This window comes from Cryptomeria japonica, chromosome 4, assembly GCF_030272615.1.
Source record: "Cryptomeria japonica chromosome 4, Sugi_1.0, whole genome shotgun sequence".
NCBI classification, from domain to species: Eukaryota; Viridiplantae; Streptophyta; class Pinopsida; order Cupressales; family Cupressaceae; genus Cryptomeria; species Cryptomeria japonica.
Window position 1 is genome coordinate 693,817,643 of NC_081408.1, and position 144,179 is coordinate 693,961,821.

At 36.8% G+C, this 144,179-nt stretch overlaps 1 protein-coding gene across 7 annotated transcripts; it reads left to right on the plus strand.

Moving 5' to 3' along the window:
- The first annotated feature begins 9,302 nt into the window (after positions 1–9,302).
- Positions 9,303–100,306, plus strand: LOC131041672 (uncharacterized). Of its 7 annotated transcripts, XR_009372373.1 has the most exons (15): positions 9,388–9,542; positions 12,316–12,830; positions 13,111–13,384; positions 13,763–14,067; positions 30,793–31,386; positions 46,758–46,855; positions 47,004–47,066; positions 47,267–47,355; positions 64,996–65,709; positions 65,895–65,969; positions 66,277–66,347; positions 66,692–66,749; positions 67,437–67,713; positions 67,878–68,424; positions 99,287–99,357. XR_009372373.1 is itself a non-coding variant. In XM_057974868.2 (14 exons), the coding sequence occupies exons 2-14, from the start codon at positions 12,418–12,420 to the stop codon at positions 99,982–99,984; spliced, it is 3,729 nt and encodes a 1,242-aa protein (XP_057830851.2). In that variant the 5' UTR covers positions 9,303–9,430; positions 12,316–12,417; the 3' UTR covers positions 99,985–100,306. The 7 variants fall into 7 exon arrangements, 6 of the variants coding, with proteins under 6 accessions (XP_057830851.2, XP_059076059.1, XP_059076058.1 ...); XM_057974868.2 differs by lacking the exon at positions 67,878–68,424 and having other exon boundaries at positions 9,303–9,430; positions 99,287–100,306; XM_059220076.1 differs by lacking the exon at positions 67,878–68,424 and having other exon boundaries at positions 9,384–9,514; positions 99,287–100,306.
- The last annotated feature ends 43,873 nt before the right edge of the window (positions 100,307–144,179 follow it).

A 144,179-nucleotide genomic window follows, 5' to 3' on the forward strand; every position in this document is an offset into this window, starting at 1 on the left:
TCTTAAATTTTTAATAATTTATCTTATTTGGTTTGTTATGTTTGAAGTGTTGACTTGCTAACTTGTCTATATTGATTTACTTTTTGTGTTTGGACAACAAATCTATGTATTAGTTGTTTCAAGAATGTTTAATGTTTGTGTGTTGCTTTTGAAAATGTTTAATGTTTGTGTGCTACTTCTGCAAATGTTTATAAAAATGTATATATTGATTGTTTTGAAAAAGTTTAATGTTTTTTATTAAAGTAAAAGCAGGTTTTGAAGGGGCCTCGAAACCCTTTACAAAATGACCTTACAAGATAAAAGCATTAAGAAACCAGGAGGAACATACTTTAGGAAAACCAACAAAATAACTAGAAAAAACAAGCTAAAAGCCCCAAAAAACCAGCATAAACCAGCCAAACCAGACAAAAGGAACTAATTTATGTTTTTTCAGGGCATTAGCCAAGTTACTGCTAATCCCATATAGGTCTTTGATATTATCCCTAAGATTAAGGATTTCCTTAGCAGACGCAGCAACAACTTTCTTAACACTCGCTCTAGTTCTCTTTGCTGCTCCACCAGGTGTAGCTTCCCCGCTTCCAAACTCGATTGCATCTTCATCTATGTCAAGGTCCACCACCGATTTGGGAGAGCTGGAATTATCGAGGACCTTCGAGGTATCCTCTAGGTTCTTCGTAACAACAGACAAGATATTCGGGATCATACCCAATAGGTTTTTCATTGCTACTTTCCCTTCTTCCAGATAGTCAATCTGAGCTGCCATTTTTTTAACTTTTTCCTCCATGTCCTGCTTCCATTGCTTCTGATTTCTGTCATCTTCCTTCCTTTTCTCATCTATCTGTTTCCCATTTTTTTCTAGCTTCTTCAATAGTTCATATGTCCATCTGTCATAACCCAATCTGGCCTTAGTGAGTTTTTTAAGGTTATCCAGGAATAACCCTTCTCCAGCGCTCTCATCCTCGCTCAAACTATCCTTAGCTATTTCCTTCTCGGGTTCTCCTAGTAGCGCTCTTGCTTTTTTTGCTCGGAGTAGCCTCCTCCTTACTGGGTTCGCCTTCCTCCAGCTTTCTCTTGCCTTTCCCTGGAGAAGCTAACAACCTCTTGTTTTCCTGCATGGCAAGGATTTTACAGTGCTCATAGATGAGTGAAATGAGCCCACAATGGAGCACCGGGTTCGAGGGATTTTTGTTGTGTTTATTGAGAGACCTAGATAGGGACCTAGAGCGATAGTAGGGCATGGAAACCCTTTTCTCATGCTTGAAGTGGTTTAATAACACAAAGTGATAAGTGTGGGCCCTGGAAAAGTGACCTTCAATAGTTATGTATTCCATGATGGCATTCAAAACCTAGCCCCAGATTTTCTTAATGTTGGAGGCTTCAAAATAACCCCATGTGGCTTTTCCAATTTTAGCCCTCATTTTTCTTACGTGGGAAAAGTTTTACCGCATTATTGGAAACTTTAAGATCTCTAAAAAAATTGAGCCCTGAGTGGGGCATACCTGTCACAGTCGCATTGAGGCTTGCGTCCAATTTGAACCTCATACCATATATTTTAAAAGACCCATTACTCCAATTTTTAGTTATTTTGGAGATTGCGAGATTTACCCTACCTTTGTCGTAATCAACCAGCTTCGCCCAAACTTTTGACATATCCTTCCATCTGGAAGTGTTGTCTGGTTCCTCCCTCCTTAAATCACCTCCCATATTCAATTTCAAACTTCCACCTCTATTCTTTTGCAAACTGAAAGCTTTATTCCTGTTGTCTCTGGAAATTTTGAAAAAGATGACCCACAAAGTGTGCGGAGTGTTATTATATTTGATTGGGATTCTGCCACTTTTCCAAGTAATCATTACCTTTATATCAATGCATAAATTACTCATATCAACTATCATAATTATGCGGTCCTTCTTTCCCCGTAAATCTATCCTTTCTGAGGAGCTTTTTAATATTCATATTAATATCTCCCCCATGCGAAATTGTTTGAGATTCGGAATTAATGCCTAGGTTCGCCAGCCAGTCCGCCACCATATTTTTCTCTCTAAAGGCATGTTCTATTGTTATAACTTTAAAACTAGCAATAATTTCCCTAGCTTTCAAAATTATGTTTTCTATAGACCACGATGGCTCAGTTTCCCCCTTCAAGCACTTAATAATATTAATCGAGTCTCCCTCCAACCATAAATATCATGATTTAGGTTCTTGGCAATAATTAGAGTATTCAACGCAGCTGAGGCTTCAACATAATGGCTAGTTTGACTCCCCAAAGGGCCAACAACTGCCACTAGGCAACTTCTAGCAAAATTCCTGACAATGCCCCCATAACCAGCTTTACCCGAATTCCCCTTAGAAGCCCCATCAAAGTTGGTCTTTATCCATCCCTGAGGTGGAAAACACCAAGCAAGACCTTCTCTACCCTTCTTCTTACTAGGTTTGGTAGTAGAGAGGTTCCACCTGTCATTGAAGTCCTCTTTAGCAACTAGACCATAATCAATGCCATTGAGGCATTCAAAGATACTCCTGTATATTTTATCCACCACCACTTCAAGGTTGGCAGTTTTATCCCTAAAAATCTTCTTGTTGCGCTCTTTCGAGATGTTCCAGATAACATTAGGGAAGGTTAGTTTCCAAAGCTCCACAATCTTTGGGTTGGAATTAGGGCAGTACCATTGCTGCCAGGATTCCCCTAGAGAGTTCGAAAAAACCCAACTCATCTTCCACCTACTTAAAATAATTTTCCAAATTTCCTGGCTGAAAGTACACTGATGGACAATATGGCAGGTAGACTCTTCTTCCCTACAATAAAGAGAACATCTATTAGGAAAAACAAATCCTCATTTTTGAAGGTTGTCCAGAGTTAATACCTTGTTTTGGATAAAGATCTAAAAAAAGATATTAACTTTAGAAATTAACTTCTTATTCCACACTTTAGCCCAAATAGGAGTTTCTTCCATAACTTTATTTTGGATAGCCACAACCGAGGACACATAATACTTCCCATCCGGGGTTTCCCTCCATATCAAACTATCCTCTTTGTTGTCTCTCATAATTTTAGAAGAAAAAACAGTCTCAAGAAACTTTAACCCCGAACAATGTTGTCTAAATTCAATCCATTTCCCATTTCTCTAGTAATCTTTGACCAAACCCCCATGCCTATTTTTGAACCAATCTTTCCAATCATAAAGGATTGAATTTCCTCTAGAGGTTTATCCATAATCCATCTGTCTTCCCAAAATCTTATACTTTTACCATTCCCCAGTTTCTACATTCTTCCAGCTGCAACCCAACTTTTAGCCAATTGAATTGCATTCCAAATTGTAGAACCTTCACCAATAAAAGATTTATCCAAAAATTCTTCCTCAGAAGGTTGCATGTGAAGATATTTATTTCTTTAGATTAGATTCCACTCTCTTTCCTCCCCTTTCATTCTCCAAATTTGTTTTGCTAATAAGGCATTATTCATAGAGTTTATATTCCTTAAACCCAACCCCCCAGAGGCCTTGGGAGAGCAGATTTTATTTCAGGCTATAAGCGGAATTCTATTCTTGACTTCCACTCCCGACCAAAGAAACTTTTTTTGGATTCTTTCAATTGCTTCTACAAACTTTCTAGGGATTTTAAACAAACTGAGAGCATAAACAGGCAAGTTTTGGAGAGTGGCTTTGAGCAGCGTAACCTTGCCCGCTTGACTAAGGACTGCCCCTTTCCAACCTGCCAGTTTGGAGTTGAATCTATCAACCAACTTAATCCAAAAATTATCCGCCGAATTAATACAAAGGGGAAGCCCCAAATAAGTGGAGGGAAGCTCAACTATTTTACAACCAATAATTCTTTCAATCCTTAATTGTCTTTGAACAGGGGTATTGATGAAGAACAAAGAGCTCTTATCCCAATTGATTTTTTGACCAGAAGCAGATTCATAAATATTCACAACATTCTTCATATTTTTAGCTTCTCTAATGGTAGCTTCCCCCATAGTAATTGAGTCATAAACCAATTTTTCATGAGTACAAGTAATATTGGAGGAAGAAGAATTCAGTCCTTTAAGATGACCTTCTTCCACATTTGAAAAAATAAATCTACCCAAACTTTCAGCTAAAATAGTAAACAAGATTGGGGAGATGGAGTCCCCCTATCTTAGAAACTTGAAGGGGATCCATTGACAATAACAATAGAAGATGAAGTTTCCATCAATTGAGAGCAACGTTGAATAACTTTTTCTCCAATTCCAAAGACTTTCATAATCCTTGAGAGAAACTGCCAATTCACTCTATCATAAGCTTTAGCCATATCTAACTTAAGAAAAAAGCCCTGATTTTTAGCCGCCGTAAGAGAATGAATATTTTCATGAACTGAAATAATGGAATCCAGAATCTGTCTTCTGGGGACAAAACCATTTTGCTGGGTAGAGATAATTCTAGGAAGAATATCCAACAATCTTGAGGTAAAAACCTTAGACAAAATCTTGTAAACAGAGTTACAGAGACTAATAGGTCTAAACTTATTAAGAGAATCAGCTCTTGAGATCTTCAGAATTAGGACAATGAAGGTCGCATTCAATTATTTTAAAAGCCTTCTAGAACCAAAGAATTCCTTAACTCCTTTACAAATATCAGTCTCCACAGTATGCCAAAAAGATTGGAAAAAGAACATTGGAAAACCATCCGGTCCAGGAGACTTATCTCCCTGAAAAGAGAACACTGCCTTTTTGATTTCCTGACTAGAAGGTATTCGGGACAAATGTTTGTTGTCTTCCTCGGTCAAGGTAGAAGGAATAGCTTGCAGCAAGAGGTTTTGGTTATTGCCGTCAAGGTTATCCACTTCACCCAATAGGGTGCTAAAATAGTCCAGAGCTTCCTTTCTTATATCATTATCATCCGTTAAAATCCCTCTATTACAGGATAACCTAGATATCCTGTTAACCGCCCCATGCTTAAGAGTAGTTAAGTGAAAAAACCAGGTATTTTTATCACCTTCCTTCAAATACAAGGCTCTTGATCTTTGTCTCTAGAATGTCTCTTCATTAGAAATAATGGTGTGGTATTTAGACAACAAACCATTTTCCATAGACCTCAACTCTTCTGAGAGCCCATCCTCTTGGATTTTATCTTGAACTTCTTTTTATTTTAGTTTTAATTTGAATTTTACTTGAAGATATCCCCAAAGATCTCTTTGTTCCAAATTTTGATTTTAGCCTTTATAATATTGAGCTTTTTAGCTATTTTAAATAGAGCCGTTCCCTCAACCTCAGAACTCCACCAATCAGCAACACAAGCTTCCAGAGAAAGATGGGATAACCACACTTTTTCAAATCTAAAAGGGAAATTTCTCTTTGTAGATAAAGAATTGGCAGTAAAAGAAATAGGGTAACGATCAGAACCAATCTTGATAACAGATGCTAAAGAACAACTATACTTAGATAACCACTCAAGAGTAATTAAGGTTCTATCTAACTTAAGTTGAATAAGATCAACTCTAGTTCTTCTATTAGTCCAGGTATAGTTAATCCCTTGGACATCCACATCCGTAAGAGCTTGATCATTTTTGAAATCCATAAGATCTTGTTTACCATCAAGCTACAAGGGGAGGCCTCCCATCTTCTCTTCCTCTTTAAGCGAAGTATTGAAATCTCCCATTATTATCCAGCTTTTATCAGCAAAATTTAGTCTATCTTCTGCAAGGCTTCTCCAATATCTAGCTCTCCCAGTTTTAGTATTAGGCGCATAGACATTAGTGATAACCCAGACAAAGTTATCCTTGATATGCTCAAGCTGCACAAAGTTCCTATTAAATTCAGAAATAATTTCCTTACCTTTAATAGTTTTTTGGTTCCAAAAAATCGCTATTCCTCCAGAGGCTTCCTCCGAACTAGATCCTATAACTTTATTATTTTTAAATATTATAATCCTTTCCACTTTATCCTTACACATCTTAGTTTCCTGAACAAGGACCACATCCAGTTTATGGTCTCTTATCATATTACGTAACACATCCTGCTTATGAGGGGCATTCAACCCTCTTATATTCCAGGAAATTATCTTCATACTTTAACTGGGGATATAGTTGACTCGATGGAGCTCTGTGTTCCATCAGCACGGTTCTTCCAACTTTCATGTTCTTTCTGATGTTTTAGAGAAGGTCTCCCCTGCTTTTTGTTTTGGTTTCCAACATCTGCCTTTTTCTTATTCTTGCTTCTAGTTGCAATACCTCCATTGGGTCCCTCCTTATTTGATTTTCCCTCTTTCGTACCAAGAATCCTAAGATTTTCTTCCAGGGCTTCCATTTCCACACTATGTGATGGGGTTTTGCATTGAAACGGCTTTGGGCTTCCATTGGTTAATAGCAAAAGAGGCTCAAAATCAGAAATGTTAAAATCCTGTGCTTCATTGAAGTCTTCCTCAATTGCTTTCGTATAAGATGATGCAGACACATCATCATTGGAACTTTCCTCTGCTTTCTCTTGACTGACTGGCCCTCCCTCTTGGTCCTCTAGATCATTTTTTAAATTTGCCTCTATCCTTTTCTCATCTTCTTTAGTACTTTCTATTTGATTATTAGAACATACACAAGCAGGTTTTTCATTAGGGTGGGAGTTCGAGTTGGAAAGTTTCTCTTTACTATTCACATCCTTCTTCACCTCATTTTCTAGCTCAATCACTTCCTTATCTAGATCACACTCTACTGATGGGTCTTCTCTTTTCTCTTTTGTTTGCCATTTCTGCTTCACACTGCTATCATTCTTACTGTTCTTACCCTTCTTAAGCGGACAAGATTTTGCCCAATGGCCCGATTTTTTGCAGTGAAAGCAAGCAAACGGGAGCGATTCATATTCAATCGCTTGGGTCTATTTCCCTGATTTAGATATAATCTCAATAGATTGGGGCATGTCCATCATTTGATTAACGTTAACACAGATGCAGACAAAAACTAACCTTGATTTAGCTGCAATCATTGGGTTGATCGAGAGAAGTTCTCCAAAAGAACTCACTATCCCTTTGAAGACTTCCTCATTCCAGAACTCGAGCGGAAGGCCCAAGAGGTGCGTTCACACAGGCGCCGACACAAAAATGACTCGTTGAGAGAAAGGTTTGGAGCCCATTTATGTAGAGCCAAAGTTGACTTGTCGAACATCCATGGGCCTTCACATAGAGCTTTATTCATGTCTTCCTCAGAGTTAAAAGCAAAGGAAAAAAAAATCCCTAGGCAACGCCGCCACATCCACTTGACCCTTGAGAACCCATTTCCTCCTTATAAAACTCCTAACAACATCAATGTTAGGCCTAAAACCAACAAATCGTCCAACTAATGTCATAGCTAAACCAAAGATAGTAAGATCTACCAGCTTATGCGGAACAGAGATAGCAACAACCCCTGTTACTGGATCAAAAATATTTTTAACTTCCGGTAGCCCTGTTTTTACCAGCGGCTTCACTCCAAAAAGCGAAGACCATTTTTTTTCCTTACCTCTATCGTGTGGGTCCCCGATTTTGGAATCTTTGTCTTGCACCAATTTGACTGTCTCCTTGTCCTCTTCTGTACCTTGGGACGCCTGGAAGCCAGCCTGATTGCCAGTTCCACACCCAGAAAGACTGCCATCCCTAGGAAATCCGCCATTCCCAGATTTGAAATTTGGGATTCCCGCTTGCTCTCCTTGCCGCTCCGCACCCATGTTTTAAAAGTCCTACAAATATGTATTGAAAAAGTTTAATGTTTTGAGAATGTTTAATGTCAATTGTTGTGTGATGCTTATGAAATGGATAAGTTTATAAAATAAAATATAACATAAAATAATATAAGAAACTAATTAAACACTAATGTAATCTAAAATGCTAACAAGCAATGGTTAATTACTAAAAAAGTCTATACTAACAAATTTTAATTCAAACTAGTTAATTAGTAAGGTTAGTACCATCTACACACCATAAAAAAGAACTATAATCTTGGTTTGTCACTAGAGTTTGGGAGAATAAGAACAAGTTTGAAGGAGAATTAGAGATACCTCATATTAATGTAGATGTCCTTAAGAGGAAAAACATCATCTTCATGTTTTGATGACGAAAAGATGATCATGATGATTCATGATAAGAAAAAAAAAAGGGCGAATGGTGTAAGATAAGGTAATTGTAAAGAATTAATTGTAATCTAAATATAAAGAATTCTAATGCATAGAATTAACTATGATGATGATGAGTAAAACATTGTTTGGTTCCTTGAATTGAATTATTGCTTATAAATGAAGTAAGGATGGATGAAATGGATGATCAATCCCCTTTCTTAGTTTCCAAAGCATGAATATATAGAAAAAAGGGAATACTAGATGGTAAAATATGTTCAAAGTAGGAAGACTAAATGTTAATGGGAGGAAATTATAAGAAGATAAATTGTGATGCTTTAACTTTTAATTTTAGTCAATAAGTAAAACCCCTAGTTTCAACAACAAACATTTTTTAAACCATTGTAGTAATTATAAGACCACCAAGTCATAAACAAAACCACTATGGTAGTTATGAGATCAATGCAATAATAATGAAAGTATTGAAGAAATGAGGCAAAAATATATAGAACTTAACAAACAATGATTTCTTTGAGGCACTACCTCAAATTCTACTCAACTAGGTTTAAAACATGACCACCCTTGATTTATCAATGACACACACACAAAAAAAACAACAATAGAAAGAAGGTATTTTAAGAAATGCTAAGAAAACTTGATTTACGATAAGAAAGTGCGATCCAAAATATTGATTCTAAGAACTACTACACATAAATTAAAAAATAATCTCAATTCCTTTCTTTTTTGATAGGTGAAAGCATCAAGATTTTTAGCAATGCTTTTTTTCTTGTAGCAACACGTTCACATTGATAGCCCATATTTTCTTGTAGCAACATCCCATAAATACATGAACGCTGTGTGAACCAAGTGGAGATTTGAACCTTCATTGCACATTAACAATGCAACCACTTAACCATCACACTACAAGATGAACCCCAAAAATCTCAATCTTTTAAAAACATTAGATATTCGTAATTTGTATTAAATATTTAATTAAAATTAATATTTCAAAATCAATCATAAAAAAACAAAAACAAAATGATTCTCAATCCTACATGTACTTCATTTCTGGTGACACTTTTGTTGTGTCCCACAGGGGCCCTTTTTATCAAAATCAAAGAGAAAATATGGTTAATCCATATAAGTCCACATTCAACGGCCTTCCAATCATTCGTTTTTGGCTCAGAAGATTCCTTGGCCGTACAAAAGCATCTCCGCTAAAAAACGTGCAGATAATTTCGATTATATAAATAAAAAAAATGGACTAATTATTAGTAATGGCATAGTGATTTGGGTAGTCCTTAACTGCTGGCGGCTTCGAATTGGAGAGTATTGTTTGCCTGCCTGCCGGAATATCGCGACCTTTTGGCATATTGCAGGTACGAGCCTTTTGAAGCCTCTGCTTTGTAAAATACCCGCGTTTTTAACTCCTTTAAGCTGCATCGGGTATATCCTTGGGAAAGGTCGCGCTGCTTTTTTTTCCCCATTCATGTAATATTTTTACGTATTTGATATTGACGAACTTTCATTTAGTACATAATTCTGTGGCTTATTCGTTTCCATTTGTCTGATTTTTTCTGGTTACATTTTGGTAAAAAAGTTTTAATCTTAAGCTGAATCGATTGTTTTCATGGCAGTTGTTAAATTTGGGGATGTGCAATTGGAAAATTTGAGCATAGTTGTGCAATTTACGGGGATATTGAATTGTTATTTGAGCAATATTGGGAAATTTGTGGGGATAGAGAAGGGATGTCGCCGTTGTGTTAATTTTTTTTTAAGCATTAGGTCAATCGAGGAAACCCTTACTGCAGTGTTGTTTTTTCTGTACATCCTAACTAGCTGACAGTTACTAATCCCGGTGGTTGTAGGTTTAGCAGGCCATTAGAGTCTGGATGGATTAAGAAACAAATGGTCATGCATTAAATTTTACAGGGAAAAGGTCATTTACGAACTGTTTTAGGCTTCCGAGGTGTATGAGATTTTGATGGCTTTGTTGCTATTATAATTTAGGGAGGGATGTTGAGTTAATGTTGCAAGTTCGTCCGTGGACCCTTAATGCATTGCTGGATTTTCTCTAAGCAAATGCATTGTTGTTCAGATAATGCCTTTAGACATAGCTGTATGAGATTTTGATGGCTTTGTTGCTAGTATAATTTAGGGAGGGATGTTGAGTTAATGTTGCAAGTTCGTCCGTGGACCCTTAATGCATTGCTGGATTTTCTCTAAGCAAATACATTGTTGTTCAGATAATGCCTTTAGACATAGCTGTATATTGAGCAGGTCATTCAAGTATGTATGCTGGAGCATGTGGATTTAAGAAGCAAAAGGTCATTGATTAATTTTTTTAGATTTCCACGGTGTTTCAAATTTTTATTGTGTCCTCGGGTCACTATGAGAGATTTTAAAAACTTTACGGTAATTCTAAAAACATCCTATCGAAAAAGGCTGTTTGATGTTTTGTATCGTTTAGTGTGGAAGTAAGAAAAAGAAACCGCTAAACTTCGTGTATTGCAAAGTATGTAAATATGAAGAAAAGGGCAATTTAACCTTTAATGTTGTTAAGAATTGAAGTAAGAAGTGAAGTGGCATTTGGCTTTCTATGTTGTAAATTGTGGAAGTGGGAAGTGAACTCTGTTTTTAAATTTGGATAGTATTTAGTTTACTCTTCAATCAATTATTCAAATCCGTCTGGATAGTCTGGTTCTAGAGTCGTCAGCATTCTTAATTCTCTTCCTACCAAATTGAGATTTTTGTTTAACAAAGCTCTTTAATAATGCCACATGTGGCTGGACTGAGCTTCTTGGACGAACTCTGCTTGTCCACACGTTTAAAAGGAGGTGGAATATTGCAACAAAAAATTACTCTTTCTGATATGACTGTGATGCGTTTTGACTAATGTACGAGTTAGGATAATATTATTTTGCTAAATTTATATAATTTCAAATTAAAAAATTAAGCTTGTCTAGGGCTAGGGGTCTGGAGTTCAAAATCCCCTAAGATCTTAGATTTCTATTAAGCCTTTGCAGAGAAACTTTCGGAAGAGAAAAACATCATAAAATGTATATATTAAAGACATTACAATCGACTGAGTTACTGATATGCTTAAACTTACCATTATATTCAAGATCAGTGCTCAAGCAACTAGCCTTTACTACTGACATAATAGACTTTTCTATATCTATAACGGTATTATTGACAGGGAGACAGTGATGCATAGAAGAATCAAAGTCCATGTTGTCAGAGCTGTGATCGGCTAAACCGACTTAAGAAGAAATATAGCCATAAACCCTAGAAAAACAGCATTACCAAGAACCAGAGGAAGCAGAGAAAATACTGAGAACTGGTAAGAATCTTTTGTGCTCAGTCCAGATGCATCTGCATGACAGGTTTTCAAGGCCATCAATTTTTTTCAAGTGCAGCAGGTGTTCTGCAACAGCTTTCTCAATGGTCGCTATGTGCAATGCTCAAGCTAATGAAAGTTGCCTTCCAATACTTTCAAATGCCTGGCTAAATCATCATTGTTGTTTGTATTTACCAAATTTGATAGCTCACCCACTACATTTATCCTCCATGGTTGATGTTTTAGAGCCAGAGGAAATAACAGGACGCGTAGACTCTTCCTTGCCTCATTTATCTGATTTTGAAATAGGATGATTACAATTTATTTATATTAAATTCGCTTTTATCACTAGCCTTAGTCGCAAACATTTCATCTGCTAATAGATTTTAGCATGTTCCCTGCATGATAAAAACGTGCTTTCTAACAAAGAATTTTCTCTAAATCCATTAGGAATGTATTCAAGGACACAGAAAAGATGAGAGAATGATGCTTTGTCAGCTGCTTTTAATGCCTTCACATAATTTTTGGCACAGCAAGAATCATTCAGATTGTTTAATTTATGTCCTAGTGGATCTCATACATTGCCATCATGGTTGCTGGCCCAAAAATCTGACATCTTGATGTTTTTTTACTGGTTTCATGTATTCACATCAATCCAGCAGATTGAAGACTTAATGATTAATGACATGCCAAACGATTGCGATTAGGACATAAGCACTAGCATAGCTCTCTTTATCAAAACATCTTTGGTATTGGGAATTTGTGTAAAATTTCAGTATTATAGCATTGACTCAATTTTTTAAAATATGGCTTCCTGTTATGTTTATGATCTATTTCTCTGTATTGTTTCTATATTGTATGTTGGTGCAGGTTCTGGTTAAGTTTCAGTAGACTAATTGTGCAATAATTTTTTGACTTTTGTAGCCATCAGAATTGAGGAGGCGATTGAAAACATGGGAGACATTTATAGGCTATCGCCTGGGATAGAACGTGACCTTTTGATAAGGCCTTGATTACCTAAGAATAATGTCTGCCAACTCGAAGTCTGTCATATCTTGTAGCATCCAAGACAGGTCAAAATTAGTTGCCGGATACTCAAATAGACAACGAGGTCATTTTTCAGATTCTTTAAGTAGGAGAGGCAGTTGTGAAAGCGGCATTTCAAAGGCAGGACAAAGTTCACCACAGCTTAGCCTAAAGTCAAAGTTAAAACAAGAAATCTTACATCTATCACAAGTTTTATCCTCAGAACGATTGTCCTTGGAGCCTCAAAAAGATGTCTGTCATGCAGAATTGAGAAGGGTCATAAAAACCACTTTTGATACAGCTGCAGAAGTTTCATCTTTTGGGAATGTTCAAGCAAAGTCTCTTGCTTCATTAGGGCCTGCAGGGCTCAAGCGAGTCAAGGCAAGTGTCAGTGATGACTATGCAAAAGCAAGGTGATGATTTTCTTATTGTAATGTTTGAAAAACTGTATGATTTTACAACAAATATGTTTGCATTATTTTGATATTGTATCATTTGGATAGACGGTTTACTTTGTATCTTTATATGTTACTGCCATTGAAACTCAATAACAAGAAGAACAAATTATTCTAGGCCTCTTTTTTCATAGCAGCATTCAAGCATTTTGATTTCACAGGTTTAAGCATGTTGAGGCAATTTCAAATCACCCCAGAAAAATGTCTAAATTTACATAAAAATTTTCTGGTTGAGCAGGGAACAAGGGAAATTTCTTAATGAAGCCATTTCAAAGCTGGAAAATTTCAGGTGTAATGTGCCCTCAAGGAAGCGAATTCGATCAGAAATAACAAGTGAGAACAGAAACAGCTCACTGGCCAATTATTGGTCTGCTGGTGGTGCAGTTTTACAAAAATCAGCATCTCCTGTCTCAAAAAATCAAGCAAATTTAAAATTTGTAGACCTGGTTTTTAATAGAGCATACGAGAGAAACAAAACTTTGGGTACAAATAAGCAAGTTCGCACATTGGTGGTGAGTGTATGGGTTTATAACAATCATTTCCTTTTGAAAAATTTATTACTGCTCTATGTGAAAGTTTTATTACAGTTTATTCATCCAGTTCTTTTTTATTTCTTTTTAACAAAGTGGAAAAGATCGTCTTTTTTGCTCTTTTTCTGTTAGAAGCTTGAGAAAATAGCCATTGAAATAAGGAATTCCTGTTTTCTTATCTTTGAGCAGGTCATTTTTTCTCTATTTGTCATGGCCCTCCTTTCTATTTTATGTTATATTCTTTTGATGACAATTTGTTGGTGATTACTAGTCACTATTTTCTAAGAGCATTTTAATTTTGACTTTTTTCCATTTCCTAGCTATAAAGTTATAACTTATGTTACTTGTAACTGGTTTCAGTTGGAAGGACAAGTCAATGTAAATTTGCCAAAATCATTTGGTAAGTCGGATCAAGAAATAGACGTTTCAAGGCCTGGAAGCTCCTGTTTGAGTCAAGTAGAAGAGAATGATTGTGCACAACTTCCTGCCAAAAGAATTTTGAAAATGATGAGAATAAAAGGAAAGCGTTCTCAATTGAAGACGGACATCAGTTTACCTTCAATGGTTAATGGAGCTTTGGATGGAAAATGTGAGCAGAAATTGAGTTTAAAAGATAAGCTTAATAGGGACAGTCGAGTAAGGCGAAATGAAGTCCAGGGTAACAGGTATTAGATCCAGTGCCTTAAAGATATTCTACAATGAATTCTCCAACAAATTGATAGTTTCAATGGCCCAGTTATATAAAAGCAATGAAAGCTTTCCATTTCAAAATAATAATCCAAGTTGTTGTCTGGAAATTTGTCTTCATGTTAAACATCCAAAATTTCAAAAAGATATTTATATTGGAGTAGGTAAAGGACTTAATTCAAACAATGTTATAGATGGTAACGATAGCCACCATAAAAAATAGAATTCCAATATAGCCACGTGCGTTGTTGAAGGCATTCCAAATCTCATTTTAATATGCCAAGAAATACACAAAGCAAATTTCTTTCACTAGGTATTTTTCACACCATTCTTATGAAAAGTAGAATTATTGAAGATCTCTGACTTCAGGACAAAATAACTTTTTTACAATATTAAGAAGGAAATAACATGTAGGTATGATTTCATTCTCCTCTTATCTAGAAATTTTGAGCCTCCACTTTCATGCTGTACAAGTAGCAGTCCAACTGAAGTCTCATCCATAATGATTTATACTATTTCTGTTTTTTCTGTGCAACTGCTCTTATCTATATCCAATGTTATTGACACGAGTCTAGAATACCCATTTTATTAAGAAAAAACAGAATATTTTTTTTTGAAATACCATCACTTGATAGTTGATATGAAGATCTATTTATTTACAGACAAGAATATCTTCTGATATATAAATAAATCATTAACATTACTTTTTAAGAAAAATCATGATTATAAACCATAGTTACGAGGAATCTCCAGTATACAAATGAGGACCACTTCCCCATCTCCATGCCCACAATTTTACATGATCACAGCTATATATAATTTTAAAATAAAATAAATCTTCCTTAGGTTTAACTTAGGCTAATTAAGCAAATGCAACCAAATAAGCACAAATCAGCCTTGCTAATTGTTGTGTTGCCTACACACACCTGTCTCCGATGGGGAACCCCGCCCCCCTTTTTTTGCTTTGCTGATTGCTAGAATGATAGAGGATAGATTAAGGTAAACCATTCAATCACATGAGTGTGATGGGGATCAGAAGCGAGGCATGGAGTATGGTATAAGGGTGCTCTAGGGATGCCCACCTTGCACAAAGTTCATTAAGAAAGCCTACAAACAAGTAGGATGTGGAGAAAGGGTATAAGCCCTAGGCTTGAGAACCTAGGAGTGTTCAAGAACTTGGGAAAATTAGAGATTCAGATTGGCATAGGAATCAAATCACGGGGAAGAACATTCAAGCACCAATTTGGTCCAGATATGGACAATGAACGAAGATATGATAGCTCGAGGCATTGGCCAACTTTGGACTTGGGACGAAATTCTGAAATTTTCCCTAAAAGCTTGGTGTTTTCACCCAAAATTGGAATAAGACCTTATTCCAAAAAACATTCCTAACACCGAACTTTTCCCCTAAACTTAAGTTTTATCCTAAAGTTTGGTGGTTGAGTGCTAAGTTGGAATAAGCTTTAATCCCAAACATGTTCCCAGTGCCGAGGTTTCAACCAAAGTTCTGACCCAAAGCTCAAATTCGGTGATAGCACAAAAAGCAGGAATCAGGCTTCTTCTTAAAAGCCTTCACAAGACCGAACTTTGAACCGATTTTTCTTTTAAATTTAGATTTTGCAGTCACCAAGCACTAAGAACCAGGCCACAAACCTTGACAATAGAGTTGCAGATGAAGAGAATGATGAACAGGATAAAGTAATATCAAATCCATATGCCTATAAGGCTGGAGGCCAAGAAGAACGGATTGAAAACAAGGTATGAGTATCTTGCATAGCAAAATTCGGTATCTGCATGTAAAATCAGAATAATCTCATTCCTAAAAGCTTTCCATCCACTGAGTTTATGCCCTGCATTCTCTAAACTTGGTGCTGAGACAGAAAATAGGATTAGGCCTTTAATCCAAAAACCTTTTCTAAGGCCAAGGTTCAGCCTGAATTTATTCCCTTGGCTTGAAGTTCGGTATTATCAGCCAAATCAGGTTAAGCCTTATTCCCTAAAGCCTTCCTAAGGCCGAGGTTTTGACCGAATTTTACCCCAGCACCCTTCAAACTCGGTGATAGCATTGAAATTGGGAATAAGCATTATTTCCAAAAGGTTTCCAAGTGCCAAAATTTCCCCCATAACTTGAGTTCCAACCGAAACTCAGTAATGGGACTAAAATCAGGATCAAGTTAGTATTTTCAAATGTGTTCCCATCCCCATGTTTTGAACCAAGTTTATAGGCACTAATCCTAAATGCCTTCTTGAAGTCGAGATTCTGACCAAGGATCCTCAAATTCGGTACATGCACTCAAAACTAGATTAATGGTGATCCAAGGGGTCTTCCACAGGTCGAGGTTAAGACAAGATTCCTAGAGCAGCAAGGTGCAAATCAATTGGTCGAGGTATGTAGGGATAAAATCTAGTCCAATGACTTAGTCAATGAACTACCTGTTGACGTGTTTTTTATGACTACGTCGAACACAGAATAAAGTTGCCTAACGGTCACTTCACTCTCTCTTGATCAAAGTGCGATTGCATGCTAAGATTGCAAGAAGTTCAAACAATCGACTCCAAGGTTCCTTTATGCTACGGACGTGATTCAGTTGGCTGATGTGATTGGTGGTAATCCAAGTGGCCTTACGTTTGCATCATTCTTTCACTTCTTTGTTGTGGCTAGAACTCCATCATCGGATATGGCAATTCTACGATGCTGCTGCTTCGAACGGACTAAAATGAACTGAAAATAAAGGGGAAAGGGTTTAGAAGGATCTAAATCTATTCCTCAGGGCAATGATAACAATGAATCTCTGGTGGACAAATTCCGAATAAACCAAGCTCTGCTTCGCCAAGTTTAACTACAACTCCGCAAGAACCGATGCAATCTTCTGGGGATGCTAGAGGATTATCAAATCGAAAAAGTACATTTGAATACCCAAAAACGACGCAATCCAAACGACTATCCACAATCGAACTTAGCACAAATTTAGGGGGCTTAGACTAACTTTACGCTGCAACTTACAATCAGCAAGATGCAAAAAGTATGAACCATGGAAATTCATCAGACACCATTACATTCTCCATTGAAATCAAAGCACTTAACTATTTCTAATCTAAGTGAGGAAGGTGAAATCATGCAAGCTTTGAAAAAATAATTTAAGTAGACACCATCAGAGAACAATGTTTAACTGTTATTATCTCAAAACTTATCGCAACAATTTCATACAAGTCTCCCTTCTTTACAAATGAGGGGGGTCACCCCTTTATATAGTCCTCAGGCCATGATTACATGCAAAACCCTAATCAGGGTTTCACCCTAGAAGATTCCCCACTCAAGATGCAACAAGGTGGGAATCAACAATAAATACCCCATAAAGCCCATATACAATTAATTACAATCCTTCCAAAAATGGCACCCATAAAGCATTAATTAACCATTACATTCAAAAAGTGCCCACTATGCAATGAATCTACCCTCATGCAAAAATTGCCCATGATGCCATAAATGCACCATCATCTCCTGAACGTGACGACTGCATGCAAAGAGATGCTTCATTAATTCAGCATGCCTTGACTCGGCTGCCACTTGGCGAGAAAACTTCAGGATAGAAGAATTTGATCCATGAAGAATTTTCTTGAAGTTTCTTGAACTTTCCTTGCTCTGGAGGAGATTTTTAATTATTTTCCACCATCTCCTATTTTTTAGGAATTTTCCACAAATTAGGGTTCCATGGTCCAGGAGAGAGAAAATTCCCTCATGACTCCAAGTCTACCATCATTTTCAAATTCAGATGATTCTTGATGCCCGAGAATGGATTTTTCTAATTTTTCCCTTGGGGGGAAATTTCTTGTTCAATTCATCCCGGCGTGGAACTCATGTTGTGAAGGAATTCTCCTTTGGAAAGAAATTTGTTCCTTACCCCTGAGGAAGGAAATTCTTCATGCCTTAGCCAATTTTCATGATTTCCAAGAACTATGTCCTGAAGGAAGAAATTTCAAACACTTAGTCAATTTTTCACCTTTCCTGGAATTCTGTCCTGAAGGAAGGAATTTTTGACACTTAGCCAAATTTTCACCTTTCCTGGAATTTCTTCTTGTTGGGCGCAATTCTTCCCTGAGGAAGGAATTTTTTTTGAATTTTTCACCTTTCTTCCCGAATCAATTTTTCACCTTTCCTGGAATTCTGTCCTGAAGGAAGGAATTTTGGACACTTAGCCAAATTTTCACCTTTCCTGGAATTTTGGACCTTTCCTCCCGAACCTTGATTTTTACGTTTTGCTTCCAACCTTGGGCACATTTTGGAACAGGAGAAGAAATTTTGGAAATTTGTTCTTTGAGGAAGGAATTTTTTGTGCTCTTTAAATTCATCACGTCCACAAGGAGCTTTTCCATCAATTTTCCACAATTCCTATTTTTAGGAACTTTCCTAAAATTTAGGACCCGGGTCCAAGAGAGAGAGAATTCTCTCACGAGTCCAAATCTGCAAAATTTTTCGGATTCTACTAAGATTTGGTGTCTACAAATGAAATTTTTTAAAATTTCTGAGGGGATTTATGCTTTTCCTTCCTTCTTAACCTTTGGATTTTCATGCCTTACACAAATTTTCAATTTTCCAACTTAGGCGTGGAATTCACTCTTCATGGTGGAATTCATCATTTCCAAGCCTTGGAAGAATTTGATTCTTGGAATCTTGCTTCTAGCATGGATGGAATTTTGACTCAGAGGAGGAATTCATCAAATTTCTTAACCGTTCCCGACTCCCTCTATTTGGTGCCTTCCATTACTCATAGGCGCAATTCTTCATTGAAGGAGGAATTTTGAACCTTTTCCATTCTTCCCTGATTCCCTCTATTTGGCGCCATGCAAATGTCTTGGGCAGATTTTTGCTAGGAGGAAGGAATTTTGACCATGGAGGAATCTTCCTTTATCAGAATATATATATGAAATATAACATTCAAGTATAAGTGGTTATACTTTAAGTTATATTTCATATATATTGTCAGGATGTTTGAGAGTGGTTTTAGATCCCTAGGAATTATAATGCAAATTTTGGATTTTAGAAAATCTTTCAAATTTTCAGACTTAGTCAAATTTCAGGCCATTTTCGGATTAGGATGACATTGGTGGATTGATGTGAATTTCCAGTGATTTTGCATGCTTAGTCAAATTTCAGGCCATTTTCGGATTAGGATGACATTGGTGGATTGATGTGAATTTCCAGTGATTTTGCATGCTTTCCTCTTCTAGAATAGGAGTTCCAAACTTTAACCCTTTTTTTTTTATCCAACTTGTTTGCCTTTTGACTCTTTCGGATTTAGAAATGATCTTCAGGAGCGTTCAGTCTTCAATGTCTTCAGGGATGTTTAGTTTTCAGTGTTTCTTGTGAAGAACCTGCGAAAAATAGATTATCCCAAATAACAAGTGTTTCAAAATGTTAGGGTTTGGACAAAATAGGTCAGGAAAGCACTTACTAAAAATAGAAACTTACTAAAAATGGAAATTACTAAAAATAGTAAGTTTGATTTTTTTGGCAAAATTAGACCTATCTGGGAGGCAAGGAAACTTACTAAAAATAGTAAGTGCTCAGAATTCGCTCAAATTTTATTGGGAGGTTCCTTGAAGGGTCCCAATTCCAGTTCTAAGTTCAGTTTTTCCAAAACCCTAAAAGAAACCCCAAAAATCTAGGACTAAAGGCAAAAACCCTAAAATTGATGAAACATGCCTTCGACTTCACCAAATTCGCTCAAACAAAAAGCAAACTTGATCAAAATGACCCTCGAACACTTGCAAAGCAGAGAGATTGACGAGACTACCACCAAAAGACCCCAAAAACCAAAACCAAAGACCGAGAGGGCCTAAAAAGTAGGGGGTCCCCATCTGGAATGAGGCGATGTCTGAAAACGTCACAACACTACCAAGTGGAAAGTCCCAAATCAAAATTCTAAATGCTAAAGGGATATGAGTGCAAACTAGGAAGTCCACAAGTTTCCTTGCCATCTAAATGAAGTTCCCTGAGGAATAGGTAGAGGGACGGTGAATGATTTAGCATGTTGAAAATGTGATTGATCCTTGGACTTGCTTGTCTATGCAGAATGAGTGACACCATGTGGGAGATCAAGTTACACCAAGAGGCGACATCGGGATGCTTGAGACAAAGGGAGGCTCTGCAACATTACAATTTGGGGCACAAGATTGAAGGTATGATCACAAAGCAGTGCCAGCAAAGAATGTGTTGCAAAGATTAAGACAAAGCATGAGGATTAGATACTGCTACCATAGTATGGAAGGCCAAAGTAATGCCATTTCCAGAACTCTGAAAGACAGTAACAAGGCACAGAGTGCTATAGGCAACATTCAAAATAGAGAGAGAACAGCCAGAGATGACAATAATTTGAACTTATTAATAACGTATTGTAAAATGACAACTTTTGGGCCCAATTTAATGCAATTCAAAAGGGGGCAAAAAGTTGGTTGTTCACCCAATTAACAGTTTTGTCTTTTATGACAAAGGCTGTTATTATGCTAGGATGTTATTTTGTCTTGTAGTGGGGGCAGTTGGAAAGTAGTTGAAAAGTCGTTGGAAGTTGTTGAGACCATTAACTAGAAGTTGTTAGGGTTTGAAGAGGGCAAATCTGGGCCATTGAATGGATTGAATCCTGTTCATTGATTGAAAATGTAAAATCTAAAAAAGGCCAGTGCCTCTCTCATTGTAAGGGGTTAGAAAGTTAGAAAATAGACAGCTAGAAGGTAGATAGTAGAAATTAGAAGTTAGAATTAGGGTTAGGAGTAGAATATAGTAGGAATTGCTGAGTAGAAATTGTTGTAAGAGTAGTTGAAGCAAATGAATAAAGCATTGAAGCATGGTGTTTTGCCATTTACGTTTACTAATTTGCATGGTTTCTTTTCATCAAAGTTAGTTAAATTTAAGTGATTTAATGGTGAAGTGTGAGGGTATTCGATCAATTTCTGGTTCATACCGTTGGAGGTTTATTGACTGGAAGTCTCTCTACATGGTTAGTCTGTCATTGTAAGGGGTTAGAAAGTTAGAAAATAGACAGCTAGAAGGTAGATAGTAGAAATTAGAAGTTAGAATTAGGGTTAGGAGTAGAATATAGTAGGAATTGCTGAGTAGAAATTGTTGTAAGAGTAGTTGAAGCAAATGAATAAAGCATTGAAGCATGGTGTTTTGCCATTTACCTTTACTAATTTGCATGGTTTCTTTTCATCAAAGTTAGTCAAATTTAAGTGATTTAATGGTGAAGTGTGAGGGTATTCGATCAATTTCTGGTTCATACCATTGGAGGTTTATTGACTGGAAGTCTCTCTACTTGGTTAGTCTGAGCCTATTATTACTATTAGTTCAATTGTGAATGTTTGATTCGATTGCACCAGAATTGGGTATCTAAGTGAATGTTCATGGTCTGAAAATCCTTTTATTTTCCTTTGGAGATGGCACTGTTTTTGTGGTGTTGTGAGTGTATCTTTGGCTAAGCAGGAACTAGTTTTGTGTGAAATCTGTCTATCCGCAACACCCATCGTTACTATCATTGCCCCTAGGTTCTCTAAACCCTTTCCTTCTGTCATTTATTTAATCAATTTTAGAAGTGAAGCATCATTAGAATGTTATATTAGATGCAAGACAACTTGTGAGATGCGTAAGTCTCCTTGCGATTACATCAAATCATATCAGCCTTGATTTATCTTGAGCTTAGTCATGACTTGACACTAGAAACCTTGAGTTTACCTTGTTTGGATAGTGAAAAGTCATACAAGGTTCCCTTGTTTAAGAGAGAATAGGATAGACTTTGTGCATTCTATTTTGCTTTGACAAAAGTGCTAAATTTCCCCATCAACACTAATTAAATATAGTTGAGAATTGGTAATTGATAATTTATAACAGCTAATTTAGAAAATTGATGTGAAAAAATGGTACTTAGTTTGTTGATTGATTGAGTGCATTTGGGAAGATTTTTGATCTTGTCATATGTATGCTTATAAAATAAAACCTCTTAGTCAATAAAGTGTCTCAAGATTTGAATTGGATTTGTGCTTTGTGAGAGGACGAGTTCACAAGTTTGGGGAAGATTCATGGTCAAAAACCAATTCTCCGAGTCTAGATTGTTTCTTGCATATCGTATAGTTAGGGTTTTCTACCAACTTAGTGTGTCTTTGTCCTTTGACTTTTTTGATATTTGGAGGGTTGGTGGTACTTATAAATGCCTTTGAAGGATTGCTGTTATGTTGTGAGGAACTAAGTTCTAGTAGGCCCCTTTGGAAATATGCACGAAAGATTGAAAAGAATAGGCAAGGGCCCTAGTATGCAGATTTGTGACACCTTTTAGCACACCGAATTGAAAAGTAGCACTATTAATTGCTACCAATTCTCTAGGATGAGAGAGAAGTTGTGTAAATTATTGTGTAATATGAATTTTAATTACTGCTTTTAAATACAATACACAACATCAAATTTCGCAAAATGTGTTCTTAATTGGGTCAAGATAGGAAGGTGAATGGGGCCAGTATGTCAAACTTTGAGTTTGAATTTTGGAAATGGACAAGTAGGTGACCATGGGGTCAACCTGTGACTGCAAAAATGTCTCAGTGTGGAAATAGTTAGATCTAGGTGGCTAGCAGTGACATGGAGGTAGGTCTAATTTGATCACATACACAAGTATACATGGATCACATAAGTATAAATGCAAATTGTAGTTGAAGGAAATAGCACACTCAGATATATAAATATTGTCAAATGTATACAAAAACTCATGGAGTATGAAATCCATGACATCAAAAGTTCCAAACAGCTATCAAAACAATAACTAGCAATCTATGGCTCAAAGAAGCTCGCATCCTTCCTGCAAAGGCGTCTAAGGTAGGTCCTCAATGATGTAGCAGCCATACTAATTTTTTTAACTATGACAATGTAGAGATTTGCAACAAGGGATATGTATTATGTAGATTTTTATGATCATGATTCATCATTGGCCTATTACTTGCTTAGACTTATAGTTTGATGGGGGTTTGGGAGCAACACCAAAATGAGGTTGAGAGTAGCACCCATTGTGGGGGTCTGAGGGTGAGAGAGAGAGGTAGAGAGATAGGTCTAGCTCTCGGGGGAGAGAGAGGTGAGGTAGAGAGAGGGGATAGAGGAAGAGTGATAGGGAGAGAGATAGGTCTAGAGTTTAGGGCAAATAAAGTGATTGAGATAGAGAGAGCGGGAGAATGCTGATAGGAGCATGTCGATTACTGAAATTTGACTGTCTTAAAATTTATAAGATCTTCTAAAACCTAGAATTTTCATTATAACTCCTAGAGATTTGAAACCACTCTCAAACATCCTGCCAATAGATACATGAAATATAACTTGAAGCATAAGGAAAAATGATTTATACTTAAATGTTATATTTCATGTAGATATTCTAATGAAGAGAATGAGATTGACTTGAAGACAAAGATGGGGGGTTAATGTTATATGTCATGTATATTCTGGGGGCATGTCATAAACCAAAACGACGCATTGAAATTTTGAGACAAATTATTTTTTGAAGTCTGGCTGAGTCTAGGTGATGGGTAAACTCGCCCAGACTCGAGTCTGAGCCCCTAGGACTCCCTAGACTTGATCCGATTTGCGACTTGTCAAGTCTGGGTGAGTTTGTGCGTTTTATGATTCTAAAGGTTGTTGCTGTCAATATCTTTTATGTTTATGTTCTAGAGTGGTTAATTTTTGGCTTGGATTGCTTCAATGAAGGAATTTTTTGTTTGAAGTGAAGATAATTGATTATTAAAGTTGAGTGTTTGGCTGCCATTTAGTATTTCTCTCTTCTCTGAGTAAATGAGTAGAGCCAACTCTTCAATGAATTATAGCCCAGCTTTGGACTAGTTATGAAATTGGCATTAAAAAATGGCTATAAAATTTCATAATTGGTTAATAGTTGTGCATGCACTTACTTGACTCTTTTTTCTAAGTTTTTTATTAAGTTTTTCTCTATGTTATGGCAACTTTTACTTTTTGGACTTATTGTGTCATTGCCAACGCTCGAGTCTTGTGACCATGCAAAGCTGAAAGAACAGTGCTATAAAAATCCAGGAAAAATCTAGTTTAGTTGGGTTTTTCCCTTTCTCTAGCTGTCAGTAAATAGCATCATTTAGTTTGTGATGAAATGCTTCAGGGTCATCATGTGGAACTAAATAACCTGATTTTTGCGTCCTTTTTTGAATCCATCTTTTATTCTAAAGAAGTGCATATTATCATATATTTTGTTGCTCATGTGGTAAGTCTACATGAGAGAGATAGGTAGATCAATCCAAGTTAGGGTCTATGAGCATGTAAAACGTTTTTTCGCAATTGCATGTAAAAATTGGCTTGTGCTAGATATTCATACAAGACTAAACATCCCATTTGTGTAAAGATATGAGGACCTTTGTTAGAGAGGGGATTTTTGTCAAAATGGAGTATTGGGGAGGCAATTGAAATTGAGAAGCACACAAATAACTTCAATTAGGATGATGGTCTTAATCTCAGTGTCTTATGGATGCCAATGATAAAATCATGAAAACAATATCTTTTTGACTTCATTGATAGGGGAAGGTGGATTTTTCTCCATTGATTTTCATATAAGAAGGTTACATAGATCACTGATTTAAATCCATGAAACACATCAATAGTATTACCACGGTACCACCAATAGAATTACTATTGATTTTCATATAAGAAGGTTACTACCAATAGTATTACTATGCTTAAGCCTCAAAACAACAGCATCAATGTCTACACAACAAGCTAAAAAATAAAATGCCAACCAGGCACCGACCACTAAAAGCTAAGTAGCAGGCTAAAGCATTCATTACAGCAATCTAACAACTTTTGACTTCCAATAACATCCAAGACAAAATAAAGCTTGAGGAAACCAAACCATCTGACAGTGTCGAGGATCCAAGTACACACATTCACTGCCATCATTGGTGCCAACCTTCAAAGTGTGGTTTACCATATTATTAAATAGTACATATGGACAATTATTAAACTAATCAACTTAGTTCCCAATTTAGTTCCCATTCATAACGATCTGTTTTCTTTGTGTATTGGTGAAATGAGAGCTGTGTACTCAGAGAAAGAAACTATCTCACTTGTAAAGTCACAAGTAAATGCATTATTGGATAAATATTTACGTGACCAAGTGCTAATCCATGATTTGCATAAATCGTCTAATTTACTTAATAAATTGAACTCTACACTTCATAGTAATATAGATTTTTTCTCGATTGAAGATATTTATAAAACTCCTTTAATAAGCCCGCAAACTGTCAATTTTAACAAAAACTCTTGCTATCCTTTTTTAAATAGTTCAGATTCAGAAGAAAACACGTGTAAATGCCCAAGGTGATAGGGCAGCCACACTTGAACCTTGGTAGAGCTTGAATGCTATTGTTGGGTTAGGTGGGTGGTAGGGTTGGATTGGGCAAAAGTGGGGCAAGAACAGAAGGGGATCCTAATGGAATGTGCTTCTTCACATATTTGAACATTTCCCTGGCTTCATTCTTTCACTCCTCAAGATTCATGTCAGGAGTGAGCTTTTGTTTATTGAGCAGTGTATTAGGAGTAGGATCACTCAAACATCAATGGACAAGCATTACTCTCATCCCTCTGTTGAAAAAAGCATGGTAGATGAAGTTGAAAATATCTGGGCTTGTTGCCACAATATTGAGCCATTTGATAGAAAACCCTTACAACTTTTGATGAGTAGGGGAAGCCCATTCTTTCCATGTACAAGACAACATGCAAGAAACATACGTATGAATTGAGTACATTGAATACTCTTTCAATTCTTGGATAGTGACAACCTATTCATTTTGATTGGATAGAATTAGACAACTGCAGGGGAGGATTGGGGGAACACAACAGGGGAGGGACAAGGTGGGATGCAATGAAATTGGTGCTTAGTGAAGGTAAAATGCCTCTTAAAGAGGTAGAAATAACTTGAATCTCCTAGTGCTGCAAGAGGGCACTCTTAATTGTCATTACTTCACATTCTTAATGTGCGTGGAGTCAAATCAATAAAGATCAAGTTGGAGTAATGTCATAAGTTGTTGAAATTGACAATCAACAATTTTCTAGCGTCACTTAGTCAAAGAGGGGAGCAAAGAATGTCAGCTGGGTATATCTTGAGGTTCATGAGGCAAACCTGTAGGCCAGATACCTTCTCTATATAAAGGACCAAGAAACTTGTACAAGGAGAGCTGAAAGCTTCTGGCCCTCCTCAAGGATGGAGTTGCATTCCAGTTGAGACAATGACCTCTTGCAATGGCACAAATAATTACCTGTGAATACTCCTCAATCTTAAACCAAGATAGGCCAAGCTAAATTGCTAATTGGAGGCCTTCCACCATATCTATAACTTTCTGTTATTTTATTGGTATTTGAGTGCAGCACAATTGAGAAAGCATGGATGCACAAGCCTAAGGAGAATCTAAGGATCCCACTTGCCTTAGTGAGCTTGTGGTTTTCTCTAGAGGCTCCATGGTAGTTGGTTTTCATAAATCCCGTGGTATGAATCTTCCAAGTAACATTCCATCTTTTATCACCCTTACGGCCTTCCCCATTATCACATGTTCCTGGAAAGCTACTCTAATGGAAATGGAAATAGAGTTAAAAATAATGACCTTTGCTTTACATAGGCTTTATTATTCTCTGATTCTTATTAAGCTCATCTCAGAATATTATTTTTTAGGTGAAGAAAGCAGACTCTAATAATTACATCTCATAAATAAGATATTTATGGGAGCAGGTCGTTTTTATTCTGTATGCAGTAGGAATTCAGGCAGGTCTCCTGCAGGACATTTCCCAAAGGACTCAAAATGCCAGGTTATTTAAATTCCTCCACGATCACCCTACAGGCATTTTATCAAAATTTAAAAATGTCCTGAAATTATGAAACATTTAATCTTCTAGTTTGTTGTTTAATCACCCTACAGGCATTTTATCAAAATTTAAAAATGTCCTGAAATTATGAAACATTTAATCTTCTAGTTTGCTGTTTAATATGTACTAGGTGTTTGAGAATGACATTGTCAGTGTCTTGGTTGACAAGTTAGCTAATGTTATTGTAATATCCCTCCTATTAACCTAACTATTATACCTGTGCCCGCTGGAGTAATTTCTGTTATCTTCCTTCTGTTAGGAGATTAGTATGCCAACATCAACAATAGAATTGAGAACTCACAAAATCTGAAACAAGTCTGGATATAATCTGCTGCTATAACACATTTGAAAGTTTGATACAGTCACACAATTAGCAGATCTGATTACAATCCTAGGGTTTTATGATGTTAAATTTTCATTTATTAGCAAATCAGATTCAAAACTCTCTTGCATGATGACTGAATTTACTCACAAGTGGCCTGTTTGCCTTTCAGGAGGTATAAGAAATGCACAGGTCTGAAATAAATGACTGCATACTTAAGTGCATGTACCAGATCTGAAATGAATGACTGTAGAATTTCAACGCCAATGTCCAAATTTGAGGACAGTGAGCCAAAGTGTATGCTAACAGCTGTTCAAACCCTCTTCCTCTATCCATGGAGTGCCCTGTGTGGCAAATTGTCCAATGCTGGGACAATCTGAGTGATTAATTTGCAATTCGTATCTGGTGTCTTCTGTTGAAACTGGATCTGAAAATAGGTGATTTAGAGTTTATGGACAATTGCTGTAATTATGCCATCTTTTTATGTATTTCTTCCAGCATAAAAGGGTAATAGTTTGCTCTCCTTATCGTGAAGTTCCCTCTGACCTGGTGGGTAAAGGTAATGGCGATCTGGACCACTGATGACCAGTGATCTGTATAATCTCCTCTCTGGTGCCTTCCAAATTGGTGCAATTTCCTAAGAATATGGATGCTGAAAGGTCTCCTGCACCAGCACTTGATTATAATTCTGATGTCCTCCAGTGCCTGAACCCTGAAATTGAAATGAAGTCTCTAATATTAGCTCAATCTACAAACCCTTTTTGGATTTGCCAAGACAGAAGTAGGGTTTTTGTCCTAACCTTGCAAAGTGCAGATAACAGATTTCATCCTGTCTTGCACAGTAGAAAAATCTTCAAACTGGTCAATTCCATACACATACCTTCCCAAATGATCCAAGGTATACTTGATTGGAAAATAGGACCCAAGGCCCAAGATGGGGTGCCACTTTTTAAATTTGAAATTTTTACTTTATGTTATTTTATTTTATCTTTTATTATTATTATTATTATTTTTTTGCTCGATAATGGGCCGAGGCTGTAAATTTTATTAATTAGGAGAAATAATTACAAATTTATACAAGTTTGGTTCGGTGTGGGCACCGGTAGGAAAGAACCGAACAAAGAAAACCTGGAATAAATTACATATCCCTGATAGCCAATTATCCAATGTGTAGCCACTCGGGTGATTGCATTATCATAGCTTCGATTAATTTCTCTTGATCATCGATGTTTAAACATGACCTCTGCAGCGAGGTACCAGACTATAGGTTGGGTCATTCAGATGGCAAGAGATGGTCGACAGTGTCCATAAGATGCTTTCATTCTTGTTAACGCTGATCATGGAAAGGGGTCTCCGTGTTTATTTTGGAGCCTGCAAAATACTGAGACATGGTTCTCCTGCAAGCTGAAAGGTCAGGTTAAACTGTAGAATTTTAACTAAAAATATGATAAGCAAGGGAAGGAAATAAACCGGCTTCGCTGATTCAATCTAGGGCCCAGAGCCAAGTGTCCTGAAGGTACCCGAACTTAGGTTGCCCTGGAAGCAGTTCTGGAGCTAAAGCCTGCATTACCACTTAACAAGGGATATTGAAACACAAAAAATGTAAGTATGAAACAGACCAGGGCCATTACAGCCGTGGCCGATGCAACCGAAGGAGGAAAAGGTGAGCCACTTGGGGAAGGCCAGCATCTGAGAAAGGATTAAGGGAGATCCGCAAAGCAAACACCAGAGGAAGGGGACCCAATAAATAGAAGTTGGTCCCCATAAATCTTTTATTATTATATTACTATTATATATTCATATTATATAATATTATAATGTATATCAGTGTTTAAAAACACTATTTTTAAATAATAGGGCAAGCTGGAAAAAGGGGACATAACAGTTATGGGAAAAATAATTCGTCGATCCAAATAAATTACTTAAAAATATTATCTTTCATAACAATTAAGTTAATGCCCCTTTCATGGCCTTCTCATGTTTCCTTTAACTTTATTTTTCCAAATATGGATGTAAAATTTATAATGATTGTCCATTTTCTGCCACTTCCGTGATCTAATTTATGGATCTTTATCAATTTTATTTATGGGAATTCTTAGTGATAAGGTCATATTTATTAGAATATAAAATTTCAAAATCGTATGCAAAAGAAGATTATATCTTTGTAGTAACATAGTTGAGTAAAATTTTCGAAAAAACCAACTTGGCTACATGCCTAGGATCCCTTGTCTAGCCTAAAGCCAAGGATTCCTTAATACATGGAGCTAATGTTATTGCAATTGAGTTTTTATCTCTCAAAAGAGAGTTCTGTAGCTGTAACCTCTAAACAAATAACAAGGAAAATTTTCATTCTGTTTAGAATCTGTACATATTTATATTCTTTAGAACATAGCTAATTTTTGGGTCAACTTTTCAAGGACACTCATTCTGCAACTCAATTTTTTTTACACTTTTATTGAAAGGTCTCAATTTTTTCTACAAATTGCAGCTAAGTGATATATTCCCACATTTGTATTCTAGGGCCCTCCAAAATGTCATGTGAAGATGACTGTTTGAATTTAGCCCATATCTAGATGTACAATAGCTGTATGTTCTTTTGTAAGGATTGATTTTATTGGTTATATTTCTCTTGCAAGACCAATTCCAACACTTATTGGACACTTGCAACAAGATGCATCAACTGTAGGTACAATCCCTTGAGAATATTAGGCTTTAATGCAAAATAAACTGAATGTTTTTTCAAACATTTTGAAGAGAATTGTTAATACCAAGATCCTGTCCATAATAAGAAAACATATTTAATATGTATAAGATACTTTTTAATGCCAACATTTCCTCCTTGATACTCAAATCATGATTACAAGATATTGAAATAATATTTAGAAGATGAATGCATCCTTACGACATATCTAAGCTACCAAACTCCTAATTAGGCTAAAGCCAAAGCTCCCTTTGACTTCCTAAAATCAGGAATACTACATAAACTGAGCTTATCCCATTAAATATTCTTCCTATCTGTCAGAAAAGATTTATTATAGTTGGAAAATATAAAATAATCTCTTTTTAAATATGATCAATTATTTTTACTTCGAACAAAATATATTTTCATTACATATTTTGATAGATTATCATGATGTTTTTTCCAAATTTGGAAGGTTATAAATTTCAATTGACAATTTATAAATTCTACTTTAAGTGCTTTATGAAAAATGTTTGACGTTGCCTACATATATAGTCAATTAATATTTTCCCAATGCTTAATGCTTATTGCTTGAATTTTATTGCTACTTTGAGAAACAAAATTTGTTTAAAAGTTAAACCTTGTTGGAAATTAATCTATGATAACATAATAGTTTGAGTTATGTTTTAAGATTTTTTTTCACTGAAGTGACTCATAGGCTCATATAACATTTGAGTTATGTTTTCTTATCTTTGGTGGGTTTTACTCTGAAAGATTTTGTTGATATACATTGTCTTCAGGTCAACTATCCATGACAAGAATCAGGCAGCAGACATAAGGACTTCATCAGCTTCTGTTACACAGCGGCTTGGGAAAAGGTCAAACAAGAAGACTTGTATTGCAAGAAGAAAAAATTCAGTGTCTCCCACATCAAATCAAATCCATGATATAAGTTCGGCAGAGGGTTCTGCTTGTGCTGCTGTTAAGGAGGCTAAGTCTGATTCTCATAGAATCTTGGGATCAGGACACACATCCAAATGTCACCGGCCTCGGAACAAATTGAAAAATGAGAATTTAAATTATTCAACAGGGATAGTTGGAAGTAAATCTGTAGAAGGTGAAAATGAGAATACAGAGATCACCAAGAACAATGCAAGCACAGAAGTCAAGCTTAAATCTGCTGGTTCAAGTTTTGGAAAATTGATTTTACCTACCAAAAAGTCAAAGTTTGGCCCCAAAAAAGGCAGTGAAGACTCTGCACATTGGCTAGTTAGAAGTAGACGGGATTTGTTGGCTGGGTCGACTAGTGTCTGCCAAGATAGTGATACGATGGATATAACTTCAAACACCAAGCCGTTAAGAAATTTGGGGGCCCTTTCTGATAAAGTAAAAAGGTGGGAAAATATTTCTTTTTATATTGGAGTGCAAATCATATTAAAATGAAATACATGGTTTAAATGCCTAGAAATACAAAACTCATGAGTACAATTTTTTTTCAAAATATAAGGATATATCTCAAGCAAAATTTAGTCTATATTTTTCAATATACAGAGTTATTTACCCACAAGCTTTGGATTAATAGCTATCTTGATTAGTTGAAATTTTTGTCTGTGGAGTCCCCCCTTAGTGAATATTGTATTCAGCTTATAAGAAACTGTCCTAGGTGGGGATCGAGGGTTCTATCATATGTGGGTATTCTAATATTCTTTTCCCTCATTCAATGTGGTTAAAGAATTGTTAACTTCATATCTGTTCACCACCACAGCCCACAATCCTCATGGCATGTCTCTCACAAGAATATTAAGAGGTAATGACAGAAACCAGATCTTATAGTTGATTGGAGGTTTTATACATTCTTTTGAATTTTTTTTAAGTACTAATAGTCTAATATGGATTGTGGTCTGATCTGGAGAAAAACCTCGTCTCTGTGCTGAAGACATGAGGTGTTGTCTTCAGGTTGGCATAACTATTCTGCAAGCCCAAAGCTTTCCTAAACTGCTGGCCAATAACTTTCACCAAGTAATTTAGATCCAACAAGTACATGGTTTTCTAATCCTAATCCCAAGGGTTTTGCATTTACAACTATGTAACACCTCAGAAGGATTCATCATATGGGAACAACAATAACTGTTGTTATAGTAAACTATACTAAATGAAGATAGTATTCTCTTTCGCGTTGTTGATCCATAACATAAATCTTCAGCATATCCTCTACAATCTGTTTGACTCTCTGTTTGCCACCCATCTCAGTGTGATAAGATGAATTAAAATTTGGCTTGGTTCTGAATGATAATCCAAAATCTCAATGCGTAAGCTTATTTCTATCCGAAGAAAGAATGAAAGAAAAAAAATATCAATGTCCACAACTGACCAAAATAAGTCAATGGGACTTGGAAATACAACTAGAGATGATAACAAGAGGGAGCCAACAAAAGGTCCAAAGAAGCAACAAATTAAAAGAAACCCGAAATCAAACAAAAACTGAAAGATATTCTGGGAAAAAGAAAACAGTCTTGTAAAAAGGGAAAGAACCTGCAATACCACCAAGATGACTATAAATCATTTACAAATAGTCCAAAAATCCAAGAGACAACACTCATCACCAAAAGAGAAAGAACCAAGGGTGCTGAAATGCTAGGGGAATTGGGCCTAATTTGTATATGTAGATGAGGAACTTGTACCCTCACTGATAACATTGAAGGTGCCTATTCATGATCCAATGATGTACCATATAGAATGCCAAGGGCAAAGAGGCCCTAGCTGGATGACCTTGAGTGGCAAAGGGTGTCATCTTGAATCTTTGTCTAAAGCTTTTCTAACATTTATGGTTGATGATTGGTATGAGACATTTTTTGCCCATTCATATGATTATTCATAAGAAGGCTCTTGCAAATAATTGAAAAAAAGAAAAGGAATAAAATGTAAATAAAAGAGATGAAAAAGAAAAGAAACATTAAGTTAAATGGGGTAAAAAGGTGAAATAAGCCTTTAAACATTGTAAATTGCTTTACCATTATAATAGATTTTGTTAAGGGTGTGTATAAATGTAATTAAATATTAATTAAAAGGGTTTGATGGTTGATTACCACCCTTTGGGGTAATATATAAACCCATGGGAACAATGTAAATGCATATCTGTTTGTGTTTATGGAGTTCACTCAAGGAAGAATGTGGTTTGGTGGGCTTTGGGCATAGTGAGGGGCTTAAAGAGTGCATCCAACATGGGGTACATAGTACACCTAGGATTGTCCTGGCTGGAACTGTGGTGTGTAGGCATAGTGCACTGGCACATAATGTGTCTTTACACAAGTTCCTCTTAGAGCACGCCATTGTTATAAGGGGGCTGAGAGTGACCATTCTAGGAGATTTAATTCAAATATATATATATATATAATATAATTTAATATTCATATTTTTGGATGTAAATATCTATTGATGATGTTGAATTTAATAAGTTTTAAACTAAGTCTTTTGTGCATTTCTAAAGTCTAGATGTAATTTACTATATTTAAATTTTGATAATAACATTAGCAAACTTGTCATACTAAATCAACTCTAGTATACTAAATCCTGTATACTTTGGAGAAAAATAGCATTGTAATGACCCTCCATCATCTAAGGCACTTCTAGAGGTTGGAAATAAATTGGTGATGTACACTTGAATATGAGACCTCTGCTTTAAGGTGATATTGCCCCTCAAGAAAAGAGCCAAGCAACATTAATCTTGTTAGGGGAATAAAATGTATAGTGATCCATTAGAGTCTTTGTACAAGCCATGGTAACTCTCCATATCTTGTAATAGATAAGGCTTTTCAAAATAAAGTGCTCCTTTGTCTCCGCTTCTTAGAAAAACTAGCAAATCTTGTCCAAAAATAGGATGTGATGGTCCATCTCAATCCAAAGTTAGTCATAATTTCAACTATTTGAGGGAGATCTTTGATCCTAATGATCAATGATATTAGAGGTAGTTAGGTCGAATGATGATGCCATCATTGATGTAATATCCCACTAATTTTTTTTTGTTTTTTAGGCCAATAACAATTCATCCACAACAAATAACTCGTTGAGGTTAGAGGAATAAACCAAAACAACTGAAAGGGAACCCTTCCACCTTTTGTTCACCGAGAGCCCAGACTGGGAGGGTGAGAGCATATGGTGTTCTGGGGATTGTCAACAGCAATAATCAAATTGAAAATTACAATGCATGGGCGGCAAGCCAGCCCCTTCTGCTTATCCAACAAGATAGAAACCAAACTCTTGGCAGTAAACCGACCAAGGGAAAATCACAAGGAATTGAAGTACAATCACTCTACCGCGTATTTCAGCGGGAGGACATTACATTAAACAATCACTCTACCGCATATTTCAGCGGGAGGACCATAGCATTGAACTTATCACTCGACCACTTATTCAGCGGGAGGACTGATTACAAAAAACTGAATTACAAAACTTAGAAGGCGGCAAGCCAGCGTCTTCCACTTATGCAGTGGGGATTACAAATGAAAGCAGAAAGAAGGGATGATCAGTACTACTGAAACAATCCTTACAATATAGAGATGAGATGAGAAGATTGATTGCAGATTTCTACAAGACTGTAATTTTCTGTTACACTGATCTGTAGGCTGAAAGTACAGTTTCAGCAGCCTATGGAAACATCAAAACACTCATAACTCATTCATTTTCTACCCGAATCACATGAAATCAATCCCAATCTCCCAATATAACTCTAACAATAACATCCCAACCAAATTACCACTCAAACAAACCAATATTCATTTGGCACGCATCCCAAGGCAATTGCAAAAACCAACGCCATATCTTGGAAGTTCGATTTTGTCTATTAAAAACAATGCTCAATCAAAATAGCTAGAAACTCACACATTGTATCGCCATGACATGGAAGGAAGAATGAGCCGGTACCCAGATGAATGGAGTCCCCTGGTTGAGAGGTATGAGCAAATTTCACTTTCAGCAGTCCCGCGTCCAGCAACCAGAAACAATCAAATCCAACATCAATCACTCCATAATCTGCAACTCAATAATCAATCTGCAATGGGAACACAAGGGCACAACTAGGTACTATATTGCAAGCACGAAACTGAGACTCAGCTAGGAAGCCAACTTCTAAGCTCAAATTTTCAGTAGCCAAACCGGCAGCATAACGATGCAATTTTCAAAGATAGTCCAAATGGGAGCCCAAGCCTCTTATTTATAACTTCACTCTTCAAATTCAAATGCCATTCCTCCAAATTCCACGCCTTGCATTTGAATTTCATTTCACCTAAGTGGAGCGCCACTTTTCACAAGTCAAACCCCATGCCAAAAAGGAAGGGACCCACGTTAATTACTTGGCGAATAATGGAGATGCACAAAAACATAATATTCCTCTAAAATATTTCGCCATTCCATAGTACACGAGTTTCACCCAACAATTAGGATAAAATAGGCATTAATCCCAATTTTAATAAATCAGTCGTCAATAATCAGATTAATTAAATATTAAACCTTAGTATAAGGAATTAATATTCAATTATTTCGCATATGACTCTCGTACTGATTATCAACACTGTTAGGATGAAATTGAGTCAAGACGACCACAAAACTGCTACAGAATTAGAACCCTGTCCACTGCCAAAAATAGAATTGTGCCACACAGCCACTTACTAAAAATAGTCAATCAAGAATTAATGCTCAGAAAAGTATGATCATCGCGTCCAGAGGCAAAACATGGAGAGCTCAGTAGGACAATGACACCAGAATGGTCATTTCCTGACTTACTAAAAATAGTAAGTCCTTGTTTCATCAATGCTAGACCCTCATTCCTCATTCCACCTAGCCTACAGGTCTCAGGAATAGGCTAATGGACCACTGAAAGAGCATCAATGAGAAGGGGACATTACAGTCCGCCCTCCCCAAAATTGCTTGTCCTCAAACAACTGTAAGGCTGGATGCAATAAAATCTCCTCATTTTCCCATGTGGCATCCTCTGCTAGTAGATTCTTCCATTTGATCAAGTATTCCTTGATCACTCTTCTCCTCAAAGTTCATTCCCTGAATTCAAGGATAGCTTCTGGGACCAAAACCAACTCTCCCTCCTCATCAAGCGGAGGTAATTCAACTGAAGCAACAACATTATGTCCCAGAGCCTTCTTAAGGCGAGACACATGAAATACATTATGGATCCTGCTGCTTGCTGGTAATTCCAACTCATAAGCCACTTCTCCAACCCTTCTGCTGACTCTGAAATGCCCATAGAATCGAGGCTTCAATTTCTCAACCCCACTCTTCTTGAGAGTAGACTGTTTGTAGGGTTGGAGCCTCAAATAAACCATATCACCCACCTCAAAGGTGCGCTCAATACGCTGCTGATCAGCATACAACTTTTGCTGATTCTGTGCATGTTGGAGATTGTCCCTCAAAATTCTTAGAATATCCTGACTTTGCTGCATCATATCCTTTGCCTGAGGGGTTTTGCTATCACCAAATACCAAGTCTGCGAAGCTAGGAGCTTCATAACCATATAGTGCCATGAATGGTGACATCCAAATGGACATGTGATAGGAAGAATTGTAACGATATTCCCCTAGGTGAAGCCATCTCACCCAAGTATTCTGCTGCTCCGAGACATAGTTTCTAAGATAACCTTCCAACCACTTATTCACTATCTCGGTCTGCCCATCAGTTTGAGGGTGATAACTAGTGCTTGGAGTTAGCACAGTACCACACAATCTGAAGATCTCTTGCCAAAAAGCACTTAGGAACTTGCTGTCCCTATCACTCACAATGTTCTTCGGTAAACCATGCAATCTGAACACCTCCCGGAAGAACACTTCAGCAACTTGAGCTGCTGTAAAAGAGCCGGTGATGGCGAAAAAGTGAGCAAACTTTGTAAGTCTGTCCACCACCACATAGATACTATCCTTCCCTTGAGCCCGGGGCAACCCCGTGATGAAATCCATGGAAATACTTTCCCATTTTTGACCGGGAATAGGCAAGGGTTGTAACAAACCAGCTGGTAGAGTGTGCTCATCTTTGTTCTTCTGACATGTATGACATTCTTTAATGTACCTCAAAACATCATTTTTAAGCCCCTTCCAAGAGAATCTCTCCCGGATCTGTCTGTATGTTTTGAAATAACCTTGGTGACCAGCAAGGGGGATATCATGGAAAGTCTTCAAAATCTTCTCTTTTAACTTAGATTCAGGTACTATGAAGATTCTTCCCTTGTACAGTATCAATCCCTCAACCAATTTGTACCTTTCATCATGAAAAGTACCTTCTATAAGGCTGATTGCAAACTGATTTTTGGCATAATTAGCAAGCAATAACTCTCTCCAACCAGCAGTAAGCTCGCAGAGTGAGCTTAAATGGGGTCTCCTGGATAAGGCATCTGCCACCACATTTTTTTTTCCTTTAACATACTCAATATCGAAGTCGTATGCTTGTAGCTTACTCACCCATTTCTGCTGTCTCTCATTCAGATCCTTCTGATGCATGAAGTGTTTAAGACTGTTGTGATCAGTCTTAACAATGAACTTACTCCCCACCAGATATTGTTTGAATTTTGCAAGTGCATGCATTATGGCAAGCATTTCCTTGTCATAAATGGAATATAGTCTCTTAGGACCTCTCAACTTTCTACTCTCAAAAACTATAGGGTGCTTATCCTGCATGAGGACCGCACCAACACCTTCTCCAGATGCATCACATTGTAGTTCAAATGGCCTGGTGAAATTGGGCAATGCTAAAACTGGGCAGGAGCTCATGATCCTCTTAAACTGCTCAAATGTTGTCTGTGCCTTTTCAGACCATTCAAAAGCCCCTTCCTTGGTAAGATCTGTAAGGGGGGCAGCCAACTGAGAATATCCCTTTACAAATCTCCGATAGAATCCACACAACCCCAAAAATCCCCTCAGATGTGTTATGTTTTCGGGAGTAGGCCAATCAATGATAGCTCTAATCTTTTCAGGGTCTACCTTCACACCACCTGCACTGATGATGTAACCAAGGTAGAGCAACTCTTCCATCCCAAATTCACATTTGGATTCCTTGGCAAACAGGGATTCAGATTCTAGTATGCCCAACACTTCATCCAACTATTGAAGATGTTCTTTCCAAGATCTGCTGAATATTAGGATGTCATCAAAAAATATCAAAACAAACTTCCTCAACCGTTCTTGGAAGATTTTGTTCATGCATGATTGGAATGTAGCAGGAGCATTAGTCAAACCAAAGGGCATGACTAGGAACTCAAAATGCCCAAAGTGGCACCTGAAAGCAGTCTTCTCCACATCTGAAGCTCTCATTCTAATCTGATGATACCTCGATCTGAGGTCAATCTTGGAGAAGAACACTGCCCCATGTAGCTCATTAATGAGCTCATCAATCCTCGGAATAGGATACCGATTCTTGATGGTTTTCTGATTCAGGGCTCTGTAATCCACACACATGCGCATGGTCCCATCCTTCTTTCTCACCAGAACAACAACCGAAGCAAAGGGGCTTTTGCTAGGCCGGATGTAACCCATGTCAAGCAATTCCTGAATTGCTTTCTCAATCTCATCCTTCTGCTTTTTTGGGTATCGGTAAGGAGTAGTCATGACTGGCATAGCTCCTTCCTCAAGCTCAATAATGTGCTCGACACCTCTTTTAGGAGGTCTGCCAGGAGGTGGGTTTTCGAACACCTTGCTTCTCTTAGTTATCAAGGCTTGGATGTCTTTAGGATAATTTTGGTGCTCTTGTTGTGGTTCTGAAGGCATTACCATGATCTTGTTCCTATCCTTGACCATAGCTGAAATATCTGAGGAATAGCTGCCCTTATCCACCAATGGATTGGAAGGCATTATCAAACACTCCGCTGCCCACTCCACCTGATTGTGGCGGATCAGTCTTTCCATTCTTTTCAAGGATACAACTTTAAGTCCCCCATGCGACATTCCTCTCAAAACTACCTTTTTCCCTTCCGACATGAATTTCAGCTCCATGGTTTGTAGGTTCAGTGTGACCTCACCAAGAGATCTCAGCCATTGAATCCCAAGGACTGCATCATCAGTCCCTCCAATGCTTACCACAAAGAAATCATCTCTGATTTCATGATTTCCCAACTTCAGAGACATATTGGAAATCATTCTGTTACAGGATATAGTGGAGCCATCTGCTACCATGACTTTGAAGCCCTCAACTTCCTCTGCCACTAGTCCCTTCTTTGCAACAATCCTTTCATCAATGAAGTTGTGTGTTGCACCTGTGTCAATGAGAGCTATGACATGATGCTCTCCAATCACACCCCGAACTTTGAAAGACTCATTTTTGTGAATGCTCAAGAGTTGAGCAACCACTCCTCTATCTTTTGACCCAAATTCAGGCCCTTCAGGAGCCTCTTCATACTCGCTGTCCTCAACTTCAGTCTGCTGTTCTGAAATTTCAGAATCTGATCCATCTTCTGAATAGCATTCCATTTGATGCAAATTCCCCTTTCCATGGCACCTATGCCCGAGAACCCAAGGTTCTCTGCAAGAATAACATAGATTCTTTCTCCGGAGCTCTTGACGGAGCCCATCATCCATTCGCGGAGGGAACCTCTTGGTCTGATTAGTGAATTTCTTCTTATCCTTTCTGAAAGGGAAAGGCTTGGACTGAATTTTACTCTTAGGGGCAGCCAACTCCATACTTCTAGATTTTTTAATAGTTTCTGCCAGTGTGGGCGGATCAAAAGCTTTGACCCATCCTTTCAATGGTTCTTCAAGTCCTTTAGTGAAAAGGACAACCAGTCGCTTCTCTGAGATGCTACTCACCATGACTGACAAGTTTTGGAATTCAGTCACGTAAGTGTCCAATGAACCTTGCTGCTTCAGTTGTGCAAGTTCTCTAAACTTCACCTTTGTATCCCTGGTGTCAAATCTCTCAATTAGCTTGTTGGTGAAATCAGCGTAGGTGGTGACTAAGTTGTGACCAAGGGTGACCAACCCATGGTACCACCATTCGTGGGCCACTCCATCCAAGTGCAAGGTAGCAAACTTGAAGGCGTCCTCCTCCAACATCGGTCTCAAGGACAAGTAATTGTCCAATTTCTGTACCCATGCTCTGGCAGTACTCTTAGCGCTCCCATCAAAGTGTGCTAAGGTCACTCTTCCAAGAGCTTGCTGGAAATCTCTTGGGGCAACAGACTTGTAGTCATTCCTCCTTCCTCTTTTCATTTTCTGATTCATGAATTGATCCAGAGTTAGGATATCTCGGATCTCACCGGGAAGGGAAGCATACTCTATGTAGCTATTTCTTATCTTATCAGCTGTGGGTATCTCTGTTTCAGCTTGTTGTACTTCTTTTGGCAAAAAGACTAGTTGTAAAGGCCTTGGGGCTGAACCTCCATTGTTACTCCCGTTGTTACTCCCATTTCTATTGCCTACGGGAGTGTTAGAAGTGCTGGCTTCCGGTCCATTGTTGGGCTGATTAGGGACCCCAACAACGTTCTGGTTGAGCTTTGCCAGCAGTAAAGACATCATGTCCATCATGGCATTGAATTGCCTCTCTGCCTTCTTGTCGGGTGCCTCATTTGTTTCTGTAGTCTTATCTGCCATTGAATCCACTAAATCTGAAGTATCAATATCCTTTCCTCTGTTTCTCAGTACTTCTGAGAAAGTATCCTCTTCCGGCACTATCGGAACCTGAAACTACTGTCTCTTCTGCTCTCTGTTGTAGTATCTGACGTCTCTGTCACTTATGGAGACTTCTGAACCCACTGACTCTCACAGGCTGGCAGGAAAACCAGCTCTGATACCACTGTAATATCCCACTAATTTTTTTTTGTTTTTTAGGCCAATAACAATTCATCCACAACAAATAACTCGTTAAGGTTAGAGGAATAAACCAAAACAACTGAAAGGGAACCTTTCCACCTTTTGTTCACCGAGAGCCCAGACTGGGAAGGTGAGAGCATACGGTGTTCCAGGGATCGTTAGCAGCAATAATCAAACTGAAAATTGCAACGCATGGGCAGCAAGCCAGCCCCTTCTGCTTATCCGGTAGGATAGAAAACAAACTCTTGGCGGTAAACCGACCAAGGGGAAATCACAAGGAATTGAAGTACAATCACTCTATCGCGTATTTCAGCGGGAGGACATTACATTAAACAATCACTCTACCGCATATTTCAGCGAGAGGACATTACATTAAACAATCACTCTACCGCATATTTCAGCGGGAGGACCATAGCATTGAACTTATCACTCGACCACTTATTCAGCGGGAGGACTGATTACAAAAAACTGAATTACAAAACTTAGAAGGCGGCAAGCCAGCCTCTTCCACTTATGCAGTGGGGATTACAAATGAAAGCAGAAAGAAGGGATGATCAGTACTATTGAAACAATCTTTACAATATAGAGATGAGATGAGAAGATTAATTGCAGATTTCTACAACAAGACTGTAATTTTCTGTTACACTGATCTGTAGGCTGAAAGTACAGTTTCAGCAGCCTATGGAAACATCAAAACACTCATAACTCATTCATTTTCTACCTGAATCACAGGAAATCAATCCCAATCTCCCAATATAACTCTAACAATAACATCCCAACCGAATTACCACTCAAACAACCCAATATTCATTTGGCACGCATCCCAAGGCAATTGCAAAAACCAACGCCATACCCTGGAAGTTCGATTTTGTCTATTAAAAACAATGCTCAATCAAAATAGCTAGAAACTTACACATTGTATTGCCATGGCATGGAAGGAAGAATGAGCCGGTACCTAGATGAATGGAGTAGCCTGGTTGAGAGGTATGAGCAAATTTCACCTTCAGTAGTCCCGCGACCAGCAACCAGAAACAATCAAATCCAACATCAATCACTCCATAATCTGCAACTCAATAACCAATCTGCAATGGGAACACAAGGGCACAGCTAGGTACTATATTGCAAGCACGAAACTGAGACTCAGCTAGGAAGCCAACTTTGAAGCTTAGATTTTCAGTAGCCAAACCGGCAGCATAATGATGCAATTTTCAAAGATAGTCCAAATGGGAGCCCAATCCTCTTATTTATAACTTCACTCTTCAAATTCAAATGCCATTCCTCCAAATTCCACGCCTTGCATTTGAATTTCATTTCACCCAAGTGTATCGCCACTTTTCACAAGTCAAACCCCACGCCAAAAAGGAAGGGACCCACGTTAATTACTTGGTGAATAATGGAGATGCACTAAAACATAATATTCCTCTAAAATATTTCGCCATTCCATGGTGCACATGAGTTTCGCCCAACAATTAGGATAAAATAGGCATTAATCCCAATTTTAATAAATCAGTCGTCAATAATCAGATTAATTAAATATTAAACCTTAGGATAAGGAATTAATATTCAATTATTTCGCATATGACTCCTGTATTGATTATCAACACTGTTAGGATGAAATTGAGTCAGGACGACCACAAAACTGTAGCAGAATCAGAACCCTGTCCACTGCCACTTACTAAAAATAGTAAGTCAAGAATTAATGCTCAGAAAAGTATGATCATCGCGTCTAGAGGCAAAACATGGAGAGCTCAGTAGGACAGTGACACCAGAATGGTCATTCCCTGACTTACTAAAAATTGTAAGTCCTCGTTTCATCAATGCTAGACCCTCATTCCTCATTCCACCTAGCCTACGGGTCTTAGGAATAGGCTAATTGACCACTGAAAGAGCATCAATGAGAAGGGGACATTACAATTGATTTGCAAGAAATGCTTGGCAAAGAAGGCTAGCTTGGGATTGAGAGGTTAAAGAGAGGTCTTAGTGAACTGTATATACTATTGATAGATGTCATTTTTGACAACTCAAATAATTATCACATTTGTGAGAAGAAACCAAGGAGGGGTATCTAATGAATAAGGGAAATGAGGAAGCCAATCGATAAAGATGTCGATGGATGGAAAGAGTGAAATGGCTTTGGCATATCAACATGATTGACATCTAGTGGGATCAAAACAAGCAATCCTCTTAGATGAGAAAAGGGTTAAGTATGGGTGCCTCATACGCCTGAAAGTAGAATCACCCAAAGATCTGACTCTATGATTGTGGTAAGTGAGCTTGAAATGACACTAGAGAAGAAGGGGATGGGCACTAAACTCAGCTTGGACAATGAACTGAGGGAGTTGAACTATGCCATTGGGAAGAAACATGACCACAATGTTGAGGAGAAACATGCTGAGGCAAAAGTTGTGAGAGACAGTCTCGCAACATCTATAAAAGTATTACTATCCAAAGGCTATTTAGAGTTGTTGCCTCCTAGATGTGGTGGAAGGAGGTGATCAACTTGGTGGCTCTAGAATCTCGAGAGACCTCATGTGGGTGATGGCCTCCCAAAGATAAAGGGCCAAACATTGTTCCTCTAGATATCTGAAGAAAGTAATGGGATGGTTGCTTGAGTCCCTATAGAGGCAGTGGTATCTCCCTTAGATCTCATAGTTAATGGGGCATCTAAAAATGAAATGCTCCTTAGTCTCTACCTCCTGGAGGAAGCATGGATGATATGACTATTTAGGGTGAGGAATATGGTGGTTCATCTTGATCCATGGTTGGTGGGAACACACCCTCATTTGGCCAAGGAGAAACCTCAAGCCTTGTGACCAATGACTCTAGAGATAGTGAGGATGGCAAAAATACCATCCTCCATTTGTAAGAAATTCTTAGCATAAAAGGAAAGCTAGAATTTTGAAATTGGTCAACTACCATCTCATAGAATCTCCTAGTGGTAGTGCTGAGGGAGATTAAAATGCACCAATCACATAACCTTGAAAAAGTAAGTGCCTTGGAAGAAAGTTAAAGGTTTTTTGAATGTCAATAAAACAAAATAAGACTTTGGAAGGCAGCTAGCAAGCCCTTCCTCAGTAATAACTTGAGAGTGTGAAGATGTAATCAATAGTTTGGAACATGGCAGCATATATCTGGAAAAATTTATGAGTTATTCTGAATAATTTCACCTTTGATTGGTTGGTAATGCAATCTAACTGATTACTGAATTTGGTTTTGTAAGGCACAAATCACTGCCGTGTTGGTACAAATAACTTCCTATTTGTTATCTTTCCTAGTGGCAACAACTTGTGCTCGGACTTGTTAGAGTTCTTCTATTTTATATCAAGTGAGATCCTTGTGCAAATAAATCTTGTCTAGGAGAGTGAATGACCTCTTTTTAGTCCTCTGGCTTCTAAATGATCCATGACATCCCAGAATTGAATAATAAGAGTACCATCTTAACTCGCATACACCCTATAAAGGGTTATGTCCTTGAGGTTCAAGGTTTTTTGTTCACAAAAGCATGGCCAGTATGTAAAGGATTTGCAGGCTTTGGAAGCACTGAATGTGCAAGTTAAGTTCCTTGGCTTGGTGTGCCTTTTAATCCTCAAATTTTATCTACCATATTCTGAATAGATTGCTGATAAGAAGCACTGCCTTTCTTCAAAGTTTTATGTTGTGTGAAGATCTCTGTTTGCTTCTTGTGGATTTCAAAGATAGCTGCCTGAATGTGTTGGAGTTGTTTTTCAAATTAAGTAATTATAAAATCTTTATCCTGCAATTTCATTTAGAGCCTAAACAAAAGATTGTTTTTTTCTTATAACTGGCTTTGCAGTTGCAGAAAAGATAACATAATTTTGTTCAAATCCTTTTGTAATACATCTTGGGGTCTGACCCAAGGGTGTTTTGACCTTGTGAGAACTGAGGGAGAGGGAGTTTAAGCTAGCATTGGTGATTTGTGCATCAGTTAATCTGAATCCATCAAGGGTTTTGCTCTGCCCACAAAAACTTGACTTGCTGCCCTTGTGTTTCTGCCCTTGATTAATATCTGTATAGCCGACCCTGCAATGCCCTTCAATGATTGATCTTGTGGCAAGTTATGAAATTTTGAAAATATGCTTTGCATCAAACCTATGCAGCTGTTGCCCCTGTATGCTCTTCAAAGACCAACCTTGCTGCCTGTGCAAAGTCAGCTATGCTCTGTGTGAATTTTGCCCATGCATGATTCTGCCTGATGCAATTCTGACCTGCATGAACCTGGACTTTGCAATCCTACCCTGCACAAACTTGCATGGTGTAGACCTGTACAATTCTGCTCTTGGTGACTGCCAAGTCTGTTTTTGTGTGGATCTCCTGCTGCAAAAATGTTCCTTTATTATGCTTCCATTCTGCTCTGTTTAACCAATTCTACATGCTTTTGAGAGAAATCACATGAAGTCAAACAACCTCCTTAACAAATCTTCTGAAAAAACAAACAGACATCATAAGCACCTTTCACTAAAATGGGGGTAACCAAACATACCAATATACCTACATATATTTGTAAACACAGATTTATAAATGCAAACGATTACCATCTATTAATCATCTCTCCAAGCAAACATAACTTAATGATTGTAATACTATTTTCTTGTCAAGATATTCAATTGGTATTTGTGTATTTTTCCAAGATAACGAGCACAACATTGATGTCGAAACTAAAATATGGCTCTCCAATCAACTACTCTCAGAAGGAAGCAAAATATAGTAATAGCATGGATACATGATATCAATAAACTAGCAGTGGGGTGGACATAAAAGATTTAATATCGGAATGATCATATATTAAACACTTATTCCTGACGCTGAATAAATGCATTGTTAACTCGTTGAATTTTGGTGCCGAGTTTTCCAGAGTCTTACAAAAGACTCGCTCACTGAAAACTTGGCGAGTCCAATGACTTGACTTGCTGTGTCAACAATGCTGAAAAACTTAGGTCAAACACTCCCACGGTTTCGGTTTTTGGCTTTATAAACATTATTTTTTGCCTTCTAAAAAATTAAGAAAATGTATACCCTCACCAAACTCATTTGATACATTTTATAGCTGTATTTTGCATAAAATTTATTTTGTTTTAAAAAAATAAGTGTTGTTAAAGTTGCCAAGTTTTCCCTGATTCAGAAATATTTGGTTTCCCGAGTACTCTCCAAGTTGGAGTCTGTGAACTATGCTCATATCTGTTCAAATTTCCATTGAGAAACTCGATGGAATCAGCTTGTATCTCCCATAGGAATTTGGAAATCCTGCCCAGAAAATGAATTTCATTAAAACAACAGTTTTCAGAATTCCCCTCTTCTGGATAAAACAAAAGTACAGGAGGCAATACAGCAATCTCCATATTACACAATTGTGATACATAAAAATGAAGTACAATCCATTGCACAATGGAACTTCATATAAATCAGTGCAAGTTATGGCAAGATGGTGGCTTACCTTATAAATGCTTTGAGAGAGCTAGCATGTGAAGAAACTAGAGAGCTTAAATACTGCAGGAAAGCCCACTCAAACCCCTCCAAGGCCCTCTCCAGCTCCAAATCTGTCATTATGTTCCCCATTTTTTTCTGATTATTATATTGCCCTTGCAGGGTTTTTATCTTAGATGCCATAATCAAGGATTGCCTCTTCCATCGAACTCATGTATGACATATATCTTATTTCATCCATTGAGATACACCATAGCCAAAGTTTGTTGTGGTAGTTTACCCAATTCAGAATTTAACATGCTGTAAATTTAAGCATGTAACATGCTCTTGGGAATTTGCATATGGGTCTTTACTACGAAAACTCCAATGGTTTACTACTCAAGCCCATCCTGCTTGACAATAATTATTTTCTCTTTTGAAGTGGGTAAAAAAACTTGGCATCTAGTTTATAATGTGTGTGCACAAACATTAGGTGAAATAAATAATTTTTGAATTATTCATGAGAATTCTTTTTGGTGTTCTTTCAGCAAGCCAAGCCGATTTCTGATCGAGAAAAGTTCATCTGATTACAATCCTTTGACTCAACCTAGGTGCCCAGTAAACAGTGGGTCTTCAGACCTTACTGGTAGGTACCTTTATTTTCTTCCCCTAGGAAATGAGTACTCTTTTAGTAAAAGAAACTTGGTTATTTAGAGAAATTCTGTGCTATCTATTTGATTTGTTATTGGATATAGCAGAGTCCTGCATGATACTTTGTTTTTGTGCTTCGACAGGAGGAATGGATGATGATTGCAAAGAACTTTTAGCAGCCATTGAGGATGCTAATAATGCAAGAAGTATGATTTGAAGTATAAGAGAGTTTCTAGATTGATAATTAACACCACAATCAAATTAACTAACTTGCAGTTAAAGTCATATAGCCCTATAAGAGATTCATCATTGTGCTGCACATGAGTTCATCATGGTTAAGCAGTTATATACTAGATTGTTTGTTTCTTTTATTTTTAATTTTTAACTTTTGGATTGGGTGCTTTAGGTCTAGCATGCTCAAAGCCATTTTGGAAGGAAGTGGAGCCTTACTTCAGGATTGTTACACAAGATGATCTTGATTTCCTGAAGCAGCAAGTAAAGTACCTTCATATGTAGTAGTTGCTTATATATAGTATATACTGTGTTCTAGATCATGTGTTAAATGACTTACATATTTCTTATTTCATCCTTATTCACACAATTACTGTTAATCTGTAGAAAATTTATCATAGTAGATCCTTTGGTTGATCTTTATATACTGCTCTTAGGAGCAAATGAATTATGGAATATGTCATGGAGAATTTTTTTCATCTTTCTTCACCTCTTTCACTTTCCCTTTTTAAAGTCTATTTAGATTTTCTGTCTTTTGGACAGTGTTACTATTTATTTCCTATGAAGATTTTAATAAACCTAGTTCTTTTGTATGGATGTAGAATGAGTGTCTTATGCACATTTTTCCTAATTTTTACGCACCTTATATTTAAAACTCCGCATTAATTTCTTGCATATTCAAGCTGAATGAACTCTGCTTTTGTAAAATATGTGAACCGAATGTGTTAGTTTTGGCTAGCTTTTGGTATTATATTTGGAGAGCCTGTCTTGGTACTTGTTTTGAATTTTTGTCATTGCATCTTGTTGTTTGTGTGTATTTACTCATATGATTTTCGCTAGTTGCTTTTCTTGCCTGGTTCTGGCCCCATTATTGTTTTCTTTAGCTGGACCATTTTGAGGCTCATTGTTCACACATCCTTTGGGCAATGATATTAACTTTATCTCAGTTTGAAAGTGTATGATGTGAAGATGAACTTTTTATCTGGGCTTTTTGACTGTTTACACATTGGTCAAGCAAGATTATCTGATGACTATTCCTCACATATTGTTTGACTTTATCCTAGCATTTATATTCATTGAAACAATTCTTTAGATAGGAGTAAGGTAAGTCAGATGCTTCCGAAATGAAGAAGTGTCTGATTAATTTTGTGGCCCTTGCTCAATGATATAATTCTGTATCAGAAAATAATTGCAGTTCGTAATGAATACCTTCTCTGTTTCCTCTTATGTTCACTAAAAGCAAGTCATAGAATACATGCAGCACATGGCTCATTCGTAAGGGCTGAATATACATATTATTTTGATAAATTTATGCATCACTGTATTCTTTACAACCAATGTCATCAGGGTTACGAATGAAGTAAAAACGATGTGATATCTCACAAGAAGGGAATATCTTTCAGAATAGAGAATTGGTCTCTAAATTAGTACTCTATTGACTTTTCAAATTTGATGGATCAGCATATTGTAGAAATTAAGGGTTTCTATAAGGAATAAACTAGGAAAAAAAGGATGTCTTAAACATGGAAGATTATATTGACCATTCGGTAGTATACCTTGTTATATGCATTTAGTGAAGGGGCTTCCTGGTCATTTTTTATAAAACAGCAAATTGAAAGAACATATTAGTTATTACTGATGAAATCAACTTTTATGCATGGAAATTGGAATGCAGTCTTGTTCAGAAGGGATTTTATGAATATGCTGAAGGTCGCTGCATTTTCTTTGTACTAAAATATTGTCCTACAGTAGGTCAACAATAGAGTAGTCTTTTGTAAACTTTATTTCCAATTTTTAAGCATTGCATTATATTTCACATAAAAATTAACTCTATAAATTGTATTTCTGCTTTTATGATTGGTATATTCCTATTTCTTATTTATAGGCATTCTGTTAAGTTACCTTTGTCTGTACTTGTAGTATATGTGGCTGATATAGGGAAACACTATCAGTTACATTGGTTTTCATGCAAATCCTAAGGATTCTACAAGCTGAAAATTCGTGGGACTGCTAGCTAATGTTCACTAGTCATGAGATGAAAACATGGCATTACATTTCATCACATAATAATGACTTGCGAGAACAATGACACAAACAAACATATTCAACACCTCACTATAATGTTTAATTGGTGGGGAACAACATATGGTAGACTTGATGGACTTGACATCTCTATAGTGTGCTGTGGCTGTTTTTTTAATTTGCCACAATTCTCAATACCACAGTTACGGATATCTTGGTGACATGTCCTCTATATGCTCTTCAATAGTGCTATAATGTATGTCCTGCTTATGTTGATAAATGTTATCGTCTGTCAAGGCCTTCTTGATATCTAGGTTAGGACTAATCGTATTCTTTCCATGATTATTATTTTCAACTACACATGCTCTCAAATTCTTAGCCACAAAGTTTGTTGACATGCAGTGTTCGTATTTATTGTGGTCTGAATCTACTTACTTACTGTTGTGCGTTTTGGACACCTCGCCCCATTTTTCCTCAAATAGGGACCCCCGTGGTAGCAGTCTGCCAGTCCGTATAGAGAGGAGCTCCTCCCCTGGTGTTCGTCTAGAATCCCGAGTTTCAGGTTGGACCAAGAGAAATTCCCGGACTCCATCAAAGTAGAAAGTCGCACATTCTGGATGATATGGCCGATAAGGTTAATGAAAGAAAATCTCAGAGATGCCCAAAGTTTGTTGAAGAAGGTCATCATGATTTGCCATTTGAGCCCGTGTTTGAAATTGTAAAATTCCACACAATGCATATTCCAAATTATACAGAAACGATCCCGGACAGTGTGTATGTTCAGTTTATACAGTAGAATACTTTGTAGTTTTGCCAGTTGATTCTTATCACGCATATGAAATTCTTAAATTTACTCTTATAGTATCAGTTCAACCCCCTAAACTTGTTATTCAACATAAAGAGATGGACAGTCTTTGGACAGTTTAAGCTTTTTAGTGTGCACCTTTTAAATTGCGATGACCTTAGTGCCAACTTGCTGGCTGTGATCCTCTGGTATCGACAGCGTTTGCTCCTTGACTGTCCGTGTGCGAGTCCTCTGTTCCAATCCGTACCACTGCTTCCCTCTGAAGTGGATTCGTTGAGTCCTACGTGTTCCGCCAAGGTTGGTTCACAGTTTGTAGAATGATTATAGTCCTTCCGTGATAGCCATTTGACTTGCTATTCACGATGTGAGATACTTGACTCCTCCCAGGTTCACTTTTCCGATACCAACCTTCTGTCTTTCAATACATGATGAACGTATTCTCCGTCTCCTCATATAGGATGTACACCCGGTTACTAGCATTGATAAACCCACTGATTTTCGTGCACACCTTAATTGATCATATAGAATATGAATATTATCATCTCCGCAAACAATGATCACACCCGATACATTCATAAGATTTTAGAGAGTATGCTCTGGTCTCTGCGTCTGATATCTGCACCCGATTTGTCTGTAGAAATTATGAAGATTGTATTATGCTATCATAGCAATCCACGGTAACATATCCGCACGACTTCCACCAGATTGTTATTCTCCGATCGTATTGCCACCAATAGGTCAGTCTTCATTGACGAAAGGAGCCCGAAATCTGTTTGCAGTCCGCCAACCAGAGAGATGACCTTCACGTCTTGAGATTTTATTTAATAAAATTCCCTGCCTTCCTCTCGGATGTTACCATCCTTTTATTGTCACAATTTAGTTAGGAATCCCGTACTAGTTAGAATTAGTTACGGTAATTAATAAAATTAGAGATATTATTGCAAGTATTTAATTATTTATATAAATGGAGAGGAAAATTTATATAAAATAATTAATACATTTTATACTTCCTTTTAAATGTTTATTAGGGGGACATGATAGAAATCGCCGGTGAAACCTGAAAAATGTCTCCCTAAGCCGAAAAGTGAGAAAGAACTTAAATTTTCAAAACCCTCCAATTTGCCGAAAGGGTGAAAAGTGATTACAAGTTCACAAAATCGCTCATTTGGCCGAGTTGAAACTTATGGCTCCCAGTATGATCTCTGGGGCCGTAAACTTTAAATCTTGCAAAAATAACCAATCGCCCAAAAATCATTCAATCTCAAAATCGCAAAAATGGTTCAAAAGGGCTGAAAAGGTAATAAAGACAAGACTCACAAATCGGCCTCTAACTCTGAAATGCAAGTTCTATGAAGCTCACAAAATCGGCCTCTAGGCCGAAAATATAAAAAATAAGAATATCGCGAAAATTGGTGGAGCGTTAAAACTTTGAAACTTTTCAAAATGCCCTCTTGACCCGAAAATCGCGGAAGAGGTCAGAACATCTTAATCTCCATTAAGTTGGCGAAGGCCTCTAAGGCTGAATTTTAAGGACGTTTTACCTAAAGTCAAGTTTGCAATAGTGGGTTTCAACCCGAAATGGGCAATAGTGAAAATCACGAAGTTTACATTTTGTTCTTCTAGCCTGAAAATGAAGGACATAAGAAAAGGTGTTTTAACATTTACATTTTGTTGTTCAAGCCCACAAATGAAAACAAATGAGGGAGGCCTTTAAAACTAAACTTTCCAAAACCCTTTTTTAGGCCGAAATTCACGAAAACGCCCAGGAGGCCGAAAAGTTAAAGTTTACATTTTGTTCTTCCAGGCCGAAAATGCAAAAATCATGTGAAAAGCGTTTAACTTAAATATTTTCAAAACCAACTTGTAGGCCGAAATTGAACAATGGGGCAAAATCACTATTTCGCCAGTAAGCCAAGAAGCTTTAGTGGATTCAGATCGCCCAAACATCAAGAAGACAGATCGAACTTCATATAAGAATTGGGAGATTCAAAAGATACATCTCACAAAGAGCTTCTCAAGGCCCGAACCCCACAAGACGAAGCCAAACGTCGTAAATAAAAATTTAATATTTGTTAAATTAAATTATTTAATTTTTCAAATTAATAGATTAAAGTGAAATCAATGGTTTGCAGGTCGCAGGACGTCATCGCAGAAAACCAGGAGAAGGCCTAAAAACGCAAATTGAAGAAGGATCGCAATCAAGGCCAGGCACTGAAAGCTGGAAAAGAAAAAGATGCTGGAACGCACTGCAGGAGCGTGAGAGCAACCGAGCATTGGGAAGTGTGCCGTTGAACAAAGCCGAAGTCTACCGGGACCAAAGACCGAAGAACACTCCGAGTACAACAATCATGCGTTCTCAGGAAAAGTGCATAGCTAGATTTAATTCCAGGAATTCAGTTTTAAGAACTGAAATTGTTTTATTGTAAACTCCCTGTGGGCCCCACTTAGATATTTTGAAAGAAAGGGGAAACAAGTCAGTTGTGGATAGTTATGTCCAACTACCAGATAGACCCGAATTAAAGCCAAATAGTGGCAGGTAGTTGGAATTATGGTTGGATAGATGACTAAGAGTTTAATGGGCATGAGTTAAGGCTTCCAGCTTCTGAAAAACAGATCAGAACCCTTGGATGCAGTCCATCCTGCCCTTCAATTCAATATTGTAAAACTATAAAAGGCAGAGGCCTTTCTTTTGTAAAGGGTTAGATAGTTAGAGTTAGAGGGTTAGATTTTTGAAGTTAGAATAGTTTAGATCTTAATAGTAGCATATAAATGCTGCAGAAATTGTTGTAATAGGCAGCTGAAATCAATATATAGACATTGATTTGGTGTTTATTGTCTTGTTTTCATCCTGTTTGCATGGTTTCTTTCAGCACTTTAGATAGATCTTTTTGTTTTGGGTGTGCAAGTATTTGATAGATTCAGGCTCATACCATTGAGGATATACTGATTGTGTATGCTTTTGTATGGTTAGCCTGAGCCTTTGAATTGTGCTTAGTTCAATTGCAGGTGTTTGTCTAGGTTGCGCCAGAATTGGGTGCTTAGCCGTGCGTATGCAGTTTGAAAATCTTCCAAGTCTCTTTGAAGAATGCATCATTCTTGCGAGGTTGTGAGCTATTCTGGCCTGGCAGGGATTGGTTATGTTGAATCCGTCTACCCGTATACCAGTCTTATGAATTTTAGGTCTCCTAAACCCTTTCCTTTTGCTTTTTATTACGCAGTTCGAGAATCAGATACATACCAGCTTGTTGCAAAACGTAAGTCCCCTTGTGCTCCCAGCAAATCACATCAATCATTGAGTTTTCCTGCAGTCAAGACCTGACAACCGAAACATTGAGGTCATCCCCATTGATCAAATTAACACAGCATTAGGGATTTCCTTATCTCAAGAGAGGATAGGATTCTTAGTATTTCTATTCTACGTTGGCCGGATGAAGTCGTAAGTTCTGCGATTTTAGACGCGTCAACACTTACCTAACCTTTTAATATTTGTCTCCAGGTTAGAACAATTCGATGTTCAAATGATCCTATTTTTCACATTCAAAACATTTCACTATGGAGTTCTGTACATTCCTTTACATTGGTGTCAATTGTCATATTATGGTTCCGTTTGTAGATCCTAATACTCATCAAATGTGTTTTCTGCATTCTTTTTGGAACTAATTTTTTTAAGAAAAATAGTAGAGGGAATCTATAGGGGCCCCCACTTGGAACATAAAATCTAGAACATTACAATAACATAACAGGAAAAACCATAGCAGTCACAAAGGTGTCATAAATGAAGTCTTTCAAAAATAATGTATATTGGCCCTTAAAGTCAAAATCTCTTGACAAGGTCGTTGAATATCAGGAGCCTCAATTCATGAAATTTTGCAAACTCCCACTAAAACATACTAGGAATGACTATCACAGGTTTTACAACCTCTAATCAGCAACCTTGTTTCAAAGATAACATGCCAAAACACTACAAACAACAAAAATTTCCAAATACCTTATTCGTAGTCTCTCCATTGACCTACACTAGAGCTGTCAGCATTCTGAGATGGCACTGACTCAGCTTTAGCTGGGTCCAGAGAAGGAAAACAAACCTCGTGGAGCAATTCAGCCCTTCTTCTTGGTGAATTAAATCCCCACAAAGAACTAGAGTTATATGATCACTTGAGACCTCAAGGTGAACCTTATTATTGGTCACCCTAAGGCCTACAAGCACTTCACACACACCCACTTATCTTGCACACAACATATTAAGTTCATTCTTCGTAGACTGTGACAGCTCAACATCTTCCTCTTTTCCCAATAACACAGGAAGAAGCTAACGGATCTGTAGACCCAACACCCTGCTCCAAGCATTTACCTGCTAAAATATTTAGTTGCACCTAAGACACATCTTTGTTGTGGTTTGGGAGCAGAATCTTAAGAATCCACAATCTTTTCTTTACAAAAGGGATGGAAGTGGCCAGCTTATGTACATATTCATTTCTGATGGATGCCTTGGATCTCTGATGGTGGACAACTGACATTCCCATCCTATCTTTTGCCAAAGACTGCTTTCACAAACACTAATGTAGCCAGAGGAGCAGTTGAAAACTGAAGGAAGTCTATTTTCCAATACAATACCTTTCTGAAGAGGGTCACAGGGTCTACTAGCCTCAGATTTAGGGGCCATAACACTTGCCTACTTGATTATGACTGTAAAAAGGGGCTCTTGGTCCGCTCCACAATTTTCCATTTAGTTGAGATTATGCTTGTGGCGTTGATGTCTTAAAAACATAAAATTGATACCAATCAATAGAGCCTTGTCTACAAAGAGCTTTAATCTCCAATTTGGCAAGATCCTTTATAAGCAAATCAATCGCTATAAAAGAGTTCCCTTCCACAATAAGATTCTCGATCTCTTGGAAGCCACCACAGCCATACCTACTACCAATGCTTCCCATTCTACATCTTATTAGTTTTGATTCCCAAGAAGAGGGACTTTTCATACGCAAAACTTCCATTAAAATTTCTGAGAATGAAACCTGCCTGAACACTGCCTGGATTTCCCTTGGAAGCTCCATCAATGTTGAATTTTTGAAAATTCTGAGGGGGAGGTTGCCAACCTTCTTTCTCCATTCAAATCAGGATTATTATGAGATCCTTTTTCCAACCCATGCAAGAATCTCTTATTGCTTGAACAGGGAAATTTTTTGAATAAGTGATGTATGCTTTGTTTTGGTAAATTTTTTTATCTATGAAAATATCAGTAGTGAACTCATGGTGAGTGTGACCAACCTGTCTGTCTCCTTCCATTTTATCGACTTTGTTGGAGTTTACTTGGGGGGGGTATGAGGGGATGATAAGTTTTATAGATATTTATAGCTTTTCAATTGTATAATTGAACTTTAAACATCATTAAAAATATTAAATAGCTGAAGTACTGATAACGATATCATTTATGACATTGAACATTGAACATTGAACATTGACCATTGAGAATTGAAATCCAATTAAGTGAAACACTGAATGTGAGCATAAATTTCACAAATAAATCTCTGATTGTCATATCATTAATGATCATGGAAATAAATGTAATAAAAATTTCCCACATTTTTCTTTAATAATTTTTTCTTCAAAATACACTTTTTCATTTTTTTTTAATTAACAGTTGACATGGGCAATGTTAGGACATCCTTGCACGTTCCTAGTTGATGGGGGAAGTGTCTTGATGTCCCTAGCCCCAGCCCAGCCCATGCCACCTCCAAATATGAAACATCTAGGGGACACCAAAACATCCTAAAATGTCCCTGGAATACAAGGAAAAATTCAATATAAAAAGGGAATTTGGATTCTTCCCTCTCTCGTTCTGTCCCTGAAGCGTTTGGGATGTTTGGATGTAAAGTGTAACACTGATTTCTACTCTTTGAACTAGGTATCTCCTTCACCAACTTGACCACATCTTTTCTAAATTCATTGACCATTGGTGGCTTATTGCTGTCATTTCAGATGGCTGATCTCAAAGGGTGTAACTTGACCTCCCTTTTAAAACTTGAGGCTCAATTTAATGTTTCTCCATGTGTGGTGGGATCGCCATCTTTGTAAACTTAGTCCTAAGCCTTTGAGAGTCCATTTGTGGGCTTTGTCTTTTTTCTCTGAACAGTACATCAGAAAACTTTGACTCTCTTATTGTCTTTATTCACATAGTTCATCAACTAGTTTACTGTCATCTCTTGGAAGTTTGAATTCATTCTCAAATGATTGCCATTATTTATTCTGGATTAAAAAATATCAGGAGTTATCAACCTAGTAATGTTTCATTTTCCAATAGAATTCCATGGCCCAAAAGCACATTTTCCACTTCCTATGGGGCTTAGGGAAATAAAACAAGGAAAAGACTATATAATATTTAAGTATGTTGTGAGTGCCTTGTTTATGGGGCTGAGTATTATGTAATCAAGTTTATAATTTTAAAGTGGTGTAAGGCAAAAAGGTTTGTGTGCAGGTTTATTTGATGGGAAAGGAAAAAATTTGAAAGTTTTGAAAGTTACTTATGTAATCAAAGCCTGGGATTGACAGTGATATGTTGGTTTATCCATTGATTTTACTCGAATAGATTGTACACGCTGTTCATCTATCATTAGAGATCGGAGGATGGAAACCCCTTGATTTCCATGGCTTGTTAGGGGACAGAAACCCTTGAACTAGTTGTGGGCAATTCTGTACAGGGATTTTAATTGAGTTTCAGTAAATTGCTGTTTGGGCAGCTCCTACATTGCCTATTTGTCTAAGTTATTAGATGGCTCTCTTAGTGTCTAGGGTTTTTAATTTTGAGGTGGCTCTTGTAGCACCATTGGCTATAGATTAATCTCATTTCTTGATAATAATATTACTGCTGTTGTTCTCAAAAGTCTGTAAACTGGAATGATTGTAATTGCAATTGCCATTGTAATGAGAGGAGTATTCAGTTATTGTGAGTTATTGTGTTGACTATTAATTTTGCAATGTTTATAATTCATTTCTATATATTCTGTTAAGTATATTACTTATTGCTGTAGGTTTGTGTGCAGATTTATTTTGGGGGAGAAGGAAAAAATTTGAAAGTTACATATTTAATGAAAGATTAGGATTGAGAGTGGTGTGCTGGTTTATCCGTTAATTTTACTTGAATAGATTAGACAGCTTGTTTGTCCATCACTGGAGATTGGAGGAGTGAAACCCCTTGATTCACATAGCTGGTTAGTGGATGAAAACCCCTAAACAAGTTGCGGGCAATGCCACACAAGGATTTTTATTGAGCTCAACTGACTTGCTGTTCAGGCAGCTCCTACTGTGCCTGTTGTTTGAGTTTTAGGGGGCTCTCTTAGCACCTAGGGTCTTTAATTTAGAGGTGGCTCTTGTAGCACCATTGGCTGTAGATCGTCATATTTGCTGATAGTAATATTGCTACCATTGCTTCCAAAATCTTGGTAAACTGAATTGACCATAAGAGCAATTTTCATTGTAAGAAGAGGAGTAATCAGCTGTTGGAAGTTTCTGTGTTGACTGTTCATTTTGCAAGAGTTTATAATTAATTTCGGCATATTCTGTTAAGTATATGACCTGTTACAGTAGATCTGATTGGAATTGAGATTCAATCATTGGTGTTCTGTGGAGTTAAATCAATAGAAAATACAATATCCCTAATTTGGGATATTACAACGTAAAGTTGCAAGTTGTTATTCAATACATTTGTCATTTATATAAATTTCCAAATAATTTCAACTCTTACAGATTGTGGGAAGTTTCTCCTGGTGAAACCCTTCAGCTGCCTAAGTGTAAAGTTGTGCTCCCCTTCAATGGTAAACTTTACGTGTTCCTAGCAGCTGCTTACTGTAATCTATGAGAAAAACTCTAGATCTAAAATTAGAAATCTGCACCGCTGTTTCCATTCTTGTATTCTAAATTGGAATCTGTTGTTACAAATAGCAAAACTCTAGTCCTGAAATTTGCTCTTAGCTACCGTTTTAAACGTAGTTGTAGCTAGATATGCTGCTGCAAACCCTCGTCGTGCCTCAAGTTTGAAAATAAAAAAATTGTAATTCTAAGAATTATTGATTTCTTTTGACACCTCAAATCTATATTGGAAACTAAAATTAAATATCTTGTATTGTAAATATTGAAAATGAGACTGAAAATTGCATAAACATTCTCTGAAACTGCTAAAAATTATTTCTTTGACTGAATAAAAAGAACATAATTATAATCTAATTGAAAAATACCTAAACAATAGATGACATAAAAATGACTTTCTTGGATGTGTATAGTTGCCGCTTCAAGTGGATTCCAGGACATTGTGGACGTTACCTTGGTCCAATACATGCTTAACATTTGTGCCCAAAGATTTTCTTTTGTTTAAATTTAAACACATGCTCTTGTCGAATATTTATGGTCAACTTATATCTAATTTCCTGCACTAGATTTTTTTTTATTGTTTTCATGTGGGAATCTGAAATTCAAGTAAAGCCACAAGAGTACATCTCACAGACAAGCATAGCAAATTTTAGAAAAGATTTTCTAGTGTACCTGTGCAACTGGTCCCACTGTAGCCTAAAAAATGGTTCTAAATGAATCTGGCAGGATACACTTGTGAAATATCCTAATGGGCTGGCTACATTGAGTGAACTGCACAACATTAAATATCATAATACTTGCAAAAGGTTCATACCAAACCTCTTTCTCCCAGATCGTTGTTTTGTGCAATATGAGATCTTCTAAATCTGCTATATCTCCGTTATTCACGGTCTTTAATAGCTTTCCCAATTCCAAATCCATGGAACACATCTTCTAAGTGGTATGAATGGCTACTTAGTGAGAGAAATTCCTATAAAGTGCCAACTCATTCCTTCTTCATGTTGGAAGCTGTTCTAAATCTCTAACAATAGAGGCATCTTTTTGCTGTGTCTTTGCTGGAGTCTTTTTGGGAATGTCTACGTTTTGTTAGTTCTTTTTCAAATCCTCCTATAAATTCAAAAAAGAATCAAAATACTTTCCTAGTACTACACGTGCTTACAAACTATCAACAAACTTATCAGCAAGACTAAAAATATATCTTGTTCCTTAGGTATGATGTTTAATCCTCAATAATGAGGAGAACACAGGTGATTCACATGAACTTGTTAAACATGCAACACAAGCATCACTCTGCATTGATACACATCATCTAATAAATACAAATCGTACTTTTATTGATATCAGTTTTATAACTAGGTGTTCATAGGGAATCACCTAGTGGAGTTTGATGTCCTTAGAATGAATTCTTTAGTGACTTCTCTATCACTGATGAATTATAAAGAACATTTAGACTTGTGTTGATGTGTTTTTTATGCACTATGCAACACATAATAAAATACCAAAGGCACTATATCCTCTCTTGATCAAAGTCTTCCTGGATGCTGAGTTATATGGTCAACCAAGATGATTCCAAGGTTTCTATATTCAGGCCTTGATGTGTAGATATCTCAATTAGTTGATGTGATTTGCTGTTAATCCAAGGGGACTTACGTTGAGTACTTGAATGTTTCGATGTTGCTGGATCGTGGAAATTAACTTGATTAAAAAAAGACAATAGGATAGGGTTTAAGAAGTCTAAGTTAATCATAAGAATGTAGGAACGATGGATAATCTTTGTTGAAACTCAACTAACTTCTCCTAATCTAACTTCTATTCTAATTGCTATCTATGAACCATTAACTACTACTCCACTGTTATTCTACTCTTGTTATCTTCTGTTAACCCTTACAAATGAGAAAACTGAGCCTTATATAGATAACTCTTTACAATGAATGGCTCAGATTGATTCACAATCAATGGTCGAGATTACAAGATGAAAACCCTAATTAGGGTTTGTTACAACAAACTCTGCAATGGCCAATGAAATAATTATATTGAATTGGACTCATGTCCATCTTGATTTCTAACCAATGAGAATTGAGGTTAGGTACATAAATAGTATTTGACTTGCTGATGTGGAAGTAACTTGATTGGCTTAAATGTGAATAGGATGCCACATCAGCCTCTTCTCAAACCATCTACATTCCTTGATCACGTTCACTCTTCTTTACCCTAACTTGGAAATTTTCCTCCTTGTGATGCATTCACAATCTCAACCTTTGAATCGTGAAGTATTTCCTTCCTTAACCTTCTTTGATCTTGAAATTCCTTGCCTTGGATTTGGAGCACGTTGTTGCCTTGAAAAGTAGATTTTGATCTTTTGGAATCCATGTGCCATGTATCCTCTTCATGCATCTTTGAGGTATCTTCTATCATGTTGATGACCTTGATGTTGAAATGTGAAGCATGTTCTTCCCTTGGAACGTTGAGCTAGACCTCAATGCACGGATCTCCTTTGATTCATGCTCAAATGTGTTGATGTCATGATACTCTCTATCTCTACACTTTCAGGCCTTCAGTCTTCTTCTATGATGCCAATTCGCCTTCTCCAAGTTGCCTTGATTCGTGGTGCTATCTTCCCCTGGCATGTTCCTGTATGAAGGACAATTTAAAACTTAGTTTCAAAAGTATTCCTAAGTTCTGATTTCTTCTTGTGAATACAAATGCTTTCAGATTTACAAAATAAAAACTTAGAATTATTTATGTTAAATTCTGGAAGATAGCATGATAGTTCATTCAATTTGCATTACAAAACCTGATTTTTGTGACTCTAAAAAGTCTGATTATTACTCAGAAATCTGAGATATATCCTTCTCTCTTAACTTCTGGGATGATTGATTAAGTTCTACCATTTGATCTTTGAGTCAAGGATGAATAAAGTTTAGTCACCACCCAGAAATCAGAATTCAATTGATTTAGCCATTTAGGCTTTGGTCATGGACCAGCCCTTTGATTCTTCTCCCACATGACTTGATGTTTGAAAATCTTCATCTGTATCTTCTGAAGGCAATTTTGTGACACTTTACTTGATTAGCTTTCTGATTTTCAGTTCTTAAGATGAATTCACTGAGTCTTCCTTTGATGCAGATTTAAAGCAACTCCGTTTGATTGAGGTTGGCAAACTCCCTTCCTTAAGCAAGGTTGACAAAACGTCTTGAAGTGAATTTGAAATAAACTGCTGCTGTGCGAATTTGGAGGAGCAGAAATAATTTGATTTGAATTTGTTTCAATTGCAAAAGGTTTCCTTTCTTCTCATATACAAGCTCCAAGTTGAAGGTCGCACCCTTCCATCTTCTTAGGGAGGCCGACTTCACTAAAAAAAAAACATTTTATTTGCCTATTAAATTTGCATTACTCACTTTGGTCTTTCCTCCAGCCGACTTCACCTTGGAATTTTTTTTTTTTTATTGCAATCAAATTCGTCTCACCTTTATCTAGCCGACCCTTCTTAGCACAAAAATTTGATAATTAACTTAACCTCTCCTCATCCTTCCTAAGTTGGCATTGTCCCTTAAATCGCCTTCCTTCTAGCACTTAGCTGACTTTTATTTGGCTAAACATCTTTCTTTGCTTGTCAAATTTGCCTTCCTTGATCCCTTTCACCTTCCAGCGAACTTCATCTTAGGCATTCATAAATTTTATCTTCTTGAAATTTGCCTCTATTGCTTATGAAACCAAGTTCCCCATGTGTGTTTCTTCCTTGATTTAGAAGGGGGTTTAGATTTTAATTCCAATGCCTCTCTCACATTCCTTAAAGCATGGGGGTGGAATTCTACCTTCTATGTTTTAGAAGTTAACCTTTTACCTTCTTAGCCCTTCTCATCAACCTAGGTTGATTCACACCCTTTCATCTTCTTAAGAAGGTCGACTTTTTATTAACTTAAGTCGGTGTGCATCTCTTTTCTTATCAACTTCAGTTGATCCGCATCCTTTGCTTTGCTTTGGAAGGTTGAATTTGACTAAGGCGATTTTTTGCTTCCTATCAACCTAGGTTGATCCGCATCTCCTTTCTTATCATTGAGGGTTGATATTTTAGCTAAGCAAATTTCACTTTCCTATCAACCTAAGTTGATCTGCAAACACTCACTTAGAATCTTCCTATCAACCTAAGTTGATCCGCAGGCACTCACTTAGAAACTTCCTATCAACCTAAGTTGATCCGCATGCCCTGCATAATGTTGGAAGTTGAAATTTTCTTTTGTCTAGATGGTTGATTGATCCTTAATATTTTTTTTTCGCTCTCTAAAGTTGATTAACTTCTTTGTTTGAGGAAGTTAGTGCGCACCTCCTTCCTTGTTTATGGAGGTTGATTGATCACTTAGACTTAAAATCATTTGGAACCCCTTCCTTGTTTGTGGAGCTTGGTTCGCACCCCCTTCCATGTTTGTGGAGGTAAATTGTCCAAGTTCATTGTATTAGAATTTTGCTCTCTCCTAAAGATGAAAATTGAAATGCACAAGAGAGGGACTTCATTGTATGAGGAAAATTTTATTTCCTTCAAAATCATTATTTTCCCAAAATCAAAGCCTAGAAGGGAATTTTCTACTTCGTTCACCTTGACTCCTTCTTGACAACCTTGGCAATTCTTGCAACATATTGACGTTATTGACAACTTACAGCCTCAAGCAATTTTGCATTGAGACCTTAACCTGACATCTCTTACTCACTAGCAAAGGTTAATGACTAAAGAAACTATTACCAAGCTAAGAAAACTAAGACACCTAATCTGAGCAAAAAGTGGGGGTCCCCATTTGAAATGGGGCGATGTGTGAAAACGTCACAACAACTTGGTGGTCCATAAATGATGGCAGATGATAAACATTTGCCAATGCCTACAATAAACTGATTGTATAAATGTTTGTTACTGTAGAGTTGAAGAGCACATAGTTCATTCTTTTCCCTCCATGTTGTGTATACATTGTAGTGTCCATCAACCATAGACATAACTAGGCTGCATTCTAATAATTTCTGAGTTTGAACACCCATTTTAGATTTGCCAATTCAGAGGCAGGACCCCTTGTGCTGTAAACATCTCATCCCCCCCCACCTTACTGTGTGTGCTAGTATGGCATTTTGACCACCTCTGCCAATGGCCAGTGAAACCCTAAGTGCCTCGTTACTGAGTTTTTCAATTGCCCATTTGCCCTCAACTCACCTATTTAAAGAAGTTTTCCCTTTTTGGAAACTCTATGGCAATCTGTCCTCTTATTCCTCAAGTGGTCACTCTTCCTTGCCCCTTTTGCATCCTTCTTCCTCCAAACACTTACTATTCTCAGAAAACTCTATTGAAGTTCTGTACACAAGCTCCATTGCTGCATATCATACCACATCCTTGGGCATCCTCTCCATCAACCATCCATCATACACGCTTTTCCTTTCTGGAAAACACCTAGAACACTCTCAATCGCTATTGCACACTTCATCATAACCATCATCTCATAGCATTTCATAGGGTTACGCACCCATCAAACTACTCAATCTACTTACGCTGAAACATGCAAATTGTCTAAGGCAATTTTCTACCATGCTCTAGGCACTGAGTTTTCCCTTTCTTGCTCTAGTCAAATATATGCCATTTCTGCAACAACCTCTATAAAGTTCAGGACAAGATGAACAAGTATGAAAGATTCCAAATCCAGTCTGATTTAGGCCATTATAATCAGAGGAGGGTCACTAGTGTGCATGCTAGACACTAGCACGCAAAAGGGCAACCAGTGTGCTTATCAGACACTAGTGTCCAGAAAGCATAAGTAGTGCACCTGTCAGACACTAGTGCTCAGAAAGGGTCACTATCATGCCTGTTGGACACAAGTATACTTGGAGGGTCGCTACCCTATGACAAAGTTCCATAAATCCATGCATGTGCCTAGAATTTCTTGCAGTTGATTTTCCTAGCACTTTTTAGTCTTCTGCAACTGCTTCATCAGCACCGAACACTCAATCAAACATTCTTTTTCCTAACCCTATTGTATTTCCTGTCCAATTTCATGTTCAATCTCAACTCGTGTTAAATGTGCATTAATTAATTCCAAAATTGCTACTTTATTCTGACTTGCCCTGAAAAATCAGTTTAGCAAGTAGATTAATGTACTTAGTAATTAAAATAAACACCCTAATCACACTCAACCTTCTGATTCTATGTTAGATGTGTTTATTTTAATCCACAGTTACATATTCATTTATACACGACTGTGCTCATAATAAAAAAATTAAATGCTTGCTGTTTGCTTGTGATTTCACTGTAAGATGTTTCAATTTTGTGATTTGCTAAATCGATGTTTCAGTAGTCTTGGCTTTTCACTATGATAGGTGCTGGATAAATTTTGTTATTCAGAATTATGTATCCAAACTTGTGTAAGACTTCACTTGAGTAAGGAAAATTGATTGGTATAGAATTAGACATTGTATAACTACACAGAAACAGGAGACTCATTCAGGTCTGAGAACTTAATCATCCGAAGACTTATCTAACCTACAAAAATGTTTTGAAAAACAATCTCCACTCAAAGATTGATCAATCAGATTTATTTCTTGCAGAATGTTTTGCCTCTTCAGCCATTAATTCATCCTTTAAGAGATTTTATGAGGCAGTGCAGTGCAACTTGATCTAGATTCATCAACACGATACTGATTTGCATGCCACTTATCTGTCTGCTAGATTTAGATGTAAGATGCAGGAAAAAATTAATGATTTTGAATAGTTATAGGCTTACTATTCTTATCTATATACTGTACTTACAAGACCTTGTGATATCCAATGAACTGGTTTTGCTAGCAATTAGATTGGATGTTTTTGTTGCTAACAAAAAAGTCTATAACTGTTTTCACAATTTTATAGTTTAATCAATGTAACATTAAGTCTATTATGCCGTGTCTGTGCAACTTCAATTCAATCTCAATTTAAAGTTGTTTAAATGATTTCATTTGTAATTTCTATGATTAGTAGAAGCAACATCTCTGTCCTAGCAGTCTTGACTTTGTTTATCTGCAATCAACTTTCTTTGATCCACGGTCTTCACTCCAATTTATTTTCAGAGTTTATTCTTGAATTCTAAGAATTAGAGATAGTGTGTTGACTCTTTTGGAAGGCTTCCATTGTTGCTGCATACTACTATTTTTTCAGAACTTCCTTTTCAACTGGCAGCATTATGAAGTTTATTTTTCTCTAATGGCAGGTTATGTTTGCTAGTGATGAAACACGAGGATGCCCAAGTAGAAACGTTTCAAGCCACAGGAAATCCTTATCAAGTGCAAATGTTGAAGATAGCAATTTAAGTTTTTTAAACAATCAAGAGGATATGCAGGCTACAAGATCATCCCCTGGAATAGATGGCATATGGCTTGAAAAGATGACACCATTATCACAAAGGCTTCTTTCTGCTCTAATGGTTGTGGATGAAAATGACCAAGTTACAAGTATCGACAATGACAATGGGCATAAGATTTTTGATAATGTGAGTGAAGTGTCACCCCATAAAAATCATGTTGAGAAATGCAGTGAGGATAAGACTTTCAGTAGAGTGGAACCAGAGATTGCAGGACAACTACAAATGCATAATAATGAAAGACTAAACGTTTCCCATGATTCCACTTCTTTAAATGGATATATAAATTATTTATCTGAAGTTTATGTCCACAGTGACAAAAATGGAGTAGAATATGATATTTTAGAAGGTTCAGACATTGATATTTCCAAAGCAGACTCAGGAAATTTGAAGGAGAGGCACATGATAAGATCGCAGAGGAATCAATTTGGTTTACAATCTGGCTGCCAAACTAATTGTGTAGCTTCTGGCATTGCTTCACATGAGATTGAGTATCAACAAATGTCTCTGGATGAGAAGATTCTTTTGGAACTTCACAGCATCGGGCTCTTTCTAGATTCTGTGGTACTCATACCTACCAGTTCTTTGTGCCTTTCAATCTTTTACAATACTTATATCAGGCTCAAACTTCAGTAAAAATGGCCATGCTTCTAATGCACAGAAGCATGGTAAGATATGAGCTTTTCAATTTATCTTTTAAAATACAAATATTTTCCTTCAATTTGTTCATTGCTTTTTTTCCACTGCAGCCTGATCTAGAATCCGAAGATGATGACAGTATAGAAGAGGAACTTAATAAACTTAGAAAAGAACTTCGAGAAAAGGTGCATCTCTTTTGGATCCTATATAGCCTTTTGTTATCCTCTTTCCTCTTCTTTGTGTTGGTAGGTGCCTTATGTTATCTTACCTGCAATTAGGAGAGCAACAGTAAATAATTTAATACAATTATCTGATTGCTAAAATATATTTCCTACAGGTTATTATTGACAGTTGAACAAACTAGTTTATTCATCCATCAACTATTTTGCTGAGCACTTATTATTATGAGAAAGTCAGCTTTTAATTGTAGTTTGCTTGTTGAAATTGTTGAAGTTTGAGTATACTAATCATGCACTCAGATCCATTCCATAGGTTTGCAAAACGGAAGCTCAAATAATTCATCTAGAAAAGGCTGTTTCTGAGAGCTGGAAGGTGGAAGAAAGGTAATTACATCTGGTTAAGGAAACAATGAAATGCATGATTTGGTAAACCATTAAGTTTCAATTAGCTATAAAAAATAATAAATATGGTTTGAAATTGTTTTCTCAAGTCTCCGATATGTTTCTGGTTATTTGCAAAAGTATTGTTTTGCCAATGCAGCATCATGTATGTGTGTTTCCAATCTTAGAACGTAAAAGTCTATCTTGTTATGGGGAAGTAGAGGGAAGTAACATTTCTGATCATACTTTTTATCGTGTTATTGTAAAAGGTGAACTCGTAAATGCATTGTGCTCAATAGTTTTTTCTTCTCTTTTTTAAGATTGCCAGTTTTGGTGATGATTTTCAGGGAATGTGAACGCCTTGCTTTGAACAAGCTCGTATTGAGAGCATCCAAACGATATCTAGTGAGCATATATTCCTTAGCTTATACCCATTTGAAATCATTATTGTTCTTTTACCAATGAATTTGAGATCTCTTCTATTTTATATTTTATCCTTGCCTGTATCTTTATTCAGACTATATGCTCTCAATTCATGTATTCCATGTTATTCATATTTTACTCTCAATGGAGATTTATAGCTATATATCTACATTGATGTGATCATTCTTTCATTTTTGTTATTTGTTTGGAGAAACATCTTATGCTTATGTTCTCAAAGAAGTAGTTTGTTAAAATGGTTATGCTTTCTATAATAATGCTTTTTTTTTGTCTTTTGTGAGGAGAAGTTTGTCTAAATCTGTATTAAGGTAAGCTAAAACCGATTCATTGTATGTGAGACTCCTGTTCATTTAATTTTTACTTAATTATCTCTGACTTTTTTCCTTATTTTAGAACTGTATTCTGATTTGACATTATAAGCAATTATGTAAAATTGCTTACAGGAATCATGTATAATTTGACGTCCTTGTTTGGAAGTCCACATTGAAATTTTCTTGAGTCTATATTTTATTCAATGACCTGGGAACTATGCAACTGGTTTGCAGTTAGAACAATTTTTGATGCATTTTGAAAATTTTGGTAATGGAAGCATGCTGGATAAAGACCTTCCATTGAAAGGGCATCAACTGATAGGATTTTATGGTAATTTAGGGACCAAGAGGCAGAGGCTTTCATAGGAGGAGTGCAGCAAAGAAGGTAGAACAGCAGGCTAACTTGGATTTTGTTAAGCGGACATTACATAGGTGTAAGAAGTTTGATAAAACAGGCAAAAGCTGCTTTAATGAAACTTCCCTGAAGGAGAAATTCTTCCCAATAGCTTCTAAAGAGACAACCACAAAATCTTTAGAAAATGCAGTTGAGGGTAAAATGTTCCATGCAATCCAAAATGGTGGAGATACTGAAAGCCCTTCTGTTATGAAGCCATCAGGTACACCATTTGAATTCATTTCCAATTTCATAGCTTAGAATTAACTACAATATGCTAAGCAAAAGGATTATATACAACTGTATAATTTAATAAATCTATGTTTGCTTCAACAATTTCTTTTTAATTGGTTCCTATCTGTCTACATTGGTTGCTTTTTATTGCAGAGTATCCAGACATTTTCCAAGATTTGACAAATAACGTGCTTATGCTTTACATATAATGGTGTACATTAAAAACTTGATACAGTGTTCTAAAACAAACATTTAGCTGAGAAGTTTGTTTGTTCTGAAAAAGGTTTGGAAATATAAAGGACAATAAGGGCTGGCAAGGATCCATTCACTTTGTGAATTGCTGAGCTGTCAGTGAAGCCATTTCTCTTCTTTTCAACTATTGAAGATTGTCTGACTGTAAGGCAGACATTACCAAGGAAGTTGCTTTCACAATATATCCCACAACAAGATCTTGCAGCACAATTTTTCAAATTGACAAATTGAGGATTAGTTCACGGATATTACAGTCTGTTAAAAACATGCTCATGCCTTTTGGTGTTTTTTTATTTTGGATGCAATGGATTTAGTGAAATTTCTTTACTGCCAAGCTAACAAACATTTCATAGAGTGCAGAAGGCCACAACAAAGGATATCCTACTCGTAGCAATCGGCAAATCCCCATTTGGTAGCAGTTGCTCTGTCATTGTATCACTGATTACATGTAATATGAGCTGGCTCACCTTTCTAACCTCCATGGTGAATTTAAATTTTGTGGCACTAGTGCTAGGAATCTTGGATGAACAAGAATTGTTGTGAGCAAATGGATCTTTTATGGCTAGCATCAAAAGACAAAGATGAACTTCATAATGAATTGTAACTAGTGAAGAAAGCTAGGAATAAGTGGAAATTGGGCATCATTAAAAATAGGAGAGTTATCATCCTAGATCAAACTGATAACTCACATGTGCTCAAGGAAAACACAAACTGAATATGAAAGCACTTTTTTTATTAAATATGAGATTGTTTCAACCCTTAAGTTGGAGCATGACTAAGTCAAAAAGGCATCAAACTTAAAAGCTGAGAGAATAGGTGAAATTGTTGAAAAAAAATTATGTTTGATCTACCCTCTAAATACCCTAACTTGAGGGGAATAAGTATATTCATAAATGAAGACCTAATACTAGTTGATCGAGATGAACTCAGCAACTAAGTGCACAAACTGAAAGAAGCCATGAAGGGTTGTAAGCTTTTCTTCATTTTTCTTATTTGAATTGGGCCTTACACAAATATAGATGTCATTTTTGTCACATAAATATGGGAGCATGGCGAATGTAATCCTCTTAATATTCAAGGATTTGAGATAAAAGAAAATGATAGCAAATGTTTAGGGGGTACTGCTTCAAAATCGGACTGACTCATTGCTTCATGATAATTAAACTTGACACTAACAACCAATTTATCTGGTTAAAATAAAAGAACCAATAGAATTTTATTCTTATCCGTTTGCCAATTTTCCCAGCCCTCCACATTTTATAAGCAGCACAAACTGGATAAAAAGGTTTTTTTGATAATCCAAAGGACCGAATAACATCAAAATGTTCAAGTGTGAAGGGAAAATTGTCTTGATAGGGGATGGATTTCAATACTTATATTTTGCAGATTATTATGATCATTATGCTTTGAGGAAGATTCAAAACAGCCCAAGGATTTTCTAGAATTTCAGCAGATTTCATGAAAACTGATTTGGCAAAGAACTAATTGACTACTGGTCATGCATTATGATTGTAAAACAATATTGGCAAAGAACTAATTAACTACAAGTCATGCATTAAAATTCATTATGTTTGGAGGAAGATTCAAAACCAGCCCAAGCTTTTTTTAGTATTTCAGGAGATTTTATGAAAAACAATTTTGTTTCAGAACTAATTAACTGCCAGTGATACATTATATATCTTGCAATGGATGAAAATACCGGTCCAATTCTCTTGTTTACAGGAATGGTGGTAGCACTAAAGACACTGCCATCTTAAGCCAAAATTCTGATTCTCAAACTTAGAAAAATAACTTACACCTTCGTATGCTATTACAACAATCCACAGATCTAGTTCCTTCCTATCAATATCTTGGCCTGAACTTCAATTAGTAATTTTTGTGAGAATTTGCCAAGATCTAGAGGCAATGGAAAGCACAACTAAGAGAGAACAAAATGTGACAAGAATAAATTGTATTCCTATCAATGATGCAAAAATAGATCAACTGGATCATCAGAATTAGAATTGTTACATACAATGTAGATGAGCTTGCTTATAAAGGCAAGGCTAAGAGACAAGAAAGCACACAATGATGACATGTGGCTCAATGAGATGCAAGGGTAGGTAGGGGTAGGTAGGAGAAATAGTAAAATATTCCACATGAGGTGGATCACCTACCGAAGGTGGAATTATCACTCCACAATAAGTGGATATGATAAAGTAACAACAAGATCACACCATAAAAGGTGGAAATTCTCCTACATACACACTCCCAATGTAGCACATCTCCCTAAGTGTCTCATATGCAAACTCCAATGTTATGCATGTACCTAAGTAAACTTAAGTAAAGTGTAATTATATCCAACATGAATAAATAATTACACCAACAATTTTACTGGAATATTAGTATCATAAAAGAATCTGTGTAGGTTGAAAGGCCTTATATGGATTTTTTCGTTTGTAAATGTTGAATGGTGGGCTTTGGACAAGAAAAGAAATTGAAAATCCAAGTAATATTTGACATCTAGTATGCTTGAGAAATTGGGGGGGGGGAATGGGGCAAGATCCTTTTGCATTTTGCAATAAGTTTGGCCTGATAGGAAACCTTGATGATTCAAAATTGTGACTGGAAATCTGGATGGAAAGCAAATTATGCCTTGATCGCCTTAACATCAATCACCTAGATTTAGTTCCTAATTAATTTTTTTGGTCCGTATCCCAATTATATTTTAAAATGGAATAGTGGTATTTTAGAAAGAATAGATGTAGGTTGGAGGGCCTCTAAAAGCAGTTGTCAAAAAGCTGAAATTTATAGCTTGAACAATAAAAAGTAATCATTCAAAAGCTTAGTAATTCTTGTTATCCTTTGATTATGAAAGTTAAACAGAGGTATCTTATCCTGATACACATGGAACACAATCCGAAAAATTAAAAAAATTAGTTTGTCACTAGTCACTTTCAAGTTAAATATAACAGACCAACCCTATTCTCCTTTTAGAATCTACCTTGCTACCATTGAAAGTGAAGCTCTAAAATGTTATCACTTGTTATGTAAGAATACACTTTTTGTAAACTAAGCCAAGATAAACTTCTTTTCATTGGTCAACTATCAATGGGGTCTATAACAACAAGCATTATGAGGCATTGGATCTTCAAGGGGTACAACTGTACAAACTTTAGGTTGTATCAATTTAGTATCTAGGAGTCTTGAATGCTATATTTCCTTGATAAATAAATCAATGATGCATTGTAAGCTATGAGTTTTCATCCTCTTGAATGTCACCGAAATAGGTTTTGTTCATATTTTCTAGCAAGGGTTTGTTTTGACTAACCCTACGAAGGATTTCCTAGAAACCTCTACTCAGTGGGTTCATCCTTCCTAGATAGAGCTTACCATAAATTGCTCTCCCAATAGAAAAGGTCTCAATTGTTTGACTATATTTAGGATAGCTAACATTTCCTTTTCGTAAATTGATGTCAAGAAATTCCTATGTTTGAGTTATGACTCTCAAATGCTAGGGATCTTTCCTATTGCATGAGTACTATTTCTATGCCATGCCAAGAAGCATCACATTCCACAATGAAACTTTTAGAATATAATGGTGTAGCTAGAACTAGAGTTGTGCACATAGCTTCCTCTAGCTTCTCAAATGCCTTGGTGGCTACCTCATTCCATTGGAAGGATTCCTTCAACAAAGTTGTGAGAGGTGCTACTATGCTTGTATAGTTTTTAACAAATTAGTGATAGTAAATAGTAAGCGTTAAGATACCTTGAAAGTTCTCGAGGGTCATAGGCATTTTTTATTCTACTATAGCCTTAATCTTGTGAGGGCCCACTTTGACTCCCTCATGTGAAACAATATGGCCTATATACTTCACCTTTTTGACTCCAAAAGCACACTTGGATGATTTAGAATAAAGTTGATGTTCAAGAATGTCCAAAACCTGATACACATGTTGCAAGTGTTCCTTCCAATCTTTCCTAGATATTAATATGTCATAAAAAATATCATTAAGAATTTTTGTAGAAATGAATTGAAGATAGAGTTCATCAAACTTTAAAATGTAGATGGTGCATTCATGAGGCCAAAAGTTGTCACCAAAAAATTCATAGTGAACCTCACGAGTTTGAAAAGTTGGCTATGTATATCCTCATCTCTAATTCTGATTTGATGATAACTAGAACATAGATCAAGTTAAAATAAGCATGATTTAGCTCATCTAACAAATCATCAATAACTGGAATTGGAAACTTTATCTTTTATGGTGTATTTTTTGATCTCTCTATAATTAAGACATATTTCTCAAGTATTGTCTTTCTTGTGCACCATTACCATAGGAGAGGAGTACGTACTTAAACTAAGCTTTATAATATCTGCCTCTAGCATCTTTTGTGCCATCTTCTCAATCTCACTTTTTTGTACATATAGGCACTTGTAGGGCCTAACGTTGGGTGGTTGGCTACTTGGTACTAGTTGAATGGCATGATCATGATCACTTTTACAAGGCAATCATTGGTGGTTGGCAAAGTGCTTTTCTGCAACTGGTTGTAAATCTGGTGCTGTAGAAGCCTTTGATTGAGGTGCCTCCAATGAAAACAATTGGGCCATAAACCCATCGAAGCTTTTGTAATGTCCCTTTCCGTGTAATCATTCTTGGAGGATTTATTAGCCTATTTAATTCTTGTAGGCTATTGTCGGGAAAAGGGAATTAATTAATTTAATTATTTAATATTATACGTCCAAGTTTTTTTTTTTCTGATGAGTATCTGTCAAAGTTTATCGCAAAGGTATTATTTTTCAATTAATTTAATAAAGTGTATAAAGTGACTTTAATAGTTATTTTAGTGAATTTTTTTATAAAGTCATTTTATTATTTCCCTAAGCTTAAATCAAAATAAAAAAGATTGGGAAATTGGAAATTGCTCTTGAAGTTTCCCCAAACTGTATAAAAGAACATTGAGGGGTCCATTGAAGGCATGCTTGGTTATTTTCTCATATTGATTTGAAGGCTTGCTTAGTTATTTTCTCATATCGATTTGGAAAGCTTATCATAGCTTGAAAACCTATGATGAAAACCCTAAGGGATTGTTGGTTTCAGTATTGAAACTATCTGGCCTAGCTAGAGTTGGAAATATCCAGCATTACGAGAAGATGCATCTCTGCCTACATGAGATGTGTGTTCAAGACTTTTCCTGCCTCCTGAAATGCCATTCTGTGCAAGAGTCTTTTTGCTTGTGTCTCTCGCCATCTCCGTGTCCCCCACTCCATTTTCTGCCATCTCTTGCACGTTTCCTCTGACTTGGGGGCTAAAATGTCAAAAAAACAAAAAGAGAACTTCTTTTTTGTGTGTTTGGTCGATGCTGCTGTAAAAGCCAAAAACGTGCCCAGCGAGAGGAAAATGAACCCTAAACGCTGCAAGGTTAGAAATTGTGCTCATTATTTAATTTGTTTCCCCAACGATGCAATATGGCATTCAATGAAACTACATAACTTTAAATTTAAGGTTTCTGTTTTTCAAATTTGTTGTTTGAAGGTTTCCGTTTCATGCTTCTAATTTTCAGATTTATGATTTTCAAATTTTGAATGCTTGCAGATTTTGCATACATGTCTACCAGTGCAGTTGCATAGCAATTGTGTTAGTAGACATGTATGCAAAATCTGGAAGACATGTATGCAAAATCTGGTAGACATGTATGCAAAATCTTGAAGCATTCAAAATGTGACCAACTGACAGTGAAACTGAAAGCATTAAACAAATCTGGAAGCATTCATAAAGTGAAACTGCAACTGTGCTAGTGTCCACTGTCCTTCAATTGTGTTTGCTGATTTGGTCTCATCGAATGCGATGATTGCAAGTTACTTCAACAAATCCAATTTGTGCAAACTGCAATTGCAAACTGAAACAAGCATTGTAAATTTGTACCTCTTGTAATATAATTTTTTTTTTCGTGTAGAATGTTAGGTGGAGGAAAACAAGCATTGTACCCCTTTTGGAAGTATTTTGAATGTAGTCCGGGGCAAAAAGGTATAGGTGGAACAACCACGGTTAAATCTAAGCTTTGTCCAATGAAATGGCAAGGTACTTACACGAAGGTGAAGGCTCATTTCCTTCACCAACCTGGAAAAGGTGTTGAACCTTGTCCAAATGAGACAGAACGGTATGAGGCTGTGAGGGGTCAAGAAAGGGCTGATGGAAAATTTTATAATATGAGCTTCTCTTACACTTCAATGATAGGGACAGCTGCTGCAACTAGTAATCAGAATAGAGAGATAGATTTGGATGTGTCTTCTAGAGATTTTACAGCACAACAGTCTCACAAGAGACCACATACTTGCAGCTCAAATCCCATTGGAAGGATTTTTTGATGTGCAAGGTAGAGAAGCAGTTGATGCAGCAATTGCATGCTTCTTTTATGCAAATGGAATACCATTTAATGCTGTTCACTCACCTCTAATTGATAAAGAAAAATTTCGATTTGAGCAACAAATTGCACCAATGAAAAGAGTGTGGTCTATAGAAGGATGTAGTATTGTGATGGATGGGTGGATAAATGCTAGAAATCATCCTCTTCTTAATGTCATGGTGACATGCAACAAAGGGCCTTATTTTTTGAAGGCAATAGACTATTCAAGGCAAGAAAAGAATGCAGATTTTCTTCATAACCATCTATGTGACATCATTGAGGAGGTGGGGGCATCATATGTAGTCCAAGATATTACCAATGTTGTCCCTGTCTATAAAGCAACAGGTATGATGGTGCAAAAAATGTACAAACATATATTTTGGACATCATGTTGTGTGCATTCATTGAACAACACACTCAAAGATATTGGCAAGTTCCGGTGCATTTCAGACCTCATAGAAAAGGGCAGAAAAATACAAATATTCATGTGTAACCATCACCACACACAAGCCATTTATTGCAAGTTTGCCAAGGTGAAACTTCTCAAACCAGCTGATACATGGTTTCCTTCTTACTTTATTCTTCTTGACCGCTTTGTGAAGTCAAAGGAGTTTTGTGTTCCATGGTTGTTAGTGATTCATGGGCAGCTTTGAGGCAATTTACATTAGATACTGCAATTGAGGTGAGAGTTTTGGTTCTTCATGACTGTTTTTGGGCTGATGTGAGATTTGTTGTGGACTTTATTAGGCCCACATGTGAGTTGATTAGATATATCGACTCAGACAAGCCATGTTTGGGGGAAGTTTATGAAGAAATAGATTTCATGTGTCAAAGAGTCGAGAAAATAACTGATGCAAAAAATCTTTCTTTATATCCTTTTATAGAAGAAAAGTTACTTGCAAGATGGAACAAACTTAACACACCCCTTCAGTGTGTTGCCCATGCCTTAAATCCTAAATGGCATAAGACACAAGAGACCATTAAGGGGGCTCCACATGAGGATAGAGGTAATAAAGGGATTTTGGGCTGTGGTAAAAAATATTTATGGTCAAGCTGAGGATGCCTCAATTATAAGGAGCCAATGGAATAAGTTTTCATGTGGGCAAGGTGATTTTTCTAAAGTGAAGCTTTATATGATATGCGAGCAAAGAAAGATCCTTTAGAGTGGTGGTGGAACCATGGAGGTGAAACCCCTGAATGTCAATCACTTACAATCAGATTGCTCTCACAAGCAACTAGCTCTTCATATTATGAGAGAAATTGGAGTACTTATGGTTTTATTCATTCACAAAAGAGGAACCGGTTAGGGTCAAAGGAAGTAGAGAACTTGGTCTACTTTCATAGCTCACTTTGTTTTCTCTCTCATGTTGATCTTGGGTACATGGAGGGTCCTTCAGCAAAATGGAACCAAATTGCACTTGATGGAGAAGTTGCAGCCATGGGGGATGAAGTGGTTGAACCAAATGGCCTTAATGAATTGCCCTTAGTTCTACTGCCATTAAAGGAACTCAAGTTAGAGAGTGATGAGTATCTGGAGGCCATCCTAGCTAAAGACCTTGATATGGATGATCAAAACATAGCAGAGTAGATGATAGATTTTTGATTTTTGTTTTTTATTTGTGTATCAGCATCAATATTTCAATAATGGTAATCTAATATGAAATATGTAGTGTGAGTTTTGTATTTTGGACACAATAATATTTGACATTTGTATATTTAAAGTTGAAAGTTAATATTTATTTGTTTTGATTAAGTAAAAGCAGGTTTTTGAAAGGAACCCGAACCTTTTACAAAGCAAGAGATATCATAAGAACTAGAAAAATCCGTGTCTGATCACTTCAAAAACTAAAACAGATCCCATCCAAACAAAAAGGGATCACAACCCACATTACATAACATTACATAAAAAACCAGAAAAAGACAGCATTCGGAAAGCAAAACAACAGCAAAAAGACAGAAAACGAGACCACTGCCGAGACAGAGACAGAGACAGCTATATACTTTTCATGATATCATCAGCATGGACAACCATCTACTTCATGTTGTCTGCCGATGTCTTTAACTCCTCTAGCTCACGACCTTTGATGTCGCCCTTGATCCTAGTATTGGCTCTGGTACTCTTCTCATGCCCATTTTTGTCCGACCGTTCCTTGTCAACATCCTTCTCTGTATTGTTCTCAAGTCTATTGATCAAGATGTTCATATTATCCACCTAAGCTTTGAGGATCTGGAAGTTTTGTTTTGCAATATTCTTAACAATGAGTTCCATCTTATCAATTCTGCTACCCAGATTGTTCATAGCAGTTTCCATCCCTTTCACCTCCTTATTTTCTTCCATCTCTTTAGCCTTTTTTTTCAGTGGCGATAATTTCACCCACCATGCTTTCAATGGCTTCCGCATTATTAATTGCAACTGCCAATTCTTTAACATTTTCCATTAGGGGTTTCTCGCCAACCGTTGCTCTTTTGAGAGTCATCATATCTTTCTTCAAGCTGTCTATTTCCTTCACCATTGTACCAACGGTCTCACAGAAGTCCTTTATAGTCACATTTTCACCAACACAATCACTAAGCTTACCACTTTTGTCCTCTTGATCCTCTTTCTGCATACCTTGGGTGTTCAAACCCTCAATGTTGCCCGTAACCGGATTCTCCTCCCCCTCCTTATCCTGCCCCTCATCTTTTTTATTCTCCTCTGCCTCCTCTTCAGAATCAATCAGAATTTGGCTAATATCTTTATTGCTTTCCTTGCTGGTCTTCTTCCTCTACATTTGCTTTCCAGTAACTTTCTGTTTCTTTTTTTTAATAAATTTCCCTTCGAAGGATTCGGCCTCAGACTTCGAAATATCTGAATCCATCACAATCCTTTTCCTCTTAGCTTTGTTCCTACCTTTTTTGCTAGTCTCCTCCGAGTCGCCCTCAGTCTCCGAATCAAAGTTAAAGCCACTAGCCTCACTCTCCGTGTCCTCATCTCTTGCATATTTGCCTTTAATAGGTTTTTCAATGCACTTCCCTTTAAGAACTTTATAGACAAGAGCCATAAGACCCTGGTGAAGGGCATGGTCACCTTTGGGATCTTTCTGAATCTCCTTGATAGTATGGTCCATGGAGCAAGCTAGATAATGTGGCAGGCTCACCTTTTCCCCATGGCGGAAATGGTTGAGCAAAACAAAATGGTGACCATAGGCTCTAGTAAACCTACCATCCAAAGTAATATAGGTGATAGTAGCTAATAAAACAAACCTCCATGGCCTACATATCCGTTTAGGGGAATGATAGGAATTGTCGACTTTCACCATCTTCTTCCTTTCATCATCCGTGACAGGGAATTTGTCCGCAGCTTTATCAGAGATGCTGTGGTCCCTATAAAATTTCATGCCCTCAGTCATCATCCCCGCAGCTTCAACAATAATCTCCTTGTCTACAGTCATCATCTGGGACCCGACCAGGATTTTGCCATTCTTCCAGTTCTTAATAAAATGTTTGGTAACCGCAGGATCTTTCCCATTAAGCCTCTCCATAAACACACTCAGACCCCCCTCCTGAAGGATATCCGACACTTCCTTGTTCTTCCATTATTCCAAGCAAGAGGTAGGTTCGAACCTTTTTTTATTTCCTCCCATTTTTCCTTTGCTATCCTTGAATTTCCTTCTCTCGGCTCCAAATCTTCTTCTCTGGTTTTTGTGGATGCCCTGAAAAAAAGCCCAGAATCCGTGCCAAACGATAATGAAAAGACACTTGAATAAATACTCATTACCTCCGTAATAACCTTGCTTCGAAATAAGAGGAGGATGCATTTATAAATTATAGTTGATAGTGCCACGTTGCCTCGTTTGGATATGGTCCAGATCGAGCAGGGATTTCACTTCACATGCGAGCTCACTCTCACCATAAGTAGTAATAATATCTTCCGTTTGGCATGCCAGGTTGGCTGCCTAGTCTGCGCATGAGTTTGCTTCCCTATGCACGTGTGAAAACACACATTTCAAATTCCTCACTAATTTTCTTAGCCGCTTTGATAGCATTGCTTATTGACCAAGAAGGTGGGAACTTCTTATTCAAACAATTGATTATATTCAATGAATCTCCTTTGCACCAAACTCTAGTGCAGCTTCCTTAGCTAGGACCATCCCATGGTAAGCAGCCATAGCCTCAACTACATGATTTGTCTGATTTCCTATGGGTATACATTTTATAATTTTGCATTTTCCCCATTCGTCCCTAAGAACCACCCCACATCTTGCTATACCAGGATTACCCTTTGATGCACCATCAAAGTTTATTTTCATTCGTCCGTTGGGCAGGCTTACCCATATCACACCCTCTCTAGGATCGTTCTGAAAGTGTTCTCGACCTTTTAATCTCCACTTCTTGAAGATTGTTTGATCGTCCTTGTCTTGAGGATTAGCAATACCACATATTATATTCATATTTTCCACTATATTTCTTTTTATTTTCTCAAACACAATTTGAGCCTTAGACACCTTCTCTCTGAAGACTCTTTCGTTTCTCTCTTTCCATATACCCCAACACATATGGGGTAAAGCTAATTTCCACAACAAAGTAGTAAATTTGTTCCTTGAAGGATGATGCCAAGAATTAAAAACCTCTTGAATTGACTCTGGGAAACTCCAACTGATTTTGAAATGATCCAGACATCTTCCCCAGACATCAGCAGAAAAAGGGCAGTGAAAGAGCAGATGGTTGATGGTCTCCTCACTCTGCATGCAAAGAAAACAAACACTAGGCATGCACATACCTCTTTTTCTGAGCTTCTCAATAGTTAGAATTTTATCTTGAAGGGCTGTCCAGAAAAAAATATTAATCTTAGGGGCAAGGCCTTTCACCCAAGCCTTAGCCCAGCATGGACTCTCCATTTTAGAATATTGATGATAATAAAGAGAAGCCACAGTGAATTTACCATTTGCTGTGAGTTAATATTTATTTGTTAAACTTTACCATTGTTCTTGTTTTCCAAGATTTATGTTAGGATATTTTCTGAAAATTATCAAATTATGATATTTTCTGAAAATTATCAAATTGTATTAAAAAATATTGCTGTCTCCAATTACCCCATCTCCAATTTTTGAAAATTTGTCGTAGTGCTACTAGTACCCGTCTTCGAAGTCTCAAAGTACCCCCGTCTCCGGGTAACCTTGGAAATATCATCTAGGTATTTCATAGTGCACTTGCATTTGTGTTCATCAAAATTGTAAAGTCTCTTTTAGAGACAAATTTGCAAGGGTCTGGTTATATTGCAAATTCCTTGTCATGAACGTCCTACTTGGACATATCTTTTTGAAGGTTTGAAAGATTACACTATTGAGAGCATTCCTGGCGTGGAGATTTGCACATCTTGGTCGCTCCATCTTGTTACTTGGCATGGATATATATTTGTGGGCGTGGGCTCTATTATGGATGCATGAGTAGTCTTTTTGGATGTGAAGCTTAAAACCTTGGGTGTGAAGGTTTATTCCATGAAGCAAAGCCTCCTTTGTCATGGCATCAATACTTTTATTGGAGGAAATTACTTGCTTTGGCATGGAGTATTTCTATCTTGGTGCGAACCCCTCTTTATTCCATGGCATGAGCTGCTCCTGTATCAGGGCAAGGTATTATTGCTGCAAGTTGTGAGTGTTCAATATCATATGCTGGAGTATCTTCTTGGGCATGAGCTCTTGTTTCTATGGCATGAATCTTTGCATTGGCATGAGTAGCTTCTGTAGCGTGCCAAGATATTATTGCTGCAAGTCATGAGTGTTCAATATCATAGCTGGAGTATCTTTTTGGGTGTGAGCTTGTCTTTCTATGGCCTGAATCTTTGCATTGGCATGAGCCATTGATCTCTGCATGTGGCCTTTGCTGCATTAAATTTCCAAAGTATTTCTGAGTTTGGTACGATTTGTAAGGCTTCAATATCATGGTCAAAATTGTCACATGATCTTAATCTGAATTCTGCAATATAAAGGTGAGCTCCTGTTTCTATGGCATGAATCTTTGCATTGGCATGAGCTATTGATCTCTGCATGTGGCCTTTGCTGCATTATATTTCTAGTGTATTTCTGAGTTTGCTATGATTTGTAAGACTGCAATGTCATGGCCAAAATTGTCATGTGTTCTTAATCTGAGATTCACATTATAAATGTCAGAATTATTTTTAGACCTGTGTTTGCTCTTACTGTGTTAATTATTGGCAAAACTTCTGTTCTATATCTATTGTTTATATGCATATGCAATATATATGATGAACACAACAAACAACAAAATATGTTAAACCTACAATCTGAAACCATTCACTCAGAAGTAAAGAATTTGTGCACAAACAGCAAGACAGAATATTGGGGTAAATTCAAGTTCAAATTGAAAGGGGTTTTTACAACCTTTCTTAAGCATCTTTTGCTGTTGATGAGAGCTTACTATTTGTGGATACTTTGCATGGAAACCTTGTAGTTTTATTGTCTGAGTAAAAATGCGTGAAACCGGTTGGAAGTTCATCTCAGTTGTTCCCATGTAGTAAGCCACTGGACTCCCAAAATGATGTTTGCTACAGTAATGGAGAGCAAACATAAGGCAATCTAGTTGGTATTCTCCTATGGTGAGCTTAATAGTGTGGCTTTTCATCGAAGAATTGATAATAACCCCATTTGCAATCATCTCTTGAAATTTTGGAGTTGGATAGATAAAATAATTTAGATGAGCTGCTAACTTCTTGTTAATGAAGTTGCGAGTGCTTCTTGAGTCTATTAACAGTGCTCTTCTTTTTTGTCCTTAAGAAACCCACTACCTTGAGGGTTTGTAGTCTGCTAATTCTTGAAATATGCATGACAAGAGATAGTTGGCTCTGTATCTCCTGATTCCTCATGTGGCTTATTGATGATGTCTAACAGTATTTGCTCATTAGGCCCTTAAATGTAGAACTTCTTAGCACAATTATGTTGTTGACTAATTTGCTATCACAATTTATATATGATATTTTTGCTCTCTTTTCTTCAATTTGTTGAGGAGTCAATCTAATGGGTTGAGGGAATGGATGTGGTAGATGATTTTCTCTCTTAAGTTATTAAGCCCTTGTCTTTTGAGAAATTTTTCCCTCTACCATATGTGCCATGATAGTTGAATTAGATGGAGTAAGAGGATAAACATGCATACTTAATGTTGGATGTGATTCTTATGCCCACCAAGAAACAAGTAATTCAAGTCATCCTCTGCAATTGTTTCCACTCACAAGGATAGGTTCTGGCATTGTTAAATATAATCCTTGATCAATTTTGTTTGCAACAATTTGGCTAGTTGGCTGAAGTAATTCTCATTGACACTATTGTTTTAGTGTAAATACTGCTCGTCTGGAAAAACTAACTAGGTGCACATAGGGAGTGATGCCAAATGAATTGCCCTAGTTCCAGATATGAGGAAGCCATTGTCACCTTCTGCCCACTTGGTATTTGATGTACATGAAAAAAATTCTATATTTGATTTATCCAAATAAATGGTTCCTTTCCTTTGAAGTTATGCATATATGCCTTCGATAGTTGGATTCAAGATTATAGTTAGTGCTAGAATTTGGATCAGGATTGGCTTTTTCAGATGAACTGCCTTGATTAATGGAAAAATGTGGTTGTGAGGCTGATTGTTTCTCAATATAATTTTTGAAATATGACAATTTTGTATTCATTTTAGCCATATATCAGACAAATCACCTTTTATTTATATGATTTCAGACTGCATATTGTGCATATGTTCATCCATTGCACATTGCACCTTGCACCTAATGAAGATGACACTAGATTTGAAGAGCCATGTGATCTCAACATTGAATTTATGTCCTCTTTGTTAGGAGTTTGTTTTGGTGTGTAGGAATTCTTGCCTTAACATATAGTTTGCGATCCCATCATGATGTTGCCAAAACACTCTTGATAATAACTTATTCAAAACAAATCAAAATAAGCTGAACTTTTGACTGTAACTTACCCCTGTCTATCTCTTAATTAAAATCAAAATCTACATGCAGCTGTACATTCTCTCTTTTTCTGTTTTTAGAAAGCGCTTCACTCAACAACCAAAAAACACTTCATTTATTAGGCGTCAATACTTCATAATGTTTTTTTGTTTCATTAATATTCATAAAACTCTTCTAGAATAAAACCTACTAAAAATGGCGCTGCTGTTTGGATTCTAAAAAATGGAAGATTTCTAAAATATCTTGGGCACCCAAATCTGATCATGAAACCTTATCAAACCTGCTTTTAAATCTGCATGAAATCTTTCTTTTTATGTCACATTAAATCTTTCTTTTTATGACAAACATTCTTTTCTTGTATCCTTCTAAAAGTGGCGACCAACTTTCTGTGATTTGCTTTCCTTTCTTGGCAGCTGTAAAAACTGATTTTGTTTGATCTAAATCTTCTCTACCTTGGCGCCCGACATGAAACTTATCAGTGTATAATGCAGCAACATCAAACAATATGCGAATTCTTTCTGACACAGTAGGTTCTTACATCTTTTTGCATGCGTCAAGCTTTGATATCAATGACAATTATCTAACGATTTCCCTCTTTGTCATTGATGACAACTTCAAGCTTACAAAACTGAAAATGCAAGTTGCTCCTGCTCCCTATCTCTGATTTTCCCCCTTTGACATCAATGGCAAAGGAGATAATAACTCTGCAAGTTCTTTACGCAGAGCTAAAGGATATGACAATTATAAGCTACCCCTTAATCAATACTCTTCCTTACTGACAAGATGAGTGTGACATCACTCCCAACTTCTTTCTTAGGTACACAAAAATTTCCTTTGGAAGAGGTTTGGTGAAGATATCTGCAACTTGTCCTTTGGTGGCAACGTATTCTAACTTTACTTGATTGTTAGCAACTTGCTCTTTTAAAACATGATACTTAATTGGAATATGTTTAGCCTTGGAATTTATAATTGTATTCTTGGATATATTAATTGCACTTGTATTGTCACAAAAAATAGAAATAGGATGATCAAACTCTACCTTGATGTTTTTCAACATTTGCTTCATCCATAGAAGTTGTGTGCAACAAGAAACTGCTTCAATGTATTTAGCTCCTCATGTAGATAAAGAAATTGACTCTTGTTTCTTACTCAACCACAAAACAAGATAATTTCCTAGAAAGAATGCACCTCCACTCGTGCTCTTTCTATCATCAACGTTGCCAACCCAATTTGCATCTGTATATGCTGTGAGGGTGAAATCTTCACCTCTTGGATACAATAAACCGAAATCCATAGTACCTTTCAGATATTTGAATATCCTCTTTACTGCACTTACATGAGTCTCCTTTGGTGCAGCCTAAAATCGAGTCACATATAAAACAACTTGCATAATATTGGGGCGTGTAGCTGTGACCTACAATAAGCTCCTAATCATTGACCTGTACAAAGTTTGATTAGCTTCGGGAGATTCATCATCCTTGCTCAACTTGCATCCTGTAACCATGAGGGTACTCACAGGATTGCGATCTTCTACCTTGAACTTCTTCAGCATTTCCTTAATATACTTGGTTTGAGAAAGAAATATTCCATTAGCTAATTGTAATACTTGGTAACCAAGAAAATAGGACAGCTCACCAAGCATTGAAATTTCAAACTTATTTCATTGTTGCCTTCAAAGATGATATCATCTACATATGCAACAATGATTAACATGTCATTACCTTCATTTTTGACATGGAAGTTGCTATTCGCAGAACCTCTTTTGTAGCCTTGCTGCTGCAAGTATTTGTCTAGTCTAGAATACCAAGCTCTAGGTGCTTGTTTCAACCCATATAGTGCTTTCTTCATTTTGCATACATAGTCCTGATTTTCTGAAATAATAAATCCATCAGGCTGTTACATTTGAACTTCTTCCTCCAAATTTCCATTTGGAGAGGTTGATTTTACATCCATTTGAAAGACTTTGAAATTCTTGAATTTTGCAAAAGCTAGAAACATTCTTATTGCTTCTAACCAAACAACAAGTGCAAATGTTTCTTCAAAGCCAACGCCCTCTACTTGTGTGTATCCCTTGCACACAAGTCTTGCCTTATTTCCTAGAATTTGGTCCACTTCATTTAATTTGTTCCTGAAAACCCATTTAGTTCCAATGACTTTCTTATCTTTGGGTCTTGGAACAAGTTGCCAAGTTGTATTCTTCTCAATTCGATCGAGCTCTTTGTCGATTGCTTCTATTCAATTTTTGTCTTTACTTGCTTCTTGAACATTCTTTGGTTCAATTTTGGACATTTTGTGACCTTTTCACACATCGCCCCATTGCTAACGGGGACCCCCTCTTTTTTAGCTTGCTGCGTTGTTAGGTTAGGGTTTTGGCTGCTTAGTGGGCAATTTCGTGTTTCCAGTGCCCGAGTCTTGGAGTTTTGATCATGCCTAGTGCCGTTTAGGGTTTTTGAAGTTATAGGATCAAGTTGCAAACGTTGATATTTTAATGATCCTAAATTTTGTCTAAGTGTTGACCTTTTGAGCGTTAACGTGTATTTAAACACGCGCATCAGTGATTTTAAAGTGCCAAGGTATTTTCAGACCTTTTGGAGTTGTTTTCTCACTCTTAAGGTATTATTTAAATTGATTTCACACTTTATCCCGATAATTTCCTAGCGTTTTGCCCATTTTTTGGAAAATTTGCCTAAGTCTAGTCTAATTTTGAAGTTCCTAAGCGATTTTGAGTGGTTAAAATGCCAAATTCCTAAGGCAAATCCATATTTCAAGGGTTAGAAGGTCAAAATCCATGCTAGAGGTGCTTTTCCTCTCATATTCTAGACTACCCACCCTTTTCCCCCACTCAAAATCGACACTACACATGGGTTTCCCCTAAAATCCATACTGGCTATGATTTTCCACCATTGTTTATCCATGCTTGGGTCGATTTTCCTTTGGAAGTGCTAAATTTTGGCTGTGTCGGAATTTTTCCAGACTGCCATCGATTTTCCACCAGGAGTGCGGACTGGAGTGCGGACTATAGTGCGGACAACATTGAGGATGATTCCATGCCTGGATCGGTTTTCCACCAAGCTCTTTTGTGACTAGTTAATGCGCATTTTTGTGTAGACTCTCAGTCCATACCCAAGTCGATTTTCCACTGAGAGCATTTTGATGAGTTTTGAGTCCGGATTTTCATCCAGACTGAGGTTGAATTTCCACCAGAGAGTGTTTTTTGCGAACAAAGTGAATTTGGAGTGTGGATTCCTTGTCCAGATTGCCATCGATTTTGCCCTGGAGTGTTTTATGTGCATTTTGATGAGATTTTGCATGGATTTTTATCCAAGCTAAGATCGATTTTCCCTTGTGGGGATTATTTTGACATTTTAAGTGATTTTAATGGGATTTTTTAATCCCAACTAAAGTCGATTTTCCCTTGGAGGTTCAATTTTGACTTAAAATTGAAATATTTAATAAGTGAGCCCATTTTTAATTGTTTTTAAATTATGACTAATGATTATTTAAAATTTTAAAAACAAAATTAAATAACTTGCAATAAGTATTTAATGTTTTTACCCTTCTAGAAGCAAGTTAGTTTTTTACCAAACAAGTATATATGCAAGTGTTTTATCCCACATTGCTTGTGTGGTGAAAGTGAGAGGCAAAAGCAAGTATAAGAGAGGAGTCTCCAACAATATATTATTATTAAATCTGCCAGGTGTATCCATGAAAGGCAATTTTTCTCTCTTATTGGCAAATTTGGGCGAAGTGTTGAAGTGAAGTGTTGGATTGAGGATTTCTTTCCTCCATTTTTTCTAGCTTGGCAATCCTTTCCATTGCTGCCATTGAAGATCATTTCCAGATTTTTCGATTTTTCCAAGTTTGGCGATTTTTGTTGAGGATGGTGATTTTGAGTGTTTGAGAGCTTTGGCGATTTTATTCTCCATTGTTGCTTGCTGTTCCAGACCTCCATTGTTGCAGATCTAAGCTACATTGAAGACATTTTCAGAATTCCAAAAATGGTGCTATAGCTAGGAAAGTTCGATTTTTATTTTGCAAGTGCTGGGAGCTTACTTTGGTGAATTCCATGCATGTTTGATGCCACCTTTGCCTCCCTACTTGTTGTCATTTGCTTTAGATCTGAGTTTGCTTCAGATTTAGACCTCCATTGTTGGCTGTACATTCAATTTTTAGACTTAACTTTTATTGCCCAGCCAGTTGCAACTTTAGCGATTTACATTTGGAGAGTATTTGGAGGCATTTTGGAATCATTTTCAGACCATTAGAAGGCTGTCTTAAGGTCTGCAACTGTGTTAATGGCTGCTTGTCCTCAGAAATTTATCTTTTACCAGCCATAACTATGTTTCCAAAATTAATTATTTTAATCATCAAGACTAATTTTTATCAAGTTTGTGCATATTTTTGAAGGATTGCAACATGTTTTTTGAAGTTAATTTACTAGTTGCAGGTTGTCTTTAGATTTGTTGACCTCCATTGTTGACTGCGGAAGGTGTCTTCAGACCTACCTTGTGTGAAAACACAACCTTTCACACCTTTCCTTAGTCATCGTTGATCCGATATACTCCTTTGCATTTTAGTTTGCATAATTTCTAAGCATAAAGAGGTATTAATGAATTTTATAGAGGGTTTCCATGCCCTACAGTTGTCATACTTTGAATCTAATTGTCAAAATCTACAAAGAGTATGGATTATTCTCCCGACTTTATGCTCTAATTAGCTAAAATCTTTAGAAAGTCACAAATTTTATCAAGAACATTATTTATTTTCCTAAGTCTAGCTTCAAGCTTCGTATAGGTGCGATGTCGAAGTCCGGATTTAAGGAAATGAAAGAACTACTGAAGATGCTGGAGACTGGATTCTATCCAGAGCTCAAGATTTCATCCAGATGGAAGGAGATCACAGATACAAACATGCATTTCCTAGACTTGGACCAGATGCGACAACGGATGTTCGGAGTCGGAAATCAAGTTCCTTCTCCAGCATATGTGAACATTATGAAGAGTGATATTTTTCATGCCGTTGGATTTCCACAGTCCATGCAGTGCAGCGAGCTTATCCTGGAGTGTGCATGATGTTATGATACGCTCACGCGAATGATCAAAACTCCCAAGGGTGTTGTTATTACCTACCTTGCTGAGGATGCTCTTGCTAAGGTGTTTGGAATTCCACGCGGAACATATATGAAGGACGTGACCAAAGATGAATATACAGAAAGATACATGAAGAAGATGGGTGCATGCAAGAATATGATAAACAAAGAGTGGATGATTGAGCCTAGGTCTCATCATTCCAAGGCTCCCAAGACACTCATGTGCATAGACTTCAAAGAGGAGTATAGCGACTTGATATTCCTACTCAACAGAGTGATGGGGATGCCGTAGGGAGCAATATTTGATGGATAGATGTTCTATTTCATCCAGGATTGTCTTAGAGGAACATTAGTAAATTGGTCTAGGATTATAAGTGGCTATCTGGACTTTTAGTTGAGGAATGTAGAGCAGTCCAAGTCATTCGCCACAACTTCTTACTTGGTATACCTGCTTGCACAATTTGTTTCATATAGAGGATTGATATGCAAGGGTGAAGTTGGGAATGGGCAAGGACAATTCAGGAGTCATGAGTGCTATCCCCAACGGAGCATGTACAAAATTGAAGACTATAAGAGAGTGAATGATGCATTCACTATGTACATCACACGGATGCTACAAGGCGGAATCCATAGAAGATTGTCCAAGAAGGCAACAGAGTTAATAGAGAAATATGGATCATGGTATATTCAGTTTCCCACTTTCACATACCTTAGGATTCATGGGTTTCAATTTGAACCCTATAGACTTCCTAGGTATCTGTTCAAGAGAATGATCTTGTTGGAAGTGGTGAGATAGCTTCTAGAGTTCGATGTCATTCAAAGAGAGAAGCATAGGACAGGCATGACATTCCCTATTTCAGTTGGGAAGACATCAGAGGTTTGCCAGTCTGCCTTAGCCGCCAGCACTGCGAGTGAGGAGCTTGCATTCTATCGATTTGCTACATATAAGAAAAGAGAAAGATTTGATCCAGATAAGAAAGTTGGAAGGATCAGGGGAGAGAAGTTCATCCACAAAGTAGACATAGAAGATTATTGGGCCAACTTGATGGACGAGTAAGCAGTGAAGAGAAGAATGTGGTTTAGAATGTTAGTGGATTTCATGAGGAAGTGTGGACTTTTCCTCATTCCTGATCAAGTGTTAGATAACAAAGATCATACACATCCACAATATGAGAGTGAAATGAAGAAGACAATCCTATTGCCTAATTGGTTAGAGTCGGAAGAGATTGACCTGAATGTTTTGATGGGAGAGGTCTTGAGTTTCTCTCGTGCATGGGTAGATATACAGATGAATAAGTTAGTTGATATGGGTGTTCCCTTCACTTATGAAAGGACGAAGTTGGAAGAGTCTACTTCTGAGGATGAACAAAGGACTATGAGTGATGTCAGGATTCATGCAGACGAAGAGAGTCAAGCTCCCAAGAGAGGAAGAACACGCCAAGAGAAGTCAAGGCCAGAGGGAAGAAGATTGAGGAGGTGAAGAGGAAACAAAAGACTATCATTCCTCCACCTATCATTCTTTCACCACCTCTCAGTGTCTCATCAATTAAAGTGATCGAAGTAACAGAGCAGAACTAGGAGACTCAACAATGTTCCAACACAGTGATACTACTAGAGAATATTCAGGAGTTACATGCCACAGCGACATCTGCACCTCCAAATGAGAATGATGATCAGCTGAGATCCCCTATTGTTCTTTTGGAATTTAGTTTGGGAAATGAGGTATACGATTGGACCAGGAATAATCCTAATAATGATGATGATGTTATCTTGGCATTGAGAGGACTTGATCGAGAAATGTATCTCGATGATGGTATGGAGATGGCTGCTATTCCTGAATGGTCGATGAGAAGTATGGAGAAAAGTAAGAAAATGATAGAGGTACAGCCTATTGACGACATTGATGACTACCTAGCTAAGAGTGTTGAGGAGAAGGAACCCAAGAGAGCGGAGATTTTGTCGCACATAGCTAGAGATGAGACAAGAATGCGGATTGCGTAGATTGTTGTTCCTATTGCAGGCATGACAACGAATATTGCTACTCCTATGGATTTCTAGATCACTTCAGTTGCCCTTGGTCGTACATCCAGAAAGCAAGAATTTCAAGAGGTTGGTGAAAACCTCAAGGCAATCGATGCAAGCTTAGACAGAAAGATTCCGGAGAAAGAAAGGTATAGAGAAGAGAATATCAGACTTAGAGAGTATATTGCAGGGATAAGGCGTGAAACTCCCACCCTTATTTCCCCTATTGCAGTTGACCATGGAATGCATTCACACTATGAGGCAGCGATACACTCTCAGAGGTGGAAAAGTGGATTGAGAATACAAGAAAGCAAGCAGATGATAGGACAATAGGGCTCGTATTTAGAATCTAGTATTTGGAGGGAGTTTGGGAAGAATTCCGGCCTATTCAATTGAAGACTATTCCATGCCTCCAGGCTTTGAAGAAGATTCCTAATTCCACCTTGGTCGGCGAGAACATTGTGCATAGTGAAGACATACGATTTCCATGGCTGGTATTGTTCATTAGCCGTGAAGAGATCAACTTATGAGAACGCCCAGTCGAGTTGTATAGAGATGGAGGGATTGATTCAGGACATTCAGATGAAGATCCTTGCCTTGATTGAGGAATTATTGGGTGTTGATGTTAATGATGCTAGTGGTTTACACTTTAGCCGAATTAGGAGACGATGAAATTTATGTATTTTTGCCAGTTGGACTCTTTGAAGAAGAGTCAGATAGACGACTGTTGATTCATGTTCATAGTTCGCAAAAGCTCATGCCAGATTGGGAGAACACTTTGGATGCTTGCTCAGATTCACTGGACGTGATTGATTTATAGCGGGATACTTTGCCTAACATTTCCATGGAGGAATTAGATTCAGTATTGGCTAGATTCTTGGAGTATGCTAGGAGAGAGAGAGATGCAGGGAGGATTCTTCTAGAAGATTTCCCATTTGATGACTAGGTATCTTTTTATTGGGCCATATGTTGGTGGCTCCATTTTTGATGTAAACCCTAAATAGGGCAATTCTAGGGTTTTGTTGGCATGATCTCGACCGTTGATCTTGGATCAATCTTGGCCATCCATTTTTGTAAGAGACTCTATATATGCCTCTTTGTCTCTCATTTGTAAGAGAGTTTTTGTAGAATTGTTGGTATATGCTACAACTATTTGAATCATAATCATTGTTCAATTGTTGGTGATTTTGCTCTTCAAGTGTTGTCTTTGCATTCATAGTTCTCAATTCCTCCAAGTTAGATTAGGATTTTAGATTAGAATTTATTTTCATGTATGTTAGATTGAGTGAAAGATTTGTTGAATTTATTTGTGTGGAATCCTTAATCCATACCACTAGCCTCTTGCCGCTGGTAAGTGCGCCTTGTGTGGTCAATTGGAAATTTGAATAAGCTTAACTTCAACTATTACGCGTCCCTTGACAAGCATCAACTTGGATGGTGTCAATGTTTGATGGTGATAGCTTGAAAATCTTTAAGTATACTTTAGATGATTCCACTAGATTTGTTCATCATTTCCTACATTCCTAGGCTTAGAATAGATTTCCTGAACCCTATTCCTTTCCCCCCTTTTTTTAAGTAAGAAGTAAATCCAAAGCCATATTGATAAATCTTAAGTTGTCATCACACCTATTCCGCATCTTCATGATCGAAGAAGATAATCCAAACATTTTGCCCAAGTCCCCAAGTGAACACATCAATTCGCATCGACCATTGAGTTACCCACTCATCAAGACTTGACATGTAAAAACCTTGGAATCATTTTAGTTGATCTCATTTTTAGCATCTGAGGTGATTTTGTTCAAGAGAGGGTAAATTACCTTTGGTATTTTATTCTGTAATGTTATGTGCCTAAAACACACATCGATAGACATAACTTATTTTTTGAATAATCTATCAATCTTCTTGTTACTCTTGGCCTATCACCTCTTATTATCATATCTTCTGGATGATTTCTTTGTATGAATTTAGGTGGTGTCTTTGTGGAAGCTTGTGATGATGTCTTTGAAGGTATCTTTGATGGTTTCTTTTGTGTAACTGTTTCAACTACACCTCCTTCTACACTTTCTTTATCTTCCTTGAACTCCTCTAAATTTAGATCATCTACTTCTTGTATTTGTTTTGGAAAACTTCTATCTTCATCAACTTTAACATTTGCACTTTCAACAATTTTGTGCAAGTGTTTATTTTAGCATCTGTATGCTTTACTCTTGAAAGAATATCCAAGAAAAATCCTCTCATTTGCTCTTGAGTCAAATTTAAGCAGATTATCATCTTTTCTAATATAACATGGACTATCAAACTCTTTTAAGTACTTTATAGTTGTTGGCTTACTTGTCCGTAACTCATAAGGAGTCTTGTTGCTATTGATTCGGAATAATCTACGATTCTGAATATAAACAACAATGTGAACTACTTTCCAAAAAGAATCAGGGACTTTGGACATATTCAGCATGCTCTGAGCCATCCCTTGAACCGTCCTATTTTTCCTTTCCACAACAACATTTTTTTGTGGTGTTCTTGCATTTGAAAATTGTCTTTTTATTCCATGCTTTTTGTAGAATTCGAAGACATTTAATCTTCTTTCTAGTCTCATTCTTCACTAAGGCTTTAAATGCCTTAAATTTGTCAAGAGCTTCTGATTTTTCCTTTAAAAGAGCAACCCAAGTCATTCTTGTAAAATCATCAGTTAAAAGCTAAGTTGTCGGTTTGGGTTCGGGCACCGGTTCGGGTTCGAGAACCCGGTACGACAAAAGTTTGAAAAGGGGTTTGGGTTTGTAGTGTGTATATATATATATATATTTTTGCAGCCTAGAAGCATGAATTAAGATTAGAATGTCACATAGCATCATATAAACAACAAACCAACATAAACTTGTAATCATAGCATCATATACATCAAGTTCAATCTCAAAATGACAAAATAATAATATCGAGTTCAAGTATCATTGTTTCAACAATTGGAACTATAGTTTTAATATTCATTTTTAATTATCAAATGGATTTTCTAATTCATCAACAGTATCATTTTCAATCTTCTCATCCTCCTCGTCATTGACATTGACATTGGATGAATTAATGCCAATGGCACTTGCACTTGCACTATAAGTTTGTTCGCTTTTCGAGTGATCAAATGCAACAAGCTGAGAAGCGGAAGCATCCAAATCAACATGCTCTGGCTCTATATCCCACATCTTTGTCTCCCCTTGCTTGTAGTCATGTTGCTTGTGTGAAAGATGCAGGTTGGAATGCACACATACTAAATTCTTCGCTCTTTTTGATTGCAATCTATTGCGCTTTATTGAGTGGATGAAAGAGTATCTGCTCCAATTTCTTTTTGATGTAGATGAACTGACAACTTATGAAGACAAAGTAAACAATTAAAGTTATAAATTTATAAAATTGAAAATTACTAGCAACCTTTAAAGACAAACTAAACTATAAATAAAACTTGTGATAAATATTAATTAATTAAACTTGTGATAAAACTTTGACTACGAGGGGTTGTAGGTTTTGGAAGCATGTGCCATGGAAGTACCACCAACTATTAGCATCCTTCTTGAATCTATGATGAAGAGTGTCAACACTTAGACCAATTTCCATTTGCAAATTCTATGAACTCATTTGTAATCACATCTTGCACATCATCTTTAGGGTAGAGTCTAAGGAATGCTGCCTTGTACCCATCTGACACTTCTAAATCTCTCCATGGTGCAAGCTTTCTTGGTTGATCAATACATTGATTGCTATAGTACTTTGGTGTCAAGGCATAGGCAAGAAGATGCAAAGGAGTGGTCATCTTATTGCATTTTTCTATAACAATTGCTTCCACTTGTTTAAATAATTTCTCCTCAGGGTCTTGCTCTTTTGCTTTATGATGCACTTCATTTTTTCAAGCATTGAGTCAATGCCATCATAAATCTCTCCAATGCAAGGCCTATCCATGTTAGTATAGCGAATCATGCTCATAATGGGCTCAGTGAAACTAAGGAGATATGTCACAAGATCCCACCATGACTCATCCAATATCCTAACCCTAATTTTTGCTCCCCTCTTAGTACTACTCTATTTCCATATAGCCCAATTTTGGCTGATCACCATATTGCAGAGTGCCACTTTAACTTTCACAAGCTGTCTCAAGACGATTGTGTTTGATGCAAACCAGGTCTTAGCAACCTATAACACAAATTAATGCCAAAATGATTAAAAAATAAATAAAACTTTAAAGAAGAATACACATTATAGCTTACACAATCAAATTATGAACATTGAAGATAAATAAATGGGAAAATTTAAAATTAATTTACTATTTCACTTACCTTCAATAGCTCCAAACTCGAAAAAGATCTAAAAATCCCTTGAGACATGTGGTGGTTTGTGATGAACATTTGGATGTCCTCAACCTCTGCATACACTTGTTTGATCCAATCAATTTTATTCCCAATATTTTGTAGCATAAGATTGAGTGAATGAATCATGTACAAGGTGTCCAAAAGATGTGATGATAGTGTTGCTCAACCAACAAAACAACAACTCTACAATTTTTTGCATTGTCCGTTATGACTTGAACAACATTGTGAGGTCCCACTGTCTCAATGGTAGATATGAGAATATCTGCAATAAATTGCCCATCTTTTACCTGGCCTTCACAATCCACAACTTTCAAAAACATTGCCTCTTTAGGGGACACCACTATGACATTGATCAAGGGACAATTTTTAGAATCTTTCCAACCATTTGAAACAATTGATACACCTATCTCAACTCATGAATCCCTTATGGGCTTCAATGCATCTTCAACCCCCTTCACCTCTCTTTCCAATAAGGTTCCATAGACCTTCTCATAACCTGGGCCCTTATACCCTTTTGGAGCTTCATTAACACTTTTCAACATTTTTTTGCAATATGGGGAGCAAACAACATTGAAAGCCAACCTATTTGCATATATGCATCTTGCTACATCTTGGTTGGCAATGATTTGACTCTCAATTTGAAATGCGGTTTGTAAAGGCCCCTTTGATCTTTTGTGTGCAATGGGTGTTTCGCTTTCAGGCTCAATTGTGGAAAAGAAGGGGTGGTTTTCTACTACAACATTGGGATTAGATGGGGGCTGCATTCCCTTTGTTTTTTTTGGAGTGGTTTGATTTAATCTATGGGATTCTCTCTTCTGCTTTTTCATGTGTAATGTCCCCTACTTGTTATAGGCTTGTAAGCACCGATTTTTCTATTTTAATACATTTATAACTTGAATTAAAATAATTAATGAGGAGACAATTACTGTGTAATGTCTTTAATGAAAGTTCTTTTTTATTGAATATATAAAACAACTTACGATCTTAACTCAATCATATGAATTAAAATTGTTATTTCTGAATACTAACAGCAGTGTATGAATTAAAAGTAAAGATTGTGACTTTGTATTGGGAGAATGTTGTCTTGGGAGAACAACCCGCACCCAAGAAAGAAGACACCTACATACATATTCCATTATGATAATTAGATCTAATCTATTCAAGCAGATAGAGTTGGGTAGTTGGAACATGAGAGGAATTGTGTGGGTCTGTTGTTTACCAAGTCCAATGAATAGTTGCTTCTAACCTCCTTGCTAGGCTTGGTGGCCCATGTGGCTTGCCCTTCAAGTCGATTACCCATACAAGTCTTACCTTGTGAATTTGACATAGAGGGTGCAATTTAGCTCCTTGACTCCAAGGGTCCTTATGACCTCTTGTGAGCCCCTTGTTGCCACTGGATCACACCTCTATCTATCCCTCACAAGATGCATAACAAACTTATTCAATACATATGGAGTGAAAGCGCATTAATAAATCAGTCACTATATTATCAACAGTCATAGTCTGATATGGTTCATATTACAGACTTATTTCCTTATGGCTAATGCATGTTTTAGCGGATTAACAGAGATACTATTCAATAGAATCTACATATTAATTATTATGTCTTCACTCAGATATGTAAATATATATTCCTAACATCTGACCATACCTTAGTTTTATGTAATTTTGGCAGAGTGGTTAGATGTCATATTGTTACTGAATATCACCTTCCAATGGGTTCTTTTCTGCAGTAGTAATTTTTCCTCAGATTGTTATTGTCTGATGTGCCAGTGTTTCTATAAATACCACGGTTTCCTTCTTTTAGTTTCAGCGATTCACTTGCTGTTCTTTTGTCCTCTGCCTTACTTAACATGTCTATCTTCTTCCGGAAATTGGATATGATATCAACATATCTTTTCCTCAACTCTGCCTCTTAATCCCTCATATGCAGATCTCCGTTGCTTTTCTACCTATCCTCCTTAAATACCTCTCCAATTCAAGAGGCAACGGTGACACCCTTTCCCTTTCAAAACAGTTGCTGCCTTTGGTAAATTATTTTTAATTCACAACCTTTCGAAAACTCTTAATTTAATTTTAATTAAACTCTTTTTTTTTTGTTTTGTTTTGGGAATTGCTGCCATATTTATAACTCCTAATATCCATGGGGGCTATGATCCAAATAAGGTGTGCATAACTCTTTTCCTTTTTAGAAAGATATACGACAGTTTAAGAAATTCACGAGGCCTCATAAAATAAGTCAAGTCAGACAAAACAGATCCTTGCGTCAGAAATTGTCTCCTCCAAGTATGGGGAAAGTGTACTGCTGGCAACTTAAGGAAATAATGTACTAAACAACATCCACGTTTCATTTGTTTATATGTATAAATGTTATAATTTATGTTTTATTATTATTATGTATATATAATATATGTATATTTTTCAATATCTTAATCTATTATATAACTCATAGAAAAGGAACACTACATTATGCTCCCTAATATATTTCAACACCGTCTCATGTGGTATAGGCATACCATTTTTTCCAAGGCATTTTTTGATGCCTCTTCCTGGTATTGCACACAAATGACCTGCCACTCGATAATATGAACTATTATGTTCTATATCACATCCTTGGCATTTCCAACAAAATCCCCCACCTCTTGGAAGTGGTCGTATAATGTCAACATACTTCCATAGGGGAGAATTTGGATTTGTTCTTTGTTTTGATTGTTCATTTATACCTATGGAGGAAGAGGTAGATGCCATTCTAGTTCCTATGACAAGAAATTATATGAACACATTCAAAAACAAAAACAAAATAATGAAAAAAAGAGGTAAACTAAACAAATAAATTATGAAACAAAAATGGTTGAATTTTTAAAAAAAATGTACAAAACCTACCTCTTTCAGCCACTGGAAACTTGGAAATGTGTAGAAATGATTCTGCAACACTTGTTCAAGCTTCAAAAATCAACCTTCAACTCCTCCTATCTGCTCAACCTGCAATGAAAAAATTGATGTTTGCAAAACAAATGAGGAGAAATGAACTAAATTTATGTTTTAAATGTCACTTTAGGGTTTTAATTTTCATTTCCAAGTGGCGGATTTCAGAAAACTATTAAATTTTGCAAAAAAAACTTCACTTTTTGGGCTGCTGGACATCCGGGTTTGCCAGGGTTCTTCCCAGATTCGCCCAGGCCGAACCAGTCCACCTGCAATGAAAAAATTGATGTTTGCAAAACAAATGAGGAGAAATGAACTAAATTTATGTTTTAAATGTCACTTTAGGGTTTTAATTTTCATTTCCAAGTGGTGGATTTCAGAAAACTATTAAATTTTGCAAAAAAAACTTCACTTTTTGGGCTGCTGGACATCCGGGTTTGCCCGGGTTCTTCCTGGATTCGCCCAGGCCGAACCAGTCCGCCTAGGACCGAACCCTGGCCGGACCGGACCAGAATCTAGACCCGGACCGGACCAGTACCAGGGGCCTAGAGGGCCGAACCCTGCAACTTAGCTTATTTTGGTCTTTTGTGGACTTTAATATAATTCCTTTCTTTTTTTCTTGTAGCATTATACAGTCACCTTCCTTGCCTTTGGAGTTATGTAAACTGGTTTTGCTAGATGGACATCTTTATGGTCAAGTTTTTTATGTAAGATGGATGTGAAGTATTTGTAGTGTTAAAGCTCACAGAGACTGCACTGTAATTAGTTTTCCTTATTAATCAGATCTGTTAGCATCAAGGTCTCCTGATAATACATCAACTGAAACTTTTGATTGAACTTGCTTGCTTGCAATTTAGGAAACCGAAGACTTTGGAAATATCAGAATCTTTAAGTTTTAACCAAAGACTGTATTACATTAGACATTCTGCAATACTAATGTGGAAACAGGTGAAGATTGAACAGCCAGCATTTTGTTTATTATTTGAGACATCCAAATACTCTGGAAATATCAGAGTCCTCTTAAGTTTTAACCAAAGATTGTATTACAGCAGACATTCTGTGATACTAACGTGGAAGCAGGTAAAGATTGAACAGCCAGCATTTTGTTTACTATTTGAGACATCTTAAGCCTCAAATAATAGACGATGTGCTGCCTATTTACTTTTTCATGTAAAAACATCTTCTAAAGCTGGCATAGAAAATCTAAGAAGAATATCGTGCACAAGTTTTGCAGAAGCACTGCTGATTTGGGATTCATGAGGTTTGGAAATAATATTTTATGTCAACAATGTTTATGTTTCAACACTGGTTAATTATAATAAATTTGTCAAACATGAGTTCTATATTGAAAATTCTGAACATATGCTTTTCATAATGTGCACAAGTATCCACGTAAACAATCTGTGCACACATCTGTCAAGTTGACCATTGCATCTGAGTTGTGTAATTAAATGTAAAATATACAGAAACTTGGTGTGACTGAGTGGTAAGGTGGAGCAATTAGTATGATAAAGACATGGGTTCACATCCTATCAGTGGACTCTTCTGGGCTAGGTTCTCTCTGATAATGCAAATGCCAACAAAAAAAGCTATCATGTTTAGTCCTGTTGCAGTTTAATGCTGCTGCCCATTATTGAAAAACTTGCCAAGTACTCACAAAATGCGTGAGTACATGCAAGCCAATTTGCCAGGTGAGTCACTTGCCAATAACTCGTCGATGAGTTTTTGTAAAATCGCTTGAAAAACTCGTGAGTAAATGCAAAAAGTCACAAATTTTCCTTGAAGAACTTGTCCAAATTCATATAATTTAGTTTTTCTTGCTTGTAATTAAAAAACACATGATTTTCATAGGTGACGATCTTCACTCTCTCGTTTCTCATTTTCTCTATTTTTTTTTGGTGGGGGGGCACAGTCCCTGAACTCCCACTTCTGGCCCTCACCCCTTCTATCATTGGGTTTTTGTCACATCTAATACCTTGTGTAGCTTATCATTGCTGCCTCTCAAATCCATTAGGGTCTCCACTTCTAAACCCCCACTAGTTATTAGGACCTCTTGTCATATAAGAAATTTGATTACAATGAGAGGGTTTGGGAGTGGAGACCAAAATTAAACTCTAATTTTGATTTATATATTATGGAAATTAATGATATGTTCAACAAATTTAATAATATGTGTTTTTTTGAAGATTTTTTTTTTTAAATTTATGTATTTTAAAATGTTTGATAAGTTTGCCGAGGTATTGCCGATTTTTTCCAGAGTTTTTTGGCGAGTCTCGAGTTTTTAAAGGGCCAACCAAGTTATTGCCGAGTCCGAGTTTTTCAACCATGCTGCTGTCAATACATTGAACTGTTGAAGGCGATTTAGCTATGTTCTGTTTAAACAATTATTTAAATTTTGGCTTTGCATAGTGATTGTTAGTATTTATTTCTTTGAATATAGCATACACTACTATGTTGTGAATGCATTTAGGCAGTGCAAGTAAAGTGTTTGTTCTTGTTTACAAGATCAGAAGTATCTACTACGCAGTTTAACAATTAGTCACCACTTTCCATCTAATCTTTTAATAGCGTTTTGTCTTTACAGATGACTTGGTTGTGGCTTCTCAAAATTCTGTCAGACTTGCAGTTCAAATACAGAAGAAAGACAAGGGAGGCAATCTACAGTCTGATCCACGTCAAACATCGTCTTCATTAGAACAAACTGGTGGGAAGCAGTTCCTTAAGGATATAGTTGGCAGTAGTGCACTAAGGGAGGCACCTGTTTTTACGGGGTCTCTTCTTGAAGGAGCAAAGGGAAAGAGACGGGAAAGAGAGAGAGAAAGAAAGGGGCAGAACAAAGAGATGATAACGAGTATGAACAATGTTAAGGATGGTCTCCAAGGCAATGTCAAAGGAAAGAAAAAATATATAACCAAACCAACCCGGAGAACTACCCCATTGATGGAGTCTAATGGGCTTCTGGGCAAGTCTACTGGAGAGTTGAGTAAATCATCAACAGCATTGATAAATCTTGAGGAAAAGCCTAGCAATAAAATTATTAAAGATAAGAACGATATCACCATGGGAAGTGTTTTGGTTGTTGCACAAGATCTTGAATGTCAACCTTTAGTTATTGATTTATCACACGTGGTCCCTGTTATGGACTATGTGGATAAATTGGATATGTATGAAAATGGTCAGAACATTGAGTCATTTTTTGAGGATGATGCCTTACAAGATGCTGCTGCTGATTCTGCGGGTCTTGGTGTGCCCGCTGAAGAGCCTTCTGTCATTTCAAAATGACAGACTGAGAATTAGGTGTTTGTACATTATTTTTTATTGTTTTAGTTGGTAATCTGTACTTTAAATGCAACCAATATTTTGTTGCTTTTTAGCCAAAAGAATGCCAATGCAAAGGGGTTTCTTTTGCTTACAAATACAAATTGTACCATAGTAGGATAGATACATTCTTTTAAACAGTCCTGTATGAGTTAATCACATTGTTTGTGATCTATAAAGCACCATACACATCAATTCTCATCTGATGTAATTATTTGTCTCTATACAGGATAGTTTTCTCTTAAAGCTTATTGTTGGTATACAACCTTAATTGTTTTCTCAATTATTATCGGATGCATGTTAGGTGGTGAATTTTTTCAGTGCCATACTTTCGTTTTAGTCGGTAGTCATTGGTCTGATGCTACAGTAAATGCATGCTTTTACTCATTTAGGATGGATATTTTGCCTGGACTGTTGGATCTTCTGGAGTGATTGTCCGGGAGATGCTACACTAATAAGATAGCACAAAATATTTTTATTGGCTCCCTTGAGAAGCTGGGACTTTGACCAACACTTTGCCGAGAATTAAGTGTAGTATTAACATTTTTTTTTAAATCAGATTTTATAATTTTTTTCTGTTTTTTTTTGTTGTCATTTGCATATTTTTTCAAGTTCACTTAAATAACTTTTTGGAATAAAAGAATGGGACGTTGCATTTACAGTTTTGCAAGACCTTTTCACTTATTTATATGAGAAATAACTAATGAGATATGGGGTCAGCATTCATATAAAATAACACATCAACTAGTACAGAGCTTTAGGTTTAGTGAGTGTTAATCTGTTTTTGTGGATCATCTTTATACTTATGCTATAGAAGAAATTAAGAAAAAGGGGTTTCGATTTTCAAAGCAAGATCGTTGTTGACTCCAAAACAATGAATGATGACGCTACAAAGTTGGTGTATTGAAGTTCATGTATAACACTTTCAAAAGTGACATTTTATTTAAAAAAACTAATATTAAATTGTCTTTATTTTTGTATTGAAACAATACATAAAAAATTACAAAGAAAAAGGCAGTCAACGGGATGCCAAGAAGAAAATAGTAGCTATTACATAGCAATCAGCCCAAAACAAACCATAATAGACATAAAAGAGGACTGAAGCATGACAAACATCATGTTTGCAGCCACAAACAACACTGAAAAGAGCTCTGGCAGTGTCAGCAGAATAATAAGATTAAACTCCGAACTTCAGCATACTTTGGACCTGCAAACAACACATGGTATCTTTTTCATGGAGCTGCGGAATTTGAAATTTAATATCCATCCAAATGATTGCTAGTTTTCACATGTTCTTTGGGGACCTCCTGCAGTTGCAAACAAAGAGACAATTTGGAAAATGATATGAAAGAAACTGATAACCATCTACTTTTTCATATATTAAGCACAATAGTTTGTCTCATAAAATCAGCCACAACATTATTGTAAAGATTTATATGCAAAAGAGCTTTCCAAATTGTTGGAAGATGATAAAAATAACATTAATTTTTTTTTAACCCACAAACAATCTTAGAAAATTTGTTTCAAGTTTTCATTATGTTGACAAAACATGCATTTAATCGATTTAATTTGTCATACATTTTAACTTGTTACCCATAAACAATCTGTACATTAGCTACAACTTTCAACCTCCAAACTTGAGTGTTCAGGGTCTTCCATGTCTTTTCTTGGATCCTACAATTCTTTTTTTGGTTGAGTTTTGGATTTAAGGACATGTTTAGCAAGAAAAACATAATAACTAAGGACATTCACAACCAATCCTTAAAGAAATTACATTGTAGAGTACAAAGCTTCATAACTAATTCCACAAGAACCAATGATTTCACAAATATTACAAATCTTTTAGACTTGTTTTATAAACTGAAAATGTTCTTAAAGCTTTGCCATGTAGCCTAATTAAGGGCATTAAAATCCCAAATGTCTTTAGGTTGTTGTATTAATGAGTTAAATAAAATAATAATATTGCATTGGAAAAGAGAGAATGAGGGGTTGAAAATGATATCTAACTATTTGTTCCATTAGATAGATGAAGATGCAATATTGAAACCATATTGCAAGGAAGACAATTTTCCAGTTTAAGAATTTACCAAGTGTGTTGTTAGACTTTCCATATGTAAATGCAAAGGAAATGAAGCTTTTATGTGAAAGAAGGGAGTAAGCATGCTTTTATCTAATAATCTTATAGATCACCATTTCCCTTTGAGTGTAGCAAGATATTACAATGACATACTAGATTTTTCCATGGTTCTTTTCTTGTAACAATTCTAATTATCCATTTCATTGATAAACAACTCTCTTTTGTTTTGGGAATCAAAAGGCCCACTCTACTAGAACTGAATCAAGAAGTGGATTTAAAGCTAGTACTACCATGCTAGTTAGACCATTAAAAATTGTGAATAATTTAATTGAAATTTCATATCCTTTCTTAGAGGGCACCCAACATGAAGAATAATTCACATGAAATGTTACAAATATACAATTCACAACTTGAATTATATTGGCTGGTTTGCTTTCCAACTTGATGAACCAATTTCACATATCAAAAAGGGGGGCTCCTAGCCTAAAGGGCATACCTAGGTAATGAGTGATTTGTACATGTTCAATTTGCTTCCATTCTCCTGAAATTCATCGTAGAACTGAATCTATTTGCACCATGAAAAATTTAAATTTTTGATGAGTTAGCTTTGATTAAAAAAGAAAGTACATAAATTGAAGACATCCATCACATTGTTAATATGCTTTTAGGAGTTTTGAAAGAAGAGCTTACTGTTGGACACAATGGATCACTAAGAGGGGGGTGAATCAGTGATTTAAACTCTTTTCCTTCAATAAGGAGATACCAGTAACATATAAAACAAATTGAGTGCTAACCGATAACTTAAATAATGCAAGCAGACTATGTGAAAGGACTTGCTAAAACATTAACATAACACATGCACAATAATACATCACATAACACTAGATATATACGAGGAAAACCCAATGTGGGAAAAACCGGTGAGAATAGCTGCTGGAGGTCTTCTGCTCCAATCCAGCCTCACAATGAATCTCTGATTACAATATTTAGGGCATTGATCCAAGGAGCACCAACCCCTGATTTATGAGCACCAACTCAAAGGAGCACCAACCCCTACACAATTTATAGGCTACAACCTAAAGGAGCTACAACCCCTGCACTAAGCTACAACTTATTGAAAACAATATTAAACTCAGATATACAAATGAAATCACTGTTGCAAATGAAGTTTTGCAACCTTACAATATTCTCCTCTATTGGTTTCAACCTTACCGGTTTGTATACTCTCCACCCACTTTGCAACTTCTTGACTTTGCTGATCACTTTTCTAAATCCCCTCTCACAATGTCTTTCCATTTTCAACTCACACTTGATCACTCTTAATCAGGCACAACTTATGCCAGTTTGTCACCTATGTGTTCAATGTACACTCCACCGGTTGTTCCTCACACCGGTTTACTCTACTTCTCCTTATCAATCACTTCTTCGCTCATAAACACTTGAAGTGTTTATCTTTTTAGCTCTCAGACAACAATTTCACACTTGTCTTCACTTTGCAACAGCTCCAATCATAGTCTCAAGTCATCATATTTAAACTTGAGCTTTCCCGCCAAGAATCAATTCCAACTTCGGGCGGTTAGGGTTTCCTTCACCTGACAAAATCTGCATGAGATCTGATCCAATCTGCCTTGGATCGATCACCTATACTCGAGGAATGCATCTGTATGCGTTTTCCATTATCCAATACACATTTGCTAAAGTTAGCAATCTCGTACATGATTTTTTGCCTTGAAATCTGTCGACTCATTTACAGTCCAACTGTTTCCTTCTCGAGGTCATCTTGTAGTCTGATTTCTTTGCTTCAATCTAGGCGCCAACTACTCCTTGATCTTTCTCTGTCATTCTTTCTTCCTCAAGCCGCATCAGTCAGTTACCATCTCGTGATTTTTGGCTGTTTCATTAATGTCGACTAGCTGTTTCAACAACCACGTCGATGGAGGCTTCACCGACCTTTGCATGTTTGTCACCTCAGCTCCACATGGCATTACAACAGTCATATACTCAGCTCACCGACACAAAGCCGGTTTACACTTGAACATTCAACAAACTCATACCGGTACAAGCCTTTACCGGTGATACCTTCTCCTCTTGCTAACCGGTAGTGCACACTACACCGGTAGCACATCCTCACCTCTAGTGATTTGTGATTACTTTAACATTCTGCCTCTTCATCATAAACATGCAGCCAACCTCCAGACCGGTTTATGCTCTACCGGTTATCACTCAACATGCTCACACACACATGCATGTCACCTCATACCGGTGAAGTCACTGATAGTCTCAATAACTACTTGTCTTCCACCATACCAGTTGACAAGCCTTTATGTTAATCTTCTCGATACCTTATTTGTCTTTCACCATACCGGTACACTCTTCTTCATACTGGATGACATACCTCTACCGGTAGCTTGCCTGCAATACCGTTTGACATCAATGACAACTCAATGCCAACACATACTATCATCAACAAAATGTGAATTAATCACAACTGCGTATAAGGGTCCTTGACCTTAATATCTTAAAAATTAAATTAATTACTCATTTAACACCATCAAATTATCAATTTTAACAATATCTCCATAATTAATAAATAATAAAATATAATTTAGAGTTCTAGTGCTTAATCTAGGTAAAATAACATAGACACATAGAATTACATGATTATAATGATGGCTCTCTTGCCAAGAGGATATCAATACAATGAAAATAGCAATAAATACAATGTAACAATCATCCTTGCTCGCCATTAACCACATGTTGGGAACATGGCCAAAGCACTTTTCTGCTCAACTATGGAACAAGTATGTGTCCTCGGAGTTCTTAATGACATGAAGAATCATCAACCTTGGACAAAGAACCTATCTACTTGGAAACAATGACAAGATGAAAACCTTAGTGAAACCTGATACATCTACATGCACATATAATATATGATAATGCAATATCCTATTATCAGGGTATGACAAAGAAACATATTAAGAAATTTGCCAAGAAATTCATCTATTTCAATGAACAAGGCTTTGGCCAAAGCACTTTTAAATCACGATTTTTTCTAAAATGAGAAACATCCTTTTCTATTTACCCATATTCAACACCCCTTCCCCAAAACATAGCTTAATATACACATATTGCAAGCAATCATACATATGCCAACAAATCTATCTTATTCATTTTTTTTTAGTATGTTGATGCTTCTTTTCCCATGAGATCATAATTTGTATTGCAAGATAATAACACATTTCACTACATGGCTGCATGAGTATGCAAAAATAATTTGTTTCACTACATGGCTGTTTATATGCAAACCACTGCTACATTTCACTACATGGTTGTCTATATGCAAAACTGATACATTTCACTACATGGATGCTTATATGAAAGAACTGAAACATTTCACTACATGACTATTTATATGCAAAAACTTATACACTTCCACCATATGAGTGCTTATATGCATGATTGTTAGGAATTGCATGCAAAAAATATCAATTATATGGAGATAAATATTAAACAGAGAAATGAAAAACACAAAAATAATAACAACGAAGAGACAATTTTTAACATGGTTCACCCAAACTCGAGCTATGTCCACCAAACAGAGAGTGATATTATTATCTAGCAAATCAAACAGATTACAACCATCAATCCCTTGCAACTCAATACCGCTGCAAAAATGCTACAAAATTCTCTACCAAAAAAATCCCAACCCTTAGCCTTTTATCAAGACTTATGTTGGTTACAAAATTAGAGATACAACATGTTAGTCTTTAAAAATAACATCCAATGTCTTGGGGGCGCTGCCTTCAAACCCTTGTCGAATAATTAGGGAGGAAACTGTGACCATAAAAAATAGGGAAAATTTAACCTCTAAATCTAATTAAGCTCCATATAACAACAATGATGAGACATATTACAGATTTCATTTGAAGAACAATAATGCATGGATTACATTTCATTGTATGTCTGTCTCTCTCACACACTCACACACATTCTTGAGAAAGTAAGTATTAACACTCACACACATTCTTGAGAAAGTAAGTAATTTTAATAGCAATTTCATAGATTTCAGTCACAACATTTAAAATCATATTTTATTTTGCAGTAAAAAAGATTTGTATGTATTTTTCTAATTTTTTAACTGTTTTTTCATCTAATTGTTTCTAGTTTTTAGTTTTGACATAACAGTAATAACATATTTCTTTCCCTTTTCAGGGTACAATGAAGAGGAAAACCATCTAACATGCGCAATTTTAGTTTTCAGTGAATATAATATTGGGTTTCCGTTTCATTTTCCTTGTCCGATCTATCCTTTCTTGTCTAAGTTTTCTTAAAAGAATTTCATTTTAAGTTTTTCTATTTCTTTCCCTTTTCAGGTACAATGAAGAGGAAAACCATCTAACATGCGCAATTTCAGTTTTCAGTGAACATGATATTGAGTTTCCGTTTCATTTTCCTTGTCCTATCTATCCTTTCTTGTCTAAGTTTTCTAAAAAGAATTTCATTTTAAGTTTTTCTAACTTTCATAGTTTTAGTACTTTACTGGATATTCTTATATCTCAAATTTGTTTCAATAGCTAAATACATGAGGTACATGCAAATGTATATGTAAATAATGGAGTATATATACACACATTTGAAATGCTGTTTATCAGTTCAAACATTTCAATTATCTTCTGTAATCATTTTGTAAGGCAGTGAGCATTTCGGAATTGTAGGGCAGTGAACTCTAGGCTGAATGCATTTTCCTTGTGTAATATTTCTATATTAGTTGCTCCAGAGGACAGGTACATAACTCCAATAGATTTGGTTTGCGAAAACTCGTTTGAACAATAGAGTATTAGGACGGGCAAGCAAGGACCGGGCAACAGTCGTCGATCGATTATTAATTATTCATGGAAACGGCAAGCAAGCTGAATCAGACTTGCCTTGTCAATAATTTCGGGTCCGACTATTCTGGTCTTGCCTAATAGAAAAGGGAAAGGAGGAACTAGAATGAATAGCACCTATCTTGGATTATGGGTGGGATAAATAGCGTATATTAAGTTGAGGCAAGGCACTATGATTAATAACGCCTATAAGGTCTTGCCCTTCTTATTAATCCCACCCATAAGGACTTGCTAGAACCAATCGACCCAGTTTACCGACGCCCTATAGTAGCACCAACAGTAGCAGATAGATATCGAGATGCGGTGTAAGTCACATATCCTCCAGATTGAAATCCAAAAGCAGGGGGAGCATAGGCAGCATCTTAGCCAATAACATCAGCAGCTGACCCAGATGCATGCAGATCCTCCAGAGGCGTAGGCAAAGGTAGCAAAAGTTGATCCATAATCCGTCGATCCAAAACCAAAGAAAGAGCCCATACTATGTTTAAATTGAAATGTACATATTTTGTAAATAGTGAAATATTGCATATGTTAAATGAGTTGCATTAGTTGACATTTAAAAAAAAAAAAATTGGCAACAAATGATGTGAATCTAGAAGCAACAAATGAATAATGCAATAATGCAATAATGCAATGGAATGTGGAAAATGGTACGCAGATGAAAGAGAGGAGAGAATAATTTGTATTTTAGTTATGTTTTGCAGAGAAAATGGGTTGCCTTTAGCAAGGCGTTAATCTTCAGAACAATAATAGAATGGTTTAAAATATCTACAATTTGATTGCTAGAGAGTTTTGGCAAATGACAGGCAACACCTTGAGCCTATTAGCTCGCTGCTTGATTGCTTGTAATGTTGGTTTACAAAGGTTAGCTTTAACATCGTCATGGTTACAATAAAACCAATTATAACATGCCACAATGGGCTGAGGTTTCACCCCACATTAAAAAACTCATAATTCTTGGCTTGATAGCACATTATTTCGGTGCTAAAAGAGAAGTAAAAACAATTGATTTTGAATTCATAATGCATACATGACAAGGTGAAAAGCCCTGCCAAGGAACTTTAGAGGATAAGAGAAAAATACACAAGGAAAGCATGATTTTTTTTTAAAAGTAATAAAGTGTAATCATGCATAACATATACAATTACAACATTCAATTCTTTTTTTTTGATCAGTAAAGCCAGAGTCGAGATTTATATTAATTATGCATAATTACAGTATTGACATAGCTGATTGATGCATTATCAAAAATGTTTATTGAATGCTTCTGAAACCTTTCTCAGCGTACAACATTCAATTCTTAAGATAAGATCAAATTGCCAATAATCGACAATGCACATGCGAAAGACTAAACACTCGAAGCTACAAAGAAACAAGGGGAAAATGTCTCTTAAACCTTAGGACAAGGTTTAAGAGGTGTTTAGGGTAACACATGACCATCCCCAAAGTTGTCAAGCTCAATACAACAAACAAGACAAACTGCTATGACCTAGGTGTCACAAATGGGCTTTGGTAAACCCATAATTGCGAAGGGATGTCCTCAACACCATCAAAACTTACTCAAAACCTACTCAAGACCCCTCTGAGGGTTCCCTGACATCACTATTTTCACAACACATTGAAAATGGGGTCAAACAGGTAGGACACTTGTGTGTCTTCTGATATTGAAGCGAATCTACATGTGTCGTGCACATGGGAGAAAACATGAACAAGTGTCTTGAGAGGATACTAGCATGGATTGAGGACACTAGCGTGTCGCACAAGTGTTCCAGAGACGTGTTGGCATCTTTTGGACTAGTGAACTCATATTGACGTCCTTGACACATGCATTCATCCAAAACTAGAGAGCTTCCAAGTTGGATTGTACAAAGCCTTAGAAACCTTGAACCACTTGACAAAGTCAAATGTGCATATGGTCCAAGTTTTGGGAGAAAATGATGAAAAGATGCAAAAATGGGTCAATTTGAGTGACACCTGGTCACCAGATGGCTCCTAGGAGACAAGGCAGAGTTCGAGTGGAATCATTTCGCCACAAGTCAACCCACAACACCCACAAATGACACATACAAACACAAAATAACCTAACACAACTATAGTCAACAATTGGACTCCAAGAAACACTACCCAGTGGTTTTAGTGAAGCTTAGATTGGTTGTAAAGGGCTTAATCCTACTAAGGCATGGTCAATATCTCATGACCACAATAGGAGATGACTAAATCAATCATTGAAACTATAAGAAATACATCTATGTTCATTTTAAGCACAAATAGAAGTGTTCCTATGATAACCACATAAAACACCATGAACGAGAAGCATACAAGATCATGCTTGATGACCGGTTCCTATACCAATCGACATAAAGATACATCAACTTATCACATTAAATTATAAATTACATTCAACTCCTCTTGGAGTGTTCATAATACATAATTAATCAATAAATACAATTCTTATCTCAAATTACATGGATTAAAACCTTGTAAGAAATGAAGGAAGGAGAAGACAAGTGTTGAGGAAGGAGGAAAATCTCTTCAAGCCACTCATGATCCAAGTCCTCTAGTCCCCAATGGTGGTTTACAACACCACTTGACCATGTGGAACCCGTAGGTTCACCCCACCATGCTTGTGGAGATAGTCACATGACCCAAACATTCATACACACATGCAAGGGGAGTAATAGGCTCACACAGAGTAAACATGGAGCAACACTCAACATGAAGCACAACAACAAAGTAACAATCATAATGCCACAACATGGTTGAAACACCAACAATGCGCCACTTACAACATAGAACAACATTCAAATAAGGATAGGTGTCGGGGCAACAATAAGCAATATCAAAAGGGAGGAAGCATCCTCATACGACAACAATGAAATCAAGGAGGCGCCATCAAGAGCAACATCGAACTTGCCATCTAACATAGATCACAATGAGATAACCAATTGTTTGGAAACAATAATTCCATAAGGCACTACTCACATCTATAGGGCTAGGTACATAGAGAAAAAAACAGGGAGTGTCATCATGTATCTCAAAGGAATGGCTCATGCGGAATTGAGTAGTCCTCTTATATGGATGGGGAGATCCAATCATGCCAGATCAACACCCCACAAACAACCAAGCCTTCCCAACTAATCCTTAGTCTATATAAGCACTCAAGGCATGAGAGGGGCATCCACTTAATCTTATTTAATGTGTTATCCCAACCCAATTTTTAATTAATGTTTTCACTTGATTACCAAAATTCCCAATCAGTTATCTTGGTGGCCCCTTTGTGTCCCAACCCCCATTGGACACTACTCCCATCATTGACCCTATTACGTATGCTAGGCTCAAAGAAATCCGAATCATGAAACCAAACGATAAAGGTACCAATTTGCAAGACGATTAATTACTTTCATTGATTGAGCCCCAAAATCCTTATTGTATATCACATAATCACATTTACATTGCCATTTTTAAATACAACCATAGCATACTCAATTGGCCATAATGCTAATAAAATGGACTCGAATCAATCCAATAATAAAATTTACTCATATAATATCATGATTCCACAATAAAATAAAATCTAAAACAACAAATTCCAACTTTTAATCAAATCTTATTTTGGACTAAAACTATTTATGGAGGCCATCCACCATTGCCGGACCTCCAAAAAGCTTAAAATTTCAAAAATAAAAAATTGAAAATCCGGGAAAGCCCATTGATCTCTGACTACACAACACTCAAAAAATTCCACATTTCATCCATCAATAAAAAAGTGGACCGAGTTTCCCCATATCAATCATAGTTTTCAAAATTTAAACGATAAATTCCAATACTCATTCAAAAGACTAAATTCAAATTATAGAAATGTTCTAAATCCATTTATAAACCATTTACAACAAGATTGAAACACTCAAATTGAGAAATAAATGAGAAATCAAGATCCATGCCTCAAATTTGGAGAAACTTCAAAATTGATCCACACACACCAAAATAGATCATGAAAATCAGCTAGCTTGTAGAGCTCACGAACACGAATCTTTTGAGCCTCTACCCACAAAAGTTTTCCAAGCCAATCCCTCTCAATCAACAATCCAAATTTCCATTGTAGGGTTTTGAGAACAAAAATCATTAAAAATAACTAAGTGTTGAAAATGAGCTTCCAATACAAATTATAAACTCACTTTTTGAGAGAAATAAAATATTATTAAAACCAATTTAAATTCAAATATCAAATAAATCCCCAAAATGACCCCCAAGCTAGAACCATGCAATCCACATTAAAATCCAATACATATAAGCCATATTACACAACTAAATATTAATTCAACATAGTTATATTAAAATATCATTAATATATGCACATTAAATAACGACAATTCACATATGTCTGACTATGCACACATTATCTTTACTAGTCATAGACAAATATGCATTAGCGTAATCTAACATACCAAATTGGTAATCAAAAGTGTATATAAATGAAATATAGGAAAATCATCCAAATTAGGAATGTTGGCTATGACTGGGTAACATTAATGGCCAATGTGCTATCTCTTCTAACCACCGTCGGGGATATGGGCATGCTCATACTTGTGGAGCTAGGTAGAGTCAATGCCTTGTACTTGTAGTCACTAACACATCAAGTGTACCTACTCATGCATACATATTTATATAACAACAATTAAAGCAACTAAAATTATCAGAAAGGGATTTTAACAATGCATGCATTCTCATATGTTTGAATGATGTGATATCATCCCTTTCATATCTAATGATCAATTAAAGAACAATCACAATATTCTCATCTAATAAACAACATTAAATTAACAACATCATTGTTATTTCATTGCAATAATAAACATATAATTATTTCTCAAATTAGTCAACATCATAACATCATCTTCATCATAACCATCCATTGAATCTAACATGAATATCATCAATTATATCAATAAGCATGAACCTTAATGGAATAAAGAAACATAACATAATTTACTTAATTCAACCAATCAAGTTACCATCATTTGTTACATTCCAATAATTAATCAAATCAACATCCATATCAACAACTCACATATGGCAAGTTTGAATCATCACATCAATCCATCATAATCATCAAAGGCATAATATGTAATCACACATCTCAATGCAACTCTATAAACATAAATCACCATAAGGAAATTCAACACATCATGGATCCAAAACAATCACAAAACACACATATCAAAAACAAAACCAGATATGCACTCAAAGTGATACACTGGAACCAATGAAGCATCTAAAATAAGATGAAAGCATGACATAAATGCTTACACCAAAATAAAAAATGACACAACCATAGGCACATAGCCAAATCCACAACAAGAAGCAAGCATGCAAAAAAGAAAACCGGAGGGGCATTACACCCTCCCCCGTGCACAATCTAACAATCATGTTGAACATACAAAAACGACCATTCGACTCATCCACAAGTCTAGGTCACATCACACAAATATCTCACTATCACTGAAGCAATCAAGATCTGGACCTACTATTCAGTCCACAAGAGCATAAAAAACTCACTAACTTCGACAATCAAGCCTTAACATAGTGCTAGGAACTCTATCTAGCCACCTAATCTATCAGGAACAACATAACTCAAACAACCTTACCCCTCCTTGAGCAACCAAGCACAAAATTGTGCCTTCAATGATCTTTCCTTAGACCAAGGCACAAAACCTTTAGGGTTACAAGCTGAAATTAAGGAGAAAAAGATTGTCCCACGAGACTGAAAAACATCATCATGCTCATCTAGAGCTCACTTAAATCTAGGAGTTCACTTACTCCATCATGATCCCGCAAAAGCAAAGGTTTCCTCACAAAATCTGCTTCACCTTAGATTACCAAGACCAACACAAAGGTACTCAAAGGCATAACATGAATAAATTTACCTCACAACTAGGAGCACCCACATTACAGAGGTTCAACAACCCCCTATACACTACAAGAAATACCACCCAAATTCTGACTAACCACAAGGCATAGGAGAAAAGCAAGGTTTTCTCTACTATCGAACACTTAACTATAACCAAAATAAAGTGTTAATCGAGCCAATCTTGATCATGGTTTCACAATCATTGAGGTAACATTGAACCTCTCACCAGGGTCAGTGTCTTGCACTCACAACTCCAACCAAGCTCAAGATGGCCAAATTCCACTTAATTGAACTAGATCTCTTCTAGCCCTAGACTAGGAACATCATAAACCACTAAGAAGAACTCCTCCAACTCACACCAACCTCCATCATGGAGTCTAGAAAATCATACTCACAAATATATAACTAATATACATATAATCATAGATACCAAAACACTAAGCAAGGATACATCTCGTCCCTACACTATTTTTGTTTTCGATAAGTAATAATATATATTTTATTAATAATCGGAATAAGAGTACCAAAAAAAACATGGTATCAACTTTCCATCACCATAAAACTACCCCAAAATTGCTTCGTAGATGAAGTTCAGAACTGAAATTGCATAAAAACAAAGCCCTATCACCATCTACCCGGATGCCAACCCATTACATCTATAATATACTAAAACAATTTAAACATATAACAAACTATCCATAAATTACACATCAAGCATATAAGAAAACATATAGAAATTAACACTTCATTTCTTCCTCATGACTTTGAGTGACTTGTTCACCCACGGGTCTTTCAGCTCGAACCCTTTCTCTGGTTCCTTTGCCTCTCCCATCTTCCTCACCCTTCGCTCGCGCACGCTCCTTCTCCCGCAAATACAGTTTTAGTGAGTCCCATCGAATATATTAGTACATATTAGTATCATAATAAAAATCAAAACCAAATATTCATTATTTTATTTTCAATTGTTCGAAATAATGTTCCATCATCCAAAATTTAAATATTTAATAAAAGATATTCGATTGAAGGAAAAGTGGGTTGTGGTAGTAAAACATGTAAATTTTCTTCTAATGAATATATAGTACCCTAGTGTTAAGCTTACATATATAAAAAAAAATCTTCTATATTAAAGTTATTTCCTATAAAAAATCAATTTGTTAAAGTTATTCTTCTAAAGTTAAATTAGTTATTGAAGCACATTGTTATGGCTTTTCCCTTCTTGGGTTTTTCACATAAATTTGATGTTTTCTTGTGCATGTGTGTTCATTTCTTTATCCTTCTTTACTCTTGATCAGATTAAGGGTTTAAAAATTGATATTGAGTTATGTTATAAAGTTTTAAGTTTTTGTTTAAGATTGATTCTGCCCTCCTCTTAGTATTGGTGTGTATTTAACATAAATGATGTTTATAGTTATGATGGTTTAAATATGAAATTATGTTTACTACGTATACTCTTTTCAAAAATGACTTGTTAGGAAAAATAAAATCATCTCTTTTTACATCATTTTATTTATATATTAATTATTTTAGTAGAGAACCAAAATGTCCATATTCATTTCTCAATGTAATTATTTTCCTTTTCAAATTATATATGTATGTATGTATGTGTGTATGTATGTGTGCATATATCCCTATATGTATGCATATGTGTGTGTGTGTCTATATATACACACACATAGGGGTGTGTGTGTGTGTGTGTGTGTACACAACATGATCATATAAATATATAAATTAAGATTAGAATGTCACATAGCATCATATAAACAACAAAACCACCATAAACTTGTAATCATAGATGATAGCATCATATACATCAAGTTCAATATCAAAATAATAATATCGAATTCAAGTATCATTGTTTTAACAATTAAATATTTGCTATAAGATGCAATTTATAATGTTTATATTAGAGAAAGACCTAGCAAACTGGAGGTCTTAGAGGAAACCATTGCCACCTGCCGACTGTACTCTGGTTGATTAACTCGTATTGATACTTCCCATGCCTTATGTTATAACCTTTTCTCTGGTCATCTGACACTACCATTCTGATTTGAATGTTTTTCACCCTAATGTTGTTCTTTGATCATTAAACCAGTAGATTTGATGCCCATTCACATTGATTAATAATGCTCCAGTTTGGGATCTTGAGGATATTCTGAAGCCCTTGGTGGTACACTTTTAACATTTTGGAGTCTCCTCTATCACTTTTTGGTATATAGTAAGGCAAAAACAAACTTTTGGAGGATTGAGGATATACAAGATTAACTATAAATCTTGTGGTAAGGAGCAATAAGGTTGTTTTTATAAAGGGTGCATGTTGGTGGTATTCAACACCTTGATCAAACTGGGTTGTGTTTTGTAACTTGAAAATGGGTCCTTTGCACTTGAACGTGGTTATGAATGCATCCTTCACAATCCAATCCTCACCACACATTTAATGCTATCAGTCAAGTCAAAGACATATTTGTAAGATTTTGAGGTATCGACAAATTTTAAGTGGTTGATTGCAAAAAAAATGTTTTTGGGCACCCAAGCATCTAGGTTCGCCCCAAATGAACGCCTTGGGTTCAACCCAATCAAACCAGTTTGCCTAAGCATGAACCCTGGTCAAACCCACAGGGGGACCAAGACCATTACCAAACCCTCAAACCAATGAACCCTGCAACTTAGTTTATGAAAAAACATTGCAATATTGATATGTTCAATTAAAGTTGAGTGTTCATTTAACAGATTACCTAATTGATGAATTGTTGTTTGATTTGGTATTTCATGGTTTTTAACTTCTTTTAAATGGTTATAATGGTCTATCACGAAGCTTAACTTTTTGCAATTATTATTTCATGCCAAGAGGCAGTTAACTAACACATTCATTCAGAATGCATTTTTTTTTCAAGTGGCCAATCATATTGAATGATTTAAATAGTTTTTTAACATTTCTATAGTTCAAGTTTAAAAACATATTTTATATAATTGAAATATTATTATTTTAATATTTTCTTATTGGTCTGTGTAGTTGTATAATTGATTTTTTAATCTATTTTTATTAATCTCTAGAAATAATGAATTGTTGTGTATGCAATAATAAACAATAACAAGAACAAGAAAAATTTCTTTATTGCTTCATACAAGACAATGTGGATTGCCAAAAATCTTCACAAATCCAGTTTAATTGTATTAATTCTATTTATTTCATAGTTAATGCATCTTTGTGTGCAACATTTAGTACCCTATGCTGGTTTTGTTTCTCCATTGTTGCTTTTGCACATTCTAGTTGCTTCTGCTCTGATCTGAGGGACTGTGAGTTTAGTGTATTCCAGTTTCAATTTAATTTCTATTAGCTTAGAACAAATGTAAATTTCTATTTTGCTTTCTTCTTATATTGTTGTAATTTTTGTAGCTTGTCTCTCTAAAAATGGATTTGGTTGTTTGACGTTTTAAGGGTTTGTGCTCTTCTGCAAATACATCTATCTAAACATACAGCTAAACAAGGGTTATATTACGCGGCAAATAGAAATAGATATACTTGCAGAACCCTAATATTTTGTCCAAAATCTATACAATGGTCTGGAACCTTCATTCCTTAAAGGACTAAATCCTCTGAAATTTCTGCAGGCATTTCTATGCAGGATTCTTTGCACTAGAAGCATAGGCATTGCCTACAATAGTTAAATATTTAAAAAAAAACACAGAAGTAAGTTTTCCAAATTTCCAAATTGTAATAACCCAAATTGCACCGATGAACTTATAAATACTTAAAACCCTCATAAAAACATAAGATGAAGATTCTGCATAAATTTTGGCTTTATAACAGGATGTGTCTACAAATCTGCCATGAAGCATTACAAGATGAACTCCAAGAATGGAGCTCAAAGCTCCACAAATCCACTCTAAAAAAACCAAAATACTCTCCAAACTCCTCACACTTTTCCATAATAACAAGATGCGTGGAAATAAATGTCTAACAACAGACAAGAACATCAATATATGTTGTTATTACCAACAAACAAATCTTCAGATGAACTATGAAATTACAACACACGAGATTGTTTTTCTAGGTTAACTAGGACCAATAAACTTTGCTGTCTAATCAAGATTTATCTCTATATTTCAAAAAAAAAAATAAATTTCATTATTAGTTTCTCCTTTCAAGGGACGAAAGAAATGAAGGCAAAGATATAAAGCTGCTAACTTTGGGAGAGTAGGGTTCCTCTTTCCCCAAAATGCTTGACATCTATGACAACGCCATATCTACAATAACAGGGAGCTTTAAAAAAGATATTCGACTATATTCTATGATGGGTAGGAAGCACTTTGGCTCTCTCTTATCTTGACACAGACTTAAATTCCTGTTGTCCCTTGTCTTTTGTCCTAGCCTTTCTCCCACTCCCATTTACTCTCTCTGCAAGCTAGCTTTTCAAAATTATCATTAGCCCTTCAATTCTAATGTCTGATATAAAACACTTCCATTATTTATTTGGCCTTATTTGATTACAAGAAGCTCGTGAAGAATTTGCTCAGATTTTATCTCTTTATATCAACTGTGTGTGTTTTTAAAAGACTTCAGAATTGGGTAACAAGCTCTATGGCTAAGACTGCACTAAAACAGAAGAGTTCCTCTTTTCCCCTGTGGAAATTATACCCAATTTTCTGCCAACCAGAGAGGAAGGATGTCGTTGAAGTAAAAACTGGTCTCATTGTTTGCAACAGATCTCTCAGTCACTGTGGTATGGTTTGTATTTTATGCTTCTCTTTAACATTTTTTTGTTAAATGAAAATCCACTTAAGTTTCCCAACGATTCTAGCCTATCTTCTAGATTCCTGTTCATGGACAAATTAGATTATTAACACAGTGATATCCATATATGTATATATATATGGATATTGAAAATGTATAGATGTTCAAATAATCTCAGAAATCTAAAATGACTCATAAATTTAAGCTCAAATAAATCTCTTGTCATGTAGATTTGTCTCCATTCAGACAATTTTAATTTTAGATTTTATTAGGCTGAAACAAAATCTTAGATTTTGCATAAAATCAGTGTGATTAAAACTAATTTCAATCTTTCTATCGCTGCAGAGTCAGGGCATTAGTTTTAATTTTTAATTTTACAATAATTTTGGTCATTTGGAACTACAAAAAAGCGCATATTTCATCTTAGGGTTTCATACTTAGGGTTACAATTATAAGGAAAACAAATACATTATCAAGCAGCCTAAAAATAATGACTATTTTTCTTCATGGTAAATCTAAATTGGGATAATCTACCTTACTACCACTCAAAATTATATTAGATAGGGTTAAAAACTTTGGAATGTCACTGCCTCCTCATGTACTAAATTCAAAATTTTTATTAGAAGCTAAAAATTTCTGTATTGTCATAATCTACCTATTACTAATTTCAAGTTTCTATTAAAGAGAGTTTAAAAAATCCGGATTATCTTAATATACCAAAAAATAATTTCAGAATTCTATTAAAAAGGACAAAAAAAAATGTGGCTTCTCATACTCAGCCCAAATATAAGTTTAAAAACTTCATTAAAAAGGGTAAAAATTCTCTGGATTGATATATGCTGTCTGAATACTAATTTTAGAATTTTAGTATAAAGGACTAAAAATTCTGGATTGTTATACTCAATCTAAATATTAAATTCAAATTTCTATTCAAAGGATTTTAAAATTGTGGATTGTCATTCAGATGACCTCTAGTTAGATTTTTTTTTAAAATAATTCAGCTATAACCTCTTGTTTCTATAGCTAAATATCTGTTAACTTTCTGCCTCTTTGCTCTGTTGGTATCCTCCTCTGGCTTCGGTCGATTTAAGAAATCCTCACATTGCATATCAATGACACAAACTAAACTAGCCCATTAGAAATTGGGTAACACTAAAACCTAACATCCAAAGATGCCGGCCAACGAACAAAAAGCCCAAAGTTTCAATGTAAATGAAAACCCAAGAAAAAAACCTCTCAATCAAGAATAAATAATTAAAGAACAAAGTGCCTATTAAACATCTCTAAATCCTTTTTACTTTTAAAATCTTAAATTTGAATAACTTCATATTGTTATCTAACTATTTATATAATAATAAAATACATTTAGAATTTACCTTTCATTTCCAATTGAAATTACCTTGAACCTCCTATAGTACAAGTGCTAGTAAATTAAGATAATGTATCAATGTACCCTCAACTAATTGTCAGATCACAACAAAAGCAGTTGCCACACTACACGAATAAGTCATATTACCTAACTTTGGATGCCCACAATGAAACCTCGTTCAAAGGATTTAGTGATGCATAAAAACCCATGAATATAGTGTGAAGCATAAATCCGGGAAATAAAATTCTTCAATAACAAAGGAGAAATATTTTCTTTTATTGCAATTTTTTTTTTTAGCTTAATCAAGATAAAAAGGTAAAACAATTCTTTAAAAAATAATAATAAAAAATAATCTGACAGAGCTGGCTCAAATTTCTTGCCGGCAAATGATGAACACAGGACAGGAAATTAATCTGTTGCAGTAAATGCATTAAAAATCTGCAATACATTATGATAAACAAATTTTTTTCCACTTTTTTAAAATGAAACAAAGCAGCAACAAATAGACTGTCAAATAAAACGAAAAGAAGTGAATCAGTTCAAGATTACATATCAACATATATGCATAATTATTTACAACTTTTAACATAAAAATAGTGTCAAAACATAAGGCTGATTAGAACCAACATACATCCTAACTCCTAATTATTTCTTGTACTTAAAATTCACAAAAATGGAGATTTCTGTTTGATGGAAACATAGCAGCGCATTTGAAAATAAAGAACATTGAAACAAACCAAAGAGTTCAGAGCCATATAAGAAAAAATCTAACATCATTTGATGAGCTTGAGCACAGCTATGGTTTGGCACGGCGAATGTTTTCACTCAACTATCCACATAATCAGAAAGCGGTCGATCTTATCGATAAATATCTGCTGTTTCTCCAAGGGCCCTAATACTGCCCAGATCCGTAAGGGCAGAAGTGTCCCAGGCGCATTGAATATATATGCTCCCAGGCGCAAGAGCCAACACCACAACCACCATAAATCAGAACAGCCGCAAGTCTAGCTACAAAAATAACCCTGAAAATAACCCTGGAGACCATTTTGTGTGTTTCATCAATGAGTTTTGTTGGTGTAAATAATTATTCATCATGGATATTATTACACTTACTTAAGTTTACTTAGGATAATGCATTTCATAGTAGTTTGGATATGAGACACTTGGGTGTTTGTGCCACATTGGGATAGTGTGTGTAGGAGAAATTCCACCTCTTATGGTGTTGATCTTGTTATTACACTATCATATCCACTTATTGTGGAGTGATAATTCCACCTTCGGTGGGTGATCCACCTCATGTGGAATATTGTATTATTTCTCCTACCTACCCACACCTATTTCCTACCTACCCTTGTTTCTTATTGAGCCACATGTCATATTTGTGTGCTCATACATATCCCTAGCCTTGCCTATATAAGCAGGCTCATCTACATTGTATGTAACTATTGAACAAGATAATCCAGTTGATTGTTGATCATTTTCTATTAATGAGAATACAGTTTATTCTTGTCCCATATTATGTCTCTTTCATGTACATTTCAATGACTTCTTGATCTTGGCAAAATCCAACATGGTATCAGAGCTATTGGAGCTTCATTGATTCGTCTTGAAGAGGCATTATTGTGACGTCGAGAGGCAGATCTGAGGAGCATCGTCATTTGGAGGCGTCCTAGACTAGATCCGACCTCTCCATTGCGTCCGGAAGGCCGTTTCCATGAATTTTGGTTATAAAGTTGGTCTATTTTGGTGAGGAAAATTTTTTCTCCATTTTTGCCTATATCGTACGGATTTCGAAATTTTTTATTAATATTCAAAAAAAAAAAAAAAAAATTTCCTTTCTGAAAATTATTTTTCAAAAAATTGAAAAAAAAAATTTTGAAAAAAATTCGAAAAAAAAATTGAAAAATCAAAATTTTGAAAAATAAAAAAAAAAAAATATTTTTGGGGGGTCCGCAGACCCCCCCCCGTGCTCGCCGTACCTCCGTAACCTGCAGGTCGCAGGTTTGCCAGCGCGCAGACGACGTACCGTGCCGCAGACTGTCTTCTGCCGTCCTCCGGTACCCGAGCCTCCAACGCCGCCGGCCGCATCCTGCACAACCGCCGGCACCCAGCTCCCGGGAGTTGCTGCAGGTTCTCCGCCGCAGAGCCCAGCGCCGGCAGCTCCGCCACCTCCCGGACTCCGGCGCAGCTCCCGATCTCCCGGCGCCTGCCGCCAGCTCACCGCCCAGCTTCCGCTCTCGGTCGCTCCGTCTCCTCTTCCGCTGCGCCGTGTTCCGCCGTTCCGCCACCTCGTTGCCTCCCTGGCCGCTCGGTCTCTCCTCCCGCCTGAGCAGCGCGGTCCACTCCCGGCAACAGCAGCGCCGCCCGAGCTGCTCCCAGCTTCCGGCAGGGGCCCACAGCTGGCCACGCGGCATCCAGGCAGGCGAATCCACGCCCGCCACGTGGCAGGAGGCCCGTGGTCCGTGGACATAAACACAGACACATCGGCAATTTTCCGTACGAACAGTCAGCAGTACGGACAGCACAGTCACCTTGCCCACATCATCATTCCGTACAGTACGGACGGTACAGTCAGCTATCCACGCAGTCATCCGTACGGTACGGACGCCCAGTCAGCCAGGCAGCGAAGTTTTGGCGACGGTCATACGGCCGTCAAATTTAACACAGTGTTTTGATGACGTCAGCGCCACATCAGCAGGGTTTGGAAATTTTTTGACCCCCTCTCATTTGCATTTTTGATTTTGCAGTTCAACTTCAAATGGCCATAACTTGCTCATTTTTGCTCCTTTTTGGGTGCAATTTTTTTTGAAATGGGCTAGAATTTCGTGCTCTCCGCAGTGGTGAAAGAATTTTTTGATTTTGATGCACGGATTTTTCAGAAAATGCAGTTTTTGGTGACTGTCCCTGAGTAATCCCAGTTTTTGCAACTTCAGAGGCTTCGTTTGGGGTCATCCGACCTCCTTTTCAGGTGCCATTTTTTTTGAAAGTGCGTATTTTTTCGTCTACTTTCACATGATGCTATCAGATTGATGTCATTGTAAGTCAAAATTGTACTTTCAGATTTAGGCCATTTTTGGCTCTTTTGGTACTTGTATATTTGCTTGAATCTCAGTTAGATTCATTGCACTATTGATTGAAGTCTCTTGTATCTCATTTGGGAAGTTGTAAAATTTGCATCATAAGCCTACTTTGCCTTGTTTTGCAAAGTGGCTCATTGTAATCGCACTAAGTATAAAGTGCCAAAATCATCACTTTTGGGGGGGTACTTTGATTGATTGAATTTGGGGGGTGTCTCTTGTGCTTTTGTGCTCTTGTGTTCTTTCCTTTTTTGCTGCTATGGGTTCTTCTAAGTTTCCTCTCTTAACTCCACATAATTATGCTACTTGGAAAATTGATGCATGGAGTAAACTTATGGAAAAAGGACTCACTCATTACATTGATGGAACTATTGTTGCTCCAGCTGATCCTAAGGCTGATCCAGTTGGTCACTTAGATTGGCTCACTAAAAATATCATGGCAATTGGTACCTTAAGAAAGTATGTATCAAAGGATCTCATTTTTCATATTGAGAAATGCACTCTAATCAAGGATGCTTGGCAAAAGTTTCAAGACTTGTATGGTCAAGTTGATGAGATTAGGGGATATCAAATTGATAGTGATCTCACCATGTTAGATCCCAAGAACTTTGATACTATACAAGATTATGTCACTAAGGCAAATGAGTTGAGGGCACAACTCAAAGATTGTGGCATTGATAAAAAGGATACTCAATTGATATTCAACTTGATAGGGAAGCTTCCACAAGAATATGCAGCATTTGTTTCTAGTTTCCAAACTCATAGGATGACAATGGGTTCAAGCTACAAAATGCCTACATTTGATGCTTTCAATGAAATGTTGATGATGGAACAAACTAAGTTGATAAGCATGGGCATTCTTAAGACTTCTTCTAAGTCTCAAGCATTGGTGGCAAATCAAGGAAACAAAGGAAATCAAGGAAAGGACAACTCAACCAAGAAGAAATGGCAATCAAAGCCTAAGGATAAAGCACAATCTTCTCCACAACAAGGAGATTCATCTTCTTCCAAGAAAGATAATTCACCAAAGAGAGAGAGACCTACTTGTGCTTATTGTAAAAAGATTGGTCATGAGGAACATCGTTGCCATACTAAGAAGATTGATGAGCTCACACATATCATCAAAAAGCATAACATTGATTTGCCTAAAGTCTACAAGAAGGATGATTCATCAACTTCCACTTCCTCGCATTCAAAAGGAAAAGGGCAAGCATTCATGGCTTCTACAAGTGGAAAAACTCACTCTTTTGGAACAAGAAAAGGACAAGCTCTATGTGCTACAACAAATCATACTTCAGAGAGATGGCTTCTAGATTCAGGGGCTTCTCATCATATGGCATCTTCACAGTCTATGTTCTCTACATTTGAGCCTTGCACCATGCCACAGATTTTGATGGGCAATCATACATACATGGATGTGATTGGGAAAGGATCTATTGACATTGGGGATAACTCCTTCAATGATGTGTTGTGTGTACCCCACTTGACAAACAATCTCCTTTCTATCTATCAAATCACACATGGCGCAACTAAGAGAGTTGTGGAGTTCACACCTGACTCAGTTTTTATTAGAGACATGGAGACTAGAGCTATCATTGCGACTGGGGTGGTTGATCATGCATCTCGGTTATACTCCTTTTCAGATTTTGTTGATGATGATGATTTCACATTTGATGATTCTACACATGTTGATCACACTTATTGTGATGATTCAGATTTTGAGGAGAACTTTGGACACTTGAATTTGGGGATTCTCACATGTAACCCAGTTCTTGAGTCTTGTACTTCATCTTCTCATATTGATATCACATCACCTATTGCACCTGATGATGCAGATAGTGCGACAGTTTTGCCTACATGTGATTCAGTGCAGCAGGATATACATTGTCTTTCAGCTTCAGATTCATGGGATGATTACATGACAGATATTGCAGGTTTGTTTATGGAATCCTACATTGCAGATTTGGGAGACATCATTGATGACATACATCTTCTCTTTGATGAAGATGATCCTTCTTTGATTGTTGCGAGGGCACACTCTGACCCTCTTGTTCATTCTCTACATGATCATTCTTTCGAGGTTGACATGATTGTGGATACTTATGTACAGCAGTTGGAGGAGGTCTCTTTATTCTTTGAGGAGACACATGAGTCTTTGGACATTGTTCTACATCCATCTTCACTAGATGTTGGAGTTCCTTTTTCAGCAGTATGGCACAGTTTACCATCTTTGGAAGGGGTATCTTTCAGCATCGACATGGGGACACTTGAGCAGTTTTCAGAGATTCCTTTCATCATGAGTTTTCTTCATACATCTTCCCTACATGATTGGGGAGACTTCATGGATACACCTTTGGTTTTGTTTCTTCCTAAGGGGAGGAATGTTGTTCGACGTTCGTGGAGCAGTTTCTTCATACATCGAGCTTCTATCATTGGTGCAGATTCTTCATTGAGGGATGATCACAGTTTGCTTCTCTTCTTCTCTCGTATGGGGGGGACCTTTTCCTCACATGGGGTTTTGTTCCTCACATACTTCTTTGAGAGTTTTCTTGTATAGCTTTCATCTCTCTTTTGGGGGAGGGTTTTTTCCCATTGGGTTTTTCTCTCTTTCCCCACTTTGTGAGAGGTTTCATTGCATTGGTTTGCATGCATTTGCATTTGTGCATGGGTACCTAACATGGCCTCGTAGCCGGGACCCATCTTGCATTGCTTAGTTGCATTGTAGACTTAAGTGCATTCCCCTAAGTTGCACTTAAGGGGGGGTGTTGGTGTAAATAATTATTCATCATGGATATTATTACACTTACTTAAGTTTACTTAGGATAATGCATTTCATAGTAGTTTGGATATGAGACACTTGGGTGTTTGTGCCACATTGGGATAGTGTGTGTAGGAGAAATTCCACCTCTTATGGTGTTGATCTTGTTATTACACTATCATATCCACTTATTGTGGAGTGATAATTCCACCTTCGGTGGGTGATCCACCTCATGTGGAATATTGTATTATTTCTCCTACCTACCCACACCTATTTCCTACCTACCCTTGTTTCTTATTGAGCCACATGTCATATTTGTGTGCTCATACATATCCCTAGCCTTGCCTATATAAGCAGGCTCATCTACATTGTATGTAACTATTGAACAAGATAATCCAGTTGATTGTTGATCATTTTCTATTAATGAGAATACAGTTTATTCTTGTCCCATATTATGTCTCTTTCATGTACATTTCAATGACTTCTTGATCTTGGCAAAATCCAACAAGTTTCTCCAGCATTTCACCGATAAAATCCTCCTCAGCGAACGGATTTCTGAACCAGCTTTTTAAGAATTTTTTGGTACTGTTGCTCTGCTGTAGGAGGTCCTCGGGAAGGATTGTGCTGTAAAGCAATTTGAATTTTACGCTGGTCGTCCCTTGCTTTTCCCAGGCATTTTTGCAGCATAGTGCAAAATTTCCAACCCTACTTGCACATTATTTTTCCAATACATCCTATACCAATATATCTTTAACACTATGAATTCCCTATGAGTGATCATGGACTGGGTGTGAAATGTGAGTTTTGGATGTTTAGTTATATAGTCAGTGTGGAAGTCATATTAATGTGATAATAGGAATATTTGATAACAGTAAAGTCACATCTTTTTTTATTGCGTCCTGATTCAGAGACTCTGCCGTACTTCCAATTTGACATCAAGATACATAAAAGGGATGGCATACATACATCTAAGCATACAAAACGGGATTCGCACTCACTTGCTACATCCCGTTGGTTTGACGGATACAGTACAAACGTGTAACCTGTAACCAAGTATTATTGCAGATTTATACGGTACACTTGTCATTTCTCCCAGCTGTTGGTTAATGTTGGCTATGGTTTTTTTTTTTCTCATTTTATTTGTCGTAAGTGGTGTTTTTTAAATTTTTTCCATACATATATATATCAAAGATACGGGACTCGGACTCAGGTTTTAGTTTCGGTTGGATTTGGGAAAGTGAAAACTCAAGAAATTTAGAGATTTTAAATGAATACACCTTAAAGACACAATAACATCATCAAACTTGGTGCAGAGCACCTTCCACTACACCTCTATTTCAAGCACATGATGGTGTCTACATGTTCATTTGTGATGTAATAATGGGTTGGATCAATGATCACCCTTGATGTAGTTGAATGCCTATTTATATGGTCAATAATCTCTTAGGTGAGCATATAAACCTAGAGGTCTATTAGGCCATGAAGGCTTAGAATTTTGGATTTTCAATATTGGTGTGTCTAGGATGTTGTCTTAGGTGTTTGGAGTCTAAAAATGACAAATAATGACCTTGGATGTGTTTCCATAAGGTCTAAGTGGTTAATAACCAATGTTGTCCTAAGTTGCAAAATGTTGCATTTGTTGTCAAGCAACTTTTCAAAGTTGTCGGTAGGATGCCAACTACTTCTCCAACAGTCCCAACTATTCAAAAGTTGGTTATGGACATTGGAAAAGGTTTATATATGCTTGGATAGCCATGGGAAAGGTAGAGTTGAGAGTTTTGTAAAGTTTGGTGGAGAAAGTGAATAGAACAAGTCTGATTTTGCCATAATGGTGACATTTTCCCGTACTATCCGTACAAGGTGTGAGATCTAATGATGAAATTTTGATTTGATTGGAAAGAGCCCTGAATTACCCTTCCAATGCATTTGGTCTGACCTCTTGAAGTGAAGTTTAGAGGAAGTTATAAGCATTTTACCCTCTACAGGTCTGAAACCCTCCATTTTCAAGGGTTACAATGCAAATGGGGCCCTAACTTGCAATCTACTCATTGGGGTTTGATGGCCATTGGTAGAATGCAAGTTAGGGGCATGTATTTTGAGATTCTAGAGGGGCGAGGTCAGAGGATTTAGTTGGTAACCTTGACACCAAGCCCTAGTCTAACTGTTTGAGGGTTTAGATTATAATAGATGAGTTTCATTGAGCATACTATGAGTAATGATGAGATGAGTTGTTGAATTGATGGAATTAGAGTATTCAGACATAGAAGAAACCTCCTGAAGAGGTGGACCCTTCCTGTGATCCCATTCTCATATACCTCCTTTGTAAAATTGGTCTAACTTGATCAATTAGGTCTGAGACCCAAGTAGGTGTTGAAGAGTGCAGGAATAGGGTGGAATTCCAATCTTTTGGAATTTGATAGTAATCCCAAAAGGGTATCTGAAACCTAAATTTTTTTAGGGTGTTGTTTGGTATTATTTGGAGAAAAATCCAAAAAGACAGTGAAATAGGGCTACTAACCGGTAGGCTTGTTTAAGTCTCAAAAGCCAATACTTGCCTTGTGCTCTAAAGTACCATTGTGGGAGATCTTAATAGGTCCCAGGAAGTGTGTAGAAGTGTTGTGACATCCCTTGTTAGGGGTAAGAGTCCAATTTCACATTTAAGGTGTGATTGTAGCCTTGAGAGAGACTCAAGGGGTAGAAGACCAAGGTGTGTAGGTGGGTTTATCACCCTATTGCTGCCAACCTCTGCATTAGGTGGTATCAGAGCATCAGAAGATCCTTGGGGAAGAATAAAGAAATGGAAGATGCAACAAAGAATATTGAGGAGATTCCCACTAGACCCATGACAAACATGGAGTTGGCCAAGATAGTGAGGGAGCAGGCGGCCAAGAATAAAAAGATGGAGGAAGAGATAGAATGGTTGAAGAAAAACTAGGCAGGCAAGGGAGTTGCATCAACATCTGATGGAGAAGCAAAAGAGGAAGAAGAGAGACTATTGAACCGACAGATCAAAGGCAATTTGCTGAAGCCCTTAATAGGGTAGGAAGAAGAGACAATAGAGCAGAACTACCTACATTCTCTAGAAAGATGAACCCATAAGAGTGTATGGATTGGATAGAAGCAATGATCAATTATTTTGAATGTGAAGAAGTACCTGAAAACCAAAGGGTGAAGGTGGCTAAATCCAAAATGAAAGGTCCAACTCTTACTTGGTGGAACTTTCTACAAAATGAAAGAGATGAAGAAGGAAAGAGACCTATAACCTCATGGAAGAAGATGGAGATAGAGATCAAAAGGTAGTTTGTACCTGAGGACTATGAGATAATCTTACACAAGAGATTACAAAATCTAAGGCAAAGGGATTTGGATGTCAGTACTTACACTGAGGAGTTCCACAGGATGACACTCAAAGCAAAGATGCCAGAGAGTGAGACACAAAAGCTAGCAAGGTACATGAATGGTCTTAAGTTCAGTATTCAAGATGAACTGAGTTTGTTCAACCCTGAATCAGTACACAAGTGTTTTCAGATGGCACTTAGGATTGAGGAGAAGCAAAAAGGGAGATGAGAACACAATAATAGAGGAAAGGGTACAAGTTTCAGAGGCAAAGGTAGATTCAATGGAAGGGGATCATCTCCTAAACCCCAAGGAGAGTCCAACCATCGGGAACAAGAGGGAGAATCAGGGAACAAAGGTAACTTTAGAGGAAGGAGGGGAAATGGTAGAGGAAGATTCGGTGGAAGAGGACCTAGTGTCTTCACTGGTAGGTGTTTTTCATGCAACCAAGTTGGGCATCAGTCATTTAGATGTCCTGAGAAGCTAAGCAATGGTAGCCAAGGAGGTGATAGGAGAGCACATCTAATACAACAAGAAGATAGTCAAAGCATGACCTCCTACCATACATTAACTTCAAAGTCTGCAGATCTAGAGCAAGGAGAACTCTTGATGATCAATAGGACCCTCTTGAAAGTGCCAACCATCAAAGAACCACCTCAGAGGAAAACTCTTTTCAGAACCTCCTGCAAGGTACAAGGCAAGGTATGAAAAGTCATTGTGGACTCAGGGTCCATAGATAACATAGCTTATGTTGAAATGGTTACTAATCTTAACTTGCAAAGAATACCTCATCCCCATCCCTATAAAGTATCTTGGTTGAACAAGTTTGGATAGAATTTTCAATAGGTGAATACAAAGATAGGGTGTTGTGTGATGTAGTAGAAATGGATGCTTGTCATCTGCTGCTACGCAGACCTTGGCAATATGATGTAGATGTTGGGCATGAGGGAAGGAAGAATGTTTACACCATCACCAAGAATGGGGTAAACTTCACTATGACACCTCTTCCAGATGACAGTAAGGATAAGCACATTGTGACTAGTGTCATGCTAGTGGATGAGAGGGAGTTCATGAAGGGTTTGAAGGAGAAGGATACTCCTTTCTTTGCAATAGTTGTCAAGCCTAAGATTGAACCTAAGAAGCGGCCTAAGAGCCAAGAGACAAAATGGAGAGTAGTTTCTAAAGAGGTTCAAAATCTGCTAGACCAGTATAAGGGGATAGTCGTAGACAGTACCACAAATTCCTTACCCCCTCAAAGAGAAATTAGTCATTGTATTGACCTCATACCAAGTGCTACACCACCCAATAAGGAAGCATACAAGCTTACTCCTGAACAAAATGCAGAAGTTACAAGACAGATCCAAGAATTGCTTGACAAAGGGTTCATTAGGAAGAGCATAAGTCCCTGTGCAATCCCTGCAGTACTAGCTCCCAAGAAGGAAGGAACATGGAGGTTGTGTACCGACTCTAGGGCCATCAATAAGATAACAATCAGATATAGATTCCCAATGCCAAGAATGAAAGACTTGATGGATTGTCTAGGAGGGGCCAAGTATTATTCCAAAATGGATTTGAAAAGTGGGGGTCATCAAATAAGGATCAGAGATGGAGACCAATGGAAGATAGATTTTAAGACCAATGAAGGCCTATTTGAGTGGATGGTAATGCCATTTGGACTTTCCAACGCCCCTAGTACATTCATGAGACTCATGAATGAGGTTCTTAGGCCCTTCATCAATCATTTTGTAGTAGTGTATCTAGATGATATATTGATTTTCAGTAAAGGCAGGAATGAACATCTAACACACTTGGATTTGGTGTTGCAAAGGTTACATGAGCAGCAGTTGAAGATCAATTTGGATAAATGTGTCTTCTTGCAGGAAGAACTAGTATTCCTTGGGTTTGTGATCTCTTAGGGAAATTTGAAAATGGATCCATCTAAGGTGGAGGCAATCCTAAACTGGCCAACCCCTCAGCTAGCAAGTGAGGTAAAAGGTTTCCATGGGTTAGCAAGTTTTTATAGAAAATTTATTAAAAATTTCAGTGGGGTTAGTGCACCAATGATAGAAACCATAAAAGGTGGAAGGAAATGTCAATTTGTCTAAACTAAGGATGCTGATAGATCTTTTGAGTTTTTGAAAACTAAGATTTCAGAGCAACCTATTTTAGTACTCCTCGACTTTCATAAGGTTTTCACTATTGAGTGTGATGCATCAAAGAAGGCCATAGGAGGAGTTTTGAGTTAGGAAGGTGGGCCAGTGGCATTTTTCAGTGAGAAACTAAATGAGGCAAAGCAAAATTATTCTACATATGACCTACAGATGTATGCTATGGTGCAATCTCTTAGGAAGTGGAGACATTATCTCTTACCTAAGGAGTTTATTGTATACTAATAACCATGCTCTAAGTGTTTTGAACATGCAGGAGAAACTAAATCACCGACATATGAAGTGGATGGGGTATCTCCAATCTTACACTTTCACTATCCTACATAAGAAAGGAGTAGCTAATAAAGTTGTCGATGCACTTAGTAGAAGGAACTTAGCAATCCAGGAGATTCAATTGGAAAGCATGGGAATCAAGGCCTTAAAAGACATGTCTCAAGGGGATGAATATTTCAAGGAGGCCTGTGAGGTTTGTAAGGACAGGAATGACAGGTATCATACTGATTTTTCTGATTATATTCTTCAAGAAGGCTTACTTTTCAAAGGCAGTCAACTTTGTATTCCTAATTGCTCCATGAGGAAAAATATTATAAAGGAAAAACATTGTGGGGGTTTGCCAGGACACTTTGGACTTGATAAGACACTGGAATTGGTTAGGAGATTCTACTTTTGGCCTAGCTAGGATGCAGTCAGATGTGAGAAAGTATGTGACAGAGTGTGTGGTATATCAAAGGGAAAAGAGGACAAGTTCTAATGTAGGTTTATATACTCCATTACCCATCCCTACCAAACCTTGGGATTCAGTTAGCATGGACTTTGTCTTAGGTCTTCCTAGGACTAAATCAAGATATGACAGTATATATGTTGTTGTGGACAAGTTTTCAAAAATGGTACACTTTTTGCCATGCAAAGTTACACATGATGCTTCCAATATTGTAGGTTTGTTCTTCAAGGAGATTGTTAGACTTCATGGGTTACCCTTAAGCATTATATCAGACCGAGATCCTAAGTACCATGTGACTAATAGATCGCTTGATAATTTGTTGAGGTGTTTGACTAAGGACCATGTGACCACTTGGGATACTATTCTTCCACAGACATAGTTCTCATATAATGACTCTGTGAACAAAAGTACAAGAATGAGTCCTTTTCAAGTTGTATATGGGACCCATCCTAGAGGTGTTCTTGAACTCCGAGAAGTGTAGAATATTGAAAGGAGAAGTGCTCAAGCGGATGATTTTGCTGAAGTGATGAGGGACATACATCAACAAGTCCAAGATAGATTGATATAAACCATTGAAGAGTATAAGCAAGCAACATATGTCACAAGGAGAGATGTTTAGTTCAAGGTGGGAGACATGGTGATGATTCATCTCAAAAAAGAAATAATCCCTAAGGAGAAGTACACCAAGCTACTCATGAAAAAGATAGGTCCTTTAAAGGTCCTCAAGAGATGTGGGACAAATGCATACAAGATAGATCTACCCCTCGATGTTGGTCTATCTCCTATATTCAATGCATTTGATATATATGCATATAAAGGTTCCGTGGATGATGTTTGTGTTGCAGGTCCATCCGATTCTTCTAGTCCAGCTATGTTGGAAGGACTTCATCCCCCTCTCAAACCTGAGATTGAGTGCATTTTGGATGAAAGGGTTAGCAAGAAGACGAGGAGGAAGACTTACTTTGAGTACCTAGTCAAATGGAAGAATCAAACTTTATAGGATGATACATGGATGACTTCTAAGGCCATTGAGAAGACTAGAACTAGATTTGCAGACATCTCAACTCAAGGGACTTGAGTTTTTTGGGCCCGGGAGTATGGTGCAGAGCACCTTCTACTACACCTTTATTTCAAGCACATGGTGGTGTCTACATGTTCATTTGTGATGTAATAATGGGTTTGATCAATGATCACCCTTGATGTAGTTGAATGCCTATTTCTATGGTCAATAATCTCTTAGTTGAGCATATAAACCTAGAGGTCTATTAGGCCATGAAGGCTTGGAATTTCGATTTTCAATATTGGTGTGTCTAGGATGTTGTCTTAGGTGTTTGGAGTCTAAAAATGAAAAATAATGACCTTGGATGTGTTTCCATAAGGTCTAAGTGGTTAATAACCAATGTTGTCCTAAGTTGCAAAATGTTGCATTTGTTGTCAAGCAACTTTTCAAAGTTGTCGGTAGGATGCCAACTACTTCTCCAACGGTCCTAACTATTCAAAAGTTGGTTATGGACATTGGAAAAAGTTTATTTATGCTTGGACAACCGTGGGAAAGGTAGAGTTGAGAGTTTTGTAAATTCTGGTGGAGAAAGTGAATAGAACAAGTTTGATTTTGCCATAACAGTGACATTTTCCCATACTATCCGTACAAGGTGTGAAATCTAATGATGAAATTTTGATTTGATTGGAAAGAGCCCTGAATTAACCTTCCAATTCATTTGGTCTGACCTCTTGAAGTGAATTTTAGAGGAAGTTATAAGCGTTTTACCCTCTGCAGGTCTGAAACCCTCCATTTTCAAGGGTTACAATGCAAATGGGGCCCTAACTTGCATTCTACTCATTGGGGTTCGATGGTCATTGGTAGAATGAAAGTTAGGGGCATGTATTTTGAGATTCTAGAGGAGCGAGGTCAAAGGATTTGTTGGTAACCTTAACACCAAGCCCTAGTCTAAACTGTTTGAGGGTTTATATTAGAATAGATGAGTCTCATTGAGCATACTATGAGTAATGATGAGATGAGTTGTTGAATTGATGGAATTAGAGTATTCGAACATAGAAGAAACCTCTTGAAGAGTTGGAACCTTCATGTGATCCCATTATCATATACCTCCTTTGTAAAACTGGTCTAACTTGATCAATTAGGCCTGTGACCCAAGTAGGTGTTGAAGAGTGCAAGAATAGGGTGGAATTCCAATATTTTGGAATTTGATAGTAATCCCAAAAGGGTATCTGAAACCTAAATTTTTTAGGGTGTTTTTTGGTATTATTTGGAGAAAAATCCAAAAAGACAATGAAATAGGGCTACTAACCGGTAGGCCTGTTTAAGCCTCAAAAGCCAATACTTGCCTTGTGCTCCAAAGTACCATTGTGGGAGATCTTAATAGGTCCTAGGAAGTGTGTAGAAGTGTTGTGACATCCCTTGTTAGGGGTAAGAGTCCAATTTCACATTTAAGGTGTGATTGTAGCCTTGAGAGAGACTCCAGGGGTAGAAGACCAAGGTGTGTAGGTGGGTTTATCACCCTACTGTTGCCAACCTCTGCTTCAAAACTCAGGTCATTTGATTACATACAAAAGTATGCATCGGTCACATAAGTATAAACACAAATTGTAGCTGAAGGAAATAACAAACATAGATATATAAATATTGTCAAATGTATACAATATTACAAAACTCATGGAATAAAAAATCCATGCCATCATATGATCATCATCAAATGTTCCATACAAATACGAAAGGTAAATACAACTACAATCCTATGGCTCAGAGGAGCATGCACCCTCTGGTCCCAACCCCCTGCAAAGTTGTCTAAGGTAGGTCTTGGATGATTTGACAACCATAGCCTCTCCCCGTGACACCATGCCATGCTCACCAACATCAGGAACATCTGTGTCACTATCAGTATTTGCCTTTGAATCTCTTGTCTCTGCTCGTGCTCTCTGCTCCTCCTCTGCCATGGCTACAACCTCAGCCTCTATATCTACCTAGTCGATCCAATCAGTGTCATCATCACTAAAAAAAGTCATAGGATCTGTCTCAGTGGCCCACTCTGCATCAGGATCAACCTCATCTAGAATGATAGGAGAGATGTCAGCTAATGCATTCTTTCTCATTCTTAGGTGAAGGTTGTAGTGAACAAAGACGAGATCATTCATCTTCTCCATGGATAATCTATTGCACCTCTTGGAGTGTATGTGATCAAACATACTCCAATTGTGCTCACAACCAGATGTGCTGCATGGTTGGCTCAAGATGCGAATGGCCAACTTCTGAAGATTTGGTGTCATTGGGCCAAAAAAGCTCCACCAATTATCTGAGTTTGAAATGAGAAAAATAAATAAAATCAATCTCGCTCATAAACTCATTTAACAATATACAATAAAACTAAAATTAAGCCTTACAATTTATTTTTACTTGGCATCATAGTTGTCCTACTTTCTTTGGTGATATGATGAGAGAAGGTCTCCCCTTGTGCATTTGAGAACAACTGTAGCTCTCAAATAAGCTTTGTCTGAGTAGAACCAATAGGTGCCATCTTCTCCATGATTCAGTATAGCCCATTAAGGACCTCCACATCAGCCTTGAAAGTAGGGATAAAATGGAATGTCAGATTCAGATAATAGGTTGTTGCATGGATGGTCCTATGAAGCTGATGATGCCATCTCCTATCAATGATCTCCGAAATGGGACCATACTTACTCTCATCTACTTCATGGATGGATTTGATGCCCTCCTTCACCTTACCCATGCCCTCATATATGTATCCCATTGCGGGCTTTTCTCCATCTGCAACTCGCAACAGAACCACCAAGGGCTTAACAAACTACAAAATTAAAAATATTATGTAATTTAGAAAAATGAGCAAATGAGAGAATATATGATGAATAAGTTATAAAACAAAAATTTAAATTGTAGAATTTATAAAAAAATTACCTTCACTATCTCATCACAAGGGATCCAAAAGTCTCACTCATCAAAAATGCAGTCTGCCATATCTTTCCTTGCAGGGGTGGCAACAACAATCATACGTCTTAAGGTCTACTTACAACAAAGCATGGACTGCAATGTGATGAAGTTTGTGGCCAATCTTGTGATTCCTAGATGAGCTAACTCCTTATGCTCTTTGTATTGTCTCATAAGAGCCAACACCTACGAATGATTATATACAAATTTGCACATATGTCTTGCCCTTTCTACACATCTCTTGACCCACGGGAGTTTTCCAATATCCTCCAAAATGAGGTCAATGCAACGGGTAACACATGGAGTCCAAACCATAGATGGGTGCCTCTCCATCAATAGTCTACCTGCAACAACATAATTTGTTGCATTGTAATTAATGAAGTTACAAAATAGTAATTAATTTGCAAACAAAATTAGTTTGTAATCAAAAGTTTACCTGCAACAACATAATTTGTTGTGTTGTCAGTCACCACCTATACCACATTCTCCTCACCCACCTCATCAATCACCTCCTCTATCTGCTCACTTAGGTAGGTGGCATTCTTGCAATGGGCGGAGGCATCAATGGACTTGATGAAAACGGTGCCCCCTGAAATAAAAAATAAAGCAAGATCAATGATCATTCAATAAATCATTAAATGAAAAATAAAAAATTAATGACTAAATGAAACTAAAATTAATCAATCACATGTGGAAGAAACAAGAAAATTAAGGAGAGTTCTATTTCTCCTATCCATCCAACCATCAGTCATGATGGTGCAACCTTTAGTGCTCCATATCTGGCATTGACCAGCTAATTTCTTCTTCACATCATTCACCAATTTAGTCAAAATGGGTCCCCTCAAATCAGACTCAGAAGGGGCTTTGAACCCCACTCCGCATATGGTAAGGACATCAACCATTTCTTGCCAATAAGGAGACCTGTCAAAAATAAATTAAATGAGATAAATTAAGTATGTACTATGTAGTATGCATGAGAAAAAATAAAACAAAGAATCAAAGTATAACAATTTAAACAATCAAACATAAAACATTCACCTAGTTGTAAAGAATGGAACATTGTCGTAGACCCAAAACCTGCCAACTGCCATTTTAACAGCATCATGGACCTCCTTGTTCCAACTCATTCTCTCAAGCGACTATTGGGACCCAGGAGTAGTGCGAGGCACAAAGAAGGTATCCAACCTAGATTTACGAATTCTAGGTCCAATGCTAACACTCCCACTACCACTGGTAGTGCTAGGAACATGAGTAGTGGCACCTGCAGAAGAAGAAGCACTACCACCAGTAGTAGCATGGTGAGTGAGATGATATGGAGGCATGGAAGAAGGCCCTCCAACACAACCTAAATTTTTCCCACTTCCAATGGTTGCGAGATCATCCTTTTGCTTCTTTTTGTTTACAATTGCTTCAACCATTACATAGCACTCACGTATGGCCTCAGTTGTTGCTTCAATGCATGGGTTGGCATCATAGCCATGCACACAAGCAATATGGTATTTTAATCTATAAATGCCTCCATGGAATATTGTTGCAAAACGTACATTTTGTCTACCCCTTTCTTTGCCCAGGAAAATCTTCGTGAAATTTCCAAGCAGGGTCCTTTCTAATTGGGGGTCTAGAAGAAGACACTGTATGATAGTTTTGTGAAACTTGAGGCAAATAAGAAAGTGAAGGTTGTTGCAATAAATTATAAGTCATAACTATAAAACATTACAAATACAAAAAAAAATTAATACATTCATTCTTTGTTGCGAATTCATTCTCATTGTACATTCTTTTCAAAAAAACTAAGATAGGGTTTGTAAATTTTTTTTAAAAAAAATGTAGGGTTTGATCAAAATTTCAAACCCTACTTTAAAAATAAATAAATTTACAAAGCTTACATAACCTTACATAGTAACATACAAAAGATTTTGGAAAAAAATGTAAAACTTTCAAAAGAAATGTAGATAATGAAATTTTTGCATAGAAGAAACAAAAAAAATCTCAAAAAAAACAATCTTAACTCTTACAAAAAGATTGAAATGAGCTGCAAACTCGTCCTATCCAGCTCTTGATGCACCAAATCCAAACACAATGCAACCCCAATGTGATAAATGGAAGAAATCTTGAGCTTCCTCCTTGCTGGTTTTTCTTCAGTGCACCCTTGTTTTTCTTCACAACTCACTTTTCTCCTCCTATTTTGCCAAATGAATGAAATGAAGTTTACTTTTAGGGGCTAAGGATAAATAACAAAAAAAAGAAGTTAAAAAAACCTTTTAAAATATTTTTTTGCCTTTTTTAAAGCCTAGGCAACGACCGAGTTTCAGGCACAGGACTCGCCGAGTTTGGCAATTTATGCCAAACTCGCCAACTCGGCAAGTCTGGCGAGTTTACCCTTGGACTTGGTCAAGTCCGAGCCTGGTAGACTTGGGGAGCATGACTCGGACCCGGACTCGCCGAGTTTGGGCGAGTCCGAGCGATTCTCGTTTCTTTGAGATATATATATATATATATATATATATATATATATATATATATATATATATATATATATATATTTGTGTGTGTGTGTGTGTTTATATGTTTTATATATAGAAAAATATATAACATATTATCTATTATAGATATTAATATTTATTTATAGATATTAATATTAATATTTCAATATCTATAATAGATTATATATTATATATTATAAAATATGAATATTATATTTTTATTTTTATATATTATTATATTGTAGTATAGTAATAATTTTTTCTTTTCTTTGGTCTTATTATATTTTTAAAAATAAAATAAAATTAGGGTTTGACACTCAAACAAATAAAGTAGTTCTTAAAATTAAAATCCTGAAATAATTAGAATTAAAATAACTCTTACTAACAAATGAATTATAGAAAATGACATAACTTTAAGTAGAAATATAGCTATTCATGTTATGTTAATATTAATATTTATATTATTATTGTGAGAATTTACCAAGATCTAGAGGCAATGGAAAACACAAAATAGAGAGAACAAAATGTGACAAGAATAAACTGTATTCCTATCAATGAGGCAAAAGAGATCAACCGGATCAATAATCATTGTTGTTTCATACAACCTGCTTATAAAGGCAAGGCTAAGAGACAAGAGAGCACACAATGATGACATGTGACTCAATGAGATGAAAGGGTAGGTAGTAGTAGGTAGGAGAAATAGTAAAATATTCCACATGAGGTTGATCACCCACCGAAGGTGGAATTATCATTCCACAATAAGTAGATATGATATAGTAATAACAAGATCGCACCATAAAAGGTGGAAATTCTTCTACACACACTATCCCAATGTGGCACATTTCCCTAAGTGTCTCATATGCAAAAAACAATGATATGCATGTACTTAAGTAAACTTAAGTAAAGTGTAATTATATCCAAGATGAATAAATAATTATACCAACACCCCCCTTAAGTGCAACTTAGGGAAATGCACTTAAGTCTACAATGCAACTAAGCAATGCAAGATGGGTCCCGGCTACTAGGCCATGTTAGGTGCCCATGTACAAATGCAAATGCATGCAAACCAATGCAATCTCTCATAAAGTGGAGAAAGAGAGAAAAACCACATCCCCCCCCCCCCCCCCCCCACCAAAAAAAAAAAAGAGAGATGATGAAAGCTCACAATGCTCTCAATGATGAATAAGAGAGAAGAAGAGACCATGAAGCCCCCCCTCAATGTAAAATCTCCTACAAAGATGGTTCAATGATGTTGACCGAAATACCTTCCCATTAGGAAGAAAGAGAGCCAATGTTGCACCAATAATGTCAAAGTGTGACAAAACCTGGTGTGTATGGTGAAAATGGATAAGAATAATAACAAAATTGAAAGGCTAAATGAATTCAACCACCAAACCCTAACCTAACAACAACAAAGATCCACCATAACATATGAAGATTACCTAAGACAATACAAATAACTCAAAATCACAAAGATTATACCATCACATGTCCAATAGGGTTTTGATCTCCATTCTTCCTATCTCCATTGATCTTGCTTGATATATTTGCTCTCAGATTTTTATATGCACAAGAGCTCAACAAAGAACGGAATGTGGTTGCAAGTGGGATCGTAGTGTAGCAAAGTCCTCCAAAATCGTTGATTAGGATGAGTGATTAGAATGATTCATTAGGGTTTGATAATGAAGGAAGCATCTCCTTATATAGAAGACACTATATGAAATGGAGGGTTAAGATTGAGAGGTGTAAAAAGAGAGGTCAGCTAGGATTAGAGGTTAGGTAAAAGAAATACCAAAATAATGAAAGAGGTAGGTAGTGTATGAATTAAGAGATGAATGACATGTGTCATGTGTAGAAAAAGATAATGAATTAATTAAATAAATAAAGATTTATTTAATTAATAGAAGAAGTAGGACAATTAAATAAATAAAATATTTATTTAATTTAGGAAAGGGATAATTTAAATAAATAAATGTATTTATTTAAATGAGAAATAAGGCTAGAAGAGGATAAATGAATTAATTAAATAAATAAAAATTTATTTAATTAATAGAAGAATTAGGCTTAGATAATTAAATAAATAAAATATTTATTTAATTAGACATGACAATTTTGAGTGTCTACATTTTGCCCCTCTTTGAGACAATGCGGCTTGTCGCGTTGTTTCAAAGAAGATAAGATGAACTGATACAGAGTTGCCCCAAGATGGGAATTATATGCCCCCTCGAGAGATTGGATGAAAATGTCTAAAAAGATTGCAGACAATCTTTCGATAAGAAAGACGGGATAGAATGGACTGATCAGATAAAGTGACAAAGTCACGGGATAAGGAAGACTGACTCGGGAAATGAGAGCTAGGGCAATCTATAAGATAGACCATGGGGGAAAATACATCCTCATTGTCATCTACACCGTCACAAGAGCATAGTGCAAAGCGAAAATAAAGCAGCAACAGTCAGCAGCGATGGCTTTTGTTCACAGATTCGACCGTGTTCGCCGATTCTAGAGGCCAATGGAGGCAGGAGAGCTAGTGAGTACCACAAAACCTCCTCGTAATTTGATGCATTTATTATTGTCATTAATTCATACTAGGTAATGTAATAAATGCGCATTTATGTCAAGAAAATGTGTTTGTGTCCAAAAATGCGAATTTGTGTCTTCCAGGTCAAATCAGCAGTTCTGTGATGAACATATGCTGTCGATTGGATAAGCTGCTGAGAGGATACACTCAAGAAGGTCCTCTAGGGAAGACTAAGATAGATCAAGGCACTTTGTGATGAACAGTGAGTACCAAGATAGAGTACTTTGTGATGAACAGGGAGTACTAAAATATGAGCAGCACTTTGTGATGAACAGGGAGTGCAAATGTGAGTAACACTTTGTGATGAACAGTGAGTGTCACACACGTAGTACTTTGTGATGAACAGGGAGTACTACTAGGATAGATAGCAACACTTTGTGATGAACAGTGAGTGTCACTAGGATAAATAGCTATGTGCATTTAGATAGCGAGTAGCATTTTGTGATAAACAGTGAATGCCACTATGACTGACATGATTTGATTTGCTTGACTGCAGGAGTACTTGCCGATGCTGGAGTCACGGGAGAGATTCCCATCGACTCAGAGGTTGCGACCTGAGTTGACAGCCGAGAACTGAGCTGCGATTGAGGTTATGGGATTGAGATACATTCTGTATGTGCCTGAGTTTCGGGTGAACATGGGATTGTTGACTGCATTGGCTGAGAGATGGCACTCAGAGACTTGTAGTTTGCATTTGCCGATGGGTGAGATGACAGTCACCTTGGAGGATGTATATAGGATTCTACGGATATCGATCGATGGGGAGTTAGTACCCTATGATCGAGACGGAGATAGGGATGCACTGAGACGAGTGTTCTAGGATCCAGGACTAGGGATGAGGGTGAGACATGTGGCATGGGATACCATGACATGGACAGGATCAGCACTACCAATAGTGTTGACAGGAGTTATCAGTGGGTTCCTCTATCTGGATAGGACGACATGAGGGGTGGCTGCAGGGGACACAAGGGCCAGGAGAGTTGATCTTGGGGTGGGTCCTTCTAGGGCTCAAACTTCGTCGAGGCCAGGCGGCTCCGAGGGAGGGAGTTCATCATAGCCTTAGAGGGCTCCCTATGTATCAGTATTGTACCATTTTTGTATTGTAGACACCTGCAGGTGATTTTGTAGCCATATGATTCTTTTGACATCATTGTATCATGACACATTTGATTATATATGAGATGAGTCACCATTTTTGCGGCAACTATATGCATGTGTACCTTATGTGATGAAATGTTCTTATGTGATACATGTTTTATGATATGGATGCTTATATGATGCAATGCAATATATTTTTGTTCTTTTATGTTGTATATGTGATGCATGATGCAAATGTGAATGTATGTAATGCAAATGAATATGATAATGCAAATGAATATTTACATAATGAAAATGTGAGATGTGCTAACATGTGTTGTATGCAGGATGTGATGCAATTGTGATATCTATATGTATGTATGAAATGCTTATATGTGGTGATGTAGGTGTAACTATATGAAATGCAAATGTTTTTGGTGTGTCATTATACTCAGTCATGTGATAGCGGGCTACGCGGACTCGAGAAGGACAATGGAAGTCAATCAAGAAAGGGGGATGGAAGATAGAAGATATGAACGTGAAAGAGCTTCTTGTGCGTTATCATCATTGAGCTTTATTATGGCAGAATAGGTTATGACAATCGAGGCATTTGTTCGGCCCAGAAAGTCATTGTACCTGTTTGCATGGAGATAAGACAGTCACAAACAAGGAATGCCCCAGTTCATACTAGACTCACAGTGTCCTCATATCCTTGGACAAGTCATAGCATTACTAAAAGACAATCGACAGACAGCAAATGCAAATAGGTGACGATACCCCATCTTCGCCTTTCTAGTCAAAGACATCCTGGAGATAGAATCTCTAGTCAAAGACATCCTGGAAAAGCTAAAAGACATGTCACCAAAAAGATAAAATCAAAAGAAAACCAAGACTCGACACCAACATCCACTGTAGTCCTCAAGTTTAGTGTCTCTTGTCACTTGTATAAGTCTTATTCGATTGTGGTCACAATGTTCACTTTCACAAAAAGGATAGATAGCACTGAACCATATGTTGTCTGAGTCTGTTGAAAGATTTGATTTTGTTGAAGCTCATTGTTGCTGCTGTGTCTCATTTGAAACTGACTGAATCCATGAAACTGATACTTTATTGTGGAGAAGATGAAACTTTATTGTGGACTGGCGATGCAGATGTTGCTTTATTGCAGATTGTGCGCGAATAGACTTGAAGGAAGCTGGAAGAAACTGTACTCCTCAAAACATGTGATGTTCTCAGTTCCACACCCATCACTAGACGTAGGAATTGCCTTAGCCACAGATAAGATCTGATTTATTATGGATGGAAAGGGAATGAAAAGGGAGGGTTATGGATGGCTAACCAATCTTAGGTAGATCAATAACAAGCCATGATGGGAATGGGTAAGTTTATTGTGAACGAATAGGTTGTGAGTGTGTGCAAAGTGAAAGATGAAAGAGAATCCTGAAAGAGAGAGGAGCAAAGTCTCTACGCATGGCGCTGGTGACCCAGTTTTCACCATGGTACTTGCCCAGGGCGCCACCGAAGTGGTTTTCACCGTTGGACGAAATTATTTCTCTTTACTTTTTTTCGATTTTTCAATTTTTTTGTTGTCACAAGGCGCCTGTTTGCCAAGTTTTCACCAAGTAACAATTTTTTTTTTTGTTTTATAATTTTTTTTGTATTTTGAATTTTTTTTGAATTTTTTTTTGTATTTTTGAATTAGGATATTCCGGAGAACTATGTGTAAAATCTGCGAAGATGCATGTTGTTGATAAGATCCTCCAAAGGTTCACCTTCTGTAGTTGAGAGCTAATATGCCCCAGATCCATATACCGCTGTGATGATGTAAGGACCAAGCCAGTTCGGTTCGAACTTGCCCTTCTTCTCTCTGTCTTGTTGATTCTTGGGGTTTTCTCTAAGAACCAAGTCACCTACCTCAAATGTACAAGGCTTCACCTTGTGATTGTAGTTGTGACGTTCCTTGACTGAATGATGTGTAGCTCGAGTGACTGTCTTCCTGGATGAAGGAATTGAGATAGAATTACTAGTGTGTGGACTACACAGGCCCATATGCGTGTCACCTGAAGAAGTTTGGGCATCTCTGATAACAAAGTCCCTTGAGAAAGCTCCATTAAAGGTCCATGATGTATAGCCAAAAGGGAATAGATGTGTGGAACAAGTAGATGAGTGATGAAGGCTTATGATTGTGAAAAGAAGTGAAAGTAGGATAGCATGATGGAGACTTAGGATCAACAAGTATTCTTTTTGACTTGAAATTGTAGAACTTTTGCCCCCAGTTATTTTGATATTAGGGGAGATCAACTCTTTCTCTTTTTGCTTCATTGGATTTTTATCCTTGACTTTGATTTTTGCAGAGTCCAATAGCTTTTGATTTTGATTTAGACTAAAGGACTTTTCTTTATTATTGACTTTTAGATTTTTCTTTTCAAAGCTTGATTTTTGATCCCCAATGAGTAAGGGCTTTTGTAATTCTTGTTGATCCAAGTCTGGAAGTGGAGTGGAAATGGAATGAGTGGATGATATGGTAAGGCTATGTGAGTTCTCAAGAGGGTTGGCGATACGCTCAATAGATTCTTTGTTGGAACCACTCTTAGGACTATTGATATCAAGAGTTGCTTGCACCACTAGAGGAGATTTGCATTCAGACTTAGTAGACACAACACTAGGTGGTTCACACCCAATTCCTTGATATTGCAAATTGTTTGTAGGTTGCTCTTGTTGACTGAATGGCTTAGGAGACTGTGGGAGTTGATCAACATGAAAGATATACTCACCACATCCCATGTCTTTAATCTTGAACTTGTCTTCTTTTAGCTCTGCCTATTTTGATGTAGAAGCTTTTAAGGATTCAGGATCCACATATGCCGATGAAGGAATAGCTTCGCAATTGACTGGGATTGTTATTTCTGATCTAGGTTGTAGATTGTTACAATATATGAATGGATTTGGATCCGCTTTGACAGTCACTTCAGCTCCATTGTGTGGAAACTTGATACATCGATGATATGTAGATGGTATTGCTCTC

Coding starts and splice junctions, on each gene's coding strand:
- LOC131041672 (XM_057974868.2), top strand. CDS start 12,418: ATGTCTGCCAACTCGAAGTCTGTCATATCTTGTAGCATCCAAGACAGG. Junction 46,856..47,003: donor TGGGTCTTCAGACCTTACTG/GTAGGTACCTTT, acceptor GTGCTTCGACAG/GAGGAATGGATGATGATTGC. Junction 47,356..64,995: donor TTGATTTCCTGAAGCAGCAA/GTAAAGTACCTT, acceptor CTCTAATGGCAG/GTTATGTTTGCTAGTGATGA.